At 35.3% G+C, this 132,469-nt stretch overlaps 19 protein-coding genes, 1 long non-coding RNA gene and 2 pseudogenes across 31 annotated transcripts; 12 read left to right on the forward strand and 10 right to left on the reverse strand.

Moving 5' to 3' along the window:
* The first annotated feature begins 597 nt into the window (after positions 1–597).
* LOC121223586 (fructose-1,6-bisphosphatase, chloroplastic) lies at positions 598–2,409 on the forward strand. The gene is made up of 4 exons (XM_041105332.1): positions 598–1,182; positions 1,271–1,495; positions 1,575–2,081; positions 2,176–2,409. Exons 1-4 carry the CDS (start codon positions 748–750, stop codon positions 2,245–2,247), a joined length of 1,239 nt encoding a protein of 412 aa, XP_040961266.1. The 5' UTR covers positions 598–747; the 3' UTR covers positions 2,248–2,409.
* Positions 2,410–2,897: 488 nt separating this feature from the next.
* On the reverse strand, positions 2,898–5,693 carry LOC107898845 (O-fucosyltransferase 19). Its single transcript, XM_016824406.2, has 7 exons — positions 4,937–5,693; positions 4,692–4,764; positions 4,531–4,601; positions 4,375–4,463; positions 4,163–4,295; positions 3,376–4,085; positions 2,898–3,294 (listed from the first exon to the last, which is right to left on the reverse strand). The coding sequence occupies exons 1-7, from the start codon at positions 5,486–5,488 to the stop codon at positions 3,066–3,068; spliced, it is 1,857 nt and encodes a 618-aa protein (XP_016679895.2). The 5' UTR covers positions 5,489–5,693; the 3' UTR covers positions 2,898–3,065.
* A 3,236-nt stretch (positions 5,694–8,929) lies between these two features.
* Positions 8,930–16,230, forward strand: LOC107898847 (mRNA-capping enzyme). 3 transcript variants are annotated; one of them, XM_041105333.1, is made up of 19 exons: positions 9,108–9,437; positions 9,827–9,987; positions 10,536–10,674; positions 10,939–11,090; positions 11,468–11,551; positions 11,630–11,692; positions 12,056–12,184; positions 12,272–12,484; positions 12,982–13,101; positions 13,509–13,558; positions 13,704–13,724; positions 13,812–13,866; positions 13,960–14,097; positions 14,565–14,687; positions 14,779–14,877; positions 15,120–15,209; positions 15,310–15,394; positions 15,494–15,627; positions 15,728–16,230. In XM_041105333.1, exons 2-19 carry the CDS (start codon positions 9,859–9,861, stop codon positions 15,854–15,856), a joined length of 1,953 nt encoding a protein of 650 aa, XP_040961267.1. In that variant the 5' UTR covers positions 9,108–9,437; positions 9,827–9,858; the 3' UTR covers positions 15,857–16,230. The 3 variants fall into 3 exon arrangements, with proteins under 3 accessions (XP_016679899.2, XP_040961267.1, XP_016679897.2); XM_016824410.2 differs by having other exon boundaries at positions 8,930–9,437; positions 13,704–13,866; XM_016824408.2 differs by having other exon boundaries at positions 9,117–9,437; positions 9,835–9,987; positions 13,704–13,866.
* Positions 16,231–21,007: 4,777 nt separating this feature from the next.
* LOC107898070 (protein OCTOPUS-like) lies at positions 21,008–23,404 on the forward strand. The gene is given in 3 exon segments (XM_016823621.2): positions 21,008–21,296; positions 21,298–22,368; positions 22,371–23,404. Coding segments are annotated over 3 exon segments (1,935 nt in total). The 5' UTR covers positions 21,008–21,212; the 3' UTR covers positions 23,151–23,404.
* Positions 23,405–26,306: 2,902 nt separating this feature from the next.
* On the forward strand, positions 26,307–28,650 carry LOC107898849 (laccase-4). Its single transcript, XM_016824413.2, has 5 exons — positions 26,307–26,468; positions 26,569–26,720; positions 26,806–27,179; positions 27,260–28,186; positions 28,290–28,650. The coding sequence occupies exons 1-5, from the start codon at positions 26,382–26,384 to the stop codon at positions 28,418–28,420; spliced, it is 1,671 nt and encodes a 556-aa protein (XP_016679902.1). The 5' UTR covers positions 26,307–26,381; the 3' UTR covers positions 28,421–28,650.
* Positions 28,651–35,326: 6,676 nt separating this feature from the next.
* On the forward strand, positions 35,327–37,458 carry LOC107898851 (transcription factor DIVARICATA). 2 transcript variants are annotated; one of them, XM_016824416.2, is made up of 3 exons: positions 35,381–35,729; positions 35,994–36,354; positions 36,533–37,458. In XM_016824416.2, the coding sequence occupies exons 1-3, from the start codon at positions 35,726–35,728 to the stop codon at positions 37,044–37,046; spliced, it is 879 nt and encodes a 292-aa protein (XP_016679905.2). In that variant the 5' UTR covers positions 35,381–35,725; the 3' UTR covers positions 37,047–37,458. The 2 variants fall into 2 exon arrangements, with proteins under 2 accessions (XP_016679904.2, XP_016679905.2); XM_016824415.2 differs by having other exon boundaries at positions 35,327–36,354.
* A 1,486-nt stretch (positions 37,459–38,944) lies between these two features.
* Positions 38,945–40,883, reverse strand: LOC107898852 (probable aquaporin PIP1-2). 2 transcript variants are annotated; one of them, XM_016824417.2, is made up of 4 exons: positions 40,030–40,883; positions 39,661–39,962; positions 39,442–39,582; positions 38,945–39,315 (listed from the first exon to the last, which is right to left on the reverse strand). In XM_016824417.2, exons 1-4 carry the CDS (start codon positions 40,361–40,363, stop codon positions 39,223–39,225), a joined length of 870 nt encoding a protein of 289 aa, XP_016679906.1. In that variant the 5' UTR covers positions 40,364–40,883; the 3' UTR covers positions 38,945–39,222. The 2 variants fall into 2 exon arrangements, with proteins under 2 accessions (XP_016679906.1, XP_016679907.1); XM_016824418.2 differs by having other exon boundaries at positions 39,661–39,938; positions 40,030–40,685.
* A 796-nt stretch (positions 40,884–41,679) lies between these two features.
* LOC107898850 (U3 small nucleolar RNA-associated protein 18 homolog) lies at positions 41,680–44,052 on the reverse strand. The gene is made up of 2 exons (XM_016824414.2): positions 43,940–44,052; positions 41,680–43,684 (listed from the first exon to the last, which is right to left on the reverse strand). The coding sequence occupies exon 2, from the start codon at positions 43,661–43,663 to the stop codon at positions 41,987–41,989; it is 1,677 nt and encodes a 558-aa protein (XP_016679903.2). The 5' UTR covers positions 43,664–43,684; positions 43,940–44,052; the 3' UTR covers positions 41,680–41,986.
* Positions 44,053–45,408: 1,356 nt separating this feature from the next.
* On the reverse strand, positions 45,409–46,925 carry LOC107898071 (probable LRR receptor-like serine/threonine-protein kinase At3g47570; annotated as a pseudogene).
* A 6,499-nt stretch (positions 46,926–53,424) lies between these two features.
* Positions 53,425–55,535, reverse strand: LOC107898853 (protein trichome birefringence-like 34). The gene is made up of 5 exons (XM_016824419.2): positions 55,086–55,535; positions 54,730–54,901; positions 54,341–54,537; positions 54,098–54,259; positions 53,425–53,986 (listed from the first exon to the last, which is right to left on the reverse strand). Exons 1-5 carry the CDS (start codon positions 55,460–55,462, stop codon positions 53,623–53,625), a joined length of 1,272 nt encoding a protein of 423 aa, XP_016679908.2. The 5' UTR covers positions 55,463–55,535; the 3' UTR covers positions 53,425–53,622.
* Positions 55,536–58,429: 2,894 nt separating this feature from the next.
* Positions 58,430–60,293, reverse strand: LOC107898854 (uncharacterized). Its single transcript, XR_001684503.2, has 3 exons — positions 60,200–60,293; positions 59,648–59,728; positions 58,430–58,636 (listed from the first exon to the last, which is right to left on the reverse strand). It is a non-coding gene; the product is annotated as an uncharacterized lncRNA (long non-coding RNA).
* Positions 60,294–66,352: 6,059 nt separating this feature from the next.
* Positions 66,353–73,371, forward strand: LOC107898855 (calcium-dependent protein kinase 13-like; annotated as a pseudogene).
* A 636-nt stretch (positions 73,372–74,007) lies between these two features.
* On the forward strand, positions 74,008–76,491 carry LOC107898857 (protein yippee-like). Of its 2 annotated transcripts, none has more exons than XM_016824421.2 (6): positions 74,008–74,286; positions 74,375–74,505; positions 75,375–75,418; positions 75,898–76,006; positions 76,128–76,183; positions 76,258–76,491. In XM_016824421.2, exons 2-6 carry the CDS (start codon positions 74,410–74,412, stop codon positions 76,343–76,345), a joined length of 393 nt encoding a protein of 130 aa, XP_016679910.1. In that variant the 5' UTR covers positions 74,008–74,286; positions 74,375–74,409; the 3' UTR covers positions 76,346–76,491. The 2 variants fall into 2 exon arrangements, with proteins under 2 accessions (XP_016679910.1, XP_016679911.1); XM_016824422.2 differs by having other exon boundaries at positions 74,392–74,505.
* A 642-nt stretch (positions 76,492–77,133) lies between these two features.
* Positions 77,134–80,293, forward strand: LOC107898856 (putative serine/threonine-protein kinase). Its single transcript, XM_041105336.1, has 7 exons — positions 77,134–77,940; positions 78,086–78,237; positions 78,563–78,675; positions 78,922–79,132; positions 79,210–79,447; positions 79,634–79,784; positions 79,931–80,293. The coding sequence occupies exons 2-7, from the start codon at positions 78,165–78,167 to the stop codon at positions 80,255–80,257; spliced, it is 1,113 nt and encodes a 370-aa protein (XP_040961270.1). The 5' UTR covers positions 77,134–77,940; positions 78,086–78,164; the 3' UTR covers positions 80,258–80,293.
* A 1,532-nt stretch (positions 80,294–81,825) lies between these two features.
* Positions 81,826–84,527, forward strand: LOC107898072 (uncharacterized). Its single transcript, XM_041104484.1, has 2 exons — positions 81,826–82,204; positions 82,315–84,527. Exons 1-2 carry the CDS (start codon positions 81,826–81,828, stop codon positions 84,525–84,527), a joined length of 2,592 nt encoding a protein of 863 aa, XP_040960418.1.
* Positions 84,528–85,925: 1,398 nt separating this feature from the next.
* Positions 85,926–87,667, reverse strand: LOC107898351 (uncharacterized). Its single transcript, XM_016823860.2, has 4 exons — positions 87,374–87,667; positions 86,997–87,036; positions 86,761–86,912; positions 85,926–86,671 (listed from the first exon to the last, which is right to left on the reverse strand). Exons 1-4 carry the CDS (start codon positions 87,587–87,589, stop codon positions 86,162–86,164), a joined length of 918 nt encoding a protein of 305 aa, XP_016679349.2. The 5' UTR covers positions 87,590–87,667; the 3' UTR covers positions 85,926–86,161.
* A 1,350-nt stretch (positions 87,668–89,017) lies between these two features.
* Positions 89,018–92,003, reverse strand: LOC107898858 (probable protein phosphatase 2C 65). The gene is made up of 5 exons (XM_016824423.2): positions 91,493–92,003; positions 90,375–90,641; positions 90,169–90,286; positions 89,809–90,032; positions 89,018–89,610 (listed from the first exon to the last, which is right to left on the reverse strand). The coding sequence occupies exons 1-5, from the start codon at positions 91,706–91,708 to the stop codon at positions 89,188–89,190; spliced, it is 1,248 nt and encodes a 415-aa protein (XP_016679912.1). The 5' UTR covers positions 91,709–92,003; the 3' UTR covers positions 89,018–89,187.
* Positions 92,004–94,450: 2,447 nt separating this feature from the next.
* On the reverse strand, positions 94,451–101,547 carry LOC107898073 (CMP-sialic acid transporter 2). 4 transcript variants are annotated; one of them, XR_005920895.1, is made up of 16 exons: positions 101,145–101,547; positions 100,257–100,448; positions 99,980–100,096; positions 99,555–99,611; positions 99,224–99,301; positions 99,007–99,051; positions 98,276–98,335; positions 98,034–98,156; positions 97,782–97,859; positions 97,292–97,361; positions 96,901–97,008; positions 96,618–96,751; positions 95,777–95,856; positions 95,394–95,439; positions 95,097–95,252; positions 94,451–94,788 (listed from the first exon to the last, which is right to left on the reverse strand). XR_005920895.1 is itself a non-coding variant. In XM_041105337.1 (16 exons), the coding sequence occupies exons 2-15, from the start codon at positions 100,422–100,424 to the stop codon at positions 95,202–95,204; spliced, it is 1,215 nt and encodes a 404-aa protein (XP_040961271.1). In that variant the 5' UTR covers positions 100,425–100,448; positions 101,145–101,547; the 3' UTR covers positions 94,451–94,788; positions 95,191–95,201. The 4 variants fall into 4 exon arrangements, 3 of the variants coding, with proteins under 3 accessions (XP_040961271.1, XP_040961272.1, XP_040961274.1); XM_041105337.1 differs by having other exon boundaries at positions 95,191–95,252; XM_041105338.1 differs by having other exon boundaries at positions 95,191–95,252; positions 101,139–101,428.
* An 11,833-nt stretch (positions 101,548–113,380) lies between these two features.
* LOC107943828 (uncharacterized) lies at positions 113,381–116,072 on the forward strand. The gene is made up of 4 exons (XM_041105341.1): positions 113,381–113,815; positions 113,933–114,095; positions 114,174–114,996; positions 115,088–116,072. Exons 2-3 carry the CDS (start codon positions 113,943–113,945, stop codon positions 114,561–114,563), a joined length of 543 nt encoding a protein of 180 aa, XP_040961275.1. The 5' UTR covers positions 113,381–113,815; positions 113,933–113,942; the 3' UTR covers positions 114,564–114,996; positions 115,088–116,072.
* Positions 116,073–120,394: 4,322 nt separating this feature from the next.
* Positions 120,395–121,151, forward strand: LOC121223308 (uncharacterized). The gene is made up of 2 exons (XM_041104485.1): positions 120,395–120,570; positions 120,707–121,151. Exons 1-2 carry the CDS (start codon positions 120,395–120,397, stop codon positions 121,149–121,151), a joined length of 621 nt encoding a protein of 206 aa, XP_040960419.1.
* Positions 121,152–124,364: 3,213 nt separating this feature from the next.
* Positions 124,365–129,490, forward strand: LOC121223587 (valine--tRNA ligase, chloroplastic/mitochondrial 2). 4 transcript variants are annotated; one of them, XM_041105342.1, is made up of 7 exons: positions 124,372–124,805; positions 125,257–125,418; positions 126,879–127,016; positions 127,854–127,904; positions 128,049–128,126; positions 128,536–128,686; positions 129,041–129,490. In XM_041105342.1, exons 4-7 carry the CDS (start codon positions 127,860–127,862, stop codon positions 129,190–129,192), a joined length of 426 nt encoding a protein of 141 aa, XP_040961276.1. In that variant the 5' UTR covers positions 124,372–124,805; positions 125,257–125,418; positions 126,879–127,016; positions 127,854–127,859; the 3' UTR covers positions 129,193–129,490. The 4 variants fall into 4 exon arrangements, 3 of the variants coding, with proteins under 3 accessions (XP_040961277.1, XP_040961278.1, XP_040961276.1); XM_041105343.1 differs by having other exon boundaries at positions 124,365–124,805; positions 125,257–127,016; XM_041105344.1 differs by lacking the exon at positions 126,879–127,016 and having other exon boundaries at positions 124,365–124,805.
* Positions 129,491–131,618: 2,128 nt separating this feature from the next.
* LOC121223588 (pentatricopeptide repeat-containing protein At2g01860) lies at positions 131,619–132,463 on the reverse strand. The gene has a single exon (XM_041105345.1). It carries the CDS (start codon positions 132,365–132,367, stop codon positions 131,699–131,701), a length of 669 nt encoding a protein of 222 aa, XP_040961279.1. The 5' UTR covers positions 132,368–132,463; the 3' UTR covers positions 131,619–131,698.
* Positions 132,464–132,469: the final 6 nt, after the last annotated feature.

Raw genomic sequence — 132,469 nt, forward strand, 5'->3', positions numbered from 1 at the left:
TCTGATTATTGGCTTTTTATTGTTGTTGAGGATTGATTTTTTTAGGAGAAATCTTTAGAGTGTCGTCTATTGGATAGTCGACTGGTAGGAGTTTTGTCTCTTCTACTTTGTCAAGAGTTAGTGGGTCGTGAACGATTGACTACCTGATAAACTTAATTCACAAATCCATCAACCAATGAGCTTCAAGCTTAAGTGGTACTATGATTGCAAATAAGTGGATTATAAGCCTCGGATTAATAGTTTGAGTGCCCTTCATACAAGTGAACTCCATAATTATTACATGTCATATATTAATTTCTCTCTCTTGAGTTTTATTCTGTGAACCAGGTTCATTGAGCAACTACTCATGGCACGTTAGCTCTAGATAGGATATGAAAAAGAAAACCCCACTAAAAGAAAATATTCGATTTTATTGAGAGTCCGATAAGAGATATATGTGAAACCCACCCAACCCAGGTTTGTTATGAGTTGAAGTGCAAAGAATGGCACCATAAAAAAGCCCATATTGCCCATTGGGCCATTTAAAATGAACCATGATCACAAAAATGTATATGCAAAGGAGGATAAGTGGGGTCCCAAAACTAAACAAAGAATCGTTGGGAACCTCACATTCTCAGCTTCAACATCCACAACACAATCCCAATCGACACTGTTGGGCTGCTGTAACACATAAGATTACAATAATAATAAACAAAAATAAAAATATCATACAAGAAGCAAAAAAAAAAAAAGCAGAGAATCAAAATAATGGTTGCAGCAGTGGCAGCAACAGCATCATCTCAACTACTGGTATCAAGTTCCCGCTCTTTGTCACGGCTGTCACCATTTCAGCTATGCGTATTTGATTCCAAGACCCTCGTGTCATGCCCCAGCAATGGCAATGGCAGTAACAACAGTATCAAGAGAAGGCATGTTAGGTGCATGGCTGTGGGGACAGCACCAGAGGCAGAAACCAAGAAAAGTGGGTTCGAAATCCAGACACTAACAGGTTGGTTGTTGAAGCAAGAACAGGCGGGTACTATTGATGCTGAGCTCACTATTGTCCTTTCCAGCATTTCCATGGCCTGTAAGCAAATTGCTTCTTTGGTTCAAAGGGCTAGCATTTCAAACTTGACTGGTGTTCAAGGAGCTGTCAACGTTCAAGGAGAGGATCAAAAGAAGCTCGACGTTGTTTCTAATGAGGTCTTGTTATAAAAAAACTGTCATCAACCATGTCTTACAGTTTATGACATGAACTATGTTTTGCAATTAAATTATGTTACATTTACAGGTGTTCTCTAACTGTTTGAGATCAAGTGGAAGGACAGGGATTATAGCATCAGAGGAAGAAGATGTGCCAGTGGCAGTGGAAGAGAGTTACTCTGGGAACTATATTGTGGTATTTGACCCTCTTGATGGATCATCCAACATTGATGCTGCTGTTTCAACAGGTTCAATTTTTGGGATATACAGTCCCAACGATGAATGCCTAGCAGAAATAGATGATGATTCCACTGTAAGTAGCCTGTCTGAATTTTCTATCCTATATGCAAAATTTGAGATAAAAGCTTCATTGTTACATGCATGGCCTGCAGCTTGGTTCAGCAGAACAAAGATGTGTTGTGAATGTGTGCCAACCAGGGAGTAATCTATTAGCTGCTGGATACTGCATGTACTCGAGCTCTATAATCTTTGTGCTCACGTTAGGGAATGGAGTGTACGCGTTCACCTTGGATCCAATGTATGGTGAATTCGTGTTAACTCAAGAAAAAATTCAGATACCAAAAGCCGGGAAAATATATGCATTCAATGAAGGGAATTACCAATTGTGGGATGATAAGTTGAAGAAGTATATTGATGACCTTAAAGACCCTGGCCCTAGTGGCAAGCCTTATTCAGCTAGATACATTGGAAGCTTGGTTGGAGACTTTCACCGGACACTGCTATATGGTGGAATCTACGGTTACCCTAGAGACAAAAAGAGCAAAAATGGTAAGCTGAGACTCTTGTATGAATGTGCACCAATGAGCTTTATTGTGGAACAAGCTGGTGGGAAAGGATCTGATGGACATCAAAGAATCCTTGATATCCAACCCGTTGAGGTGAGAAACACTTAAAACCTACTGATTGTTTTGTGATTTGTTGTTGCTGGTAAGTTTAGTAATTTGTGTTCTGTTTCTTGTGTTGTTCTAACAGATCCATCAACGTGTACCACTTTATATTGGAAGCCAAGAAGAGGTGGAGAAACTGGAGAAGTATTTGGCTTGAATAAGATGCAAATGAAAAAAGAGTAGTATTTTTGTTTATGGATATAAAGAAATACACTTTATGTTGTAATTCAAAATGAAGACGAACTTGTCCTTGTTCTGTAAATTTTATGGGAATCTTTTTGTTGGCAATGGCAGCACTTCAAGAAGGTCATTGTATGAACCCCTTGTGTTTTTGCCTTTTCCTCTTGCAGATTTGAAGGATTTAAGTTCCATCTGTTGTGTTTTTTTCTTGGTTTTCGGTAAACTTTCTGCAATGTTGAATACCTCTGAGGGTGGCAAGGCAAAACTGCTGGTTAGATTAAAAACAGGATCATGCCAACATGCATGGAAATGGCCGGTAGTTCTAAGCCTCTTACAATGCATATGAGCTAAAATATTATTTTAAATCCAGCTGTGCAGGCCGATTTCGATTCCTTTGTTTCCATTAATTTAAACCTGATATTGCGAAAGAATCAATTTGAAACACAACTGCAAGCTGTTCTGAGGTCAATAAAGACAGAAATCTGTACAAAGCCCTTTCTTGTTTCTCTCCGTAGTAAAACATTCGGCCAACAGAATCGTCTTCATTCTTTTTGTCTCCTTTTCCCCACCATACTTTCATCGAATTACATCCCAGTTCGTAGGAGGTTAATTTGGCAAATGCTTTTCTTTTTAACAACCAAGTTGTTGAAAGAATAATGAATACACTGATTCCATTGTGACATATGTGAGAGCGTGCCTGTATAACTAACCTGACTTGCCTCAGAATTCTACATCACCTGCTCTACTTAACTAAGTTGCTTGTTTGGTCCTCTAACAGCAAACAAACTGGTACTATTATCTTTGAACTGAACTCAAATTCTGCTCAAGCTCCAAAGATCTGCTACATATGCAACCAGGAAGGGGATTTGCATAAAAATTCTCCTCTAGTCGTGGTGACTCTCCCGGCTGTCTTAGGTACGGTGCTCCGAGCCTGTCCAAGTGTAAATGCTTAACTTCCATAGAGAACTGTTCCCAAGATATTACACCTTCGTCCAGCTGATCAATGAGTTTGACAACATTTTGTCTGAAATAAAACAACAATGTTATAACTTAGAACACTTGTCTTAATGTCACTGCTTTCAAAAAATAGTTACATTCTCCATACCTATCAGGCTTGATGGTCTTTCGGAACCCTTCAAACCGTCGATGACCTTGTACTGATTTTCCCATATTCCCATCATAGGTATAAACAAAGACATCACTTTCAAGTGCCACAATGTAATCCAAGGCAGCTAGGCGATTCTGATATGGCTCTAACAGTTTCAGTTCTTGTTCAGTAGCCAAAGTAGAATGAGAAAAGACATTTGGATACTCTGATCGGAAAGCTGCCATGCTATCACGGCCGTAAATATCACCTGCAACAATGTAGATAGGCGTGCTGGATGGGTACCCCAACGCTTTGAGGAACAAAGCTGCTTCTCTAGGTGTCATTGGACATCCACCTTGATGTCGCCGTTGTTCACCGTCAATGGTTTTCTCCCTCCAATGTCTAACCTTGTATCTCATAATTGTGAGCTCATTACCTTCTTGTTCAGTAAGGTTATGGATACAGCCTGTGAATGCAAGCATATCCTTCTCGTACCTTAAGTGCAGAGCAGTGTATGGTTTATTATTGTTCTTTAATCTCTCGACTAAAGTCATCCCAAGATCCTCTATCTCTTTCGTATAGCGAAGAGCCTCATAATTGGCACGGCACCTTAGTCTTTGAATTGAAGTTGGTAGTCCATTATTAGCAAGCCTAGAATCAGTATGTGTGAACTTGATTACCTTATGTCGCTTTAGTAATGGCATCACCTTCTTTCTATAGTAACTAGCCTGCAAATGAAAGCATCTATAAGGCACCATTCCAGTTAACATAAAATTAAACCAAGTATCATCGAAGGTTTCTATACCTTTGACCAAGAAACAGGGGCCTTTACAAGAGGCTTTATTGCTGTGTATTTAACAGGTAGATGTTCAACAATCTTAACATCATCTTTCAGAACATTGATGAAGTGCCTCCAAGCAAAAATATCCTTAAAGTCACTGTTGAAATTTAAAAAGAAAGTTAATCTTTTTAAGCTTATACAAATAAGAGAACTGATATTTAAATATTTAATGTTACCTTGGGTCAGTCCAAAATGATTCATGATCTAGAGAAGGAAGAACCAAGGTGGCATTCATTATCTTAGCAACAGCAACCATATCACAAATCTGCAATTTAATACAGATTAGCTTTTGGAAAACACCAAAAGGTTAAAAACAAGTTTATTAAACTTACTCCTATTCTCATTTGATTCAGTCCTCCATTTGCATGAACGATGATATAACCATTAGTCGTTGATCCGACCCCTGAATTTAATTATGTCAGATTGACAAATATTTCATATACATATATATGATATGGATGTGCTTACAAGTTGAGAAAGGAATATGACATACTTGTTCGATTCTTAGGCCGAGATATACATTGTTGATAATTGTCACTGTTTGGTTTCATCCAAATTTCTGGGGTCTGCAAATAATGCAAGAACATGACATACTTGATGTTGTAAGGAAAAGCTAAGCAAGAAAATGACATACTACAAAGCTAATGTTCATGATACAGTACCCCAGAAACAGTCAAGAGCCAACATATTCAACGCCAAAAAGGAAAAATAACAAAGAAGCATTCATTTTCAACTTACGGAGACCCGTTCAAGGACCCGTTTGGGCACGGAGCTTTGAGTCTCGGCGACAACGCGTTGGGCGGCCAATGTCCAATCATCTTTAAACGCCTGTAAGATCAACAGTCCGTTTTCGTTTTTCCATTTACCGTTGATCTCGACGTGTCTACAAAGGAACGTGACTTTGAAAAAAACCGAAACAGATATCATCAACAACAAGATCACTCCGAGGATTTTACGCCACACGTCCCCGCCGGATCTCAAACCGGGAACCATATTAGCTGCTTGATGATGACACGTGTTGTCAACACACAGCCAAGAACATAACAAGTTCCTGTGAAGCAGCAGGAGCAGATATCTTATGTGGTGGCCGGAGGAGGAAGAACCGGAAGGAAGGTAACCGTTGGGGTTGTCGGTTTGTTCGTCGTTGTAATAACAGTTTAAATTACAAGAAGATGAACAATTGCTGTCGGACTCTGATGTCGGAAGTTCTGTCACACGTCGTCTTGTAGTAGTGTGTCCACCTTGTTTTAGGCCGCTGTTTGCCGTCTTGTTTGCACTTCCCGACGGCATGGTGTCACCGGAAATATTAAAAGAGAGAAAAAGGAAAGCGAAGAAGAAGAAGAGACAATCAAGCAACTCAACACGAAAATTTTCTTTAATAAATAGGCTTTGCCGTACCTCTTCTATAATGCATGAAAATTGACGAATGGCAAATGGAGAGATGGCAGGACATTGTTTTTATGGGTTTTTCCGAACGTAAGAGGCACGGCCTGTTTGGTTTTTTATTTCATTGTTGGGAATGAATCATAATAATTACAAATACCTGAAACGTGGTGTGTAGAATATAACGTATGGTCATTGGTCAATATTTTTATTAATACCATATACTAATACTTACCATTTCTACAAAAACAAATACTAATACTTACCATTAACACAAGTCTATCTCTAAATCATGGTAACTCTCCAAAACTTACTAAAAACAAAGAATTTTTTGTCATAATTATATATAATAATCTTTTTTGCCGATTGAGTTCTAGTGTGTTGAAGCGCATTATCCTCCTATTTATGGGTTAAGAAGGGGTTATGAATAATTTTAGATACTGCCTTAAAAGTTTAAAAAATAGTATTACTTCGATAATAAATTTAACATCATTTTATGAACATTTAATATATCTAGTAATCTTGATATGAATATTATTATGTTTATGTATTTTGCAATTTAATAATCCTAAACATGTTTGTTGTAGACTTTTTATACATTAAATTCTTACTATATATCTAAACCAAAAAAAAAATCTTACCATATAAATTTTGATATATTTATATCTTTGTATTATGATTATATTATTTCATATTTTATGGAGTTGAGTAAGTTGCTGTAACCCAAACATTCTTTCAGGGCATGGCATTTGAAGCCCTATTTGCCTCCCTAAAGGCATAGCAAAAGGAGACCTGCCAATTACGGTCACACAAGCCCTTGATGCTTAGAGACTGATCGATCATTCTTTCATATTAGAAAAGCATTTTCCATTAGAATTGAAGCTGACGGCAAAAGGGGTTTCACAGTGATTAAACAAGTTGCCATTAGTGTTCAGGCCAATAGCTAGTTGGCATAATTATGTAATGAACTCAATAAACATATCAGCTGCGACGCATATTTATTATTTTAACATCTACTCATTGGTAGTAGTTTAATTAGCATTGATAGGTGATAGGGTTCATATGAAGACTCATCACTTCTAGATGCAAAGCTAACGTAGACTAGGAATTTCATGTAGGTTTATCTATACGTAGATTTGGTATACTTGCAATAGCATGAAATTGGTGTTCGTTTTCACTTTCCAACAACATTAGAAAACATTTTTGATATACCTTAATCGCTAGGATCGAGCAGTAAGCTCGGTGAATCCTTCAAACACAATCCTCGGAAGCATTCCTCGGCATAACACTCATGAGGGTCCCATTTGAATGAATTAGACAAAGCAGCTGAATGAATTACTGTCATATACAATAAGAAGTTTTCAATCGTGGTGCTTTTCTTGGACTGACTCCATAATTAAGTAATTTATGAATTATCAGAATGATGCTTCGGGACATAATTGCAATTATTTGAGCGTAATTGTATATGTCTGATTGATCCCTCCGCTAGTTCAACAAAAGCTCGATCGGACTGCATTTGAATCAGAAGAAAATTCTACGAATTTAGAAATAATTTAATTGAGTCAATTTATTCAATGTGGAATATTAAATTAAGTGATCGTGAGAATTGTTCAACTAGAGAATTTGATTAAATAATTTTCTTGAAAAATTAATTTGGAAAATTTTAGTGAATTTTATAAAAATTAATTTTGATCAAGTAAAATTAAATTAATCAAATTAATTAAAATAAATATGATATTTTTGGAAATCAATTTTCAAGTCAAACAATTAGCACAATGGGTAATTGAACTTGAAAATTAGACCCGAGATCGAAAATTGAACTTGAGAACCAAAACCTGAAATCGAAATCCAAAAACTAGTTGAATCATGCCCTATGTATGAAACTGAGTCGACAGTCCAATCGATGGCTGGTAGTTAAGTTAGTTATTACTATAGTTAGGTTTTAATTGCTTAATAAACCTTCAAACTTTCTTATAGTTACATTTTAATCCTACTTTGATATTATTCAGTTCTTTTACTTTCTTTTGTTAAAAACCCGTTTTTTTATTTTTTATTTTTTATGTTCTTGCTTATTATTCTTGCCTCCATTGTTGTGCAATCTAAGCTTTGGTAAGAAAGTTTGAATTTTTATCGATTTTTTTAGGGTTAAAGTTAATGGTGGTTTCTTTAAAATTTCTTCTTGTTAATGAGTGGTTAAATATCTAGGTGATGGTTGATGGAAATGATGGGTAATTGATTTTTGGGTTCGAGACTAAATTGCAAAATTAGACTAAATTGAATAGACTTAAAAACTTAATATTGACGCCCCTAAGGGAAAATCAAGATAAGTGAGATCAATAGGAGATCTTATTGAGCATCAATTTGATAAGTCCCGGATTAGTTGGTGAGGTCGAGAGATAAATTGGACTAATTTATCGAAATTGGTAAAATTGAGGTCAAGAGGTAAAACGAAACCAATTTAGGAGAAATAATAATTTAGATACCTAATTCGAAAGTCAACCAACCATTCCTTGTTATCCTATTTGATAGTTGTGAAGTTTGCTTTCTTTACAATTTGATTCTTTATTAGTTTTAGGTAATTAATTGATATAATCATACTCTTGCCTGTCATACTATAGTATTTAGCGAGTAGTTAATTAGACTCATTAATTCGCATGCTCTTAGCTTAGGAATTTGCTTAATTGCCAATTCTTATGGGTTCGATTCTTGGAATACTTTAATGTTTCATTAGACATTATAAATATTACAACTGACCTGTAATGCTTATAATAAAACCACAATAGTTATATTTTTTTAGTGTTAATTCTATGCCCAGCCACGGTGTTCGTGCGTCGGAGATTGGCATGCAGTCAGCCTCGTTGTAGCAGTATCGCGACAAGGAAGGCAGTATACTCTTTTTTGGTACGTTTAGGTCGGTGTCACAACATCCCATAGTGTGTGTCACGACATAGTAAACGATATGCTCCTTAGGTAGTCTAGAGGTGGTGTTGCGACATCAGAGCTGGGTGTTACAACATCAAGAGCAATCCATTGTTAGATCTTATGCCCTAAGTGTAATATTTTCGTCTAAGTACACTTGTAATTTTTCGAATAGATTGGTTAATAAGATTATTCATGAATTACATTAATAATTTGTTTATTGTCCTCACATGATTTTTATACCCAAAGCAAGATAAAAGCAAATATTACTCACTCATTGTCTAACGTTTAACTAATACTAAGCAGTGTTACGTGATTGGATCGTAATACAAAAGGACAACATTATATAATTGATTACAAACTAAAATGATTTATATAATTGTTATTATAAAAAATAAAAGCATATGAGGCCAATTCTAAAAAGCTAGTAAGGAAACCAAACTGAATAGAATGATTATGAGGGGAGGAGAAGATTCAACACAAAGTTTGTCTACTAAAATCAATCAAATACAAAAATAAATAATCACATAATTAAATATACTTAAGCATTAATTAAATAAATTAAAATTGATTGTTTCAAATCTTCATATTTCTTCTCTCTCCGGGCACGGGACTGATTTATTAAGCTTTGTATTTCTGGGGGGTTATTTACTACTATCTCTCTCTCTTCTTTTTCAAAAAACAAAATTACTTCCTCTCTCTAGGGTTTCGAAGGGAAAACTTTCAGAGAACCCCGGAGGGCACTCCCACCCTAACCCTAATTGTAGGGTTGTTACAGCTTACACGACAAGTTTATTGTGGTTATTTGATTCACGAGATTCAATTTGTTTTCTGGGAAGAATAAAAAATAGAGAGGAAATCAATTTTACTTTAGCGTCTCCAACGACGTTGGGGATCGTCTTTTTGATGCAGTTTCTACGTTGATTTCATGTTTCTGGTGAGTTTAAACCTAATTTCGTATTTTTCTTTTCGATTTTCTCTTTTTTTTTTCTTTTGCTGCCGAAAAGATTGCAGTTGCTTGCGTATATTTTTATTTGTTAGGGTTTTTCGAATTGTTTTTGATTGTTTCGTTCACTGGCTAAACAATTTATGGTAAAAACGAAAAACAAGGCATAAGTCAGAACAAGGAACACAGAAAGTGAGGGGGAGTGTGAAGGAAAAGAGCTAGAGCTGTTAGGTGGATTTGCTCTTAGATTGACCAATTTATTTGCTAGGAGAGAGCTAGCCATTTTATTTTTGATGATTTAGCATCAATTGATTAATGAATTTTCTTCCTGAGAATAGATATCTTTTATTTGTTTTCATCTTGCTTACCTTTTTGGATAGGTTTTTAGTTCATGGTGTTTGGTAGATGCTGAATGATTGCTGGTATGGACTTAAATGCTTCACCAGTACCTGAAGATGATGAAGAGATATATGAAAGACATATTGAACATTACTCTGCACAAGAAGAACATGTAGAATCTGCAGTTGAAATTTCGCGGCGGGTACTTCTCTGAATCTTTTATTTGTTTTCATCAATCATTGATTGGGAATGGTTCTGGCCTTTATTTATTTATTTTGATTTCTGGTAAGCATGATTTAGGCAGTGTCAGAATGAATCATTCTCAGCAATGAAGGATAGGCCAAGGTAGTGTTGTAGATGAAACAGATATTTTTTGTTTCATGTGAGCATGAGATGCTGAAGTTGTCTGGGTTAATGTAGTTGATTTGGAGTGGTAGCCACTTATTGGCTACTTAAAAAGTTAAAATCTAGTGGCGAAGGGACGTGGTGGCTTGTGTATGCTGAAAATTCTTTCCTCTTCAAAGGATTTATATTTGTGTTTGTGTTCATAATTTTTTGTTGTTATTATTATTTAACATGAAGGTTAGGTTACTGTTTCCTTTTTCATTTTGCATTTCCCTTATCTGTTTCCTGTCTAGTTTATTCATGTTATGCTGTGATATTTTTGTTTCACTCTTTAAAAGGTTTTTAATCTTCATATTTTTGCATCAATTTTCATTCATGCATGGTAATGGAATTTGCTTCTTTTAGGAACGTGAAGAAAGACGGAAGAGATTGAGAAGAGACCGATCGGATGACCGGCCAGTCCATGTCTCTCAGCCTCCTGTATATGATCACTTCTATCAAAATAGGAATCCCAGGTCTTATGATAAAAGCAGGATCCCTCCTGGTAAGACCGCTGACATTGCACACTAATTGCTAACTAGTCTCAGGGTTACTATCAATGTATTTTTAATAATCTTGGTATTCCATTGCCAAATATTGTAGTGCTTTGAAGTTTATGTTTGGTGTTGTTCTGTACTTCTTTTTTATTGTTAGTCATTTCATTTTTATGCTTAAGTTGGTGATTTGATAGATTTATTAACATTTCAAATTTACATTGTTGTTTAAGACATCACATTTTTTTTAAAAACCTTTTCTAATCTTTTTGCAGGTTGGCTGGATTGTCCTTCAGTTGGTCAGGAAATAGGCTGTATTATTCCTTCTAAGGTTCCACTTGGTGAATCTTATAATGACTGTGTTCCTCCTGGTAAAAGATACTCTTTTAAGCAAGTGATTCATCAGCAAAGAGTTCTAGGAAGAAAGGTATATGGACAATGTTGCTTTGACAATGTTAATATCTTTTTAATTATCCCATAAAATGCAAATCGGATCTTTTCTGTCATCATCTCTATCATATATGTGGCGCGTCAAATTTTTTTGTGAAGGACTCTAGAAATCCTCAAATGCAGGTTCATGTTATGAAAATGCATATAGGGACTCAGCTGGTTATATAAAGCTAGGTAGTAGACATGCTTGTATCATTCATGATTTACAAAACTATTTATTTTAAGGATGTGCGACAATGCCTTTGTGCATGTTACAAAAATAAGTTAGACATTAGTTTCTGTTGGGTAAGACTTGTAAAATGAGTTACGTAATTGGAGAATAATTTTTACCTTACCTGCATGTTCTGTTTTCAGCTTGGTTTGGTGATTGATTTGACGAACACATCTCGTTACTATCAAACTACAGACCTGAAGAGAGAAGGCATTAAGCATGTAAAGGTGAGCATAGGTTTAGTATAGTTTACTGCTTGTCTTGTTGCTTTCAGCTTTGTTTTAACTTTTTGGTTTTTGCTCTAGATTCAATGCAAAGGAAGAGATTCTGTACCTGAGAATGTGGCTGTAAATACCTTTGTTTACGAGGTACTTTTGCTATGATGCTTGTTTTTTGTTTCTACTAGAATGTCTGCTGTTATCTCTTCTTAAATGTGATTCCTGTGATAGTTTAAGTCCCAACTTCCACAGTTCATTTATCAATTGACGACCGAAGTTGTGGCTGGTATTATATGATTCCTTATTGTCTTGGCAAAGCCAACAAGCTACCGTCTTGTAATCTCAAACACATATTAGATGTTATCTCATGATCACCAATCACCCCACTTCTTCTGATTGCACTTGTACTTATTTACATGTGGCATGCAGATTCTAATTATTACAGATTCACGAGTTACTTATTCTAATGTGCTGTAACCAATTAATGCATTTTCCACGTAATTTGTTTATCAGGTGTCGCAATTCCTCCTACGTCAAAAATCAAAGAAATATATTCTTGTTCATTGTACCCATGGGCATAACCGTACTGGATACATGATTATTCACTATCTTATGCGATCACAATCAATGTCTGTTACTCAGGTCAGTTATTCTTTGTTGCATTCATCTTTTAAACATCATTTAGGAATTCATAGCGTAACATCATTTTTTGTTTTTCCTTTTGTGCAGGCGATAAAAATTTTCAATGAGGCACGCCCTCCAGGAATCTACAAACCTGACTACATTGATGCTCTGTATGCATTTTATCATGAAAGAAGGCCTGAAATGGTCGTCTGCCCTTCAACTCCTGAGTGGAAGAGGTCTTCTGACCTTGATCTCAATGGTGATGCAGTTGCAGATGACGACGATGATGATGGAGGTGGAGGTCCAGCTGCATTACCTGTACGGATGACCTTGTAGTATTTTTGTTTTTTCATCCCTTTTTTTTTTGTATGTATTAGCTTCATAAGGGCTTTAAAAAGTACTTTGATATATCTAGCCTTTTATATCCATTGCTTCTCTTCCATATAGAAGTTAGATTTTTGTTTCTCTTTCATATGGAAAAGGTTAGATTTTTACTTTTTTTTATTATCAGAAAATGACATAGTTTGATAAATATTATGTTTGGGGTTATCTTCATTGGTAGCATATGTAACTTCTGCTGGTGGTCGGTTTCCTTTTTCTCCCCTAACCATGTAGATTATAGAGGAGGTGGTTTGTTGTGTTACGACAAACTTTCAAATTGTATTAAGGTTTGTTGTTAAGGTCTTGCTAATTGATACTGAGGTATGCTTGTTTTTGTTTCATCTAGCTTTATATATCACGTTTCAGTTTTGCTCAAGTTTTGGAACAAGTATTTTGTTTAGATTTCAGCTTTGATAAGTCCTTTTTGATATCAGGAGAATCATGAAACAGATGCAGTGTTGACAAATGATGACATTTTGGGAGATGAAATACCTCGTGACCAACTGGAATCAATGCGGTCATTCTGCTACCAGACATTGAAGTTAAATCTTGGAGTATGCACTTTAAATCAGTATATTTTTAGCTACTTATTCACGTTATTGAGTCTATGAGATTCAGAGAGAAATAGTTTTCATCAAATTTGTGATAGACAACATTCACAGCTTTTTTATCCACCTTTTTTATTGCTTTACATTTTCTGTGATGATTTCCTAAGGCAATTAAATGATGACTTGGTAGGCTTTTTTTGCTTTGAATATGGTAGCATGACTTGTAATGATAATATCTAAATTATAAGAATATTTTCTCTGAACGATAACGTTAAGAGAACTTCACCATTTTATAAAGCCAAAACTGTTGAAAACTTGAATACCTTCTTTTCAGTTAACTCTTTCTCTTTGTGTTTTACTCGTAAGAGTTTTGGTTTAACATGAGTTCTGGCATTCCCATTTCTTGAAAGCAGGCTAGAGGACATGCACAATTTCCGGGATCGCATCCAGTTTCACTTAACAGGTCCTCTAGATGTTAATTTATTTCTTAATATCCTCTGGGATAAAGTGAATGTTGAGCTAGTCCTACTTAGTCTATTTTGTTATTATTATATTTTGGTCTGGAATCTTTATATAAAAAAATGATTTTTCTATGTTTGTGCTTACAGGGACAATCTACAACTTTTAAGGCAACGTTATTATTATGCTACTTGGAAAGCGGATGGAACACGATATATGATGTTAATAACTGTTGATGGTTGTTACTTAATTGATAGGAGTTTTAATTTCCGAAGGGTTCAGATGAGGTTCCCAGCCAGACACCCAAATGAAGTATGTATTTGCATATCTACTTTTCTTAGGAAAACTTTGGGAATTTAGTGTCTTACAAATCTTATTAATTTGACATAATTTTCAATTTGCAAGGGTATAGGGGAGAGAACTCATCATTTCACATTGCTTGATGGTGAAATGGTAATAGACACCTTGCCAGACTCGCAAAAGCAAGAGAGAAGATATCTCATTTATGATATGATGGCAATTAACACTGTTTCTATTGTAGAGGTTGGTTGTGCTTATTTGTTACAATTTTTTTCTTTTTATTCTGTCCAATTTGGCATTGTAACTATATTACTTAACTGATAGTTGAGTTGAAGTCTTTCTCTATAGTTATTTAATCTTACTTTACTCTAGGCTTCTGAAGACTATATTTTAAACATTTTTAGTCGGGCTTGTCAGAAATGCTTTTTGTCTTGAGTTTGCTTTAGGTTTTGATCTCCCTAACCCAATTCCCGAAAAGCATTATTTTGATTAGGAACTGCTTGTCATTCAATTGGGTAATGATTACGAAGTAAAGTTTGTGAAGGGAGCTTTTGTTGGTTTCCCTTACTGATTTCTGTTGCTCTTTTTATTCTGGAATTCGACAGTGGAGCCAAGCCATTAAATCTAGGAGTAGATTGAAATTCAGAGACAATGGTTTTTTAATTTTCAGAATCATGTTTTCTCCATTTTCTCATAAAAATCTGATGCAGCGGCCCTTCTATGAACGATGGAAAATGCTGGAAAAAGAAGTGATTGAGCCTCGAAATTATGAACGGCAGAACATTTACCAGAGCAGGAATCCTTATTATCGATATGACCTTGAACCCTTCAGGGTACGTATTGAGGAGCACTGATTCTTAATATACTGGTCTATTTCCTACCTTTGTGGAGATAGGCTGAGAATATGCTTAATTCTGTTCTTAGGTGCGGAGGAAGGATTTTTGGTTGCTATCCACTGTAAATAAGGTTTTGAAGGAATTTATCCCTAGGCTCTCTCATGAGGCAGATGGTCTTATTTTTCAGGTGATTGAAGAGGATTACTGGATTATGAATCTCAAATCTTTCAGTCTTTTTTATTTTACTAATTCTCTTGTTATGTAAATGATCTTTTGATTGGATATTTAGTATGTCAGCATTTGTACATATATTCATCCAACATCTTTTCTAGTTTCACACACTATGTCCTGCCCATCCATGTATCTTTAGACTTTGTGGTACTTACACATGCAATGTTATGAAAATCACTGGTTTTTTTTTCTTGCCAGGGTTGGGATGATCCGTATGTACCTCGCACTCATGAAGGTCTTCTGAAATGGAAATATGCTCGGCTGAACTCTGTTGACTTTCTATTTGAGGTTGTGCCTCATTTTCCTTTTAATTGGTTTTTTATGTTAAATTTTGGCTTAAAAAATTTGATGACATTGATCCTAAACTGAAAGCTTTATGCATCTACAGATTAGCAGTGATGATCGTCCACAACTTTATCTCTTTGAACGGGGAAAAAGGAAGTTGATGGATAGGGATACAGTTGAATTCAGAGGTTGCTGTTAATTGTGTTTATTGTGTTTTTCTGCTTCATTTGAAGTCATGACCATCGGTATTGATTTTCTTTTCTTGTAATTCTCTGAATTTCTTGCAGATGTTTCAGATCCTCCATCTTCATTCTCTGGGAAGATTATCGAGTGTTCTTGGGATCCTGATCAGCAGGTGTGGGTCTATATGCGGATCAGGACAGATAAGTCGACTCCAAACGATTTCAATACTTTCAAGAAGGTCGGTCGGACTGTCTACCTCATTGCTAAGTTGAGAAATAGTTTTTAAAATATTGTTGCGGAGCTAACTGCAGTAAGATTTTTGTTTATGCAAAGAACAGGTAATGCGAAGTATAAAGGATAATATCACAGACGAAATCTTATTAAATGAGATTAATGAGATTATTCGGTTGCCCATGTATGCCGATAGAATAAGGATGGACAGCAAGGCTTCAGCACGACGCAAGTGACATTGGGTTGTGCAGTTGCTTGAGATATCGGTATTGGATGGCTTGGGTGTGCTGTGGTTTCTTATGGCGGTAAGGTAATGAGGCGGTTGTGTTGAGCAGATGACGTTGATGAATCGGGTGGGTCACTGGGATATGATGTATTGTAATTAAAATCTGTCAAAATCTTTGTGGTGAGTGGTATGATCCAGGCAGCGGTGTAATAGTTCTTGAATAGTGTTACGCCAAGTTGAGTTGAAAGGTGGTCTGAGACTAATTTTCTTATAGTTGGCCAGATCAAAGAGGATTTAGCATTGCAGAATGCATGCATTTAGGGTAACCGATGTATATTATTGTTTATTGTTTCATTTTAATATTTTGACCCCTTCCTAGTGCTAGTGGTTGAATTAATTTAGTATTGTTTGGTCCTAAACAACCGCACCATATTGGATTTCAACACATCACTTAAACCAAATGATAATATGTCTTAGGGCGTTAGATCTCTCAAAATTAGACACAGCCAAGTTGACATCGATCTTGCGTTGTCTTAATTTTCTTTTTTCTTTTTTCCCTTTTTTGATTAAGGAGGCCTGAGATTGTGTTATTGTCGAATTTGAGTTTCTTTTTGAGATTACATGAATGCATTTAAGACTGTTATGTTTGGTCTATACAAGATTATTATCCGTGCATGCTCAGTTAACATGTTATGATTTTCGGTATTAGATTTGCTCCTCAAAAGGATTATTATGCTACTAAACCATTCAAGCATATTCTATTTCAATTCTGTCAATGAGGTGATGCAGCGATTTACCAACTTCGGTGATTAAACTAGGTTTAAATTTATACAAAACCTACTTGTGAGATGACCATCAAAGTAAGGAGTTGAGTTCAAATGAACAACCATAAATTCTGCGTTATAGATGGTAAAGTAAGCATTAAAATTCTATTTCAATTTTAGTGAACTTAGATTTCAAAATTTGGGCAATTCTTTGGTCAAGAAACTTTGTACAAAAGTTGGTCTTGGTCCAATTTTTATAGTTTTTAGTTAATCAACCGCATAAGGTGAAGAGAAATAAGCGAGTGTAGCACGGAAATCAAGCATAAATGGGCTCCATTCCTTGGATGAAAACTCAAAAAAAGGGAGAGGTCTTTCTTGCGAGCATTATTTTTTTGCTCACCATCTTTCCAACTCCAAGCATGTTTTTTTTTCAACTCACCATCTTTTGAAGCATTATTGATTGGCTCAACTTGTAAATACAAAAAAAAAAGGGAGTGGTAAAAAAAAAAGGAACAGAAGACTCGTCTTTGCCTTTTCCCTACCCCCTTTCACCTCTGAAAAAACTGATGATTCTCATGCAATGTTAGTATACAATAGTTGAGGAGCTACTTTATTTTATTGTAAAATATCAAAGCATGTGAAATGAGTCAGTAGTAGGATAGGTTTCATAGGCCTTATAATAATAAACCACATCAAAGGCAAGATCTGTTTGGAATATATCTGCAAATCCCTAAGAAGGTTTGCCTAGAAACTCATAATATATATCTCTTTGTGACCTGCACTTGAAGTTGAGTCTTGTCTCTGCAAAAAAAAATCCATATAATTTTGTCTGGCTTTAATTGCATATATAACAATGCCAAACTCCTAATTCTTTCTTGGGATTCCTCCATTCCACTCTGCATTTAAACCTATTATTATGATTATGTAGTCATACTTATTTCCACCTCCAATTTCAGTGGCTTGGACCTATTCATGTGTTACTCCATTTGCTTAGACTAATCATTTTTACTTCTAGAACATCATTGCAGCTGTTCAACTTCAGTCAAAGGATTTTATCCTTATCTGTTGGTAAATCCTGGTGGATATTTTAATAATATATTGTATTTAAGATTTTAATTTTTTGTGATATTCGATGAAAACAATGATTGGTTGATAGAAAACCTATCATTCATTATCTGCCAATATTTTGAGAAGATTATTTTCATAAGAATTTAATGAAAAAGGGTTTTAGTTCATGTATTTTGCATTGATGATGAAATGAGAAATTGAGGATACAATTATTGTTATTATTATTTTTTTCTCTTTAATTGTTTTGGGGGCATATTCCATTCTATTGTCACGCACATGCACCAATTATCACTTTTCTTGCTTTTGTACATCATTTAATTGAAGATAAAATCTATAATATGATTACAGAAATTGAATTTCTTCGCTCATTACAATGGGGAATACAACGTTTTCCTTTTCTTTTATCACAAATGTTTTTTTTTATATTATTTTCTGATATAATCAAATCGTACAGTTTATGAAAATTAATTTTTTATTATTCTCAATAATGGGTAGGCAGTGATATTAGTCCCCTAAAAAGGGGTAAATTTGCTACTTAATCCTTTAACATTTTATAGAATTATATTTTAATTTTTAAAAAATTATAATTCATCTTTAATTATTTTCAAAGTAATTTTTTAACTTCGCTCTTCATTCATGTCAACCCCTCTTATTCATATGTTGTTTGTATGGTGTGTGTGGGGCAAAAGGAGTCGATTAGATTGGCTTTTTGTCACTCCGTAATATCTTTGGTAATGATGAGCTTTCCTTTTTTCCTTTTTTCTACAGTGAAACATGCATTTGCATCTGAGTTTTTTCTTTCTTTCTTTTTTCCTTTACAGCTTATAATTTTCCTGAAAAAAAAAAGGTGAAAAGATATTGGGAAGGAAAGTAAAAGAAAATGATTCCATACAGATCATCTATGTATGTAAATCTGCCAATATATATGGTTTCTGTGTATAATTACGGATGGATGATGATAGGCTTATAATAAGATTACATAATTTGCTATAAATCAGTGGAGTCCATTAGTTAGTGCTCATGCATATCTGCTGCTCTTCAACCTTGTTTAAGACTGATGGTAAAAATAATCGGAAGGTCCCTGCATTAGATGTTAGATTGTATTTTTATCCTTCTACTAAAAAAGGGGAAAATTAGTCCCTGTATATTAGATCAAAGAGCAAACTAGTCATTTCTGATAAAAATTGACATAGCTGACAGAATAATCAAACAGTGACAAATGGTGTGCTACATGTACCTCATCTTGATGTAAAGTGACCAATTTTTAATAGTAAAAATGAATGAATTTTTTAACAAACAGACCAATTTACTCTTGATCTAACATGTATAGATTGATTTGTCTAATTTTTTAATAAAAGGAGTAGAGTGCAATCCGGATTCTAATACAAAGGTCTCCGTGATAAATTTACCGATCTCAAAATTGATGGAACCTTTCTATCCATCGCGACTCGAATAAAACTTATTTTTTTAAAAAGAAAATCAGAAAATGAAAGTGTAATGAAGAGGGAAATAAATTTCAATTGGACAATGATAAAAAAAAAATTGGGACAACAAACATAACACAAAAAAAAAAGAAAAGAAAAGGATTGATTTGAGAGGTAGTATAATATTAGGCATATAGAGAGACAAGTTTTGATGGGGACTAGTAAAATAAATTGGAGTATCATACTCTCAATATATATAAGATATGACATGCAAAAGCTAAAATTGAAAAGGATGGGTGAATGTTGGGATAGTGGAACAACAAAAGAGAGGGAAATGGTTGATTGGAATTGGAATGATGGAAAGTGGCCACAATGCTACAAGTTTGGTCCCAATTATTTTGGCTACATATCATTTACTCCTTATAACATTATGAATGTATACTTTTCTTTTCTTTTCTTTTTTTAATTTTAAATATTAAAATATACCCATCAATACCCATCATTACATTTTTATACCCATCAATATATAACCAATCAACACCAATATTCAGATATTCATTAAGGTTTGAAGGGTGCTTCAATTTTAACACTGTTAACTTTATCAGATATTGGGTTTATTTTTAAAAAAATATATTTTTATATTTTAGAATTATAATTAAATAGAAAAAATATTAGAGGTAAAATTCATATTAAAACAATAAAAAAAGAGGTGGGGTTTTGATGATATGGATAGAAGTGAGGAGGGTGAGAAAAAGAAGAAGAAAAAAGTGGAAGGAGTAAGATGATAGTTGAGCCGAAAACCAAAACCCAATAAAGACAAAGCCTAGAAAGTAGAGAGAAAGAAGAATAAAGTGAGACAAAGTGTTAAAATGATATTACTACTTTTTGTAATTTTCTCGCGAAAAGATTTGAGTATCCATCCCTTGGAATAATAAAGGACAGTGGAACCTTGACGTTTCACTATTTCATGCAGACAGCCAAAGCTAAGGACTCCCTTTCACTAGCCTCTCTGCTCTGCTCTTCACATGCCACTGTTGGATGGGTGGAGACAGTGGTCGACCCACGGTGGCTTGCTTTTTGGTTTACCCGGCGGGGACATATGTTGCTATTCCTCCTTGCATGCATGCCCGATAAAACAAACTTTAAAATTTTGTATTATATTCCCTCTTAACTAGGCATGGTAGCTTCATCTTAAATGAAAATCCTTTTTCAATTTCAATAATAAATAACAAGGACGTCATGTAATGCAAAAGCTGAATGGCAGGCAAACTGGGAAAACCATGCAAACACAAGTGTGGTATGTATAAAAATTGAAACTTATATTTATTAGGGGTGTAATATAAAAGAAAGAAAAGAAAAGGAAAGCGAAATGTGAGAGTCAGAGACGAGGGGGAACTGGCAGCTAGCTAGCAATAGCATTTCAATTCACCTCTAATGAGTGATGGCGTGGTTTGCTTTTGCTTTTGCTTTTGCTTTAGCTTTAGCTTTACCTTTATTTTTTCACAGAGGAATCTTTGAAAATCTAAAGCATTCCTCTCCTCTCTCACCACAAAGCTGATAGATTGATAAGTTGTTGTAAAAGCAAATTAAAGGGTTTTTGGGTCATGCATCTTCATTTTTCCTAATATTTGCCTGCTTAGCTAAAAGTACGCCCATCCTTTTGACTTTATTTTATTTGTTTTCACACTCACATACTCACACACAGGGTTGGCTTAATTTGGTTTGTTTTTTTATACAATAAATCCAAATTGGGTGATTATTAGTCCCAGGTTGTGACAAGTGGTTAAAGTAAATAAAAACATGATCAAATAATATTCCTCTTATTACGTACACAGGTTTGGTTTTTGGTACTCGTGTGGGCTTGAGACGAGACAAAGTATATGCCCAAAACAGCCATTGGACTGACAAGCAGAGCAGGTGCCCCTGCCCCTGCCCTCTCTACGCTACGCACATTACTCTTTCACATTTTTCTTTTTCTTATTTCTCTTTTTTCCCTTGCTATTTGTTAATGCTACCCCTTCTCTCTTTATCTTTTTCTCTCTTTCTTTCTCTCTTTCTTTCCTATACTATCAGATACTGTCCATTGCAACTAAACAATTAATTACCGGTTATGAATCCCAACGTGGAACCACCGTCGCATCCTGCATTAGCACCGCCACCGCTACCTCCGCAACCTCACCGTCCTTCCACTTCATTGTGACCGTCACCCTCACGAGCAGTTTACTGGCTTTTGTCCCTCTTGCCTCTGCGAACGTTTAGCTGTTCTCGAACCTTCTTCTTCTACCTCTTCTCGGAAACCTCCTATCGCTGCTATTACTTCCACCGCTACTGCTGCTCTTAAAGCTATTTTCAAGCCTTCTGGTGGAAGTGGTGCTCGACCTGGGTTTTTCCCTGAGATCCGGCGGACCAAGTCCTTCTCGGCCTCTAAAAACGAGGCTTTTTCTGGGGTTTTTGAGCCTCAGAGGAAATCTTGTGATGTTAGGGGTCGAAGTACGCTTTGGTCACTGTTTTATGAAGACGGTGAGAAGGACCTGCATGCTGCTGAGAATGGACCGTCTTCTGAAATTGTTGAGGTTGAAGGTCGAAATTTGGCTTCTTCTTCGAGTGTTGTTCAAGGTCCTGTCTTTGAAAGCAAAGAGGAAGACCAAACTGAAAGTGAAACCGATCGCCAGGACGACATAGAGATCATAGAAGAAGAACAAGTATCCACTGTGCCTGTTGCTACTGCGAGTTTTACTTTAACCCACGATAAAGTTGAAGAAATTGAGCGAGAATACGAAAAGGAATCGTGTCTAGAAGAGGAGCTGAAGCCCATGAAAGATCATATAGATCTTGATTCTCAAACAAAGAAAGCTTCTGGAAGGGATTTTAAGATTGCTGGAAGTTTCTGGTCAGCTGCTTCAGTTTTCAGCAAGAAACTACAAAAATGGAGGCAAAAACAGAAGCTTAAAAAGACAAGAAATGGAGGTGGGTCTGCGAGATTGCCGGTGGAGAAACCGATTGGGAGACAATACCGAGAAACCCAATCGGAAGTTGCAGATTATGGGTTCGGGAGAAGGTCTTGTGACACGGATCCAAGGTTCTCTCTTGATGCAGCAAGGATGTCATTTGATGACCCAAGGTATTCATTTGACGAACCCAGAGCTTCTTGGGATGGGTACTTAATTGGAAGAACATTTCCAAGAATGCCTACCATGCTTTCTGTTGTGGAAGATGATGCTCCAGTTCAACATGTTATGAGGTCTGATACTCAAATCCCTGTGGAGGACCACCACCACCACCGGCGGCGGCGGCGGCGGCTATGAATTCTATTAATGAGGATCAATCACTCCCTGGAGGAACAGCTCAAACAAGGGATTATTATTCTGATTCTTGTTCTAGGAGAAGAAAGAGTTTAGATAGGTCCAGTTCTATTAGAAAAACTGCTGCAGCTGTGGTCGCTGAAATGGATGAAATGAAGTCGGTTTCTAATCTTGATTACAGCAATGGACATAGGGATTCCAATTCCAATTCATTGAGAGAAGATTATTCAGATACATTCGAGATTGGTCTTAGAGACAATGCGTTATCAGTGTATGGAAATGGGGAGCGGAAAGGTTCGTCTACTAACAAGTGGCGTAGGTGGAGTAAAGCTTGGAATATTTGGGGGTTTATTCACAGGCGAAGTGTTAATAACAAGAATGAGGACGAAGATAGGTATTGTAGAAGTAATGGCGTGGAGAGGTCGTATTCAGAGTCTTGGCCGGAGTCGAGAGCAGGTTTCGATCCGAAAGTATTGCGGAGCGTAAGCTGGCGGAATAATTCAAGCAGTTTCGGTGGTGCAACTGCAAGGATGAACTATGTTGAGTCGAATGGACAGAGTAAGAAGAAGAGAGAGGAGTTCGTGTTGGAGCGTAATCGAAGCGCAAGATATTCACCAAATGACTTTGATAATGGACTGTTAAGGTTCTACTTAGCACCCATGCAGGGTAGCCGAAGAAGTGGGTCAGGTAAAAACAGGGGAAGCCATGCACATTCAATTTCCAGTAGCGTACTCAGATTGTACTGAATTTTCAGATTCATAAGCTGTTTTTTCTTTGGGTTTAAACGTTGTTAAGTTCACTGCATTTGTTGTTTAACCACATATGACATGCCTTTGGTATTATTCTTGCTGCGGGCTGGTTGGAATTGGAAGGATTAAAAAAACAAACAAAAAAACAATAGCACCCTTAGATTTAGTTGTTTGCCTTTACTTGTGAGTGGGCATGCATGCTTGCTTCTTCCACCATTCAAATAACAAAGCTTTTTTTGTTGTTGTTGCTATTCTATGTGTCTTGTTTCTAATCCTCATTTTTGTCTTTCCTCATGTTGTGTTTTTCATATTTTACCAGACAAGGTTCGGACAAACGGAATATATGTACAGATAAATAGAGCTTTGATTCAGTTTGGTTTTTATGTTATTTCATTGTCTCACACAATTAAAGTTGGCTGGTAAAGGCTGCAATTTTTAAAGAGTATGTTTCCTCGTAGCATTTGGCATGTTGTGGAAGTGGGTGAGAGGATGTGGGCTCACCTCATGCTCCTTTTTCTTTAGTTATTCAAGTTTCATTTTGTCACGAAAAATGACCAACTTATGCCCTTCTCCGTATCAACCGAGTCCATGCACACTCCAAATGGATCCTTACCAGACAACTTTATGTCAATGTTAGAGCTCATAAACAACAACAAAAGATGTTCCAACTTAAAATAGTTTTAGTTCACAAGAATAGCGGAGATAAGCAAAAGTGTTATGTTTTCTATTTTTAAAATGTTAGGCAGGATGTCAAGCTGGTATTAATAATCATTAAGGGAAAATTCAGTGCATGAGTTATGCAATAAATGGTGAAGTAATGATGATGATGCTTATTATTATTCCTCCATTAGCAAAGGTTAATCTTCTTCCCTTTGTTATCGGGATGCCGAAAAGGAATCTAAACAAAACAATCTTTGGAGTCAAAAAAGATCATGCTTTCTCCATTAACGACAAAGCTTTTTTATGTCTCTCAAGTCAAAAAGGTGACTAGGAAAATAATCCCACCATGTTCCTCCACAGAGTGGATTGGAATTAAGGAGATATAAATTTATTAATAAATGGGTTTTATGTTTTATGCTATATGGGGTCTGTTTTCGGCCTAGTTTAAAATTATGAGATGGGCATAAGAAGATGGCTGGTAGCCCATATCTCACCCAATCCCTACCCATCTTCTTCAACTTAAACTTTCACCATTCTAGTTGGGAAGATTAGTCCTTCTGAATTTTAAAAGTGAGCAACTAAGGATAATTAATCAAGACGTTAATATTTTTCATTAATTACTCATGATTTTAATCGATATAATCATAAATTTATACATCCTATCAATTTGATCTTAATTTAACAAATTTAGCTCGCGACGTTTGTGTAAACGTTGAGACTAAATTTATTGTTTTTTTTAGAATCAAAACTAGACTGATAAAATATATAAATATCGAGAATTAAATTTGTTATTATACTAATCAAAATTATGTATAATTTGAGGTTAAATTGTTCCGAATTTTTTTTGAAGGACCAATTTACTCAATATCTAACTACACTTTCAAACCCTTAACTAACTAAAAATTATTATAAATCCCATTGGGTACATTCTCAAAAATTTTCAAATCCAATATCAAGCAATGGGTAAAGTTTACATGATGAATTATTTTATTTTTTTCTGGTTTCAAAACAAACTTGATACCAAATAAATTTGTTTTGCTGCTTATAGAAATTATAAAAAAGGTGGGTTGGGAATTATCTCCCAAGGAAACTTGAGAATCACTCCCTACAAGAATAGTCCACCTTGAAATAATTCTCTCACCAATTAGCACCTCTTCTCCACCTATAACCTCTCTTCTATACCACTAATCACCAAAATATTTAACCCAGATATGCTGACAGAGAAAAGCATTAGGCATGACAGAATTATCTCCCAACATAGTCAGTCAACTTCTGAAAATAGTTACCATAGCCAAAAGCTGACAAGATAAAAATCAGTGTGCATGTTCACCATCAAGTGCATCAACAATTTAGTCAAAACTAGAAAAACAGTCGCATTCTATTGGCTTGGATAATCTTTATCTGTTGCACTGAAAATGAAACAAAATCTACCATACGTGAGTGGTTAGTGGTACACTTTGGAGTACATTTTTAGCAAGATTATATTCTTGTGGACTTGGACTAGTGATTTCATCATAATCTGATTCGGTTGAATTTGGGGTTTGGAGGAGATAAGAAGGAGAGAGGAAGGCACAAGGGAAGGGAAGTTGGTTCCATGCTCTAGGTTGGGGTTGGTTTAGTCTTTGCTTTCAAACAAGCCATTCTATTAATACGATACCCTTTTTGAGATCCCATTTGTCACCTCTTTGTTGATAATTCACTGCCATTTGCCCTACGTAGTTCACCTACTTTTATTTATCACAAACCTGCTAACATTAATCCTGTCTAATACCTCCATGGAACATGTGACCGACCACAGTTTCTTTTTTACCCTCTTTACCTGAGACAAGGAAAAACACGGATTTTCCTGCATCTTCTCTATCGCTCCATAGCTTAACATGGTGATGTGTCTATGTCGATCACCAATTTTGCCTTTCTAGAAGATCAGATCAATGGTAAAAAACTGATGTTTAAGTGTTACTTGTTCAGCTTCCACAACACTTAGAAAATTTATGAATTGTGATGAATTTAATCTTCAAAACTTTATATGAAGATTCTCAAAAAATTGTTACATTAATGTTGAGAAAAGCACTAATTTGTAAAGCTAAAAGAAGACAAATTCAACTTCTTTTGAGCTCCTTCTGACTTGATCAAATTTAGCTTTAGCTAGCTCGTTCTATTTCTGGCTTTTATGTGTTAATTATTAAAGTAGCTAAATAGGACAAAGATGATCAAGGAGATAAATAGCTAAAAGGAAGGTCAAAAAGAAAATTAATGACCATAAATTTCAACCAACCTAATTTCTGATTAGTTTGTAATTAGATACAATCAGCATTAACTTCAAATTATGATTTGGTCCTTTAAAGCAACTTTATGTAAAATGCAAGAAATCATGGGAGAAGCCTAGTTATTTCTCAATTAAACCCTTGTTTCTAAAGGATACATTCATCCACCTAACCAATGAAAAACGACATGGCAGCAATTGGTCCATCATCACCCTTTAAAACGAGCATGTTGGCCAGTCCAAAGCCAAGGGGAACTAAGTGATCAAACAATTAAAAAACAAAAAGATAGAGAGAAGGAGAGAAAATGGGCTCTTTGATTCGAGTACTAGTTCTGCTTGCATTCCTTTTTCCTGTTCTTGTTGACTGCGCCGTCCGACATTACAAGTTCGATGTAAGTTCATTATTTAATTGTCAATGAAAATGTGTTCTCGCTTGCCTAGCTAGGAAAAATCCTTATACACCAATTGAGTTTATGGTGGTAACATGCGCAGGTGGTAATGAAGAATACAACTAGATTATGTTCTAGCAAGCCTATTGTAACAGTCAATGGTAAGTTCCCAGGGCCAACCTTATATGCCAGGGAAGACGATACAGTACTTGTTAGAGTTGTCAACCATGTCAAATACAATGTTTCCATACACTGGTGAGGACCCAAATCTTTGTTCTTCTCCAATTTAAATCACAGTTCAGGAATACCCTGTAAAAATCACATAACTTTTGCATTCCAGGCATGGCGTGAGGCAGCTAAGAACAGGTTGGGCTGATGGGCCAGCATACATTACACAATGTCCGATCCCTACCGGGCAAAGCTATGTTTACAACTTTACCATTACAGGACAAAGAGGTACACTGCTTTGGCATGCACATATTCTGTGGCTAAGGTCCACGGTCCATGGAGCCATTGTAATCTTGCCTAAACGTGGTGTGCCTTATCCATTCCCAAAACCACACAAGGAAACAGTTATTGTTTTAGGCGAGTGGTGGAAATCTGACACTGAAGCTGTGATCAATGAAGCACTTAAGTCTGGATTGGCTCCAAATGTCTCGGATGCTCACACAATAAATGGACATCCAGGACCCATCTCTAGTTGTCCTTCACAGAGTACTTATTTCTCTTTCTCTTTGTATATATCGTTTTAAAAAGCTAAGATCTGACATAGAATCTGTTTCAATCATATTCAGGAGGTTTCACATTGGCAGTTGAAAATGGCAAGACCTATCTGCTACGCCTCATCAATGCTGCACTTAATGAAGAGCTGTTCTTCAAGATTGCTGGGCACAAGCTCACTGTGGTGGAAGTTGACGCCACATATGTTAAACCGTTCAAAATTGACACGGTTGTAATAGCCCCAGGACAAACCACCAATGTCCTTCTCTCGGCTGATCAAAGTTCTGGCAAGTATTTGGTAGCGGCTTCCCCTTTTATGGACGCTCCCGTCGCAGTCGATAACCTGACAGCAACAGCAACCGTGCACTACTCAGGCTCTCTTGCCAATACCCCCACGACTCTCACTGCCCCACCACCAAAAAATGCCACAGCAGTTGCCAACAACTTTATAAACTCTCTTCGTGCCCTCAATTCCAAACAATTCCCTGCCTTAGTCCCACAAACTATTGATCACAATCTCTATTTCACTGTTGGACTTGGGATTAACCCCTGCCCTACATGCAAAGCTGGTAATGGCAGCCGGGTGGTAGCTTCTGTTAATAATGTGACATTCACTATGCCTACAACAGCCTTACTTCAAGCACATTTCTTCAACATTAGTGGGGTTTTCACCACTGATTTTCCGGCTAACCCACCGCACAAATTTAATTACTCGGGAACTCCACCAACCAATTTGCAAACGATGACTGGGACAAAGGTTTTCAGGCTGGCTTATAACTCAACGGTGCAACTTGTTTTGCAAGACACTGGGATCATAGCCCCTGAGAACCATCCCGTCCACTTACACGGATTCAACTTCTTCACTGTTGGGAAGGGGCTTGGGAACTATAATCCAAAGACAGATCCTCAAAACTTTAATCTTGTGGATCCTGTTGAGAGGAACACAATTGGAGTACCAGCTGGCGGATGGGTAGCTATCAGATTTCGTGCAGATAACCCAGGTACATTAACAATGTTGTGACTTGTGAGTTGTGATACTTGGGTAATCTTCTTTTTTTTTTCTCCATGTTTTTAATCTTAATTTTTTTTTTCCCGAAATTGCAGGAGTTTGGTTCATGCATTGCCATTTGGAAGTGCATACGACATGGGGGCTTAAGATGGCATTCTTGGTGGAGAATGGAAAAGGTCCAAATCATTCACTTGTTCCTCCGCCGAGTGATCTTCCAAAATGTTAATAATGGCAACAGCATCCCCTTTTCGACATCGAAAGTGTTCGAAGAAGACACTATGAAACGGAAGTATTTAATAATAAGCAAAGCAAGAGTTGAGAATGAATTTGTTTTCTTGGGTAAATGAATCAACTTACTCAAGCGTCTCTGAATAACATTTGTATAAGCATTGCTATTTTTTCTATTATTATGTTCTCTTCTTTTTTGTTTTTTGGAATGAAATAAAAATTACTGTATAGGATCCGATTTCATCAAGGACAAGCCTTTTGCCCACCTCTTCATCATTCAGGCTTATTTTCCATTTTTTATTAACTATTATTTTTAGTAGCATTTGCTAAGGAGGTTGGACCATTTAGGAATTGGTTTTGTGTACCACTAATGCCCTAGAGTCTTTTAGAGATCTATCCTTCATGGTATTTAAGTACAATTCATTTACTGAATTTTTTATGACATGCAACTGTTCGACCATAGTTTATTGCTTTTCTATAGATATACACTTGACATGGGTATACATAAACCCGAAGAGTTTCGACTGCCATTTTCAATTTTTATTTCTTTCATCTAATCTCTTTTCTTATTTGTAATTATATTCTATTGCTTAGCAAATTGTTAATCATCTTTGATCATTTTAAATTTTCAACCCCAAGGCAAAAGAAATCCGAACTAATTTTTTGCAAAAATTGCATAAACTAAACCAAATTTTGAGAATTTTTCAACAACAATGCTCGAGCACTCGTTGGAGGCTCTTTCAAAGTGCAAATCGTATTTAAATCTCCAATAATCATCTTTACCAAGTAATCCACAACATTATTTTGTTTTCTTGTGAAAGACTGACAATACTTTTGAAAATATTAGACACAACTAAAATAAAATATTAATTATAAATATTTAAAAAAATATGTGCATGAAATGATTTAATCTTAAATATCAACCCTAAAATACTCAAACATAACTATCAATATACCAACCTTTAGGCTTAATACCACCAATTTGTATAAAATATAAAAACAGAAAGCTATGCACTACCAATTTTGTACATTATTAATTTACCAAAGAATTGGAATCTTTCCACAAGTGGAATCGTTTCTTCTTTGTTTAAGCAATAATCATCATTCCCAACAGCCCCATATATATTAGAAAAATAAAAAAAAAACTTTGGGAATATATGTAATTAATTAAAAATGAGTAGAATAATTGAAGGTATGGACAATTTTTTTAATACAATGTCTATAATTATTTGTAATCATTTTCTAATTTATAAATAAAAAGATAATGCATTTCATCGCAATCAAATCCACATCCTCCTGCACTGACAACAATACCGATATTAATCGAACTAAGATTCAATTGACAAAAGTTGTATTAATTTTAAAAATAAATTTATTAGTGGAATAGACTTTAAGCCTAATATATATGAAAAAAATGTGGTAATTATAATTTGTTTAAAATTTTAATGTAAAAGAGCTGTGTTAATTTTTTTAAAATTGTGCTAATTTTATTATGTAAAATAGCATTATTATTTGAATAGAACTTTAAGCATTTTCATTAATATTAGAGTTATAAAGTTATTATCAAAATAGAAATTTAAACATAAAATATAAAAAAATTTATGTTAACCATAATTATAATTTAATTTACAATTATTAGTTAAAAATTAATTTTTTTTTAAATTATGCTAATTTTATTGATGTAAAATAAAGGTATTACCTAAATAGAACTATGAGTATCTTAATTAATAATATAATTATATACCAATTAATATTTAAGTTTAGTTTTATAAATAGCAATTACTAGTTAGTCATATTCAATCAAATAACATTTAAGAAAAATTACAGGTAAAAATTAGAAATTTTTAGCATTAATAAGTTAAAATTGTATAAAAAATGAAGCATTAAAGAAACGCTTTTTCAAAGAAGCAAACACTCTTAAAATTGGTTTTTTTTTAAAATTTTTTTATCTATGTATTATTTATTTGGTGCAGGTGAAAAATATTTTGTGAGTTTATTTTGAATTGCAACCATTGGTTTTTAATCAATATTATTGTAATTGATGCAGGTTGTTTTACCTAATTTTTTTCAAATTAACATTATAGTTTATTTTCTTATATAGTTCAAAATTTGTATGTTATTTAAAAATTAAGAGAAATTATCATTATCAACGATAAATAACAAAAAATAAAAAACATGTTATTTAAAAAATAAGTAAAAATCAAACGCACAAAATCACATGCAACGCATATGACATTAGAAACTAGTATATATAAAAGCAAGAGTTTGAAGAAATATTTGAACCAATGAGAATATCCTTTATTCTTCATCATATTACTAAATTGACATTTGAAAATAATTATAATTTAATTTAAAATTATTATTTAAAAAAATTTGTTAATTTTAAAATAGAATTATTACTTAAATAGAACTCTTATCATAAAATATAAAAATTGTTATAAATATAAATTAATTTACAATTATTAGTTAAAAATAATTATAATTTATTTTTGACATTATTATAAAAATAAATTTTTATTGTAAAAAACAATTATGTTAATTTTATTTATGTAAAATAGAGTTACTAATTGAATAGAACTCTACTACTTTGGTAAGAGTATTATTTTTTCATGTTCTTGTGACATGGGATTAAAACTTTAGTTTGACAAGCCATATAGCCTTACTCAAATCTGTCCAAGTCAGTTTATCTCTCGAAACAAAAAGCTACAATAAAACTAAGTGCACCAAGTGTTTGAGTAAAAGTTCTTAAAATGTTTCTATTACTTTGAAGAACTACAATTGAGTGATTTTCAAATGACAAGAACTGTCTCTATTTATAACTGAGCTCCTCCAAATCCAACGATATTGTTTAAATTACATCAACGATTGAGGTTAAAGCCTATCTACAATATGAGAGTCGTAAAAGATTTAAATTCTATACAATCTTATCTTTAAAGGTTTACAATATTCATCATGGTAATTTGTTTAAGTAGATAGGTTTCTTATGTGTTCCACAAATTGAGTCAATTTATGTGATTCAAACGAGTTTCATTTAATCAATTGACCTCCAAGGATTGTTCTGTATGCAATGGTCATAGACTTTGATTTGCGGCCCATGGCAATAGTATATGAGTTAGTAATAAAATAATCTCAATTAGTAATTTTTAACTACTCACATGACTTATTTTGAGAAAAGAGAAGGAAATTTTTTTGCTTATTTTGAAGAGGTTTTATTTATTTACAAGATTTTTTATTCATATTTTTAATTTCAAGTTTAAATGTATACCAACTATTCCTTATTTTATGTTTAACTATTATAATATAAGCTTTTTCCTCGTGTTTTTACATTAACAACCAAACGAGTTGTAAGTATCTTAATAATCACTTAATTATTATTAGAGTTATATACCAATTGAAATTTATCTTTAGCTTTATAAATACAATTCCGTACTTAGGTATATTCAATCAATTTTTTTTTGGATAAAATGTATATTCAATCAAGTAACATATAAAAATAATTATTGGTAAAAAAATGAAGATCGTTAGCAATAATAAGTTAAAATTATTTAAAGAAGAATGAATCATTAAAATAAATTTTTTTCAAAGAGGTAATATCGAATTATGTTAAAATAATAATAATGGTACTTGAGAAATAAAATATTATTCTATTTGAAGATGAGATAATATAATAATATTTTTTTTTGTAAATTAATTATACTATGTAAAGTAAATAATCTTAAATTTATTTTTTTATCCATTATTTATTTGATGGAGATGAAAACGGTTTGTGAATTAATTCTGAAAAAAATTAAATTTCAAAAATTATTTTTTAATACTAATTAATAAATTGATTTAGTCTAAATATTTATTTATTTATTTTATATAACTCCAACTTTGTATATGTTTTTTAAACTTCAATGCCGGATTTCATGCAAACATGAAGGCTGCTAGCTCAGGTGAAATAATGGCGACAGCAGTTAATTGGCATGAGCATATACCTGACCCATTCGCGGCGGAAGCCATTGCAGGCTTGGAAGCTGGGAGAGTTGCGGCGGAGTTGGGTTTTCGGAATGTGATGCTTGAAGGAGATTCTCTTACGGTTGTCAAGAAGATTACATGCCAAGTTGCAGACAGATCGGTGGTGACTGGTGAGTGCATATATATGGGATGCAAAACAGATAGCAAGGGAAGAAAGTAGCACATTTGCTTGCAAAAGAAGATTTACCTATTGGGTTGAGGAAGCTCCATCAGAAGTAGAAGAGACTGCACAGTGCTCTAGTATTGGAATTGATTTGGGCATTTACACGCACTCTGCAATTTGTTCTGAGGTTGATGAATAGTGTGTTTATATATGTTAATTTTTATTCATATCGATATATATATATTTTTTTTACTTTCTAACATTTTTGGTTTTTTATTATTAAAATTTAATTTATAAAATATTTTTTTTCTAATAATATAGAGATTTTAATAGATTTATATAAGTTAAAATTTGGTATAAGTACCTATACTCTTAATACAATCCTTTACTTCTATTTTAAAGAATTTAATCACTTCATTTTTTATTTAAAAATGTAAATCTAATTATTAACACTGTTAATTTATTTTATTAAATTCAAATTTATTATAACGCCATTTTTTAGTTACATGGCTACTAAGTGAGTATTTTTCTTCTTTCAAAATGTCGCACCAATAGATTTAACAAAAAATTTAACAGGCCTGAATTTTAAAATTTAAAGTGTAGAGAAAATAAATTTTTAAAAATAAAAGTACATGAACTAAATTTTAAATTTACAAAGAGTATATGAACTTATAACATATTTTAACTATGTGTACATTAAATTGAGTTAATATCAAATCATCTCCCATTTAAAATATAAAAATATTTAAATATTTTTCTCTAATGATCCAATTTAAAGAAATGTTATTTTATTAATTATTTTTATTTTATTTTACAAATCTATATTTAAAACTATTTATTCACACGTTGACTTGCGAGATTGATTTAATCATTATTTAACTAATTATAGAAAATTTTAAAAAAATTTATAATATAGGCTTAAATTATGTCCTAAAAAGGCTAGAGTCGACTTCATTATAGACTTGTGCAACTTGAAGGTCCGTTCAAAAAGTGAAAGGGTTTAGATAAAAATACAAACTTAAAAAATGGGCTTGAACTAAAAAATAAGGTTTATTTACCAAAATAAGTTGAGCCTCGAGTAAAACTTTTTTAACCTAGGCTTGGCCTGGATTAGCAAAAAAAAAAAAAATAATTTCTCATTATTTTGCTATCATTTCACTATTATGTTACTACTATTTTGTTGTTATTCTTTAAATACTGTATAACTCTTATCTTATTGTTAATTTTGTTACTATTTCAGAGGTATTTGCTTATTAAGTTACACCTATTTTAATATTATTTAAGTATAAATATTTTTTAATTTATTAAAAATATTTATTTTAATGTTTTTAATATTTTTGATGTATTATATTTTAAAAATCATATATAATCTTAATAATAATAAAAGATGAAAACTTCGTAATTAATAAAATATAACATCTTAATTTTAATTTTAATATAAGAATTAAAATAAAATAATTAAAAAATAAGAGAATGATTGAAAAATCCGGTCTAGTTTATATAAAAAATTTCACGGACATCATGAATATAAAATAATTTTTGTTAGAATTACTTCGACTTTTGCGAATAGATTTCACTCTTGATATAAATTAAATGGTAGAGTTTTTATATTAAATTGGATTGTATTTTATCCACTTTATTAAAAAAATGAGTAAATAAAGTTTTATACGTTAGATAAAAATATACGGATCATTTTATTAAAAATTGATTTATGTATGTTAATGTAAGATATATATAATAAGTCGCATTGATTTTTAACTGTACAAATAAATTAAATATTTAAGAGAAAAAAATAATTTATCTTGTAATCTAATACGTATATCGATGTATTTATACGGGTGTTTGATGTTGAAGGGGTAGGAGGAATGAAATTGGATGTGTTTGTGAAAAAGACAGTCATGAATTAGGGTAGGGAGGCTATCGAAATCATTGACTTGTCAATTTTAATTAAACAAATGGGACCCAGCAATGAAAATATATAAATGGATTTTGTAACGAGTATTTTACGATAATTTAAAAGTAATAATGAATGTCCAGGAAAGATATGATCATATAAATAATTTTGGGTGAGTTTGTAAATGATTTAATCACAGGGTGTAAGCAGCAAATTGACTTTATACCAAACACTAACATTTAGGAATAAAAAAAAGGGGGAAAAAAGTAAATATACCAATTTACCCAAACTTTATAAATTGACACATGATTACATCAAATATCTCACGCTGATATGTTTTCCTTTAAAACTCTTCATGTAATAGTTTATTTCTTTCCTTTATGGGCACTCATGGAAAGCAACATCCATTATGTTCTGCTAATAAATATTCATTTTATATTATTAAGAAGACAAGATGATATTTATAAAAAATTTGAATTAAATATGTTTGGTCATGACGAAAAATAACTTATTTATTTCATATATATATCTTAACATAAATTTAAATTTGAATTTAAAATTAATTAATTACTGTACTAAAAAAATTCTCGAATAGTTTAGTGATTATTTTGTAATATTTTAAAGTTAGAAGACTAAAATATAAACTTACTAATAATTTAGTGACTTTGGGTGCAATTTATCCATTTTAAAAAATAAAATCATGAAAATCAAAATTAAACCCGAGTTATATTATGAGCTATGCAGTTTCCATTAGCCAAATCTATGTGCTAATCACAGGTTTAGCAACAAAAACAAGAGGGAAATCCCTATTAAAAATAGATGACAAGAGACAAACATGTCACGTGCGACAGCTAAATGTCAGTACTCGGCGCCATTGCGAAGGTTGGTGTCTTCTCCTTCTCCTTCACATAAAATCACTAGAAAACACAACACTCAGTCACTCACCCACTTCCTTTCACGAACCTTGTCCCTTTCATTTCCTCATTCTCACTTCTCATTGGCCTCCACTCAATTTTTACCCCCCCCCCCAAATAAAAGAAAAAAACTTTGCTTTGGCCGCAACAGTATCCCACAATCTCCATTTTCACTGCTCACAACTCCCCACCTTTGCCCCCTCTCTGTGTTGCTTACACATAAACAATAGCATAGTTCTGTTTCTTCTCTTTGCTTCTGCTTTACCCTATAAAGATTCACTCACTTATAACACTCCCCTTCTCTATATCCTCTCTGTTTCTTTTCTCGCTTGATGGATTTCAAGTATTCTTTTTCCAGCTTTAATCTTTCACTTTATGAGTTAAGTTTCTGAATTTTAATTTGCATATAGATTTTCTTGTTATTCTGTATGATTTTAGATCTGTTATGGATGTCTAAGGCTTTCAAGATTTGATACTTCTTTGCTCATTTAACAAGTCACTTCCCTGCATTTTTTTACATCTTTGAGTTGCTCCATTTCAAAGTGGGAGAGAAGCAAGTTTTTTTTTTTAATCATGATTAATCGGGGACTTCAAGTTCTATCTCAAACCTCTTACTTACAAACTTGGAATTGGTTGTTTCAAGAGAGCAAGGGAACAAAATGGAGTGCTGAAGAGAACAAGTGTTTCGAAAATGCTCTAGCTTTATATGATACAGACACACCTGACCGATGGTTTAAAGTGGCAGCAATGGTTCCTGGAAAAACTGTTGAAGATGTCATCAAACAGTATAGAGAATTGGAAGAGGATGTAAGTGATATAGAGGCGGGATTGATTCCAATTCCTGGGTATACCACTGATTCTTTTAGATTGGAGTGGGTTAATGATAGTCAGGGCTTTGATGGAATTAGAAACTATTACACTCCTGGTGGTAAAAGAGGGTCTGGGTCTCGACCTTCTGATCATGAAAGGAAGAAAGGGGTGCCATGGACTGAAGAAGAACACAGGTAAGTTGCTTGCTTGGCCTTCTCGATTATTTATATCTTTGCCAATTTTTTTATTCGTTTAATGATGATTGGATAATATGTAATGTTTATATGTAGAGGAAGTAAATTCTGTATTTTGACTTGTTTGGCATCCTCTAGCAACTGAGCTTATGATGTTTTATCTGATGATTACTGATAGGCAATTTCTAATGGGTCTTAAAAAGTATGGTAAAGGGGATTGGAGAAATATTTCACGCAATTTCGTGATGACTAGAACACCAACTCAGGTGGCAAGCCATGCTCAAAAATACTTCATTAGGCAGCTGACGGGTGGGAAGGATAAGAAGAGGACCAGTATCCATGATATCACCACGGTTAACATCCCCGATACACCCTCTTCCTCTCCGGATCACAGCAAGCCTTTGTCTCCAAACAATTCTTCTGCAGTCATACAGTCACAGCAGCAGTCGAAAGTACCCAGTGTAACAACTAAAGAGCTATTTGATTTTGAGTGGAAGCAACATAATGAAGGGGTTGCAGCCATGGTTTTCAATCAGACAAGTACTGGTAACGCCTTACTCTCCCCCTTGTGTGGGATTTCTTCATATGGAACCAAGCTGGAGGAAAAACAATTGCCAAGAGGAACACTTCCCAGATCTCAGTTTGGATCTTATAACACTCTTTTCCAGATGCAGTCAATGCAACATCAGTAAATTCATGAAGTGGAAAGAGTTCTCTGACGGCATTATTATGAATTAATGAGATGAAGTTCCAGCCTAACAGTGATTTTCAGCTAGCTTTGTCCAAGCCACATGTGTATATGTTATAGATGCAAACTACATGTGTATATGTTATAGATGCAAACTAGTCCTAGCTATCACTTGAAAGAGTGGTCTGGTAAGGTGGCTTTTGTGATTTATCATTCAAATTCTGAACCACTGAACCAAAATATCTTTGGGGGCTTCTACTAATAGTAGTCGTGTGTCTGCATTATCTGTTTAGATTGATTTCATGCGTTCTATAGAATGCCCCCGTGAGGGCCTGTGTCTTCTGCAAAATGACAGACTGTACTACAAAGGCCAAAAATTTGATAATGGACTCTAATAATTCATGTTTTCCTGGCCACAACTGTGAATGTGTGATGTTTTTATTCGCATCTCATCATAGACAAAGTGAAGAAATGAAAGGATGTTCTTTGTTCTTTTAGCCACAATTCCTCTATCTTCTTCTCATGCATGGTTAAAATGTCCCTGCTTTTCGCAAATTCAAGTTTATGTTAATGGCAAACTACTTAATCTTCTAGGGAAATAAATGGTAGGTTGATTAGGTGACTGATCTTGATAATAGAATCTTGGACTGAAAGCCTATAGTACTAAGAGCCACTAATTCAAGCATCTCATTCTTCATTTCTCCCTTTTCATCACCTTCATGAGATGAGAATAAAACGTTTTATTCTTTCATTTGTTCCTTATATTGCTTAAGATCATTCTGTCATTGAAAAGACTCCAGACTCTTCAAACCCCTTTTTATGGTCCTAGTTTTTCATTCAGCTAAAAGCACTTGAAATTTTGTAAGAATTTTCTTCCTGGTTAGTGCAGTGCCGTGAGTGATCCTGATGTGACCTGTAACCAATGTTATAAGCTTACTGTTCTGAGAAAATAGTCACTAGGATACTGGAATTCTAAGAAATATATTATTTTGCTTTTTTCTTGGTGAAAATGACAAACAGGTGGGGCAGAAAAATGAACAGCAAAGCAAAGAAATCCGTTCATCTGAAACCCGCTTTCCTGCAAATATAATTGTCTAGTTACCGTTCAGGTAAAAGAAAATATAGGATTAGTTGTAATTTTTGGCAAGCTGCTGTTGGCATGATGTGGCTCCATTCTTTTGTTGTTTGGTTGCTGTCATTGAATCAAAGTTTCATGAGGAGCCCAGTGCCCACCGTCTTGGTTGCAAAATGTACATGTAATTTTCAGGTCCCACCTACTACTATAAGACGTACAATTTAAGGCAACATGGAGCGATATATAAAGTACATTGCACTTCTTTTTTCCCTCTCATTATTGTCCACTTTATTTCTCTGCAAGTTGCACATGAAATTGAAATGCACTTTGGCCACTTCATTCTAATTTTTAATCACGCCATCCCAGGAGGGTTAAAATAGCAGCTGCAATGCTTAACGATCGTTATTTGCAGTTTTGCTGTCAACGTTCACCACTGAATCTGACATTTGCTGCAATAAGTTTGCAAGCAGAAAATGACAGCACCCTGTTAAGAATCTCTCTCCTTCTCTTTTGGTGAATCGTTGTAGGACCAAAGACAGCAGAGAGTGGAGCATATCTTTTTTGAAGAAACAATCCACCCCACCCAAACAGTAAAAAGGAGAAGGTAATATAGGTTTCTACATACGCAGGCCTATATGCGGGGAACCATGGCAGGTTGTATCAGCTATTACAATCTGGCCGTCGAGAAAATTTCAATGTATGTCTTTTTCAAGTATGCCACGTAGATGTAGGGGATCATATTACTCTATACACAGTGATTGGGGAAATCATTATCACGCTACAAACTCAGTCTATTTTACGGTCATACATAAAGTTATAAAGTCAACTATTCCAATCAATATTTTATTCAGAATAGGAAGTGGCCAATTCTCCATATTAATAGTGGATCAATACATTGAGAACGGGAGCACAAGTGACATAAATTTCTCTCCTATGGAACTACCGCAACATATGCACCATCCTTACCTTGACCCATCATTTAATTACATCCAGAAAAGAAAAAGAAAGAAAAGGATCAGAGGAAGAGAAAAGGAAAATGGAAAGGAACACATCATCATAGACTCAATAGTTTCACTTATCAATCACTGTTTCCATCATCTATCGATTATTTGGACTTGAAAGGAATGGCTCTGATCACTATTTGGTGGTATAAAGCAGCCAGGGCTGCTCCAATCAAAGGTCCGACCCAGAATATCCACTGCAACCAAAGAGGATTTAGCATTAGAGAACCTTTAAAATCAACTCTTTCTTTTTGGCTAAAATATAATAATCTGGTTGTTGAGCTGGTAAAAATACTAGAAAAGATGAAGTTGGGAAGACTTACATGGTCATCCCATGCTTGGTCCTTGTTGTAAATAAGAGCTGCGCCAAGGCTTCTAGCAGGATTAATGCCTGTTCCTGTAATGGGAACGGTTGCCAAGTGGACCACGAAGACTGCGAACCCAATAGGCAAAGGTGCCAATATCTAATATTCATTCAAATATTAGAAACAATAATTTCGAAATGATTACGAAAAAGGAAAGCTAACTGTAATTCTGCTTACAGGAACGTGGGAGTCCCGTGCATTACGCTTAGCATCAGTGGCAGAGAAGACAGTATAAACAAGGACAAAGGTGCCAACAATCTCAGCTCCAAGTCCACTAGTCTTGCTATAGCCTGAGCTAATGGTGTTTGCACCACCGCCTAGCCTTTCATACTGAGTCTTTTGGAAGCTCTTGACGACAGCAGCGCCACATATGGCTCCAAGACATTGCATTATCATGTAAAAGACTGCTCTAGTCAGCGACAACTTCCTTGCTACAGCTGGGTTAATGTGACCCCCTGAACCATATATATCCCCGAATACTGTTAACCATATAAAAAATTATTTCCAAGATTAATTGAACGCATTAAGTAGTGTGTACTATTGTACCTGAAATGCCAGCAGTGCAGTAGACAAGAGCAAAGATCATGCCACCAAAATCCCAAGCAATGCCCTGAAACCCCACAGTTGAACACTTGTGTGAAGATTTGGCAACACCCATTACGGTTAAAACAGTGATGTAAAGAAACAAGAAAGTGGCCACGAATTCTGCAATGCCGGCCCTGTAAAAGGACCATGAGGATAACTCGCCAGGCTCGAAAAGTGGAGCCGCAGGTGGTTCCTTGTAGTCCTTGTCATCTTGGGTTTGAGCAGCTGTTCCTATAGGCTGTCTCTCCCTGTACTTGTTTGCTCCCAACCTCACATCTTCGTATTGTCCTTCCATTTTTGTTGCTCAGTGAAGGAAATTGGTGAAGTTGGATGCTTTGCTTTCTCTCTATATACACATGCTAGTCTTAGAGATGGGCATAGAGGGAGGGTGGGATATTTGTAACGTGACTTGGAGACAAAGATTGAGTGACTCTAAGCTGAAGAATTTCTTTGGTGTTTTCTCATTGGTTAAAGAGGAAAACTGAACAGTGCACTCCATAATCCACGCACCTTAAAAAGGTGGTTTCTTTGCTGGATGTCCCGTAAAGGTTTTGGATGTCGTTGTCTTCCTAATGGGGGATTTTTCACTTCACTTGAAATTGCAGTTATTCGTAACTTATAATAAAAGTATGTAGCCTTTTTCTCGCAGTATCTACCCACAAAGATGGTTCCTATTATTACTTCCTAATGATCAAATTTAAAAATTGCTTTTACCTTTTAATTATTTTTCATCCAATATTGTAACATTTCGGCTTACATTGTTAGAACTAAGATCCAAAATAGTCGAATAATTGAATTTTATAAGACTATCTCGTCTAGTTCATTAAAATGGTGTCTCAGATTGATACAAATTTTAATGATTCAATAACGTTATTATTAAATCATTACAAAATTTCATGAGAATTTCAATAAGATAATACGAGAAGAGAATGAATTTCATATGCTACACACACCATCTTTCAAATAAATAAACTTGGTAGGAAAAAAAAAGGAACTTCCATGTGAAGAAAAGAATCAGTTGCTACCCTCAAAGTACATATGGTATGCGAAACTGTTCATCAAAAACTAACGATTAAAAATGCTCGAATTAGGAAGAGTGAACCCCAAGTTTGATTGTATGGCAAATCAGGAAGAGTGCACCCAAATTTTCCAAATACTTAAGATTTTGGATTACAAATTTTGGATGGAAAGTGATTTAACTTATTTTTTATCTCACGCTACTTATTTTTTAGCTACTTATTTTTTATCTCACGCTACAATATCATTACAATATCTAATTTCACTAATCGCACTGTCTATCATTTTTCTCCACATTACTTTCTCTTCCACAGAAAGAAAGAATTTCACTTTTATGCTCAGGGAACTCCCAAATGGGTGAAGATTTTGGCTTTTCTTTTTACAAATACAGTTATTATTCTAAACCATACATATCCATAAAAATAAATTGAAGTGAAGCAATAGAGTCAATGATTGAAATGAGTTCATCCATACTTAAGAGGAAGGTTTGATCAGCAGGTTCATCTGTGTAGTAGTGTATGAACCTGCATAGTGGTGTAGTGTATGATACCAACATTGTAATGATAAAAAAACAAAAAGAGTAGTCTCCAAATATCAATAAAGCAAGGCAAAATTGTTAAATAAGATATCACTAAGCGAAATTATAACAGAGATCAGAAAAAAACTAGAACCACCAAAAAGTTCGCATACTAGGAACGTGTTTGAAGCTACTGTATCCAAAACTTAAGCTCTTTGATCATTGCTTATAAGTAAAGGCAAAAACCAAAAGATCGAATGAAAGAAAAGAAAGGTTGTTCACCCACCAGATATGGTGACGATTGAAACTATATTGCAGCTGAATGAACTCACCTTACATGAGTACATGATGCTTCAAACAAGTTTAGAGGGGTACAGATCCACTCTATGCATGATTGTAGTGATGCAATTTGTATAGTAGCACTTTGCCGGCGGCGTTTCCAACAGCCATGAAACCACCACCAGGACTGAAATCCAGACAGCGGGGATACTGTAAGTTCTTATTCAGTGGAGGCCAATTAGAGTAGACTGTAAATGATGGGACATGCATCAGTTTTAAACTGTTTTTCTTCATGGTAGAACAGATAGCTAGTATTTGAGCATCACTATTAAACTTCATAAAATCGACTTTGGTGGTTAGATTCTCGACAGTCTTGATTGGTTTCCTTTTACCTCCCAAAAATTCATCCCTATTGTAAATGTTCACTATCCCGCTATCAGAACCAGCTGCAAACATTCTTCCATTCGGTGATGTACAAAGAGCCGTACCATTAATGCAGCCTTCATCAGCGGCCTTATGGATGCATGTTCTAGTTCTCAAGTCCCAATGGTAGACTTCTCCATCCCCGCCAGAGCTCAATAATTGGTTCCCATTATCAGCAAAAGCTAGAGAGCGGACTGTTCCGTTCATCTTAAGTGTTCCAATCAGCTCCTTTGTTTTGGATGAAACCAACAAGATATAACCTTCATTTCCCAAAAACGCAACCGTGCTAGAATCAGGGGAAATCTCAAAAACTTCCAAGCTTTTTTCCTCCCTACCAACCAGTGGTCCTATTTTATCGACTTTTGCTTTCACTAAATCAAAACAGTAGAAGAACTTCCTCCTCCCTGCTATAATGACCTGGGAACCATCAGGCAAGAAAGATGCCTTACGAATCGGACAATCTTCAAGAAAAACACTTTGTATTTTGGTATTCCGTTTACCATCAATCTGGAAAAACCTGATCCTCCGATCCAATCCAGCAGCAAGTAGTAACTGTGCATTCCTGTGGAACTGAACTGAATTTATTGGGCCATTGGAAGGTTCCTCAGCATTTGCATCCACGAGTCTCGAATACTCAAGAAGCCCCGGCAACAATTTAACCCTACTCTTCACCACAAGATCTTCATTTGTTCTAAGAATATCATCAACAACTTCACCGTTTCCATAACCAGAAGCTGCCACTACAACCTTTTCTTCGTCAGATGATTCATCATCATAACCATGATCATTCCTTAACCCTGAATCTAGCTTGGCCCATTCTGTCCCAGGGTTCAGCTTAGCATGTTGAGCCCTCAATCTCGAGACATACTCTGAACCAGAAACCACACTCTCATCCTCTTCTTTCCTCAACTTCCTCAACCTATTGACCTTAGCTATGTTTATCACGGTTCTTTCCTCCTCCTCATCCACCCAAACGGCTTTCCTTTCCTTACAAGTCTTCTGTTCATAATCACTTTCCTCGGACAATTCCACATCGTTCGTGGAACTGTCCAAGAAGAACAAAGCAGAACCGTCTTCAGCAACAACATCGTGAGCTTTTTCCTCCACTTGTTTACCAAATTCAAGGGGGGAATAAATCGACCCGAAAAGAAAACTTTCAAGCTTTTTCATTTCTGTCTCCTGCTCAACCTCAATCTGTTTTTCTTTTTCTTTCTTTCTCTTTTTCAACTTAGAGATTTCAGAATCAGATTCTAACCCATTCTCAGTGTCATTTGTATCTTCATTAATCGAAACCACTTCATCATCCCTTTTAACCTTCACCTTGTTTCTAGACACTGGGTTTTGAGATATCAAACTCATGTTTTCCCTCTTTCAAAGGTTCTGAATAAAAAAACAAACAAAAACCTGATGAATAAAGGTCGACAAGCCAATCCCTGAGCAGCATATAAATAATTACTAAATCACAATACGAGAAAACAACACAAACACCATGAGCACCATATTATAGATTCACCACCATGTCAAACTCAAAATATGATGAAAACGAGAACAAACATATATAAAATTTAAAAGCAAATTAAACCCAAGTTGAGAAAAGTGATACGGGAAGAAGAATTGAAAGACAGTAAGAGTTACCTGGTGTTTTTCCCTCCAAAGCTTAGGCGGGCAATGGAGTCGCAGGAAGGGAGAGAGTAAAGGAGGCGGCCGCTCGAGAAAACAAGTTACCTATACCTTAATCTAAATTCGACAAGTTAGTGGACTATAGTTAACATCCACCACCGTTTGGCCAAATAAAATTGGTCAAATTCCTCAATTGGTCCTCTGATCAATTAAAAATTTATAAGTATAATATAATCACAATACCTTAATTAATAATCAATTTGATAAAATTAAGGGACCAAAATTTAATAAACATTAATAGTAACCTCATAAATATATATTTATGAACTCGAAAATAAAAAATGAGATTTTAAAACCATCATTTCTAACACCACTGAAAAATTAGTTGTTACATTTTACAGATACAGTACTACGATTTTGCAAATGCAAATGAATGGTTATTACAATACAATTGTCATGGTGATTCTAATACAGTACTAATATTGTTCAACCAATACAGTTACAATGCATTCCAATACAGTATTATGATTTTGCAACCAATTTAATGCTAAGATTTTGCAAATAATGATATGTAAAATAAGATTTTGCAAATGAATGACTATTTCCCAAAAGGTTAAGGTTTTAGTAAGTTACCATTGTGGTGATTCCAATACTGTGTTAAAATTTTGCAAATGAATGGTGATTGCAATACAATGCACTTAGCTACCAAAAGGTTAACATTTTGCAAATGAATGGTGGCTAAAGGTTAACATTTTGCAAATGAATGGTGGTGATTATAATAAAATGCAATTAGCCACCAAAAGGATATGACTTTTCTGAACAATATTTAGTGTTTTGACCTTTTCAAAATACCACTTTATGACCTTTCTAAACAATACTTAGTATTATGACCTTTCTGAAATGACACTTAGTCAAATTCGAGTGTAAAAATATGGGATATTTTTTTTTTATTCTCTTGAGTGATTTTTGGTATTATTCAATTTTAAAGGTGCAATCATTTAAATCAAAATCTAAGTGCAAAAAGTACAATACAAACTTTTGATTCTTGACATTATTGAAATTAAATGTGCAATTAATCCATTTAAAAGTGTAAGAAAAATTACTTCGTTCAAGAAAAGATATTGTATTATATATTGGGAATAGTATTTCTTAATTGTGATGTATCCTGGAAATATTATCTTTTTATTGTTTTGCACACATTGAGAAAATAAGAAAATTGTGGGGAATGCCTCCCTTTTAAAATTTTTTTAATCAAAATTTTTTTAAATTAATTAAGAATATTAATATGAAAACACTTATTTATATATAAAATATTATTAAACATATAAGATATGGAACATTATTAAAAAACAACTTATTCTTTACATTTATATAATTTGATTTATTTTAGAAAATAGTTAAATTTATATGGTACTAATAAATTTCAAAAAAAAATATTTTATTTCTTTAGATAAGGATAAGTGTCGTAAATCCCCACATTTGAATAGATAAATGCATGCATTTTTCAATAGAGCGACTGAATCTAGAGGTTGATATACAAAATTCTAGACCCTGGCAACAAGATAGAACAATCTCAGACATTTTGGAACACTACAGATGAATCATAGCTCTAGAAAAGAAGGGTGGGGTTCATTTCCGAATTCTGTTTCATCTTATTCAATGGCAGATCCAATAAGAAGTCTTAGTACCAACTGCAATTCTTTGATAATATCACTCAGTTTCATTCGCTCTCTAGGTTGTTCCCTGGAACAGGCAACTCCTATTTTGAGTAGTTCTTTCAAACTGTCCTGTATTTGGTCCTTTTTGATGTCTACTAGGATGCAAATGTCTTCATTGCTTATTTCTTCTTCTTCTTCTTCTTCTTCTTCTTCCCCTCTCCTTCCTGCAACAAACAATGGACTACAATTTGGGATAATCTTTCAGGCAATGCTCTCTTAACGAAATTATGGAGGTCCATTCCATCTTTAAATATTTCACCAGTACCCCTCTTCCCTGTAAACATTTCTAACAAGAGGAACCATTAACCATATCTCCCATGCCATACTCTACAAAACTAAAAATGGTACCTCTGGATATTAGAAAGATAAGCAATGCAAAAGTAAAATAATAGATAATATTAATCTCATCTCACTAACAAAATTTCATGTAACAATGTACCTGTAAAACAATAAACATTGTTGTTATATGTGTTTTATGGTAAAAACAACCAACGGATGATGCCTGGTGCAGCGAAACCGAGAGTTCCCTTCAGCCCAGCTGAGCTGCTTTCTGTGGCTTCAAGCTTGATGAACTTTGCTAACCGAAATCACTGACATGAGCAGTCATATCGTAGTCAAGAAGGATGTTACTAGGCTTTAAATCACGGTGAACGATTGGTTTTTGGCAACGGTGATGGAGATATTCTAGAGCAGAGGCAACATCAATGGCAATGTTTAGTCTTTGGGGGAGGCTTAAAATCCGCAGATCATATTCCGATCCATTACCTCCTGCATTTGGAACTGGATGCAACCAGCTCTCCAAATTCCCATTAGGCATGAACTCAGACTGGAGCTTTGAATTCATTTCCTTGAAAATCAACACTCGAGCAAGCAGTTATTAACTTTACAAGATTGCGGTACCGGACATTGCTTAAAGTTTCACATTCAGCCATGAAGCTCTTTAAAGCTCCTGTTCGATGTAAATACAGCACTTTTACTGTGACAATGATTTCACTTTGATCAAGAATTCCTCTGTAAACAGAGCCAAAGCTACCTACACCAATTAAATTACCAGAAGAAAATCCATCCGTAGCTTTGAGGAGACTTTTGTAGAACACCTGTGGAAGCAAATCCTTGTTGGTTGATGAAGATGCTAGAGCAACTGCAGGTTCACTTTTCACCCTTTTTAGTCGGTTAACAACTAAAAGAGACATTTTTGCTTGAGTCCCGCAAGTCCCGCAAGTCCAGAGAGTAATCCAATCATAAGCTTGAGTCTTTGAGACATTTTTGCTTTCTTTGGGTTACTGTTTGTTAGATAACAGATATTGTTAGTCTGTTATCATTCTGTTATTTAGGCTGATATAGTTTGTTAACAGCGGTTACTCAAAAATCAAATATAAAAACACTAGCATTGTAGAAATTAGTACAAAAGAATATACTAAGCAAGTTTCTTTAGTAATTCACATTTTCTCAATTTGTTCTTTGTTCTTATTCAAGAATATAGTACCTAATATGGTATCAGTTGCCTGAGGTCCTGGTGCCTGTTTTCTTTGCTAATCCATGGCTAATTCGATAGACTCCACTTTCGTTGATCACTCTAGTCAGACGTTTTCCAGCTTGTGTTTGATTCAGTGTTTTCCTCACCATGACACAGTAAAATTAGATGAGAAAAGTTTTGTTCAATGGCAACAACATGTGCGTCTAATTGTTGAAGGATATGAGTTGTTAGGCTTTTTAGACAGCACGTTACCTTCACCGCCTAGGTTTGTGGCGTCTCCGGATGGTACTTTAACTCCAAATCCAGAAGCACCCGTGTTCGTTCAACAAGACAAGCTCCTCGCCTCCTGGTTGCTTTCTACGATCAGTGCGTCTTTGTTGTCTTGCTTTACAGCTGCGAAGTTGGCTTGCGACGTCTGGAACATTGCGAATTGACTGTTCGCAGCCCCTACTGGTGCTAAGGTGTCTCGTGTTAGGCATGAATTGCATTCCGTAAAAAAAGGTGAGTTCACTGTTAAAGAATACCTTGCCAAAATTCAGAATCTGTGTGCTCTGCTTGAGGCCTTTGGATCTAGTGTTTCGGAGACCAAAAAGGTGGAAGTTATTCTTGTCGGTCTACCATCGGAGTTTGATGCTGTGGTAACCCTGGCATTGTTCTCATCGGAGGCTCTTCCGTTCCAAAAGCTTGTCGACGTGCTCTTAGAGATCGAATGCCGCCAAACACGGACAGTGCCTGATGTACTGATGCATGCCAATCTGGTCGAAACTCCTCCAGAGATTGAGTCTGTTCGGAGTGACGTGTGCAGTGGTCATTCACGCGGGCGTGGCTTTCGTCCTCGTATACAGTGCTAGATTTGCGACCGTTATGGCCATCTAGCGCAACGGTGCTTCTACTGGTTCAACCGTGAGTATGGCGGTCTGACTGCTCCGACGGTGGCGCGATTCTCATCTGCTCATACTAGATAGGAGATGTGCGGTGGTCAGTATGTTGGTTTTGGTAGGCCTGGGCAGTATGGTGGACCGATGGGACACAGTCCGGCGCTATTCTCTGGTGGTGCGTCTTTGGGTGGCTGGCCCTTCTTTTAAAAATTTGGAGTTGCTCCGCAGTATAGGGATACAAATCCCTTTGTAAATGATAAAATAAATCAAGTGGGTTACATGTTTGGGTCTGATGGTGGCCCACACGGAAATTGGATTGAGTCTAGTGGCCCAAGTGTGCTTTATGGTCCCTATTACAGACCAAGCATGGAACGCGCATTGGTTTAGCGCCGATTTTGGTTATCTGCTGAGGTCCATCGATCTCATGGAGCAAGTCGGTCTATTGGGTCGTCTGGCTTTAGTGAACATGCCATTGATGGTCTGAGTGTTGGGCAGGCCGATGCTGGTCTGTCTTTTCGGCACAATTCTCTTGGGCCGTCTGCCCATTATGTTGGCCTTAAGGGTATGGCTCCTATGCCAAATCATAGTCCTGGAGTTCCATAGCGGACCAAATCGCGAGCACGTGTTATTGATTGTGACTCTTTACCATGTATTGGACTGCCTCGTATTCTTGATTTTCATGCGTCTGATTATTCGACTGTTACTGAGTATGGGTCTAATTTTGATAATACTGATTCTTATGTTCTTGTACCTGTTTGGACTTCATCATGGTATCCAAACTCCGGGGCTACTCATCATGTTTGTCAGAATGTCTCTTGTTTGAATGAGTCCACTCCATATCCAGGTACTTCCTCTCTTTTAATGGGGAATGGGCCCCTTACTAAAATCTCGTCTATTGGGAATTCTGTTTTGCCTACAAAGAAGAAGTTATTACATCTGTCTAATATCTTGTGCGCGCCGAGTATCTGAAAGAACCTTATGTCTGTTTTTCAGTTTGCTAATGACAATAATGTATTTTTGAATTTCATCCGTCTTATTGTGTTATTAAGGACATCCAGACACAAGAAATTTTACAGCGAGACCAAGCTTCTGATAGTTTATACTAATTTTCTGCCAATCCATTTGGTTCATCTGATATTGTTCTCGCTATCCACAACACTGGACTTTAGGAATGTTCTTCAGATACTGATGTTTTTGCACTATGGCATAAGAGATTTGGTCATCCTTCTGTTGCAGTAGTTAAACTTGTTCTTGATAAGTGTCAAGTTGTTTCCAATAAGAAATTTCCTGATAATGATTGTATTGCATGTCAGAAAGGGAAATCCCATAAATTGCCCTTTTCACGCTCTACTACTAAATATACGAAATTATTTGAATTGGTTGTTTCTAATTTGTGGGGCCCGGCTTCTGTTGCTTGTGGTAGTAATCTGTACTATGTTTCGTTTATTGACATGAGTAGTCGATTTACTTGGATTTGTTTGATTAAACGTAAATCTCAAGTGGTTGAGTGCTTTTGTCAGTTTCAGAAGATGGTTTTCACTCAGTTTGGGAAGAATATTAAGAAATTTTAGAGTGACTGGGTGGTGAGTTTTGTGCTTTTACGTCAGTTTTTGGCTAGTTGTGGGATTCTTCATCGTCTTTCTTGTCCATTTAAGTCCGAACAGAACATTGTTGCTGAGCGTAAACACCGCCACATTGTGGAGACCAGTCTTACACTCTTACCCTAAGCCAATCTACCTATGTGTTACTGGGGTTATGCTTTCTGTAGTGCTATTCATCTTATCAATCATCTACCAACTCTGGTTCTGAAAGGTTAGTCTCCGTATCAGGCTGTTCATGGTCATGAACGTACGTATGATCACTTACAGGTGTTTGATTGTTGTTGTTTATTTGCATCCATTTGTGCATCACAAACTGAATTTTTGTTCCCAGCTGTGTGCATTTTTAGGGTATAGCTCTCAATAAAAAGGCTATCATTGTCTCACAATGGATGGTACGCTTATTGTCTCTCGGCATGTTATCTTTGATGAGCGTCGATTTTTGTTTTCTTCGCCTGCTTTGTCCACTGTTCAGTCTTCTCCATATGTCACCACATATGTTCTTATTGTTCGCTTATCGTCTATTCAATCCACAGTTGAACCTAATAGAATCACTGAATATTTGCCCACTACATCTTTAGCTCCTACTTTAAGTAGCAATCCTATGCAATCTGGTGCAGGTGGATCGCCAACTACATTATAGTCCAAACCAGACCGTTTCTATTGATTCGTCAACTGAAGTAAGATTTGATCGTCTTGCCGTTCCATCTGGTCCAACCGCTGTGTCTTCTGTTCTTTCGGGAAATACTCACGCTATGGTTACTCGGTCTAAGGCAGAGATTTTTAAATGAAAGGCACGGTTGGTAGCAAAAGGTTGTTCACAAGTATCAGGATGTGACTTCAAGGAAACCTTTAGTCCAGTGGTTAAACCTGCTACTATCCAACTCATATTATCCATTGCTGTATCTAATAGTTGGCAACCCCGTCAAGTTGATGTCAATAATGTTTTTTTAAATGGAGAGCTCACTGACGAAGTATTCATGCAACAACCTCCTGACTATGTTCAATACGGACCAAATGGTGAGCCTTTGGTCTATCATCTGACAAAGGCATTGTACGAACTACGGCAAGCTCCCCGTGCAGAGTTTGACAAATTGAGACGGTTTCTTGTTTCTACTGGTTTTGTCTTATCTAAATCTAATGCCTTATTGTTTGTTAAAGTTACAACCAAGTTCGTTGTTTAAGTTCTGGTTTATGTGGATGATATTATTATTACTGGCAGTTCAACTGACGAGATAAGTTGTTTTGTTCACCAGTTACATAAAGAGTTTTCTCTAAAAAATATAGGTGATCTCCGTTATTTTTAGGTATTGAAGTTAATCGGTTATCCACTGGAAGTCTCCACTTATGCCAACGCAAATACATTCGGGATCTGCTTGATCGGAGTTCTTTGGCTAATGCAAAAAGTGTTCACACGCCAATAGTAAATTCCCCTGTGTTGTCTAAAGATGAGGGTGATCCCTTGCTGACCCTATTGAATATAGGAGTCTTGCCGGTGCTCATCACTATGTGGTATTAACTCAGCCAAATATTGCTTATGCAGTTAATCGTGTGTGTTAGTTCATGCATGCACCTACTACAGTACATCTAGTGGCATTAAAACGTATCTTGAGGTATTTACATGGAACTATTAATCATGGATTGGTTTTTTACCCATATGATAGACTATCTTTAGTTGGATATGTTGATGCCAACTGGGGTCTCGATTTTGATGACCGCCGTTCTACGACTGGCTATTGTATCAACTTTGGTCATTCACCTGTTTCCTGGTGTTCTAAGAAACAACAAGTTGTTTCTCGGTTCATGGCAGAGGCTGAGTATTGAAGCTTAGCTGCAGCTACCAGTGATATTGCTTGGTTTGTTTCTCTACTAACAGAGTTGAAAGTCCGTTCTACTGATCCTCCGGCGGTTTGGTGTGACAGTTCAAGTGTAGTAGCAGTTGCAGCTAATCTAGTGTTACACTCTAAATTTAAACATGTCGAGCTTGACTTATATTTTGTTCGTGAAAATGTGGCTAGTGGCTCACTAGTTGTCGGCAAAGTACCAGCCTGTGACCAGGTCGCCGATATCCTCACAAAACCATTGTCTATCTCTACGTTTACTCGATTTCAGAATTTCCTTCGAGTCTTACCTATTGGAGAAGCTGGATGGATGTTAGATAACATATATTGTTAGTCTGTTATCATTCTGTTACTTAGGCTGATATAGTTTGTTAACAGTAGTTACTCAAAAATAAAATATAAAAACACTAGCATTGTAGAAATCAGTACAGAATAATAGACTAAGCAAGTTTCTTTAGTAATTCACATTTTCTCAATTTGTTCTCTGTTCTTATTCAAGAATATAGTACCTAACACTGTTGCTGCATGGTGACAACTTCAATTCCGTATTCCTCCACAAAGCTTCTTATTCCCCATAATCGACAATGCAGTTGCATTTCTGAAAACACCAGTAGTTGGCACTGCCCCCTCAAACTTATTAAAAGAAAGATTTAGAGTCATAAGGGAAAACTGTTGGAGATATTCAGGAATTTGGCCAGATAACTTGTTCCTTGAAAGATTCAGGTTCTGCAGTCCTCTCAGGGATTTAAAAGAATTGGGATTGGAGCCTTCAAATAATTTACCCTCCATGTAGAGGTGTTCCAAGCTTACACAGCTGCCTAGGCCACTAGGAATTTCTCCAGAGAATTGATTCTCTGAAACATCCAAGTAACTGAGATTTTTCAGTTTGCTTACATCCAAGTAACCAAGATTTCTTTGGGACCGTTTAGTTGATTTCGAGCTAGGTTCAAGGATATTGTTAGGGAAGAAAGTCCTATACCATTATTGGGTATAGTTCCATTAAGGTAGTTTTGAAAAAGATCTAGGTCTTGCAAGGAACTAAGATTTCCAAAACTAGAAGGAACGTTCCCAGTAAAGTAGTTTTCTTGGAGATGAAGCTTGTACAACCGGGTTAGGTTGGCTACGGATGATTCACTCCCTGAAAACTGATTTTCAGATAAATCAAGCAGGCGTAGCATCTTAAGGTTTCCTATTAACTGCGGGAAATTTGCCTGTCATGTTATTTTTCTGCATTCTTAGCTCGGTCAAGTTAACAAGGTTGTTGACCCCTATAGGGATACTTCCCCTTAGACGGTTCCCTCCCAATCTCAATTGGACAGGTTGATTTGAGAGATTGCCAATAGAATCAGGAATAACCCCACCAAGCTGGTCATAACTTAAATCCAATATCTGTAACTTTCTGCATTTAGTTAAAGAATTCAAGAAATCTAGATCATCAACTTCTCCTCTCCCCAAGGGATTAGAAGCAAGAACTAGCCACAATAGACCAGGCAAACCTCCAAAATCAATATTAACCTTCCCAGTGAAATTGCTCCCATTGATATCAAACTCAATGAGGTTTGAAGAATTGGATATGGATACCGGAAGGGCTCTAGTAAAAAAATTATGGTCAACATTAAGAATGCTCAAATTAGGAAGAGTGAACCCCAAGTTTGATGGCAAAGTTCCATGGAGCTGATTGTATGGCAAAGTTAAGGTATTTATTTGTATGTGTATATGTATTATGATAAAAAAAATTAATTGAGTTAATTTCATGAGACCAAAAAATGTTTTTATAAATTAAGTAATATTATTAGGATATTTTGCCTTTTTATATTATATAAAATCAATAAAAGTTTATATATAATGAGATTTTAACCTAGACACCCATTAAAGCTTCATTTGTATCTTATATAATGTTTTAATACCATAATTTAGTTCTACAATATTGTTGAATGGATTTTAATTTGGCAATAAGGAAGAGTTTTGAGTCCTCAGGTCATTAATTTGCAAAATTTTACTATTGTAAATTATTATGTAAATTATTTTGCGGGACTGCAATGCTGCTATATATTTAAACTAAGAAAAGGCAAAATTTTACCATCTTTTATGCAATGCTGTCAGCTCATTAGTTCAATCAACATGCATGCATGCATGCATGGAGTTACGTCAATTAACTAAGTAAGCCATCTTTCAGTAACATGATTTTATTCTGTAATGGGATTAAGTTGAAGAATATAGGCGTAGAGAATCTGGTTCCACAAATCAGGTACTCCGGGGAGGCACCAATGAATGCAATCTGAAAAAGTTTTGGGATTGGATAACTGTTGTTGTGTTATTGTTTCCCAATGCTTTCTGTAAATTGAAGGATGGCCTTCTTTCCTGTAATCTGATAGCTGAGTAATGTTGATCATCTGGACGTTCAAACCTCTTGTTTTCAGTTCACCAAGCACACTTTCCACCGCACGCATCATCCTTGGACTCACTCCATCTCCCGCATATCCTTCTTTCATAACTGGTTCTGTTTCTCCATAACAATTTTCACCACTGGTCCCACCCCATTTGTCAGCCCTGAAATTTTTTTTTATAATTTATATAAATTTGTAGTTTGATCATTAAAATCCATTCATTCATATTTTAGGAATTGATGAATAGCTCATTAGAATATAGTAAGGTTTGTACATTTCATGAGTTGGTGACATGCTCATAAAGAACAGCAAAGTCTTGTTTCTATTTACATGAACCTCTAGCCATCGTGCCCATGTCTGTAGGGCCATCGCGTACACTCTTGGCAACTTTACTGTTTTATAAATCCCATCCTCTGGGCTTTCAAAAGATCCCCACCTGATCAATTAATTAAAAAAGCTCATGCCGGCCGGTTATGATTATAAGAATTGATTAGGTGGGAAAATTAAATGTACTTACAAAATCTTCATTTGGCGTCTTCTCCACCAAAGATAGGTATTGAAAATAAGAATATCTGCATCTGTCCAATGCCTAGCATGCTTTTCAATTGCCTCTACTCTAACAATCCGGTCCGGTACGCGATGGTTTACTGGATCGTCGGAGTTGGATTCCACCAGCAATGGAGACCAGTAGAATTCGATTGTTGCATTATATTCCTTGATAACATTAATCAGTAAAATTTAGTCACTGTAGCATGCATCACAAAATACAAATTTTTATAAGACGAATAAGGAAACCGTGGTTAAATGCTTTGTAAAAGCCAAAGCCAACATAAATTTAGAAAACTTGCTTGGCTTGGATTTGGCATATACAGTCATCTGGAAATAATAATTACAATACAGACTCACCTTGGCCTTGAAAACATTTATTGAACCATTATTATGCATGGATTTGAAGGCCGGTGGGATGGCTGAATCCACCAGGCAGATCATCGAGATCCATTGGTTTCTGTTGAGTGAGTCCCCGACGAAAACAAGCCTCTTATTCCTAAGCCTCTCCAGCAGTGCTGTGCCATTGAACCTTATTAACATAAACAAGGAAACATTCCACAAAACTCAAAAACATTGCCAAATCCAATCTTAAAACCATCAATATCGATCGTCCTCGTTTTTGTGTGGTTAAATCAGATGGATATTGTAAATACTTACTAGTATATTTATGAAATGATATATACATAATCTGCACATAAAAGAAAGATAGCTACCTAGGGAGGTCACACTGATGAGGTTGCCATCTCCAAAACTGATAGTTAAGGTCCTTTCTTCCAAATTTCTCACAAGCTAACTGATCAGACATAAACGTGCACTCTCGCTCTTTGTATAGAGGGTAAGATTTATTATCATATACCCACTTCCCTGAAAACAAGTTGCAGCCACCTGAACTAATTGCATCATGTGTTCTCCCATTCGCATGCTGGAAGACTTGTTCATTGCTTTGTCTAAGATATATAGCCGCAACCACTAGAAAGGCAAAGAGAAGGGCAACAAGCGATCGGAAGCTGCTCTTGATACCCCACGCGCCTGCAGGAAGAACCTGCATGACCTGGTGCTTCTTCACCGTATTCTCCCCTCTCTTCGCCATGTGTTGTGCCCAAGTCTGAGTCCACTAATTTCCTCCCCGCTCTCTGTTTGAAGCTAAATAATTTCTGAATTTCCCAGCGGTTGGTGGCAATTTAACTTTCACAATTAGTTGTTTTATATCTTGGATTAGGAGAAGTGGAAGAATGGACCTTCAAGTTTGCTGAAAGTAACAGACAAGACAAGAAATTAAAAGACTATTACTTTCTAGCTGTTTGTATACCAGAACACTCAAGCTTGCAAAACTAAATTAAATTTATTTAATTTCCATGCAAGTTCCATCAAATTAGTTCTCTGGTTCTCGGCTTTTTCTTTCTTGGATATTTACATGTTGGTAATTTTGATTAATTAGTAAAGCACGCAGATTTTTCAGTCTTGTTGTGGAATAAATAAATGCACACATCAGATGAGGTTAGTGTTGTTGGTACATTTCCAAATCAATTCGTTGCCTTGAAGTTACCTCAACATCTACAACTTCAAATCTCTCGCATATCAACACATCTTGATTCTCAAAAAATACACCAAGCGGAACATTCACAGAAAAAACTACATTTCAAACATTCAAAGTCTACCTCTAATTCTGTTTAATGTCTTACATGTTTTTAATTTTAAGAGAAAATTTGAAGTTAGTATTTCCTTGTGTGGAGGTCATTGAGGAATATACTGAAGGATGTTCGGAAGGGTATCTATTCGAATCGTCGGCAAGTAAGTTAAGGTTTGGAGAGACATATGTCTACCAAATTTGGGTCCATCCAAAGATCATCCATTGTCCAATAGTATTGTATGAGATCAATTTATTCAAACAGTTTAAAATTTCAACTAATTGGTTAGGTGTTGTTTTTACGAGGTTAGAATTTTACTCTCGCAATCCATATGACTTTAGATGATCTTTTGGTTGCAAATCCTCTTAAGTCAATTTAACTCTCACAAAAGTGAGAATCTTCATAGAAATTCTACAAATGAGGGGAAGACCTCCATTTAAAGTTGAGTTCCCCAAAATTAATGGTATAAATTGAGTTATATCGACAGTCGAGACTAAAATCTATTTACAATTGAGATTCTTAAGGGATTGATTCAATCCATTAAAATTTCAAAATTGAATCTTATCAAATATCACATCTTTTAAGATAAGTTTCCCTATTTACTATGGTAACCTTAAATTTATTTAAGTGCTTCACTCCCAAAGCTTCAAATACCTGAGTTTCTCCACATGTTGCATAAATCAGGCCAATTTCTCACAAAATTAAAAAGTTATTTATAATTTTAATTATTTTTTGTTCTTTGGTATTCAAACATAAAATAGATATGCATGTAAAGTTTCGAACCAATCCGATATTTCTATCATATTGATCTAAAATAGTATATATGTTAATATTTACTGAACGGTTGAAACATTTTTTTTCTTTGCATAAAATAGATAGTTTGAAATTTTTAATTTACGTAAAATTTGATATGCATGATCTATAGGGATGAAATATGAAATATGGCAGTTGAATAGTTAAAATATTAATCATACAAAAATATATGAAAGGGAGTAAAATCATTTTAATTTTACACCGATGTAAGTTGATCCATCCTCTAATAATATATATTACATGAAATAGATAAATAATAATCTTTCTATTAGTTTGAAAATAATCTAGAACTTTCCTAACTTTTGCAAATAAACTTTCCAAGCAAATAAAATATGATTCCATAGTAGACCTGTCCATGGGCCGGGCCGGGCCCACAAAAAAATTTCAGCCCATTTACCGGGCCCGGGCCCGGCCCGGCCCGAAATATGGGCTTGAGATTTTGCCCAGGCCCGGCCCGAAGAAAAAATATGAGGCCCGAGCCCGGCCCGGCCCGTTTTTAATTTAAATTAAAATTAAAATTAAAATTATTTTTTTAATAAAATTAAAACTAATTGTTATTAAAATTAATTGTTAGTAAAATTATCAAATTATTAATTGTTGTAATAAAATCTAACATTTGATTAGTAAATTTATCAAATTATTAATTGTATTAATTGTTGTAATAAAATCTAACATTTGATTAGTAAATTTATCAAATTATTAATTGTATTAATTGTATTAATTGTTGTAACAAAATCTAACATTTGATTAGTAAAACAAACTTGATGTTTTATTATTATTATTTTGTAACACTAGTCAAGGAAATGAAAGTAAATAAACTTAAAATGAAAAACTATTATATTTTAAAAATAAAAAAATATATATTTAATATTTTTCGGGCCGGGCCCGGGCCAAAAAAATCTTGCCCGAGGCCCGGCCCATTTTTTAAACGGGCCTAAAATTTTGCCCAAGCCCATATTTCGGGCCTATATTTTTACCCAAACCCTTCCATATTTCGGGCGGGCCGTCGGGCCAGGCCGGACCGCCCGGCCCATGGACAGGTCTATTCCATAGTACTCAAAAGTTACCATAGGGATCCTAATACAGTGCTAAGATTACTAAGAAGTTACCCTGGTGATTTCAATTTTGTACTAAGAATACTATGATTGTGTGTAACGCCCTTTGCCCAACTTGATCGTCGGGTTTGAGCTATAGGATGCTACATTCGTTGCTGAAGCAACTACTGCCAAATATATTGTAAATTAATCATTCAAACATTCAATCATATCATAAATACATTCATATTGTGATACACAATTAAATTCGACCCTTAATCGAGCTTACAAAAGTTCTTTTATTTTGTTGACCCAAGCATTAAACATGACCAAATTATAAAAGTTTTAAAATTTCAGGCCCGATGTAACACCCTATAACCTTAAACCGTCGCCGAAATCGGGTTGCAAGGAATTATCGTATATCTTAGAATTTTACAAAAAAAAATTCTTAAATAAATAACAAACATATATAATCATAAATTCATATAAATTCTTACTAATTAACTTCATTCACTTTTTTTTTAAAAAAATTGAATATAACCCCTTTATAACTATTGAACCTTCCCTACAAATTTCAAATTGCAACCAATGCATTTATATACTCAATTATACCAAAATACCCTTTATCAAAGTGCACCCAAAATGAACATAACACATAATGTTTCCATTCTAAACTAAACATTTCCAACTCAATCCATATCACATAGCTTGATCAAAAGTACCAAAAATCGTTTTGATAGTGTGATAGCAAATCTCCGACCTCGTCCGAAATCGAGCTAGCTTCCGAATCTATAGAACATAAGAAAATGAATGAAGTAAGCACTAAGCTTAGTAAGCTGTATAATATAGAATTAAAATTTTCCAATTTAACATCTAAGCATTAAAACAATTAAAATCAACTCATTTGTCCGCAAGGTCTATTCACATCACCATCCCCGAGTTAGTCATATAGCCAAATATATCATGTCGTCCCTATAATTCATATATTCATAAAACAACAATCCATGTAAATCATGTATTTCATGTAACTTTTAAATCATGTAAATCATATAACATTTATATCAATTCTTTCCTATTCGTATAACCTGCAATTCATCGATAATAACAGAAATTTATGCGTAACTTATACATATCCATGGTAATTCATCCATATAATTACATAGCTTATTCATATAATCAGTAACAATAATTATGCCCGTTGAACCTATTAGAACATCGAAGGATACACGGGTGATACACTATAAGTGTATTTATCAGAAATTCGTCAATTCATTGTCATTTTGGCTCTTTCGAGCCATGATTGGTAAGCTCATTCCGAGCTAATAAACGGTAAGCTCTATCGAGCTGAAACGGTAAGCTCCATAGAGCTGAAACGGTAAGCTCATACGAGCTGTGGTGAGTCCGCAACAAATGCAGGAGCTCGACCAAACGGTAACCCTAGTGACAAGTCACTCGTATCTGACGATTTTCTAAAGTTCAAACGGGCTCGGTATTATCCAATTTCATCAATTAAGCAATGAAAAAAAAATCAATAACTCAATTTCTCAATTCATATGTATATATATCTAATATAATTAAGTACATACATTTAAATACTCAAATTTCATATTCAGTGCCTATTATCATACCAAAACAATATAACGTATATAGTATTTGTAACATTTCATTTGCATTTATATAACCACAAATAAAATAGTATACCGGTAATGTAAAATTCAAATAGATTATTCATTCAACTTACATACATTTTTTTGACAATTACAGTTATTTAATAATTCAATTCTAGTTATACGAACTTACCTCGTATTTGCTCGAATACTTTCGTCTACCCGTCTAACTTTTGTTTCCCCTGATCAAGTTCCGGTATTTGTTTATCTTGATCTATATAAATTCAAATTTAACTCATTTATTCACCAAATCAATCAATTCAATCCATATAAATATATTTTGGCATTTTTACAAAATAGCCTTCATATTTTCACATTTTGACACTTTAGTTCATAATTCACAAATACACAAAATATACGAAATTTCTTTATAAGTATTCTTAGCCGAATAATATATATCTTCTAATCAGCCCATATTTTCATTTATTTCACATTTCTAACATAATATTTCTATTTTTTTATTAAATCCCTAAAGCTCATTTTTGTCAAAATTTACTTTATAAAACTTGTATATATATCAATACCCATCAATAATCTAGCATAATACTTCAAAATATACTAGTATTCACCAATGACATATTTTAAAATCATCAAAATTTTCAGAAATTGAGGTACGGGCTAGCTAGAATACAAAACAATGATCTCAAAAACGTAAAAATTATTAAAAACAGAATAAAAACCATACCCTAATTGAGAATCTAAGCTTGGCCGAATGTAAAAGCCATGACTTTGGCTTTCTAAACTTTAAAATCGTGCAGAAGGAAAAATGACTGCCACTTTCTGTTTTGTTTTTACTTTAAATCAATGTTAATAACCATTTTACCAAATTAACCTTAATGAAATAAAAGCATAATTCACATGTTTTAAGTTCATTTATGACCAGCACCACTATCATTGGTCCAATAACATAATAAGGGCCCCTCATTCAACTTATCAGCAAATAATTACTCTTAACTTATAGCATGCTACTTTTACAATTTACGCGATTAAGTCCTTTTTATCAAATTAAGCATTTAAACGGTAAAATTTCTTAATGAAATTTTTATACTATAATTCCATCATGCTGTAAAACTTATTAAAATAATATAATAAATATTTTTACTCGGTTAAGTGGTCCCGAAACCACTGTTCCGATCAGACTCAAAAACGGGTTATTACACCCGACGTCTTGACGTCACTTCCTCCATGTTGTGATGTCACCAAACAATTTTTCACGTCATTATGTCAGACCACACAACACCGCGACGTCACATACTGTCGGTTGACATTGCAACGAGGAAGATTGCTCGCTGGGACATAGATTATATTTTTGGTAAAATTTAGGCCATTAGATACCTATTTCATGTTTATCTTTCAAACATTACATTTGGTGCATATTTGCACAAATTTACCTGCACAAAAATAATTTCAAACACATGCCAAAACAATTTATTTAACCATCTCAATTCAACTACTCCAAAAAAACTTCAATTTGGTATCAAAACATATCAATTCAACTTATTCAATTTCAACCTATTCATCTAATCACTTAGCCATTCAATACCATCTTCTTATCAATGTTAAAAAATATCTTAGCATGCTATTGATAATACTCTAGAATGACATATTTTTATGTATTAATTACATATTTATTTTGAGTATGATCCTACTAATTTTAACTATTTATGGTTTTTTATCTTGTAGGGACTAAATTGAAGGCAAAAAGAGATTTAACAGCAAAAAGCATTAATTTAAAGATAAAATGGGCCAGCATGCGAAATAGGAAAGAAGTGGTGCCGAAAATACAAAGTGTGGAAGACTTGGGGGCAAAAGTGCAAAGAAGAGATTTTATAAACACAAGAATCTATTTAAATTTTAATTGTATTAGGATAATTGTTAAAATTATTATTTAGATTTAATTTTAGCTTTTATTTTTATTTATCTTTTAGAATTTAAATAAGAATAGATTAGGTTTTCTAAGTACTATAAATAGGGGATAGAGTGCCACAAATTTCACTCATCTTTTTCTGTAACACTCGATCTCTCAAAAAGCTTAGCCTTTGTTCCTTTCTTTATTCAATAAAATTCTATTTTTATTAAGTTTATTTCTTTTTTCCCAAAAAGCATGAAGCACTAAATTCATCTAGCCAAAGGTTGTCGAAATTCCCCAAAAAGGGTTCATGAGGCTTAAAATCTGCGCTTAGCCTTCTCAACGAGTATTCATCGTTTCTCTACATTACGGGATTGACGCTTCCATCCATGTCCCTTCAAAAGTGATCTTTTCATCTTGCACAAAAGCGGCCACTTTGTACGTTTTGGGAATGTTGCACAGTCGATTCGTTGCTTACTGTGTTAGTGGTTGTTGAGCCCAATAGATAAAATGGCGTGGCATTCGCCATTGAGAAGTGATGATCTACTGTAAGACGATCCCACAAAAGCAATGGTTGGCTACAGTCAGGTTTCTCTAAATTATAACTTTGAAATCTAAGTGGAGCTGGTAGTCGTAGGCGTCCTCTTCTACTATAATTGGCTTATTCTGTTCGAGAAGGATCACCCAAAAGTCAAGGATTGAACCCAAGGAGGATCGAGACAACCGGAGGCTGGAATCTCTCCATCAAAAACTCTCTTTTCTCAACATTGTTGTCTTTACAATTTTAATTCCAATTTATGCAATTTCAATTCAAGCAAACTTTTAATTCTGTTTTTTTTTCCAGGTACTCAAGTTTTCTTGGGCATGACTCTGTCTGGGATCTCGAGGAACAGGAATTTGTGCAAATCCAGTCCTTGAGGATTTGACCCTACTTCCCTTATAATATTCTTTTCATTATTTTATAGGGATAGGATATTTTTGGTGCTCTCAACGACACATCAGCTATTTTAAATCATCAAAGACTCAACCACATTTGTTAAAACCAACCATTTCAACTAGGCATTAACATTGTCAAAATGAAACATTAGGTAAGTTTCAACTATGTTCATCATTCAAGCTAACATTTATGAAACACCCATATACATGCCACAAAACTGAGCTTTTAAATGATTGAAAAATTATCGAATCAATAACGGGATAGTGTGAGCTTCTCGTTGATCCGATTGGCACATTTCGTAAGTTCACAATCTATAAGGAAAATGGGAGGCAACGGAGTAAGCATATTAAATGTTTAGTAAGTCCATATGAAATTTACTTAACTTACCTTGACATTATAACAATTTAAGCAATTAAACACATTGGTATATAACATGGCATCCTTTGGCATCTTTATACTTTCATATACATTTCAACAAATACAACCAATAGGTTAGTTCATTACATATCAAGAACTTATAACACAAATAATATATATATATACAACAATTTCATCTAGTAACATATATCATTAAATTCATATTCAATTCGGAAACATATGTAATTCAATTCATGTTCATATCATTTCAACAAGTTGACAGTGCTCACACAAGCTAACAGTGATAAGGGTTGCTTACACAAGCTAACATTACTCACATAAGCTGGCTTTTAAGGATTTGTTCATACAAGCTGACATTTAAGGATTTGCTCACACAAGTTGACATTTATGAATTGATGAGAATCCACAACAAATGGTGGATCTCGTATAACCATGTAAATCCCTGATTGATTTCATATTAGACCCTAATGGCATGTCATTCATATGTATCCTAATTCTTTTCTAAGTTCACACATGTTTTATTACTGTAATCATATTGATTCAATCCCTATAATAACATATACATATTATGCCAATCTTATAAACATTTCATATCAACTTTGGTACCTGTACCTATTCACAACTATCACATATTTCATACTTGGCAATTTAGTCTAATTGATGTCAAAATTACTAATATCACACTTAGGGTGAGTTTGGATGGGCGATGCGTTTACTTGCGGCTAGTGTAAAAAAACAGTGTCAGTAAGATTAAATATTGTAGCGATACTGTAGCGTGAGATAAAAAATAAGCTAAACGCACCACACCGCACCCCACTGCCCATCCAAACTCACCCTTAGTGTTATAACCTTTTTGAGGTTATGACCTTTCTAAAATACCGCTTTATGACCTTTTTGAACAACACTTAGTGTTATGACCTTTCTGAAACGACACTTAATCACATTTTTGTGTTGTTTATGTGCCTCAAATTCAAGTGCAAAATATGCAATACAAATTTTCTTTTTTTTTTATTCTTTTGAGTGATTTTTGGCATTATTCAATTTTAAAGGTGCAATTATTTAAATCAAAATCTAAGTGCAAAAAATACAGTATAAACTTTTGATTCCTGACATTATTGAATTTAAATGTGTAATTATTCCATTCAAAGGTGTAAGAAGAATTGCTCCGTTCAAGAAAAGACATTGTATTATATATTGGGAATACTATTTCTTAATCGTGATGTATCTTGGAAATATTATTTTTTATTGTTCAGCACGCATTGGGGAAATAAGAAAATTGTGAGGCCTCCCTTTTAAAAACATTTTTGATCCAAAATTTTTTATATAATAATTAAGAATATTAATATGAAGACATTTATATATAAAATTTTATTAAACATATTAATATAAGATATGGGACCATTATTAATAAACAACATTTATAATTTCTTTACTGATTTGATTTATTTTAGAAAATAGTTAAATTTATATGGTAATAATAAATTTCAAAAAAAAAAATTTTTTTTCTTTAGGTAAGTGTCGTAAATCCCACATTTAACTAGATGACACTCTCCTTTTTCACACTATAAATTAGTGTTAATTTTTCACTATTTTCATGAGAAGTTTCATCATTTGGAGAATTTCATAAGAAATGATTTACCATTTAAAGTTATTTAGATACAATAATATATAATATATGAAAGAGAGAAAATAATATTTAAAAAAAAAAAGAGGTATTGGTTCTGACCACACCCTAACGTGCGTGTACTAGGGTTATGAATCAACACAATTATCTCTAAATATCTAGCGATATACTGCAAGTGTGACAAATCAAGTTGTAATATTTATAGTGTTACAATAAAACACTCAAGTATTCCAAGGATCGAACCTAAGAATGTTCGGGAATAAAGTGATTCATAAACAATAAGCATGTAAATAGAAAGTCTAGCTAACTACTCACTAAGTATTATATTACAACAATTCATAATCAAGGGTAAATTACACTAATTGACTGCCTAATGCTAAAAAAGACCAAATTGTAAAACATTCAAGATTAGGCAATTAACAATTCAATACATACAAGTGGTTGGTTGACTTTCATGTTGCTGATTAGTCTTTGGATTAGGGATCTAAAAGGCGTAAACTTCAAATTGGCTTAATTTTACCTCTCGATCACCACTTTACCAAATTAAATGATTTAGTTTGGTTTATCTCTTGACCTCACCAAACTAACTCGAAACAATTAAATTGGTGCTCAATAGGATCTCCTCTCGGTCTCACCTATCTAGATATTCACCTAAAAGTGTCAATTTTCAATTTTAAGATTTGTTCGATTTGGTCCAATTTTTACAATTTAGTCCCTATACCAAAAACTTACCAAACAACATTTCCATCAACCAACCACCATAAATTTAGTTACCAACCAACATTTCCAGACACACAACTCAACAGATTTTCAAATCATACATAAAAATAAGCACAACAGTAAATTTAAGGAAAGCTTAAAAATTTATTAATAGATGTTTGAAGAAGATGATGACAGCAATAATGGAGAAAGAAAATACAAATAAAGTTTAGATTTTTTTAGACTTTGGAGAGAAAATAAAACTGAAATATATTGAAGGATTTGAATGAAAATGAAAATACAAAGCAAAGTTAAAGTATCAAAGTGCAATTAATACTAGAGTTATAATAAAAATTAACTAGACGGAAAAGCTATGAACTAAAACCCTAAAAAATAAAGAAGAAGTAACTTCTAAGCTTAAAAGATAGAAGAAATTGGAGCTCTTTTAAAGTTAAAAGCCAAAAGTGCTTAACAGTTGAATACAATTCCAAATTTTAGACAAAAGTACTTGTGTTTTGGCTTAGGTTGATGTTGAACAAAAGATTACCCCTACCACTATTTTCTCCGTGTTAGGCAAGGTGTCGCGAAGCCCAAAGGTCATACAACTAGTTTATTTTTCCATCAAATAAATAAATTTTAATCCATGTTGAGTGACTATTTCTATGGGTTTTTTTTTGTTATAATTTTAATTTTACAACTTTTTTTTGAAGTAAAACTAAAAAGGGGCAAATTATATTCAAGGTCATTAAACTATTAATAAGTTTAAGTTTGATAAGTTTAAGTTTTGGTCACTTAACTTTAAAAAGTTACAAAATAGTTACTGAACTATTTGAAAGTTTTCATTTAAGTCACTGAACTATTTGAAAGTTTTTATTTAAGTCATTGGTTTGTTAAGTTTTTCTTTTTCTTTTTAAAAAATTCAGTTAGCAAGCTCCAAGTGATGATTCAACGATCGGTATGGTGGATCAATACTCATTAATGAGTAGAAGAACATACCTTAGAATAAAGCCATTAATGAGTAGAAGAACATACCTTAGAATCAAGCCAATGTGACAATTAATGCTAGAAGAGAAGAAATGTGTTTGAATTTTAATTTTCAGATTCATGACATTCAAAATTATTTCATGAAGAAAAACTGAATCGTAGAAAAGAAGGGAAAAAAAAGCTTTCGATTAGTTTAGGTGGTGCAAACAAATGTCATATGATAACAATTTTAATAACTTAGTGACTTAAATAAAATCTTTTGAATAGTTCAGTGACTATTTTAAAACCTTTTGAAGTTAAATGACTAAAATGTAAATTTACTAATAATTTACTAAAATGACAATTAATACAAAACACGAACTCTCATTGAAGTTGTTGGTTTGCTCCTTTGTCGGGCTCACTTCCACATTCTCTTTCTTCCTCTCTATTTCTCTCTTTCTTAATCAGTCTCTTTACTTCGGTTGCTCTCTACAGAAGCTAGAAAGCTGCGGATTTATTTGGCTTTCAGACTATAATGTGATACCCTAGCTCAGTATTTCTTCTAAAGCTTTTTTTTTTCTTTTTTTCCTTTTTCAGTTTTTTCATCGACGCGATCCGGACTGGCGGACATAGGACAAGGCTGCGTTTGGCAGAATGGGGAATTGTTGTAGATCTCCAGCAGCCGTTGCAAGAGAAGACGTGAAATCGAATTTCTCCGGTCGCGATCACGCCCGTAAAGATTCTGTTTCTAAACAGAAGCCGGCGATTACCGTGCTTGCAGGAGTTCCAAAGGATAGCATAGAAGAGAAATACCTCGTGGATCGCGAGCTCGGCCGAGGTGAGTTCGGAGTTACTTATCTTTGCATCGACCGCGGTACGCGCGAGTTGCTCGCGTGCAAGTCAATCTCGAAGAGGAAACTGAGGACTGCTGTGGATATTGACGATGTGAGACGGGAAGTTGCAATTATGAAGCACTTACCAAAGGATTCCAGTATAGTGAGCTTTAAAGAAGCGTGCGAGGATGACAATGCTGTTCATTTAGTGATGGAGCTTTGCGAAGGTGGTGAACTTTTTGATAGGATTGTCGCCAGAGGACATTACACTGAAAGAGCTGCCGCGGCAGTGACGAGGACGATTATGGAAGTGGTTCAGCTTTGCCATAAGCATGGAGTGATTCATAGAGATTTGAAGCCTGAGAATTTTTTGTTCGCTAATAAGAAAGAGAAATCACCGTTAAAAGCTATCGATTTTGGGTTATCCATATTTTTCAAGCCAGGTAAGTTGTTTGAAATCTGAATGTATGCATAAATGAGTGGCCTTTTCAAGAGCACGCCATATTTAGTCAGAATTATTAGTGATAGTGCTAGTTTAGAGTTTTATTTAATTATGTAGCAAATATGGTATTTTGCTAAGCTGGTTTTGATTTGGCCATAAAGGAACAGTACATGGGAATGATCAAAGTTTATCGGACATCCTGAACTTCCGATGTGATATAGTAGTGTCTTCGCATTTAGTTGTTCATGGTTTTTGTAATGACGAAACTCGCACTTTGATTATTTTATTTGGCTGTGCATAATAAGCTGTTGTAGCACTACTAGAAGTAGGTGAAATTCCTTTAAAGTAATGTTACTAGGCCCTTAACTTTCCCAAAATAAACCAACAGAAGAATGAGGTAGTGCATAGTCGGGGGCCTTGTTAATTGCAGTTTTTTTCATGTATTTGATTTGGAATCACATTTGATTCCTTTCCTCTTGTTGGGGAAATTTGAAGCATGCTTTTTGTCGTTTCTTTCTTATAGTTGTCAGAAACTGTAGCTTTGTTCATCTTATACATATTTCCCTATTTCCTTAAATGGGCTGTGACGGGATAGCACTTGTTAACCTTACTAGCTTAAGTGACTCAAATTAAGTTGATTTTCATTTTCCTTCCACCAGATGAATGGTCTATTTTTTGGGATATTCTAGTATGCTATAAACATCCTGTCAGCGTTGGGTTTTGTGAAGATTTTCTTGTTCTATCACCCCAAGATGTGGCTGAATTTACTTTGGTTAATTCTTTTAATACTTCCTTTGCTTTTAAACTGGGAATAGCAGGCACAGTAAGACCAACGTTTCGTGAAAAGCAAGTTATTTTTCCCAATTTATCTCTGCCTAAGTATATTTCTGTCTGGTCAATATCGTGGTTTTGAATTTTTTTTTTTTAAGAAAAAACTGCATGCCTGTGTAGGGTGTGATGTGGGGGGAAACCGGTGATGTACGTAGGTGTCAATGTTATGCTAAGTAAGATAAGGCCTTCATGCCTATAGTTTGACCAATATTCCTTTTGTTATTGTTTATTGTAGTTTTTATTCTTTAATACTTTGTTCTAATGCCTACATCGTGTGAATTTCAGGTGAAAGATTCTCTGAGATCGTTGGAAGTCCATATTATATGGCTCCAGAGGTGCTCAAACGAAATTATGGGCCAGAAATTGATATATGGAGTGCTGGAGTCATTCTGTATATTTTGTTGTGTGGGGTTCCTCCTTTTTGGGCTGGCAAGTCTGTTTCTTTTGACTATTCTTCTCTCTGTTGATATGTGTGCATGTTTATTGGATCTGCACTAACAAATAAAAATGAATTGAATTGTTATTCCTACCTGAAGACTTTTTGTTATGCAGAGTCTGAACAAGGCGTTGCACAGGCAATTCTTCGTGGGTTAATAGATTTCAAACATGACCCATGGCCAAATATTTCAGAGAGTGCTAAGAGTCTAGTCCAGCAAATGTTGGAACCTGACCCAAAGCTTCGACTCACTGCAAAGCAAGTGCTTGGTACTAACATTTCCTCCGTGCTACTTTTCATGTGTATGTTTCAGGGGGAGGGAGGTGGATGAGGGTATAAGCATTTTGGCACATTCTTTTCATGTTTCTGTTGATCTTGTGATGGGCATTTTATGCCTCTTCAAATATAACATCTAAAACCACAATATATCGGCTTTCCAAGTTTATTTCAAAATTGTGATGTTTCTGATTTGTCCTACATTATATATGTGATAATTTGCCTAATCTATGTATTGCCTCTTCTCGCAGAGCACCCGTGGCTCCAAAATGCTAAAAAAGCTCCCAATGTTCCTCTTGGTGATGTTGTTAAGTCAAGGCTTAAACAATTTTCAATAATGAACAGATTCAAAAGAAAAGCTCTGCGGGTTGGTTCACTGTTAATAAATCTACTAAATCCTTTTTTTTTCCCATAGCTGGGGGAATCTTAAGTTAATTTGATTAGGTTATTGCTGAGTTCTTATCTGTTGAAGAAGTTGAAGGCATCAAAGAAATGTTCAAGAAAATGGACACTGACAATGATGGCATTGTTTCAATTGAAGAGCTGAAAGCTGTATTTGGAAATGTTGGTTCACAGCTCGCAGAGTCTGAAGTACAAATGATGCTTATTGAAGCTGTGAGTGAGTTTTGGTTTATACACTACCTTAAATTAACAAGTATTTCCTGTTTGATCTAATTTTAAGCAGAGAGAGTCATTTTTTTTTATTCTTTTTGAAACTTTTTTTTTATCATTCCCAAGTGTGGTAAATATGATCATAAGAAGTATTAGTAGACCAAGGCTTGTTATAGTTGGAACTTAATTTAGTTGGGTTGGAAGCCGGCTATGTAGGATCTTTAATTAACCTGAGTTCTTTGTTATCACATCCTTTCTTATGTTATTATGCGGTTGTAAGAAACTAACTTTACTGTCAGGCTACCTCTGTTTATTTATTTTAAAATTTTTAATCTCTGAAGTATGTTTCTGCATTGGTAGAGCAGCTTGAGGAAGTTGGATGTCTGATGATACTCTAAGTAAGAATAAGGAGTGGATGGCCTTTGGGGACAATGTCCTAACCTTGTGCAATTATCAGCATTTAGAGACAAATTATAATGACGGAGATCCTGAGGTATCCTAGCAGTTAGTGTAACTACACTTTTAAGCAGGGAAAAAGAAGCAAATCTGTTTTCAAAAGAGTATGCAGCTGCTACTCAGCAAACATTCTAATTTTTCATGAAGCATTATTTTGGCAGTAGTTGATGAGAGATTTTACTTTAGTGGTTCCCGTATTGTAGGTTTTTTGGTGTTGATGCTAGTCGGTTCGGAATGCTACTTACCCTCTTGTCCATTTTCCTGAACAGTTGGTCAATTTTGAATTTGATGTACACTTCAGCTGTATTCATACTTATCAAGATGTTTTATCAATGTGGCTGTAATACTCTGGCTCGGTTCCTACATATCCTGTTGAGTATGACTCCTATTTCAGTCAAATTTAATAAATAATCTTTCAGTTAAACCCTGTTTATTTGTTTCAATCAAACTCTGATTAGTCTAAATTATTTTATTATTATTTGACCTATGAATTTAGTCTATAAATAGGCTCTTTTACAACTTTAGAAAATATACCCATTAGAGATTAGAACTCATAACAAATTAGAGAATTTAGCCTATAAATAGCCTATAAATAGGTTCTTTGTTTTCGGGTTTTTGGGGTTTAGTTTTTATCTTCATCTTTTTTACTTTTCGTTCTTTTTCCATTATAGTAAAATTATCTTTTCCCGTGGTTTTTTATCCTCTTTGGAGAAATTTTTACACGTTAAATTTGTGTGTTCAATTTATCAATTTATTTTGCTCTTTTTTATTACTTGTTGCTTAATTGGGTCTATCCCAACAAGTGGTATCAGAGTTAGTTTAATTTTTATAGATCAGCCCATTTAGATATGACAGCAATAAGGTTTTAAATTGAGAAGTTCGATGGTGAGGCAAATTTCAATCTAGGGCAAGTTAGGATGATGACAATTCTAGTTCAAATCGGCTTGGAAAAGGTTGTTACCGGGAAAAAACCTAATAATCTAAATCAAACAGAATGAGAAGAGCTTGATGAAAATGCCTTATCCGCAATCCAATTGTGCCTCGCGAATTAGGTATTATAGGAGGTATTGATGGAGAAAACCTCATCCGCTTTTTGAAAAAGGTTAGAAACTCTTTATGCAACTAAGTTTCTAGCTAACCGTTTAGTGTTGAAACAAAGTTTATTTATGTTTCGCATGAATGAATTTGAGCTTATTAGAGATTACATCAGTCAATTCATTACTCTTTTAAATGATTTAAAGAACGTTGAGGTTCATATTAACAATGAAGATCAGACTATGCTATTATTGTACTCTTTACCCCATTTATACAAGTCTTTTAAGGAGACCCTGATTTATGACAGAGATAAACTCTCGTTCAAAGATGTGAAGGGTCATTTGTTGAGTAGAGATAAACTCGACAATGAGTTTGGTTTGGATAGCAAGGTAGATAAGTAAGCTTTCGTTTTGGTGACATCAAAGAAACGAGACAAAATGTGTCGTTATTGTAAAATGTTAGGTCATGTCAAAGCAGATTGTTATAAACTGTAAAATAAAAAAGCTGCTGAGAGTAACGGAGAAGATGTAGCTGGCTTTAATTTGGCTGATTAAAGCAGTGATGATTTTTTGTTAGTGTCAACAAGCGATAACTCTAAGCTTACATCCGAGTGGATCCTAGATTCGGAATGTTCTTTCCACATGTGTCCCAATAGAGAATGATTCTCCGCATACAGTTCGGTTGAAGGTAAAGTTGTGCGCATGGGAAACGATTCATCTAGTAAGGTAATTGATATTGGTACTGTTAAAATTAGGAGACACGATGGGATGACTAGGACACTTTTAGATGTCAAATATGTATTTGATTTATGAAAGAATCTCATCTCCTTAAATATTTTAGACTTGAAAGGATGCAGAATCAACATCAAGTCGAGCGACATTAAAGTATCTCGTGAAGCTCTCGTTTTGTTAAAAGGTAAAAGAACCGGCAATCTTTATATTCTGGAAGATTCTACAGTGACTGGTGAAATCGGATGTCCCTCGTCTGTTATGGAGTCGAAATCAACTCATTTGGAGCGGAGGCAACTTGGTTATAGGAGGGAAAAATGTATGACTGTTTCGTTGAAGAGAGGTTCTCTTTTGGATGTAGGTTTTAAAAAGTTAGGGCACTGTGTTTATGAAAATCAAACCCGAGTTAATTTTAATTTGGCAGTATACAAGTTGAAGGTTAGAAGCTTTCTAGTTTCTAAGCACAGATTCGACTTAGTTAACTCCCTGTATAGTTCAATATAGGCTCGTGGCGAGCTTTGGCAAAAATGGTGTTCTGGAAATATGAGTCAAGGTGGAGATTTGTTGAGTATGACTCTTATTTCAGTTAAATTTGAGAAATAATCTTTCAGTTAAACTCGGTTTATTTGTTTCAATCAAATTCTGATTAGTTTAGATTATTTTATTATTATTTGACTTATAAATAGACTCTTTTACAACCTTAGAAAATACACCTATTAGAGATTAGAACTCATAACACATTTAGAGAATTTTGTATTTACGTTCTGAGGGTTCTTTGTTTTCGGAGTTTAATTTTTATCTCCATTTTTTGTACTCTTCGTTCTTTTGCCATTATAGTAAAATTATCTTTACCCGTAATTTACGTTAAATTTGTGTGTTTAATTTTTCAATTTATTCCGCTATTTTTTTTTCTTGTTGCTAATCGGGTCGATCTTAACATATCCAAATTTAATTACGGACCATGGCACCTCATAATTTAGGTTCAAGTTATTTTTATTTTCAATGCTAAAAATGTGTTTCTTGACTACAGATTGATGCTAATGGGAAAGGAACATTGGACTATGGGGAATTTCTTGCTGTTTCTCTCCATGTGCAAAGAATGGCCAATGACGAGCATCTTCGAAAGGCCTTCTCTTATTTTGACAGAGATGGTAATGGTTTCATTGAGCCTGATGAGCTTCGGGATGCATTAATGGAGGGAGCAGATGACTGTACTAGTGTTGCAAATGACATCTTTCAAGAAGTGGACACAGACAAGGTGACTTATGATGACCCAATATTGTGTCATAAATAAAAATCAGGTTGAAGTCGAGTGACAATTCATTTTCTGTAAGTGCAGGATGGGCGCATCACCTATGATGAATTTGCAGCCATGATGAAAACAGGAACAGATTGGAGAAAGGCATCTCGGCATTACTCAAGAGGGAGATTCAACAGTCTAAGCATAAAGCTGATGAAAGATGGTTCTCTGAATTTGGGACGCGAGTAGAGAGAGAACCGTACCAGTTATCAGTTTTAGTGAACCATTCCTTGTATATCCTAGACGTTGACGTAGACCTTTGTTTTCTCTTGTGATTCTTTGTATTGTATGGGAGGACTATCTACTTTAAAATGAAATGACTGGTGTCTACAGTTATCTGAAGCAGGGACCGAACACATAATGCTTATCGTTAGTTGTGGAAAACATCATCTGAACACATATTTGTTTCTGTTTTGTTGTACTACTCATCACTCGTATCTATAAATTAGTTTCATCAATCTTTTGATCTTTTAATGAAGCTTACTTTCACCAAAAATAAACAAATCAATATAAAATTAGATGATATATAAATAAATGTTTTTAGAAATTATTATTATCTTCTACTACTAGAAAAATCTAAAAATAAAATCAAATATTTTTCATGATATAAAAAAATATTTTATATTTAAAATAGTGTGAAGTTCTTGAATATGTATTGTTTTCTTAGAAATATATTTATGAAAGATATTTTGAAATTTTATCAAATAATATACAAAACTCATAAAATAAAGTTCATTTTGTCCAAATAAATCTACAAATCTAAAACCAATGTGGAAAAATCAATACCTGAATTGAAGTATGATGGATGGATGGATGATTGAAAAAATTCGATCGAATCGAACTGATATCACCTAACAACTAGTAAAGAAATAGTAATCCGCAACAAGTATAGTTTTAAATTCAGAAGGGTTCATTTTGAGAATTGAACTTTTTTTAATTCAAGTTAGTCCCTAATGTTTCCTTGAAGTTGCGGGAATAATTATTAAATCTAAGCTTTAATACGAGAATAATTACCAAGTTCAGAAATTAATTTAGGGAAAATAAAGTTGAAAAAGCCTTTTCTTAATTTAGAGCTCAATATGATAATAACAAATAAGTTTATGGGGTAATTTGGACAAAAAGATTTCCGACCCCAACCTAAGAAATAACTCCAATTTCGGAAATTATACGAAGATTTTGTTTTTATAAGTGTATAATAATTGCGCTCAAGTCGTCAAATTCATATTTTGCGGTGGGTATTGTATAGATTATTATTTAAGGATTGGCTCGGTTCCGATTTCATCACCATTTTCATATCTCAAATGATCTCTCTGTAACCCCTTGCTGTTAATTTTTATAGAACACACGTCCGCATTACTTTCCCTTCATATTTGGTATCTTTCTCGATCCATACCATTTTCCTATGCTTTTATTTTGTTTAATCAGTTATTTGAATTTTATTTCTTTTCTCTTTTACTTAAGGTTTAATATATTGATAGTTGGAAACTAAAAACAAAATGGGAAGGATATTCATGATCACTCTTGAAGGACGCGTTTATAGCTGCAAGCACTGCTTTACCCATCTGGCCCTCCTTGACGACATTATTTCTAAGGTTTCCAGCCAAATCCTTTGATCTCTCTTTTCTTCTTCCACGAATTGCTTTATGCATTGTTATTATGCTATTTACTTCATTCTGGGGTTCCCCAAGCTTTTATTGGGCTATGGAACGTAGTAAATAATTTTAAGGAATAATGATTTAACTGAAACAGATTGATTACTCTTCAGTTCTGTTTTTACTGTTTCTCTTTGATAATACGAATCCCCAGCAATTTTTGCGCACAACCTTCTATGTGATTTCCTTTTTTTATTTTGCAATTAAGGGATTAATATATGCTTACAACTTTGATGGATGAACGAGTCATTGTCTACGGAGAGTGACTGACCTTAGCTGCCTCTTTTTTGTTGTTCTACGGAGGGTTTTAATTGGTGCTAGAAAATATTAAGTTATAGCTTCCTGTTTCTTTTGATTATGTATCAGTTCTTTAATAGACAATGGCTGGTTCAATTGGAGGTTATTTTTTGTCTAAGCCTAAGATATTGTTTGATATTTGTGAAGTTGGAATTTAAGAGTTGATACATAAGGAAGAGTAAAATAAGTAGGTTGTATGTCAGCCTATCATGTTTAGTTTTACATCAGTATCATATATTGAAAAACCACCTACCCCTCTTTTTTTCGGGACTATTATCATCAATGTTATTGTAGATGCAGTGACTGGTTCCAATGTTCATGGAATATAATCGACTATCATCATACAGGGCTTCTTGCATACTCTAGGAGCAAAGCCACTTGTGTTGCCAAGCGCATTTTCTGTCTTATCTTTCTCTTCATCATGGCCATGCTTCTCATTGTTGTCTGAATTACATCATGTGTTGTTCAGCATCACAGAGTCATACTAACCCTATCCTTTACCTGTGTTTCAGTCTTTCCACTGCGGGCATGGAAAGGCTTATCTCTTTGATAAGGTGTAAGTATTTCATTGCTATGCACTCTTTTTTTTTTCTCCATGGAGTGTTCTCTAAAAATAGTCTTATCTATTTTAAAACCATGCTCATGATTTCACTTTCTATGCATTTCAATGTGTTGATTTTGGTATGGATGTATGATAAGTCCTTTTTTTTTCCCTTCTCTCCTTTTCATTTATCTAATAAAAAAATGATTCAGATCATCTTTTTTCTATTAAAGAACTACTAAAAAATCAACAATCTGAACCAGTCCACTGCCTGCAGCTATATGGCAATCCCTTTCCTATGATTTCCATTCATTCTACTTATTATTATCTAAACTCTAGATTACAAGTGATGCATACTAATTGTTGCAAGAACAACCATGGATGGCAAAAGCAGAAATGCCTATGATGGAGTTGAGAGTATAGGGACTTGTATCATATACATTCTGCATATATGAATAGTTCAAATAACATATTTCTTTCTTAATCCATTACAGTGTGAATATCACTGAAGGGGAAAAAGAGGAGCGCATGATGATGACTGGACTGCACACTGTTGTTGATATATTCTGTGTTGGGTGTGGCTCGATTGTGGGATGGAAATACGTAAGAACTAGTTCTGAAATTTCAAGTTCTTCTGCCAGTTTGATTTCATTTCAAGGGTTAGTTGCATGAGGTAATTTCATGGAACATTTTCCCTTTTTCCTAATGGCGTGAGTGATTCTAGGAGGCTGCACATGAGAAGGCTCAAAAGTACAAAGAGGGAAAATTCATTCTCGAGAGGTGCCATATCACCGTTTCCTTTTCTCGCTTATAGTATATCAATGTTCTCAAATGTGCATTTAACCGTGGAGCAGGTTTAAGGTGTTGGGTCCTGATGGAGGCAATTACTTGGCCATTCAGGAATCTCTGGTTGGTGGAAGTAGTGATGCTGATGATGCTTGATTGCCATTTAATCACTTGTTCTAGTTGTACATATCTCTGCTTCTCCTGCGCTTGTTGAACTTTTTTGGCCTTGAAATTGGAACAATATTCTGTCACCGAACATTCTTTACAAATTAGTATCAGAATAACTTCGCAGAGCTGCAAAAGATGGTACATATTGTTGTTTCCAGTCCCCCCACCGATAAAGATGAGGGCTCAATGTTGCCTTGTTTACATACAAATTAGTGTTAAGACTGTTGATGAATTGAAAACATTATCCAAAGGATCCATCCACCATAATAGATTGGGTGCTGGTTTTATTACCCGCTTAACTTAAATAGACCAGGCCGACGCTAAACAGGATGAAACAAAATAACTTGGATTTGCATTCAATCAAATCAACAAAATCTTTTGATATGATTCGGTATATCTCTTCATAATAATAGTATTGCATTATATCCTTCATATAATGATGATGTATTTTGGTCCTTGATTGACCCCAGCGTGGATGGCATAGAAGATGAATATGACCCTGAGCTTTTATGAATGTCAATCTCAATCTGGTCATCAACCTTTTAGTTTTTAGGTGAGAAGACATTTAAAGCTTCTACTATATATTTATTTATTACCTATCTTTTCAATTTTAAAAGGTTAATTTGTAAATAGAAAATTAAATGTTTCTCTCCTAAGTAGCAAACCTAACATTTATTTCTGCTCTCACTTCTATACATCCTTCCACTTTTGCAGATAAGATAAAAGTGGTTGAGTATGAATTCTTAATTTAATTTGGTAAACTTTGGTGGTCTTGCGCAAAATGGTCAACTTCCAAATCCCAAGCAAATGGTTTCCTGCAGGAATAAGGGGGAGCTAGCCAAGTTGACCACGAACCCTTTTTCACATAACATCATAATTCATAAATATTAAAAGTAGGTCCATTGCTATACGACAAGTTGTAGGATCATGGTTTGGTTTCTTCTACTCCAATTGACTTTGAAATATGAACTGAAAGCCTGCTGCCATTGCCCATATCTTTCCAAATATACATTTGGACAATGTCAAATCCGAAGTAAGCTTCTCTTCACCTAAACCAAAAACTTCTCTTATTTCAAGGGAAATCTTGTATTCTTTTTCTTGCTAAGATCATCTAACTTCAAAAAGGAGTTCGAAATTGAATGGTTGGATTGGAGAAAGCAAATACAGCAAGTCAACAAAAACATTTCCTATCTTAGACCAGAAATGTTATAGCCATATATTGACTGTCCATCAAAGTCCCCCAGGTTTTTGCTACAGTGTCTTGCCTTACATGGCAAATCTAACCATCTTGTGTTGTCACTTTCATTCTCTCACACTCCTTCCTGCTAAATGACAACCTTTTGTTTCCTCCTATTTTATCAATTCCTTCCAGTCAAACTGCACAACCCAATTCTTATAGCCTTGGATGATAACTTGATCTTCTTCTTTCCCAATTATATCATCTCCACCATCCTCCCTGGGGCTTTCTTTCTGATTCTTCTTCAACCAACCCATACCCTTTTTTTTAGCATACTTGTTGCTCGCAACTCGATTAGGATTGTAAAATCCCAGAAGATATACTAAATTTGACTTTCTGGGCTTTGGTAAGTTGGTGAATTACCAGCTGCATGTAATTTGATAGTATTCTCTTGTTCTGCTTTTTGTAACTACTTCTCGTAGGTAACTTCCATATTGCTTGTTTTTGGTTTATGAGCAATTAAAAAAGAGTTTGACTTTTGGTAATTTCAGAATTGGATAAGAGATCCGGTTTAATTATATGGGATAAGCTGTGCAGCTACAAGATCTTTAATGGTGTCTGGTGTTTGCAATGAGTTGTAAGTGCTTTGGATCGTTTGATTGGTTCAAAGGAAGCAATAGCCCTGACCAGACACAAGCTCAAGGTTCAGTTGCATTTATTTTGTTGTTTCTTGTAAAGTCGTAGGCTGCATCTAAAGCTCTCTTCTTTGGTCGCTTTGTTTCATAAAATACCCTGCCTTGTCTTCTTATAGTTATGCATAAACTATGACCATTGCTCTACATGGCAGGCTGTGTTTTGAGCGTAGCCTACAATAGGTTCTTCCTTTTTTTTGTAACCATTCCTAAGTATTTATCTCAAACGGTTCCTTGTTTTTGTTTCTGTTTCGGACACATGGTATTGTCAACTATTTCTCTTATAATTTTGTGATCTCATTCGATTCCATATTTGTTGTATCTGTGCATGGCCAGAGTTCACCAACGAGAATGTAAAGCGCTTTACTTACAATTCATTGAGATCAGCGACATCAGATTTCCATCCATCAAACAGAATCGGTGCAGGTGGTTTCGGTGTTGTCTACAGGGTAATGAAAGCTCTCCGACCGTTCTTTTGGAACAGAGCATCCATGTCTTCTGGGCTCTTTTTGGCATGTATTATGTATATGTCTGCTTGTGTGTGTGTGTGTGTGTGTGTGTGTGAGGGAGAGAGAGAGAGAGAGAGAGAGAGCAGGTTTTCTGGTTTTCATATGGCACGCCTGTACTAGTGTCTGTCAACTTTAGAATTAGTTGGGAAACACTAACAAAATTTTACTGTCTGTTACTGTTTGCAGGGAGTTTTGAGGGATGGTACTCAAGTAGCCATCAAGAAACTGTCTGCAGAGTCTAAACAAGGATCTAATGAATTCCTGACAGAGATCGATATGATATCAAACATACGGCACACCAACCTTGTTGAACTAATCGGCTGTTGTGTTGACGACAGCCATTGGGCCTTGGTCTACGAATATCTGGAGAATAACAGCCTTGCCAGTGTTTTACTTGGTAAATACATCAGTCCAAGCTCATTGAACTCCTAATTCTAATTGAGGTATACTGATGTCCAGAAATCCTAATTTCAGGTTCAAGAAGTAAACATATTGCTTTGGATTGGCCAACAAGAGCTGCTATTTGCTTAGGTACAGCTTCTGCTGTTGCGTTTCTTCACTATGAAGCTGTACCGCATATCGTCCACAGGGATATTAAAGCTAGTAATATACTCCTGGATGGAAATTTTCATCCTAAAATTGGGGATTTCGGGCTAGCTAAGCTTTTCCCGGACAATGTCACTCATGTCAGTACTCGAGTAGCAGGAACATTGTAAGCATCATTTTCATTGCATCTCATCCTTAGCTGCCTAGGCTGTTTAACTATTTCAATATTTCATTGATGTTTTTTAAGGACTTTTGAAGGAGTCATCCACTGGCGAGTGTGTTTTGTTCTTTGCCTTTGCTTAATCCTTGTGTTTCTGTTTGCATCTCAGTTATGATATTGTATTTTGTCCAGTGGATATTTGGCACCAGAGTATGCGCTTTTAGGACAACTAACCAAGAAGGCAGATGTGTACAGCTTTGGGGTGCTCCTGCTTGAAATAATAAGTGGTAAAAGTAGTAGTAAGGCAGCATTTGGAGTGGAATTCATGCTTCTGCTTGAATGGGTACTTTCAACCTTTTTCCACTTGTTACATCATGTTACTTATCTTTTCATACATCAACTGGTCTCCAAATTTGATAAAATTAGAGGTCTTCACATGACATCTCACATAAGTGATATCATAATTCATGCAAAGTGTACCTGTTGCAGACATGGAAACTGAAAGAAGAAGACAGGCTTCTAGACATTGTTGATCCAGAATTGAGTCAATATCCAGAAGAAGAGGTTCTGCGGTTCATCAAGGTTGCCCTGTTTTGCACCCAAGCCGCTGCAAACCAAAGACCTACCATGAAGCAAGTGGTGGAAATGCTTTCCAAAGAAGTGAACCTAACTGAGAAATTGCTGTCAGAGCCAGGTGTTTACAAGGGCCAAAACCCTCGCCACTGGGGCGTCAACAAAGACCTGCAAGCATTAGATCCTTCCTCCTCAAGCAGGATTTTCAGCTCTCACATTATAACACAGATGCTTCCTAGGTGATAATGCATATATATATGCTATGCTTATTATATTATCCATTGTCTCGTCTACACCGATGCTCACCATTCCATTTGATTACATGCCTGAAATGATTAGTTGTCCTCGGCCTACAATAGTGAGAAATTAATCTCCAAATTTTCAAACTTTGGTCATCACTCTTCAAGACTTCTCAATCTATCTCAGGAAATTTTTATATTGCTAAAATAAACAATAAAGGGGGAAAAAAAGAAAAGAAAAGGGGGATCAAGAGCCGATAGTTATATATTTTTAATTTTTATTAATTATTTAAAACATTTACTATTTTCTTGAGGCTAAAATTTTAGTTTTGCAAATTCTGCTATCTTAGAAAGAAACTTAGCTTCAAATCAACTTAAATTAACTTAACTTTGGAAATATGATGACTCTAGAAGAAAAAACAACCAATAAACATAAAATAGTACATTATCCTTTAGGACTACAATATTTACCTTGGCAGAATACAAGTTATTGGAGTGTTTAGATATTCATTAACCTTAAAATAGATGAGTCTTAAACTCTCCAAGAAACAGGCTAATCGTGATAGGCCTAATGAAGCCAAGTGAACAAAAAGGATCATCAATACGTACATTAGTTGTGGGCTCTTGTGCTTGACCCATGAAACTATAATATGCAAGTGACAAATTGTATCACACGTGTATGTGTCATAGGGTTAGAATTTTACTTTTGCAATCCTTACGACCTTAGACAATTTCTTGATTTCAAATCCGTCTAAATTAATCTAACTCTCGCAAAGTAAGATCCAAATGAAGCTTTGGTTGAATGATAAATTTAATGTTTTACTAATTCAATTAGTGCAAGTTTAAATTCTACCATATGCATATTTTATTTAATTTTTTTCAAAATGAAAAAATTAAAATACTATCAAATAATTATGGAAAAGTAAGAAGAATTTAAATTTAAAATTTTAAAAAATAGTTAAAAATTCCGAAAAAATGATGTATAATATAATGTTTAAAAAATATAATATAAAAGGAGTATAGAAGAGGCAACAATAATATGAAAATTTAACAACTTTTCCTAATTTAATCCTTACCTTCACACTAATTTTAAATGTGACAATTTTCTTTTTCAAATCAATATAATAATACTTTTAAATTCACCAATTATATATTATATCAATTTAATTTTAATTTTAAAATATTTAACCCACTAAAAAAAGAAAAATTCCAACGAGTACAATATAATTTCTTTTTTCCCTCTTCAGAAATATATTCATAAGTAATATTTTCTCTCTCCTCTTATTTTTACAACTATTCTATCTTGAGTCTTTTAATCCAGGCCACTCTAAATACCCCATCTTATTCAAGTGGTCTTCATCAGCTTCGTAGGGCTTTTATTGTCGCCGGCCACCGTGAGATGCTGCCGACCCTCATTTCCCGCCGGTGCCTGATGTCTTTTCTACCCCAAAAATTCACCATGATTTTGTGTTTGTTCTGTTCTGATATGCAGAGATTTTGCTAGAAAAGAAAAAAGAAATTGCTATAAAGTGGAAAGGGAATTGAGTATCCTCCCCAGTAGAGTCGTAAAGAATGGAGTTATCGGAAGAATGGAAAGCTTATTTTCCCATCGGCAAATCACTGGACCCGCCGCTCCTCTCTTCTTCAAAGCTTGGTCCTCTTTTCTTCATCCCAAAGCCCAAAACTCTTCCTAAAATCCTTTTCCATTCTCCCTCTCTTTTCCCCCTCTTCTTCCTCCTCTACCTCGCCTTTCTTTCTCTCGATTCCTCTCTGCTTCTTCTGTCCCTTACTCCACTTCTTTCTCTATTGCTTCCTGCTTCACCCCTAATTACTCCCACCACCACGACGCTTCTTCCCTTCTATCACACAATCGCCTCCACCTTCTCCATTGCCCTGACCACAACATTACTCTTGTCTTCTTCACCACTGGCTCCAACCATGACCGAATCGGGTTCTTCGCTATTCACGTCCAAGACAACGATTTTAAGTTTCTGGGTGATGGGAACGGTGGCGTCTTTATTTCTAACAACCACTTCAATCACAAAATATTGAGTATTTTAGTGAACCCAGTTGATGATTTCGACGGGATTTCAGGTGATTCTGTTGTTGGGTATTTAATGACTTCTACTCTATATTCTGTTCATTGGTATTCTGTTAGATTTGATAACTCTAGCAAAACCCCTGCTTTGGATTACTTAGGCAGTAAGTTATTCAAGAGTTCCTCGATTGTCTGTGCTTGTTGCAGCCCACACATACCTGAAGAAAGTGTGGTTTTGTTAGAGAATGGTGCACTGTTCTTGTTTGATTTAGCTTCTTATGTTAATTGTCAGAAACCCAATGGCTATGTTAAAGGGAGTAAATTTAGAGTTCTATGGGATGATTCGAGTGTTTCAGAGAATTATAAATGGTTGGGTATTGAGTTCAGTTGGCATCCTAGAATTTTAGTTGTTGCCCGATCAGATGCTGTTTTTTTACTTGATTTCAGGAGTGATGAGTGCAATGTAACTTGTTTAGCTAAGATTGAGATGTTGAGCCCATATGCTGTAGTTGATGAGGATCAGTTCCTAGCATTTTCTAGAGCAGGAGCTGATGGGTTTCAGTTTGTTTTGGCTTCCCTAAGTTTATTGCTTCTTTGTGATGTGCGTAAGCCAATGTTACCATTGCTGCGTTGGGCTCATGCCCTAGATAATCCATGCTTCATTGATGTGATTAGGTTATCAGAATTGAGATCACAATCAAGGGATGATACATATCAGTGGGCAACTGAATCGGGTTTTTGCATCATATTGGGATCATTTTGGAATTGTGAGTTCAGGCTGTTCTGTTATGGCCCTTCTTCAGCCAATGAAGGACCTGTTGCTATGGAAATTTCAAAGTTTTGCAAACCCTTTTTGGCATGGGATCTTCCTTCAGATTTATTATTGTCAAACCAAGAGTGTCATTGTGGAAGTTGTCTTGTTAGGGAAGAATTTTCGAAAGGTGCACTTCCTGAATGGATTGATTGGCAGCAGAAGAAAGATATTGTCCTTGGCTTCGGGGTTTTGAGCAGGAATCTCTCGAAGTTGGTGTGCGAGTCAGATGAATTTGGTGGGTTTACTTTGATTAGGCTAATGTCTTCAGGAAGGATTGAAGCTCAACGATATTGTGCCTCGTGGGATTTGGTGCAGAATTTTAATGTAGCTCACAGAGAACCATTTTTCAATTTTGGGGATAGCTTACTATACGCCTTGGGTGACGATGAATATGAATTTCCTAAAAGGTTCAAGTATTTGAACCTTGACTATCTTCGTGGTTATTTGAATGACAATCTTGCTGAAGGCCTAGACTCCAGGATAAAGAAGTCCCACAAGGGTCTTCAGCAGAAGGAATCTTTTAACCTAGACTTTCATGAAATTTTGTGTGAGAAGTTGAAGGTCTGCGGATTTGGTCGATTCAGGTCCTCTCCTGCACTTTCCGTTGTCTTCAATGACATTAGCTTGCCAACAAGTATATGCGAAGTTGCTTCGAGGCAAATGTGGGCAACCTTACCTTTGGAACTTTTACTACTAGCTTTCTCTAGCTATCCTGAGCTACTTGATGTGCCCTTCGATGACATGACAATGCCTCTGGAATTTTCAGTTGTTCCAGACCTTCCTCAGCTGCCTCCATTCCTACTAAGGAAGCCTTCATGCCGCAGCACTAAGTGGTCACATAAGATGCAGCCTGATGATTCGCTTGTGGGTCCTGTTCTTCCTCTCCCCATTCTACTTACACTTCACGAGTTTCGTAATGGCTGTCCTGATTCAGAGAAAATGTGTGAATTTTCATCAGAGGTGGAGTTTGGCCTTAGGTGCAATGAAGTCATGCAGGTTGCTGCAGAAATGGCTGTATCAGATTCTAGCTTGCTTAACAATGATGAAATTGTCTCTCTTGCTGATGACAGAGATGAGATGTGGGTTAACTCTCAAAGGCCAAAACCATTGCTTTTATACCATCCAGTTGGAGGCGAGTCATATGGAAACCATATTTATAAAGATAAGAAATTTACTACCATGATTACCAAGGTGCATAAGGTTACTGATCGTAATGATACAACTGATAGTGTTGGGCTAGAACTATTCGATGATCTGTGTCCCATTGAGTTGAAGTTTGATGTTCCTGTCATGAACTTTGGCTCACAGGAATTAGAAGCGTTCAAGACATTGAAAAGGCAGTTTTGCAGGTGGCAAGAACGTTTTAAACCATATCAGGAACTGTGCATCCAGAATAATATAGATTTTCAAAAGAAGGCATGATTTGCTGTGGTGAAGTGAGTTTAGTTTCATGATTTTCTTTTAACTAGATCTTAGAATCCAGCTCTAGTTTGCTTTCCCTCCCGATTTGACTTGGAGATGTTGTAAGATGAGATACCAGCAACTGTAACAGTGATTGTGACATGCACAGAAGATTCCTAGGCAGTAGGCACAAACAAGGTTTTTTTATTCATTTACCTTATTAAACTATCTACCTTTTTTTCTTCCTTTGGTTATTTTGTCAATTTTTCCTGCCCTTGATGTTTGAAGGCAGAGGTTTGCCTAAGATGCTGTATAGGGTGATTGTAGTTTGTAAATATTACCATTTTAATGATCAAAACTAGTTTTGCATACCTGATCCACAGATTAAAGTGTCAGCAAGTCTAGCATCTCATTCGTTTAACGTGGCTTTTGGTGCCGTTTAAGAACTTGTTAAATCTTAGATGAGAGATTTTGTTGCAAAATATGAATCCAAGCATATAGTCATAGTTAAGCAATAACTTCATCTGAATTATCCAAAAAAAAGGAAAGGGCAGTTAGTTGAGATGATCAATGTTTGTCACATTAATGATGTAATGGTATAATATTCTGGGAATCTGACATGATAGAATACACAAGAAGAGAACCAAGGAAGCAATGTTTGTTGGTACATACTAGCAGCACTAACCCTCATTTTTCGGCAATTGTAACATGGCAACAGGGTGAGTTATAGAAATCTTAAAACTGTCGAGAAGCTTCTGTAATGTTTGATGATCCCACTGGATATCACTTTGCAAGACATTATTATGTTGAAAATGCCCCGGTCCTGGCTGTTCTCTGGCTAGTTGAATGTACAGCTTGTCGAGTTGTTCCAACCCATTGTAGGTTACCGCAGTTGTTTTTTCTTCCCATGGTTCACCTTCAGGTTCTTGCTTCTCAACTAACTGAATTTTAATGAATTGCACTTAAAAAATTAATTAAATAAAGATGGAAAAGACATAAGCGCATGTAATCTGTAATAACGCCATCAACCGCAATGGTAGATTTTTGTTAGGGGAGAATCACAAATTGCCTTGATCACCCTATCATTTTTCAAGTACATCCCACAGTAGCAACGTCTCACAGTATGATTGATTGTCAAATGGCCAAGTAAATTGATAATTATATTCCTGTTTAAGTAGAAAAGGTTTCCTTAACATTCAAGGATTCATATATTAGCATGACCAGAAATGAAACATTGCGTTTGTTGGTGAATCAAAACAATCATAGGTCTAGGTAGCAAAAAGAAAGTTCAGACTAAACATTCTCATCTCGTTTGGAGCAAAAATTATGCTGTATAGCAGTATGCGTGTAGAAAGTGGAACGGGGAACAGGGAACGTGCGACGTTTCATATATTATTGATGATTTATATGTCATTATTCTTAACTATTAACGAGCAATACTTCATTGATGAGGGATTGAAAGAGCTGCATTGCAGATTACACATCATCTCAACAAGATACAAGCTTAAACCAGATACTTTTGAACTAGTATGGAATTTCTTTTCACATGAGAGACAAGGTTCATGGAGATGATGTTTTATTTCTTGCTAGGTTTATAGTAATAGAGGACCGCAAACGAGGACAATGAGAGAATAAAATCCAAAGCATCACACTCATCAGGCCATTACCTCTGATAATTCATCGCATTTAGCTTCATCAACTCCAACAGATGTATCGCTCGTACTATTCTTGTCATCTTCATCCAACATTTCTTCCTCAGTTGCCACTGTTGATAATGGAGTCAAGTCCTCTGCTACTACAACATTCTTGTTAGCAATAGCCATAGCTTCATTATTTGGGTATTTAGTTCTATTCATGCCAAGCGCTTCAGCATTTTTATTTGCCATGAAGTCTTCGGTTGGGTAGCTAGGATTCTCTGCAACAATAGCAAAGGGCTTGTCTAGGGAAGGAACACCATTTCCAGTGGCCAATTCCTCCGATAATGCTTGTAGTTCTTCCTTCAGTACTTCCTGATAATCAGCTGCTTCCCAGTCTTCGGAAACAACAATCATATTCTCAGTTTCCAAGGATTTAAATATCCGATCAGGGCCCGGTTGCCACAAAATGTCCCCAGTGGTTGTTTTCAGAATGAATTTGAACTGGACTGAGATTCCAACAGGTATATCCTGAGCAAGTACCAAAAAAAGAGATCTCATCAGTTGTCAATAAAGCCTTCAACAAGAATATCTCACATTCTCAATAAGTTGCTGCTTACCAGCTCTACTGCCCAAACATGTCCTTCTGACCAAGTCAGTGGGATACAACTCTCAGGGTCCCATGAGCCTAACATAGGATGATCCCCTACTATGAAAAAATGCTCCCCAAATGAGCACTCTTTCTTCAACTGAAATTTGACACGAGTGGTATCTGTGCATCAGAGGTGTTGAAATAAGACTCAGAAATTAGAAAACTCAATAATAGACAAAGAGTTAAAGGGCCACAAGATCTTACTGTGTTCTTTAGGTTGAATTTCTGCTGTCTCCAACTCCCCCTACATGAAGAAAATTTACCAAATGAATGTCAACTTCAATACAAGTAACTTTTCTTGAATTGGAAAGGAACTGTAAATGAAGCAACATCTTTTGTTTCAAAATCCATTCAGTTTCAAAAGGCTTGGATTGTAAAAAAAGGATTTACGTATGCATGTTTTAAACCCCACGTTGCACGATAACCCATGATTGGAGAATTAGATCATATATAAGTTATTTAGAAAAAAAAAAGTGTAAAGAGAAGTAACATGGAAAGAAAACTTGGGAATCGTGCAAAGGAGCATCGGCAAAGTAAAAGGAAAAATCAGTAAAAAATGGATAAAAGTGGACATAACATGCCTGTAAGTCAGGTGAGAAAGAAGAAGATGAAAAAAGAGGCTGCAGACGCCTCCGTTGAACAGAAACCAAATGCAAGAAGCGGATTCTAGCAAGCTTTTTAGAAGGTAATAAGCATACTTGAGCTCTAGTAAGAGAAAGATGTTGAAAAGAAGAAAACCCTCTATCTCTATTATTGCCAAAGATTGGCTTGGAGCAAGGACTCGTCAAGGTTTTCATCACTTGCGGGTTCCAACTGAAACTGTCTCCTCAAATTTTTGTCGTTAAAGAAAAAAGACAGCGTTTTGTTTTGTCTGTTGATTTGGCTCTCCTCTCTATAAGGGGTGGAGTGTGAAAGGGATCCATTGCCACGTATCGGCATGGGTGGAGTTGAATCTGGCTTTTCTCACTTGGAACGTGAGACTCGCAAGTCAAGACTCAGCTCTCTCCACCAACTGGCAACTTTTTCAGCATTTGCAGAGACCCTTATTTGATCCCCGCATTTGTCTCCTTTTTATTTATTACTACCAACTTAAACTTAGGAATTAGCCAATTAATATTGATATCTCTGCTGCTTTGGATCTGGGCCAGGCATTTCAAGGCTAACAATGTCCACAACCCACAAAGGGCTTCGCTGAAACCAGTCCAATCCAGAAGGTCATGCGACCAGACTTTCGGTCTTTTTACTATAGGCTGCCAACAGATATTGGTTCATGAGATGGATTCCTTGTGAAACTGTAGGCCTGGACTCACTATGGATAAATGGTTGCAATAATGATGATAATAGTTATCATAAAGCTTATAATTTTCGAACATCTTTCATTTCGGCTTTTTCTTTGATGGACTAAGGAGGGAGAAGCAAAACTTGTTCAATTATTAAGATTTATAATTATTTTTATTTTGTAATTTGATTTTTTTTATCTATGTCAGATTGCATTTTGTCCATTTACTAAAAAACAGGTAAATTCGTATACGCTAGATTAAAGAGTAAATTGATCATTTTTGTAAAAAGTTTCATCCAATTCTATTGTAAAAAACTAATATGGTTGAATGAATAATCAAATAATTACATGTGGCTATCTCATTGTGAAGTACACAAACCAATTTTTAATAGTAGAAATATATGAAAGATAAGTCTCTCTAATATTAACCTAATCATGTCTATTTATAGGACAAAAATAATATAATAGAGAAAATACAAAAATACCATTAAATTAAATAAAAGCAGAGTTTTTCAAGATATTTTGGTAATTTTTGCGTGAAACTTTCAAGCCTATTGTAAGTATCATTCATGTTTTAAATACCAGACTGCACCTTCCGCTGCATGCTCGGTTGCTGTGTTCTTTGTGGTTCGGGGACTGCTGCAGCACTCCAATATCATATCTGGGGTCTCTTTGTGGTCCGAGTACTGAGGTAATTGAGAGCTTAGTGTGTTAGGGTTTGGAGTAGTGAGGAGTCCCTCTACTAAGTTGATCATTGGGGTGTTTATAGGGCATTGTATCTAATCATCAACACCATTTTAATTAGATTTGATTTAGATTTTAAGTTTTGTGTAATGATATTTTACAATGTAAGTTAAGAAAAATCATGTGCTAATTAAGAGGGGTAATTGGGTTTGGGGAATTTCGGAAATTCTCTCATATCATGTACAGAATGGTGAGACGAAAGTTCCATTTAAATTCAACTATAATAAATGGAAGGAAGTCATTATAGTAGTGTGTTTTTTTTAAATAAAAATAAAAATAAATCCTCCCTCCCCGATATGAACTTGATTCACATATATTTGAGAATAAGCTTTATAAATTGTGAATATTGCTGCCAGCAAATTAAACCCAAAATCAATTAGCTTCGGTTCCCCCAAAGTCCTTAGATGTTTTCCTCCTATTCAAACTGCCGAGCCGAGAAGACTTGGTAAAAGCCTTTACTCTATTTAATTCATCAAGGGCCTTAGGGTCCACAGTAATATCGCAATTTATAACAGTCTCGCCTTCTTCGGTTTTCCTGTCTTTAGAAATAAGGTTAGAATCTGCACCATCTAGTTGACTTGCAACGTTTTTGCTCATGTCAGACAAGGATCTTGTTAATAATGGTCGTTTCTTCAGGAACAAGCATACCACTGCACAATCATCCACCTTGGAGCCTGGATACCTTGTTCGCCATGCTTGAACAGCATAATAAACCAATATTTTAGCTGCCGTTGATTGTTTCTTTACTGAAGCTACTATTCGTATCACCTCGTTGTTTGTTAGCACATCCCACACCTGCAAAATTTGTAATTTTTTTCTCATGCAACCTTGTTATTAATTTCAACCATTAATTAATAAATAAATATAATTACCGCTTATATATGTGTTGTTAAATTAATTAACCCTAAAGAAAGATTCATTTAATTCTATAATAATATTTCAAAAAGAAAACAAGGAGACGCTATACGTGCATGTAAAAGTTTTCCTTCTTACCCCATCAGTCGCCAACACTACAAATTCATCTTTGCTTGTAAGCTTCCTGTAAGAAACTTGAGGAATTGCGATAACACCATGATCCTTAAGGCAGAAATCCCCGAAAGCCCTTGCCATGGCTAAGCCAGGGCAATCATGATCGGGCATCCATACTCTTGGTACATTTGATTCTTCATCCATTGCAAAGACCCTGCCACCGCACTTCAGGATTCTTTCAGCTTCACCTAATTAAGAAGTAACTCCAGAGGAACATATTAGATATGGATATACGGTTTGATTTAGTTTTTAACTATAGGGCATAGGCAAGGTTCTATATATATAATATATATACGCGAATGGAATGGAACAGAAAATACTTACTTGGTATACTAGGTTTCAAGTCAACTGTGAGTTGGATCGGAATGAGTTGGTTTTCATTGTCTCTAGTGCAAAGAATCGCACGAGAATCCCCCAAGTTTGAAATTATCAAATGTTCATCCTGAAATGAAATATGCATATATGTTTTTTGGAGAAAATAAACGGATCATCATCTACATGTATGTACCAAATTAAGAAAGAAGCTATACCTGCTTAATAACAGTTACAGCTGTGGTACCACTGCAGTAACTGTCAAGAGACTCTTCCAAGATAAGATCTTCATCCGACTCTTCGAAAGCTCTAATTATACTTGCCTCCCAGTCTTTGTCAGCGCCAACAGCTACATCATTTTCTTTGCACACTGTAGAAAGCTTGTATGGCAAGGTGTGACATACATGACGTGCAACCTGGTGACCTGACGGACCATGACCATCAAATACAGCGCAGAAGAACACGTTCTTCTCTCCCATGAAGTTCTGGATAAATTTTAAATATGTTTAGTTCCGTGTATCCAATAAATAAATGGTCATACATTCTTAGACTATCTAATTATAAATATTAAAGTTGATGGCGATATGCATAGAGCAGCAGCATTCCCGAAGAAATGAAATACCATGTGTGGGTTTAGGTAGGTGATTCAGGACGAAGAACTGGCCTACAAAAATGTTATACTAATTAACTTGTTTGCTAAATTAAATTAAGCTCCCCCCAAGAAATTGAGGAGTCTTCCTCCACAATCTAATTGGCATCAAATTCTTCTCTAGCTACGAATTTTATTTGGTCAAGAAAAGGTCGGTATTGGTCGATCGGAGCAAGCTGTTTTATACATACAAATTATTAATATTAGCATCTGCATTTTTCAACAGTCATCAGGTAATGGAAAGAAATTACTTAACATTCAGAAAATGGAGAAATATATTAATGATGATTAACTGATTCCATTTTCTCTCTCTATATTACATGAGAGAGCTGCACCAACAATAACAATGAACCCAAAAAAAAAAAAAAGAAAGAATAACATCAAAGGGACAAATAGTGACGCGAGCAAAACAACGTCAGATTCAGAAGAAGCAGTCGGCAGCGACATGCATAAAAAACAACGGAGACGATCACCAAATGTGTAAATAGAATATTAAAAGGAAATAATTCTAAGATCACAAAGACCCTGTGAAAGCAGCAGATGAATCCTAGACAAAATTTTATATTGGTAGGCATCAAACAATTACGATCTGGTGGGTGGCACTGGAAATTGGAACATACGGAAAGTATCGATCGAAATGTTGAATTAATAAACAAAAAGAATGAAACATTAATTAAATTAAATCACCTCCCATACGGTCATGGCGTCCTGATTGATCCCTTTTTTCCCCTTGCGGGTGTACATTGACGTGTAGCTAAAGGATCCCTGAAATCTGACTATGGCCCCGGCATGTCCAGTGGTCGTAACTTCCTCCTGTTGGCCCTCCTCTTCTTTCCCCTCCAAATCATCTTCTTCATGGCGTCTACCTTTGTACTTCACCTCTGTACTACAGCAGGCACCCATGTTTCGTTGCGTGTATAAAAGCAAAAAAGATTAGGGAAAAAAAAAGCAGCAGCAACAGCAGCAGGCACCAAGGTACGCCTCCAAAAGGGTATGGATGCCCGGAAAATTTCCGGGCAAATCAAAGCCCAAAATAGACAAGAAATGGTGGTCGAACTGGAGGCGACCCAAGAGACTCAAAATTGAAATGCATGGAGAGGCAAAGGAGGAGAAGTCAAGGCCATAATTTTACTCTATAATATGAAGGCTAGTTTAACAAAAGAAAAAAACAACAGAAAACAAAAAAGCCGAACAGCTTTTCTTTATTTAGAATTAAAGAAGAGACTAGTCATGGCTTACGGGTCATATTATTTTTGTTATTATTATTTTGGCTGCTCCAGGAGGGTGATTTACTATGGGAAAATGCAACTAAACTAACCATTTTGGAATTTTAAGATTATTATCTGTTTGTCTCCTCTAATTTGGAATAATTTCAGTTTTCTGTTCTCTTCTCACCTTCCTTACATAACTACTTTCGGCTCCCTCAATCCCTGTCTATCTTCTTTTCCCTATAACAAAATTTAATTCCAAAAGCACATATCCACGCCAACTCTCCAATGATCTCCGTCTCATAAAAAATTTAAAAAAAAACTTCATTTTTAAACCCATCTCATAATTTCCATATTCGAATACCAAAAAACAATAATCACCATTTTATTAATAAATTCACCACATACTTTTCATAAAAAAATTCATTAAATTTAAGTTCAACCGCAATCAACAATTAAAATCTCTTGTATTTCATCACATATCACACATTGCATACACATTGACCATCACCATTATCCTTGAAACAAACTTTAAGCTCTAATACCTCGTCTGATCAATCTCACATTATGCATGCGCACAGACTATCAACTTTTTGAAATTTTGTTTCATCTTTCTCTATTTGATAACAACCAACCATCCTTGACAATAGTCAAATCCATTACAATCATGTTTTTATTCCAAATTATGCTTAATTCAACAACACTACAATCTCTTGTCGGATTGTGAAAAGAAAGAAATATTTTCATGAAACATTCACCTTAATTTCACAAAATGTTTATAAGAGAGTCCCATGATTTCTCAATCCAACACCAAAATATTTGCTTTGAAAATTTTATGCACCGACCTACATAATAGTCACCTTTTATACTTAATTCTACCCTTGGTTTCAAAATTAATCAATTCATTGATGATTTCCTTAAATTCATAATTTACTAATAATTTGATGAGCTTGTCGACCGCCATGTCTTCTATGTGCTTTTGCACAGAATTCTCCTATAATTTTGATAATTTTAATTAATAAAAGATTGATTCGTGTATTTCTCATTTTTGTTAATGGATGATTGCAGATTTTGCCTCCATCTTTTTTTTCTCTCGAGTTTTTAATAATCACACTCTTCAATCTCTTTATGTGTCTTCACTTTTCTTGTTTTTATTTATGACTCCTATCCTTTTCAATTTTTTTTGTAGTTGCTCCGACAACAAATATGACATACTATAACTCGGACTCAACAATTGGATCAGACAAGAAGTGCTACAACCAGTATGCCCCTTGAATTGCTAGCTTTCTTGGATCTCCCACAATTGGTGGGACATTCTAATCATTTGTTTGATTTGCCATCTCAATCAGCATCTTAATCAAACCTTGCTTTAGCGCCGTCATGATATTGAGCTTCAGCCAATCAACTCGCTCAACCATAGACAAAGAAACAATTTAAAAAGTAATTCTCTAATTCCTCAAAATCTAAGAATCTCAAATCGAATTCTCTAAGGCTTCAATGCTAAAAAGAAGTTTGAGAGAAACAAGCAAGAAAGAAAAAAATGCTCAGTAAAGCACAAAAAAAGCTTTTATAGTAAATGCCCTCGAGTTGATTATTGAGTAAAGAATACAAGATTGAATGATTGTGAATGATGTGGGAAATGTCTTTATTTGTAGTTGTGCTCTCTTACATCTAAAGGTACAAATCAAATTACATTAAGGACTCAAATTCAAACTTAACTACAAAATAGTTCTAAAGAATTTGCGCTCTCTTTTATATTTATCCTTATTACAAATTAGCATGGGAACTACAATTTGCTAAAATATTTACTCAGTCTTTAGACTTCGAATAAAAGAGCTTTCCATAATTTTGCAAAACTTAGGCCAATCCTGGTAAGTTAATTTATTCAAATAATTGCCTTAAGCTATTCTGCTCACCTTCATCGCGGACCTTTGTGTGCAATTCGTAACATACTTGGGGCTAAAATCCACAAAAATGCTCGTATTATGGTCCAACAATATTTTTATATTTTTTTTACTTCTTATCATATTAATATTTTTAGTTCAAGTATTATTTATCAACAATTATTTTTTGAACATTTTTCGATCTGTCAAAATTTTTTTTGAATAAGTTTATCTTGTTATTCTGAATTTTTTAGATTCAAGACTAACTTGATAGCATAATTTAAGATTAAATTTGTTAAATGATCTAATTAATAAAAATTATAAATATTGGTCAGTTAATTTTACTATTATACCAAAAAAAAATCACATCAACATGATTTAACTTATAAAATAAGCAAATATTGGCAGGTTAATTTTACTATTATACCAAGAAAAAAATTACGTCAACATAATTTAACATATAAGTGACTCGATTTTTTTTTTTAAAATTTGATGACAAACAAAAAAGACTGTTGGTGTAGCTTACCTTTTAAAAAAGATAAATAACAACCGAATAAACAGACAAAAATTGCTCGCCGTCTCCCTGTAATCTGTATGTTGTCGAAATAAAACAAATAACGCCACATCATACATTTTTCTGAAAAGGCAGTGTGGAGTGGAGGCTAGGCAGAAATCAGGAAGAACTCCGCGACAAGCCGAGCCAATACCACTGCTCTTCCTCTACCAAGCATTCATTCAGACCCATGAACGAAAATTATAACAAATGACCACAATTTAAGGGTTTCTCATTTTACAAATTCCTTTCAATTCCATTAAACGTCTCGAGCGAAAACTGGTTTATCTCTGTCACTATCCAACAATACCTGGGTCCCTACCAAAACAAATTCCCTCCCTGCAACAAATTACAACTGCTGTGTCAGATTCATCCTCCAGCAGTTCAACAATACTAGTTACTAATCTTATGAAAAGTGTAACTTAGGGACAGGGAAGGCATGATCTGCATATTATAGATACACCTAAACCTAGACCTGCTGAGTTTAATCATAGTAATACAAAGGCTTTCCATTTATCCATTTTGTTTTCATCTAGACTTGAAGCCCCCTGGCTGTTATTTCCTTGACAAATAAATAATCCACCAAGAGGAACAAGTTTGGTCCAGGTAACATACAGCTTTATTAACAATGAATAACAGCACTCTACCTCTTTACCAAGGAACTTGTGCAGCAATTAAAAACACATGAAATATTTTCAAAATTAAGAAGTTGACTCCCAGAACAAAAGGCTTTTCACATACTCCCTAAAACTTTAAGTTGGAAGAAGTGGTTGTCTCTCGTCGGATCCAACACGATGACTAGCCTGGAAAGAGACAAATTAACATTAATTTGTATGTCCAAAAAAAAGAAGAGAAAGAAATAACATTAATTTGGAATGCAATCAGACAATCAGAAAAGACCATCTCCCAGGGGAAACTTAACTACTTTTACATTAAATTCATACCTCTTCATGTGCTCCTGCTGCTATATTAATGAAAGATTCCTTGGACCTAAGATATATATTGGAAAAAAGAAAATAAATAAAAATAAAGAATGTGTAAACACCATTCAAGAACTAACTTAAACATTTTTCCATATATATTATAGATAAATTCGGTTGGGTTCTTCTGCCAAATTCTAGTTAGACTGTTGCTGAAGAAGTTACAATCATTATCCCTACCACATCCATCAAAAGCATGAAGCAAGAACAATGTAACTTGAACCATTGAAGAAAGGTAAAGGCATAAAACCCGGGGGGGGGGGGAACCAACTTGAAGCAATAGCACAATATAAAAAACTCCTTCTAAAAGACTTGAGGCCATGGAAAAGAGAGCTATTTTCATTTACCTGTGGTTTTCCTTATAATCTACCGGTTCTAGCATTCCATTCTCTTGTTCTTCTTTGACTTTGGAAAGCGGCGAAAAGAACTAGGGAGAAAATAAAACATCAAATAATCTCATAAACAAGAAGTAGAGGTGCTCGTTGGCCGAGTGGGCCCACTCGGCCCATACAGGTTATCTAAACCAATTTTCCAAGCCTGAGCCTAGCTTGGCCCGAAAAATAGGCAAAAAATCCAAGCCCACCCATATTTGATTTTTTAAGATTATTTTATTTAAAAATGACTTTTAAAAAATATAATACTAAAAGAAAAATCTAAAGTAAGAGTTTTTTTAACACATTACAAATGCATTAAAAAGTACTTATATTAAAAACAATACCATAAATATAATAAATGTTTTATTATATTAAAAAACACAAATAAACATAATAAATCTTTTATTGTATTAAATATTATTTTTAAAATTTTATATTTTGGGTTGGGTTATTTAATTGGGTAAGTCTTTTTTTTTTGGGTAATGAATTTAATTGTTATTGGGTTAAAGATTTAATATAAATATAAATATAAATATACATAATTATTATTTAACATACATAATTAATATAATTATTTTTATATTATAATATATTCGGGTCAGGCCAAAAATCTTACCCAAGCCTAGACCCATATAAAAAACGGGTTTTAAATTTTTACCCAAGCTCATGTTCAAGCCTCATTTTTTTATCCAAACTCTCCAATTTTTCAAATAGGCCTGGGCGATGGCCCGGCCCATGAGCAAGTCTACAAGTAAACAAGCAGAATTCCATAGAAAGTTAGTCATCAGTATGGCAGCATCCTTTTCCAATTTACCTGGTGCATTGAGATGAACACAATTGAAATTCCTAGGATGAAGTTCATGGTCAAAGTATGGCCAAACAGAGTAGCAGATGCTATGCCGGTAAAGATAGTAGCAACAGTTGAAGAGTACTTCTTCAGAATTGTATCTGAATGCAAAAAGACAATGAGTTGAAAACAATTATGTCTCGAAAACAAAACTGGTGGGATGCTCATTGAAGCCATCTTTTAGTTAGTTCTATTTCAATTCAAGCTTAGATGAAAACTAATGAAATTATATAAACTATTAGTGTATGACCTGCATATTTGAAGAAAAAAGAGGATAAAATTCCCTGTGCTGCATTGTTACATATAAGAAACATGGTGGCTTTGGAATGTCCTTGTAGGATATCAAAGCTACTAGGACCTGAAATAATCCAAATGAGAACATCAAAATATCAGACTCACAAGTCAGGATCTAAAATTGGCCTAATAGTTGCTGAAAATAATAATTGCTGGAGAAATAACCGAAGAGGCTTCTAACACAAGTAAATATTTTGAAGCAGAAAGCTTGTTCAGAATTGAAATACTTAAAGAAGACTTTGAAGAAAGCAACCTAGGCCAAAAGTAATTTAATTCTAGAGCCACTAGCCTTCTTCATAAACTTTTAACATGCTTTAAAGAATTGAATATTATATACTTTACCATACCTTTGACAACAGTTGTCCCCAGTATTGCCAGAAAGTTAAATATAGCACCATAACCATATAAAAATAAGTTCTGCAAACCAAACAAGAGCAAAAAGAAATTAGGGGATGACCATATAAAAGTAACCCTTTAGCCTTTAGGAGCCGAGCCAAAGTGCAAAATTCTAGTGATTCAATTCAGCAGATCCTTGTATGACCATGCTTGATAGCTGCACGTAACCCTTGTAGTGGCAGAGAGAAATACCGTTCAATAGGTTTCCAGACAGTCGAACTTCATAATATTGGAACTGAGAAAATAAAATTTCCAGATAGACGCTACAAAAACCTTAAGAAAAGAAACTAAGCTCTGGCAGACATACCAGATACTAAGGCTCAATAATTATTACAATTCTAACATCAAATCGATCACTCCCTTTGAAACTAACACAACATCTCTAAAAGCATTTCTCAGAACAGATCAAATACCACCAATGCAGGGAATCCTAAAAAATACCTGAAGATAGATGCTTGTCTCATACTGACTCTTAAGAGCATACTCATTGTAGACAGAAGCCAAAGATGGAACAGTTACCTGAAAGATTAGGTCTAATGTCAGCTTCTGGCATGTGTAAAATCAAATAATAGGGAACGAAAAAGAGATGTGGAAGAATGATAAACAAAGAACAACTTTCTACTAAAACTGATTGCATGGTCCGCACAAAAGAGACATGCTAAATATAAATTACAGATACCCAAAAGCACTTACAAAGATCAATGTGTAGATGTAAGCACCGGTTGTAACGTGAAGACCCAAACTTGTACTACCCTCAGGTAAAGAACGCAGCTGATTTACACTAATTCCAATGAGCAATAGAGCAAGAGCTTCCCACTGCAAAATAAACACAAAACAAGAATCAGATGTGCACTTAGTGAAAAGAACTTATTGCACTGACATGCACCTGGTTTTTTAATTTTTTTGTTATGCAGTTGAGAAGTTTTAAGCCTAACCTGTATCACAGAAAATCTGCGCCTCATAATCATCTTCAGCAAAACAGCAATTACCAAAACCTGCATGATCATCGAGCAAATATAGAAAATTTCGCAAGGAGCACAAACAATTGTTTTTTTCCCTAAAAAAAACTATTTCCAACATCTTAGAGGAATGAAAAAAAATCCTCCTAGTAACACTATGCAAGTGTCACAAGCCAAGACTTAAGCTCAAGATTGTGTGGCTCTTGATCCCGTGAATGCACTCATCCAGATCCAATATCTGCCTTCCCACACACAAGGAAGTATCACCATTACTGAATTGGCAACAATGTTGATGCAAATAAGGGTCAATAAATAGTAAGAACTTGTTAGAAATTAGCATGTCCCAATTTGAACCAAGCTTTTTTCTGTATCCAAATTCCAAATACCATAAACTCAAAGAAAAGGAGAACAAAAGAGGCTACTCAAGCAAGAAACTACCCAGCAAATTGTAACCCCAATTAAACTCTCATAAAGAATAAATGTCTAATTGCGGAGAAACAAGAATCTCAGAACTTAAGAATATATCTTCTTGAGCAATAAACTAGCCGATAAATGTGCGTCAGTGGAGTAATAGTACTATGGAATAACTCATCAACGACATATGATAAGATAAAGAAAAGTTCCAAGATCTAAGCACACAGACAAATCAAAACTAATAGCTTCCAGTAGGAACCATGGTTTGATACATTATTATGATGAAATATTACCTTGAGGTTGCTCAGCATCTTCACGGTTGCAGGATTGAAATAAAGCTGCCAACAAGCAATTCACACTAGTTATGACTTAAAGCTTTTATCATGCTAAAAACATATCCCGGAAGGAAGACATTGCCAGACAGTATATTGACAATTAAAAACATAGAGTGCAATGATATTAACCAAAAGCATCAAGAAAATGCTGCAGGGAACCTTTTAAGAAATATACCTGCATGATGAATTTCAGATAGTTGTTGATGGCATAAAGAAGTGCTGGAACGGCTAGGAGAACATTGTTCCTTGCTGCCTGCAAGAAATTATGATCATTGCTAGGGTTATCTTATTAAAAAAAAAATCATTTCAAAATTACATCTTTTGGTGACAAGAATAATAAAGCATTATCAGAATCTAGTGGACATGATTGATATGCAAAATGATAGCTGAAGTAGGCAATCTGTAGCTTCAAATAAAACTATTAAACTTACAGACTTGTTATTACAACTTCTTTTACCAATGCCTCTCAAGTACAAACCTTGTATGTCATTAAAAAAAAACTGTACCTGCATGAATGTGGAAATTGACAGAAGGGGCTTTTCACCAACTTTCTGACGTCTAGCCTGTAAACATGTAAATATTGGTTTTAATGAATTACTATACTGAAGTCAAGGGAGGCTTATGAAATGGCTCCACTTGATTTATTAACAGAAGATTACGTTATTATATTGAAAAGTCCATTTATTTCCAACATGCAAATTATTCCCATCACAATGTGCACACAAGCACCATGAGTGTACTTCTCAAACAGTTCCATCTACATCAAATAGGACAGTCACGGCAATCACATGATAAAACCATATAAAGTTCAACACACATTAGGTCAATCCAATGAGGCAAAGTGCTGTTATCCTATGAAACTTATCCAGTTGAAAGGTTGAATCAAATAAAGAAAACAAGTTAATCAATGAAGAAATAATTTGCAATGTACCTGTAAAATCAGCATAAGAACTGCAAATAGAACCTTTGCAACCTCTGTCAAAAAATTAACACTAATGGGGCTAAACATGAAGCGTCCGTCCACCTTAGACATATAAACCAAAATAGGCTGGTAGAAAAAGAGAATATCAAACATGTGAAGAATCAAGATGAGTAGAGGAAAGCAAAGAAAGACAAGCTATCTGGGAAACTGTAGAACAGTAAAAAAAAAAAGAAAAAAGGTACGATAACAAAGAATGCAAGGAAAGCACAAATTGACAATAAATTACCTGGAAACCAACAAGAACACAATCACCTACGACCAAGAGAACATTAAGGGCACGTTGCTTTGATGATACCCTGCTTTTATGGCGGTCGTAAGCCCTAGACACACCTCGGGTAGTTGGGGAAACCAACTTCGAATGGCAGACACTGCATTCTATCGTCCCGTTTTTCATTGGTTTGCCCCAAATCTGTAATAACTACAAAACAAACAAAAATAAGATAAGTCGATGTAATTTAAGCGCTTAAACTCCAAATAGTAAACACTAATACCTAAATAAACAAAACAAAACATACGAGACATGCAAAATCTAGTGGAAGTCAGTCACACAGAACCGATATTCTAAGAAAACGGAGATATGGATGCCATTGTCAAAGTTGGGTGATAATTTGAAATTCTGAAAATCAGCAGAGTCTTGTCGGGTTGCTGTGAGCATAATAAACTGTTTTCGCTCGAATAGATACATATAGATAGATCCTATAGACTCAGGAAGGAGAAATTAATAAGGAAAATCCGTTCCAAATTTAGTGAGAAAGCAAGAGAAACATCAATATGATTACGGCGGATCTACGGTCAACAATCAGTAGCTGGATTTTTATAATCCAATAAGTAACTTAAAACAATTAAAGCAATACACACAAAAATATAGTGAAATAATTCAAAAATCCAGATCCTGCTAGCTGTAACAACCTCGAGGTTGTTCTGTTACGGGAAAGGCAAGCAAATTATGAAGAACTAACAAAAATAGGAAACATAATTGGATGGCAAATAAATGAGATGAGATGAGATCTTGATAGTAGAGTTGACAAAGGAACTGAGGCTTAAAAAGAGGAAAGAAAACAAGAGAATGTGAATGATAAAATGGGATTAGTAAATAAATTAAGCTAACCTTTACCTAATTAATGTGTGAGCGTTATTGTTGGCCAAGGTTCCTCTAATAAGGCCTGTCCTCCAGAACCAGAGGAGCTTTAAAATGGCGCTACCAGATCCGGAATTCTAACCCTTCTCTAAGTCTCGTCCAGATTTATATATCGGATGCGGAAGAGAAATTAAATTCAATCAGAAAATCCTTCCGCAAAGCAACAGTGCTTACTGCTTAGAAGATGCGATCAGATCATGCGAAGAATATGCAGGGAGAGAGAGAGAGAGAGAGATCTTTTAAAATTAAAACAAATTAGTCCTTCTCCTAAGTCCTAGTCCTACACCTACAAAGTCTTAGCTTACAAACAACATCAAGGTCAAATTCTACAAATAATCCCTACACTCTATGCATATTGCGGAAGTAATACCTATACTCCAATTTAATTAAAATTAATTTCATACTTTTCTATTTATCCCGATTAAACTTGCTAATATTACACCGGCTACAACAATCAGGACTAGTGACCAGTCTCTAAAGTACCTCAACTTATGTTGGGATTACAATAATTTCTCTCATTATATTCCAACCATAGAAGGTAAATATAGGTGCGTTCTATACAATCAGGTGTGCCATTATTGTTGATTGTCCGGGAGCAAATGTAGAGCTGATGAAATTAGACTTTAAATTTCAAAAACTAATATAAATTAAATCATCGTATATATAATTATTATTTATTAAATTTACATAAAATTTTTATTTAATAATGATTTTGAAATTCCGAAGAAATTTATGAATTTAACATACTTTCCAAATATATATTACATTAAAACTCATCTTATTCTTCAAGCATACATTTAACTTTTACAAATTATTAAAAAAAATGATCACCATTAACGTTAAAAAATAGTGTACCGATAATTCTTTCTGAGTTTTAGCAATTTATGCCAGATTAATAATTTTCTTGGAATAATAACTTGGATAGCAACAAGACGGAGCACCTAAGATGGTGCAAGTTTATACGCTATCAATATTAATATCTAAGTATGCATATTTTATAAGGGTTATTTCTAACAAATATTTATGGGATAAAAAAATCATAAACAAACTGATTTTTTAGGTAAAAGATCTCTCTCAAGTCAAAATTGACCCGAAAAATAAAAATTTTAACGTGTCTAAAATTATTTTTTTCTAATCACTTTTTCATAAACTATGTCAATTTTATCATTAGAATTTAAACCCTTCACCAATTCCCTTTAATCTTAGTGTGTATTTCATATTTTATCAACCAAAGTTGGGTAATTCAGTTACACCTCTAAGGCCAAAGCTATCATATTATTAGATAATTAGATTTAAACATGAGTTTAACTGCAAGTTTAAATTTTAAATTTAAAAAATAGGCTTAAACAAGAAATAATATATATTTTCCTAAACAGATCAAACATAAGATTTTTTATCCGAATCCAATCTTTGTTTTCTACTCTCTGACAGTTTTTCAAAAACACCACAATACAGTCTACAAGCAAATAAATTCAAGAAAACATTTCTGCTAAATTAAAAAAAAACAATAAGATGTTAAGAATTTTTATTTCTTTTTTTAAAACATCAAATTAAACTATTATTTAGAAAACATAAGGCAAAAAAAAAAAAACCAGGGCCCAAACATAAGTCTCTGCCCCATTCCACCAACTAACACAACAAAAATCAGGTTAGAATTTTGAAAACATTAGAGAAAATAGTACAAAAAGCTTAAAATAAAGGCTTTGGTTATGCCTTAGCTAGTTTTAAGCTGAAAAGGATGGGGAGAGATGTCGGAGAAGAGTTAACAGGAATTCTTGCCAGGAAAACAAAGGACTTAGTGGAGGAAAAGAAGTGTGAATTACAGAGTTTGGATGAAACAGTAGCTGGATTGATGAAAATAAGAATGAGTTGTTTCAAACTGGTTTGAGAGAGGCCACAGTTGACTGGTAACTTATCAGGGATTGTATAATGCATACATTTAGATTAGTTTTGATAGGAAAATGGAGAAACAACCGTTGAAGATGAGGGCGGTGGTATAAGTCGCCGTTCTAACAGAAGATTATGAGTGGTCTGTGGAAGGATCTGCTTACTCCTCTTGTAGGAACTTACACTTAGGTCCAGAACTTGAAAGAAAAGAAAAGGAGAAATTGGAACACATGTATGAAAATGTCAGGAAGCCTTTTGTTTCTCTTCTCTTTAGCATGAATGAATATTCTTTGATAAAACAATGAATAAATAATAAATATATCAATACGGAGCAGAGTTTTCTGATTACGAATCAACAATGCAGATATGCTCTCTCTCTCTCTCTCGCATTTTTTGGTAGGTAAGTCTCTGCTTTGTGGACTGCTCTCAGTCATTCTGTAAGTCTTGCTTTGTTAACTGCCAGTCACTTTCCTTTTTCTTTCATTTTTTTCTTAGAGGCAATTCTTTTCTTCTTCACTTCTCTCGAGAAAACTTCCATTTTTAGCATACTTGGAGCATTTGTTCCGGCATCTATGATTGTTGTCCTTTACTACTTTGACCACAGTGTCGCATCTCAACTTGCTCAAGAGAAAGAGTTCAATCTGAAAAAGCCACCTTCTTACCACTACGACCCTCCTTTTGGGTTTTCTGGTGATACTATTCTCCGATGCTGAACCTATTGACCAAGTCTGACATGATATATAGTAACTAATGATATGGTGTTTAGTAGGTCATATTATATGGTCTTATTGGCATTCCACAGTCTCCAATGCATACAAAAAGCTTAGCAACTCTGAAACACCAGGTAGTAGATAGTTTGTTCTAGTTAATGATATATGAATTCTGATGAAGTTGGTTCAGCATGCAGCAAACTCGACAGCATGCAGGCCATGAAGACCAAGTCATGCAGGAGCTGCTGATGCAAGCTTATTTTGTTTATTTTGTAATTCCTAGTCAATGAAATGTAATCTTAGTTCATTTCTAACTAAGTTAGATTGATGACTGATGTAATTAGCTTATGTATGAGCTGTAAACACAACTTTGTGTAAGTTTACAAGCCAAAATTTCAAGTTTCCATGTCATTAGTGGAGGTAGGTGATGTTTAGGTAATTACTTACTGTTTTTGACAAGCTTAGTTCCTGTTTTATGTATTGGCATTGTGCCATTATGCATTTTTATGAATGAAGTTCAGTTTGTTCATCATTTCTCTATTCATTTTTCTTAGCTTTTCTTCCTTTCTCTTGCTCGAATTCTCTTGTTTGCTCAGCAAGTCTCGAGACTTACTTAACAAGTTTGCACTAAATCTGTTAGTTTCAGTTACAGCACCAACAATTGGTATCTAGAGCCTATTTCTTAAGGGATCTGTTACACAAATCCATGGCTTCATCAAGCTTTTCACCAGCTGCACCTCAAGTCTTCAATGGAGAAGGCTATCACATATAGGTGGTCAAAATGAAGACCTACCTACAGGCTTTCGATCTGTGGGAGGTGGTCAACTCTGATGTTGAACTAGAGCCACTTAGAGCTAATCCAACAGTGGCTCAGATCAGGCAGCATGCTGATGAAAGGACCAAGAGGCACAAGGCTATGTCTTGCATCCAAAACTCAGTGTCTGATGTGATTTTCACAAGGATTATGGCCTGTGAATCACCAAAACAGGCCTGGGACAAGTTGCAGGAAGAGTTTCAAGGGACAGAGAGGACAAGGCAGCAACAGTTGTTAAACTTGAGGAGAGATTTCGAGAATTTGAAGATGAAGGAAGAAGAAACTGTCAAGCAATATTCTGACAGGATTATGGCTGTGGTTAACAGCATCAGGCTCCTTGGAGAGCAGTTCAATGAAGCTAGGATAGTGGAGAAGGTTATAGCAACTCTGCCTGAGAGGTATGAGGCAAAAATCTCATCTCTCGAAGACTCAAGGGACCTGTCCACCATCTCCCTGACAGAGTTGATCAATGTTCTATATGCTCAAGAGCAGAGGAGAGCAAGCAGACTGGAGGAGCACCAAGAAGGCGCCTTTCAGGCAAGAATAAATACTGCCTACAAAGGCAAGAAGGCCTGGAGAGACAAGCCAAAGAATGATGCTGCAAGGAAAGAAGGTCAGACTTGCAAGCACTGCAGAAAGGCTGGTCATTCAGAAGAAAAATGCTGGTTCAATCCAGATGCTGTGTGTCAGCATTGTAAGAAGAAGGGTCATGTTGAGAGAGTCTGTAAGAGCAAGGCCAAATTGAGGCACAATCAGTTTCAACAGATGAAAGCTGAGGCTCGAGTAGCTAAGGAGGACAGCGACCAAGAGGAGCAAGTTTTTGCTGTGTCATGCTCAGCTGCTCAGGAAAGGTCCTCATCTGGTTGGCTCCTAGACAGTGGATGCACCAACCACATGACACCTGATGCTGCAATCTTCAAGTCTTTAGACAGAAGCTGCAGAACTAAAGTCAAGATAGGAAATGGTCATTTTATTCAAGCTGAAGGCAAGGGTGATGTGCTGATATGCACCCTTACAGGTACCAAAGTGATTTCAAATGTGCTATTGGTGCCTGAAATTGACAGAAACCTGCTCAGCATAGCTCAGTTACTGGAAAAAGGTTATTCAGTTGTGTTTAAAGACCACCAGTGCCAAATCAGTGATCCAAGTGGATCCAAACTGATGGCAGTCCCCATGGCTGATAAGAGCTTTGTGGTTGACTGGACAAAGAAGTCAGACATTGCCTACACAGCCACTTCAGATGAATCCAAGCTGTGGCATCAAAGACTGGGACATGCCAACTTCATATCGATGGCCCGAATGATCAGAGAAGACCTGGCTGAAAACTTCATCAACTCAGTGGACCATGATGATGTATGTGAAGTATGTCAGCTAGGAAAGCAGGCCAGACTCCCATTTCCCTCGAATCAAGCCTGAAGAGCCCCTGAAAAACTCCAACTGGTGCATACTGATGTGTGTGGCCCTATGAAGACTGAGTCATTAAGTGGAAACAGGTATTTCATACTGTTCATTGATGATTTCTCGAGATATTGTTGGATTTACTTCTTAAAACAGAAATCAGAGGTGGCCACTATGTTTTGGAAGTTCAAAACTGCTACTGAGACTGAAACAGGCTGCAAGGTGAAGACCATAAGGTCTGATAATGGGACTGAGTACACCTCAGCTCAGTTCCAAGCCTTCTGTGATAAGGCAGGCATCAAACATCAACTTACCAACACATATACACCTCAGCAGAATGGGGTAAGTGAAAGGAAGAATAGGAGTTTGATGGATATGGCCAGGTGCTTGATGATTCAGAAGAATCTGCCTAAAGCACTATGGGCAGAAGTAGTTAACACTACAACATACATTCAAAATAGACTTCCAACCAAGGCTTTGGATCAAAAGACACCATTCGAGGCCTGGTTTAGCTTCAAGCCATCACTGGCTCATCTGAAGGTCTTTGGATGCATCTGTTATGCACATGTACCTGCTGTTAAAAGGGACAAATTGTCTGAAAGGGCTCGACCTGGTGTTTTGGTGGGCTATAGCACTGGTAAGAAGGGCTATAGGATTTTAGATCCTTCAACAAACAAAGTGTCAGTAAGCAGGGATGTGGTATTTGATGAGAGGTCATGTTGGAACTGGGAAAGACATGAACCTGAAGAAGTTTCTGAAGAACTTGTAACAGACCAAGCTGAGCCAGACCAAAATGTCCCTGAAATGGATATTGATGATGAACCAGTCAGAGGAACAAGGCCATTGGCTGAAATTTATGAAAGGGCTCATGTAGCCATAGCTGAACCAAGCAACTTTGAAGAGGCTGAGGCTCAGCAAGGGTGGAAGCAGGCAATGGCTGAGGAGATCAGTATGATTGAGAAGAACCAGACCTGGGAATTGGTTGAAAGGCCAGTCAAAAGGAAGGTGATTGGGGTGAAATGAGTGTACAAAGCCAAGCAGAATGCTGATGGTACCTTGAACAAGCTGAAAGCAAGGCTAGTTGTCAAGGGGTTCAGTCAGAGGTATGGCTTGGACTACCTGGAGACCTTTGCACCAGTGGCTAGGCTCGACACTATCAGACTGCTGATTGCCTTAGCAGCACAGCTCGAATGGAAGATCCATCAACTTGATGTAAAATCAGCCTTTCTGAATGGTTTCTTAGATGAAGACATCTATGTTGAACAACCACAAGGGTTTGAAATAGCTGGCAGAGAGCATATGGTCTACAAACTGAAGAAGGCCCTATATGGATTAAAACAGGCTCCAAGGGCTTGGTATAGCAGAATCGATGGCTACTTGACTGATCTGGGATTCGATCGAAGCAAGAGTGAGCCAACACTGTATGTCAAGAAATAAGGGACACAAATACAACTCATTGTGTCCCTGTATGTTGATGATCTTCTGGTGACAGGAAGAGATCGAGTAGTGCTGGCTGATTTCAAGACCAAGATGCAGGAAGTGTATGAAATGTCTGATCTTGGGGAGATGTCATACTTTCTTGGAATGGAAGTGTCTCAAGTACAGAATGAGATATTTCTAAGCCAGAGAAGCTTTGCCACAAAGATTCTGACCAAGTTCTCCATGCAAAACAGCAAGGCAACTAAAACACCTGTTGTTGTTGGAGAAAAACTATCGAGCCAAGGTGATTTTAAGAAAGTTTGTGAAACAACCTACAGGAGTCTAGTTGGTTGCTTACTATACTTGACTGCCACTAGACCAGACATCATGTATGCTGTAGGATTACTCTCAAGGTTCTTGCATTGCTGCAATGAGAAGCATTTCCAAGCTGCAAAAAGAGTGCTGAGATATGGCAAAGGCACTTTAAACTATGGTTTGAAGTACAGCAAAGAAGGAAATCTGAAGCTGGTTGGCTACACTGATAGTGACTGGGCTGGCTCGATAGATGACATGAAAAGCACCTCAAGGTATGCTTTTAACCTTGGTTCAGCCATGTTTTGCTGGAGCTCAAAGAAGCAAAGTCTAGTAGCTCAATCTACTGCTGAAGCAGAGTATATGGCAACAGCAAGTGCTGTCAACCAAGCCATATGGCTAAGGAAAATATTGGCTGACTTGAATGTGCATCAAGAGGAAGCTACTGAGATCTTCTGTGACAACCAATCTGCAGTAGCAATTGCTAAAAATCCAGTGTTCTATGGAAGAACAAAACATTTCAGCATCAAGTTGCATGTTGTTCGAGAAATGGAGCAAGCTCAGGAAGTAAAGCTGATCCACTGTAATTCAGAGGATCAACTTGCAGACATTTTAACCAAAGCCCTTAGTGTCACAAGGTTCGAATGTCTAAGAAAGAAGCTAGGTGTTTGCTCCATGCAAACCAAGGAGGAGTGATGAAGTTGGTTCAGCATGCAGCAAACTCGACAGCATGCAGGCCATGAAGACCAAGTCATGCAGGAGCTGCTGATGCAAGCTTATTTTGTTTATTTTGTAATTCCTAGTCAATGAAATGTAATCTTAGTTCATTTCTAACTAAGTTAGATTGATGACTGATGTAATTAGCTTATGTATGAGCTGTAAACACAACTTTGTGTAAGTTTACAAGCCAAAATTTCAAGTTTCCATGTCATTAGTGGAGGTAGGTGATGTTTAAGTAATTACTTACTGTTTTTGACAAGCTTAGTGCCTGTTTTATGTATTGGCATTGTGCCATTATGCATTTTTATGAATGAAGTTCAGTTTGTTCATCAATTTCTCTATTCATTTTTCTTAGCTTTTCTTCCTTTCTCTTGCTCGAATTCTCTTGTTTGCTCAGCAAGTCTCGAGACTTGCTTAACAAGTTTGCACTAAATCTGTTAGTTTCAGTTACAGCACCAACAAATTCACAGTGGCAATTAACTGAAATTCCTTCCATCATTCTCTATGTGGTTATGAGTTTCTTATTGCCTTTAACAGCTATTGCGTAATAAGCTTCTATCGACAACTCGACAATGTACAAGTAAAAATGCAAACCTGAGTCAACTAAATTTAAGCATGCAAGAGGCATACAATGAAATGCAAACTCCTCTAGTTTATCAACTCCCGTCCACTCTGGTAACATCATTTTGAATTTACTCCATCAATTATCATCCTCCGTTTGTTCTTACCCTTTTGAGTGAAATAGGGACTCAAACATCTAAAAGAATCCACGATCTGACTGGCCTCAAGTACTGGTGTTGTTCCAATAGGGTCGGAAGCGTGTAAATTATTGTACTAAAAAATCACACAAAGTTCAATTCCCAGGGAAGAGAGGTGGATCACATGGATCTCTTAAATACCAAGTCTTTCCTTAGACAGAATATCCCTTCTATAGTAATTTAATAGCACAATTAAATACTACTATTATACCCTCAAATATTGAAAGAAAAATAGGACAAGAAAGAACACAAGAGTTTTAACGAGGTTCGGTAAATTATACCTACGTCCTCGGGCACTAACACCAGATGATAACTTTACTATCTTCAAAGTATTACAAACAAATAGAATTCCTTAAGAATTCTCAAATGGGAGAAAAAGAAAACTAAGAGAGAAAGATTGGTTGGGATGAATTGAAATGAGAAATGAGAAGGCCTATTTATAGTTGAGGTTTAAGGACCAAACAATAAATAGCCCATTATCTCAAGGACCAAAAAAAAATTATCCCTTGCCACTTTTCCAAAGTTGGTGGTTGTCATTATTGATTGTCTCCCATTAATGTTAATGGCAACCATTATTAATTGTCTTTCATTAATGTTAACAACTGGCTGCATTGATGCACCTGTGGATGGCACCATACTTGACGTGGATAAGGAAATCGATGGGCTTTTACCTGTTGAAGTCAAAGAACAACGTCTCAGTAACCTTCTTCAGGCACTGATGGTTGATGGGTGTGTCGCAGCTATGCCTTTTCTTAAGAAGATCCCCACTGCTGTAAGTAGAAGATACAAGTATGCTTACTTTTTCATTGGGTATATCATAAAAACTATCATGTATATACATGTTGCAAAGTGGCCATCCATGCAATGGCGAACGCGCAATGTTCCCTTGATTTCCATAAGTTGCCTCACATATTCTAATGGGTCTATCAAAAACCCCAGTGGCGCTGCCAACTATGATTTCCCCACTTGGAAAGGCATGTGCTAGGATGGATCTTACTGCAGTGCAAGATATCTTACTGAAAACTGGTTATAAAGAAGAAGAAGGTGCAGACAATGAGGTGGGTTACGGCCATTTTACTTTGTCAATGTCACATAATAACTGGCCATGCATGGTTTCACTTGTCTGTCCCTTCTGTGGTTTAATTTGCTGGCACCGTGTGATTGCTGAAGCTGTCATTTCAAGAGTGGACACAACAGGTTCGGGATATGCTGAATACAAAGAAATTTGGAGATATTGCATTTAGGGACAAAGATTTTAAAATTGCTATTTATTACTACTCAAAGGTACCTTTCTTCATGTGGACGTGTTGTACTTGTTTACTATTTGACAAGCTTGCTTACTGGAATGTTATATTAAACATAAGTTTTTTTTTGTTTTTTTTTTATTCTTCTTGTTAGAAAATATTTATTGGCCTCTGAATAATCTCCAAAAGAGAGTTTAGCCTGATAATATTTCAAGTTCGGAGTCCAACTTATTTTCTTTAGCTACATAATTATTTTGGGTATTAGGGAATTGCTTTAGCTCTATCAATCTGCTTTGTTCCTCCATTTCCTTTGTACATGCTTGCAAACTAATTTCAACCCGTGTTTTCAGTTTTAAAAGTTAGTTAATGTTTTCCCCTTGAATGCAGTTGGTAGCGATGATGTCTGTTCCTTCTGGCACTGTATTTGTGAGAAGAGTCCTTTCATACTTGATTATTGGCCAACCAGAACTTGCCTTGAGAGATGCCATGCAGGCTTAGGTGTGGTTGCCCTAGTGCCCCACTGCCTTCTACATGCAAGCTCTTGCTCTCTCCAAGCATGGAATGGAAACCGATGCACAGGACATGCTTAATGATGGAGCCTCATTTGAGGCAAAGAAGCAGAATGGTTGGCGTGTCTAAGCAGCAATCAAGCAGTATTGTTATTTTTTATTTCCAAAAAAATAGAGTTTGGCATAAAGAAATGTGTAAATGATATTAAATATGATGGAATAAAATAGAGTATGAAAAAGACATTTGGTTCTGCTGCTGCTGATTTTCTGAACAAGTTTTAGTAGAGCACTTGGATCCACCAAAACTCAGCACCACCAGAACCCGAAACCTAATTCCTAAAAAAATACTTTTTGTCCCTGTAGTATGAAATAAAGCATTTGACCGTCCATAGTATTTAATTTTGTAAGGTTAAACCCCAAAACCATGACATGAATTTTCTTTCGATATGTGGCATTACTGAATAGAATGAGTTCGATCGTCTTGACCAGGGCCACTCAAGAAAAGATCAAAGCTACAATTATAGAGATGTGAAATGTCTTAGAAGACAAGGGTGAGTCATGCTAGTAGATACATGGAAAATCGTACCGAGCTACATTTGCGGGTGGTGAAACGAACTTTGAGATACTTGAAGGGTACCACTAAATTTGGAATCTCCTATAAGAAGGGAGGAGAAGATGAACTTGTTTACACTGATAGCAACTATGCTGGAGATATAGAAGATAGAAAGAGTACCACCACAGAAGCTGAATTTATTGCTGTAACATCATGTGCATGTCAAACAACATGGTTACAAAGGGTGTTGGTGAAATTGGACAAGAACATGAGAAATTGATCACTATTTTTGTGATAACTGCTTGGCAATCAAGCTCTCCAAAAATCCAGTAATGCATGGTCGCAGCAAACATATTGATGTGCGTTTTCATTTCCTTCGAGACCTGGCAAAGACTGATAATATTAAACTGGAGCATTGTAATTCACAGGATCAGCTAGCAGATGTGATGACCAAACCTCTTAAACTGGATCAGTTTTGTATGCTGAGAAGATTCTTGGGTGTCTGTGCAGAAACTGATATAAATTAAATGTTTAGAGCATTTTTATTTTGAAGGGAGGAATTGTTAGGATTTGATAATATGTTTTAGGTTGTTTAGATAATAAATCACTTTTGTTTAGGGATTTTTATTTGTTTGATTTATTCAAATTGACTCATAACTTTTTTTTTTCTTTCTATTTTCAATTGTGATGTAAAGTCATTTTCTCCTTCAATAATGGACATTTAATTCTTTTCAAAATTCTCTTTACCTTATAAAATGAGTTTCTTGAAATAGCTCTCTCTCATTCTGTTCTTTTATCTTCTCGCTATGCTTATACTCTAAATTCTCTTTTGTTCTCAAAACGCAACTGTTTTCGCATTTCGCTCTCTTACTCTCGTTTCACTTCGAAAAAACATAGGAGCTTTGCTGTTAAAATAAAATATAATGAAAACGTCTTTGTATTAGCAAAATCAGCCTAGAACTTGAAAGTCGTGCATTCTTCTGTGAAACTTTTGATGAATTTTGTTAATATTTTTAGCTTAGTCATTTTAAAGGGTACTTGTTTGAGTTGCATCGCATTTTCAATGGCTATATCAGACAACGGCATTTTCATTTCTCCAGAGTTGGCAAAGTCATTTGATTTTACTTCGGAAGAACGAATATACAATTGGTATTTTATTCTTGAATCTGATAATCAGTTCTTTGTTTTCTTTTTTATAAAAAAAAATTCTAGATTCATCTTTTTAAATTGAATTTTGATGTTTTTATGTTGTTTGCTCCTTATCTTTGGCAAAAAAAAGTTTTCGATTTAGTGAAGTTAACTTAAGTGATTAAATGTATTAATGTTAGAGAAGAGGTTGTTTTAATTATTTTATCCCTATAATACAGATATATTCATTTTTTTCATGTCCAAATATATGTAGGATAATCGCGTTTACATATTTTATCTTTATATAGCTTTTTACGGGTTAATAATTCTTATTTTATTGATTTATACATGTTTGTGTATTCGTGTGTAGTGTTTTTTTTAATGTTATGTCATGTATTATATAGTTTTTTGGTTTTTTTTTTCTCGAATCGGGTATTCGGGTTTATGTTGTGCTTTTATTCTTTTCACCGTGATTAATATTTTGACTAACTGAACATTAGATTTAATAATATAATCATACTGGTTTGTGTTTGTAAAGTTTCAAATAGATGAAATAAATCTATCATATTAATCGAGCATACTATATTTTTTTAATATATATTTAGCTGTTAAATGTTTTTACATTGAACAAATTATTTGATATATTTTTAATTTTTTTTAAAATTTGATGGATGATTTATGTGAATAGAATATGAAATATGATAGTATTGATGGTAGGGTTAAACAATTACATATCCTATGAAAAGTTACGAAAGTGCATAAGCACTCATACAAGTGGATTCCTCCTGTCTGTATAAAATAAGTTTTTCATTCCTCTTTTTGGTCGACATAGCTAGCATAATTAAAGACATTGGATCACTTTTCAAGTTAAAATTTTGACCTCATATTGATCTTAAGTATTTCGTTTATGCAAGTCCGGCAATGTTTTTTTGTCAAACTTTGTTAAACTTCAGCATATGTGTCCCTTGCTTAGAATTAGATATGGTTCTATGTTCATTTCTTGTAACGAACTTTGTTAACATATATTTCTGTTGAGAGCATTTATGGAACTCTTGGAGATCAGGTGGCTGTCTCAAGGCTATTTCAGACCAAAATTTGACTGGGAAAGTGATCCTTTTGTCATATCAATGCCACCTCCTAATGTTACTGGCTCTCTGCACATGGTCCAGATCTGATGTGAAATCTGAATACATCGGTAAGTAGGTGCCCAGTAGTAGTATATCAAAGTTCTAATCTGCTTGTAATTTGTAAAGAATACGCATGCATTTTTCAAGCAATGACGTAATTTAGGCTTATTTTTGTGTGTGTTTAGGTTAGAACTGATGGGATCCTGTGGGAGCAAGGGTTCTTGCAGGGGAGGAGCTTCCTCGTTGAGTGGTGGGAGGAAGGGAATATCTATTGGAAAGAATAGAGTTTTCCAATCCTCTTGCCTGGGAGCTATTTCTGGATCTGCTGACTCCCACTTTGACCGTCAGGTCTTTCTCCATTCTCTTGTCTCATTTTTTCCCCTCTCTCTTCTTCCTCTTCCTTGAAAAAGAAGTTCGCTTCTTCAGGTGGTTGTTGTTGATCACCATAATAAAGACTACGGCTCTAATTTCACCAACCAGAACAGCAGAGAACGGGAATCTGTGTCGGATCAAGTGAAAAGAGAATGTTCCAGAAAGGTTGAAGCTGAATCGGCATCTGATTATGAAATGCCACTGCCATGCATATCTTCCAATGGTGTAGATATAGATGCCTCGAGAAGTGGTAGCAGCTCTGGCAGAGCCACCACAGCAGTGCATCACTCTCCTTCTCGCTGCCTCTCTGGCTATTCTCCCTTAATCTTTAATGATTCAGACACAGATAGGGAGAGGGATAGACGTGTTGGAGTTGGAAGTCGAGAATCTGTTGAAAGGAATGTTCGTTTTAGCAGAACATTTAAGTGTTGGAAGGCTTCGTGAGCGTGTTCTTCGCAGACCTTCCTTATCTAATTTCACATTGTGCCCTTTACAACAAAGTAGTCACCTCGGCAGTCAAACTCACGCATTTAGAGGAGACAGGGACACGAGACAATTTGCTACCTCGCCTTCCAAATCTACTTCCGTTTCCGGCTCCGCACATACTACCACCGTTCTATCCCACACCCCCGTTTTTAACATTCAGGGCCATGAAGTTGAAACTTCACAATCTAGAGAAGCCAGGCATCATGATTTACTCTAGCACAGATCCAATTTCCTTGAAAGGAGGAGAAGAATACGATCTCAGGTTTCTGATCTTCTGGCACCCGTGACCCAACTTCACAATCTAGAGAAGCCAGGTATCATGATTTACTCGAGCACAACTGTTAGGGCTAGTCTATACAGAATCGTTATGTTAGCTGAAGCTTTATTTGAGGTAATTTTTATTTCTTATGTTATTAGTCTGGGTGGGTCTTCTTTCTCTTTGCACCTATCTGTTGGAGTTAATTTCTATGCATTTTAACTAGGTTCTGGATGAAATCCACCAGCAGTCTGTGGTTTTATCTTCTCGAGCTTCTGTATCTTCAATTGGATCTGTTCCCGCTCCTAATGAAGTTGTGGAATTGCTTCCTGTGAAAATTTATAACAAGTCACACAAACTTCATAATGATGAGGCTGGACATTAAGTATTTATTTTTCTCTGCTGTTTGAGAAATGTGAAGCACACTTGAAATTTTTTTTTTTTGTTGACGGATAGTTGAATATGAGATTTAACTGTGTGTGCCTTGACTTTAAATGGACCTGCAACAAAAGAATATGTGGTTGGCATTTTAGCTTAGAGTAAGTTATGAATTTGTATATGAGGTCAAATAAAACATAATCAGTTCTACAAAGCAGAAACTAAAAACTTTCTGAGCTACAAATTGATAATGAGACAGTTTGATTCATATCATAACTATAATTAAGCTAATGAAAATATGAGACTAAAATAAATAATAAGGTAACTAAACTTTTTTCTTTGTTTGAGAATTTAAAGCTGAATGGCTTAAAATCAGTATCCAATCAGCGAATTAAGTGCGCTAAGAAGAATGATTGTTAGTTTACCATCACGTAGGAATTGGAATCTAGATCATTTTTGGATGCTAAGTTTTAAGGCATGCTTCCAAGTTATAGTCAGCAGTAGGCTCATGAAGGTTTGGCGTCTAACACTCTTAATGAGCTTGCTTGAAAACGTTTAGTTTAGAGATTTTGTGGAGCTGGGTTGGCATGAAATCACAAGAATGATACATGTCCTGAGAATTTTCCTGTATTGAGAAAGTGACCTTTAGAAACTACAATTATAATGGGTATCTCCATTGACAATGATGATGCTCTTTTCCTATTTATATTCATATATATATTAATGAATTTTGGTCTTCCTGGTATTCTAGGTGATAGTTTATTCTTAATGGAACTTTGGATATGTGGTAAATATTTTCGTTTTGTGGAGTAAATTTTGGTACAGAAATTGCATATTAGTCGAACATCATCTGTGTATTCAATTGTATGTGTTTTTTGTTTTTTAAGGATATTGCTTATGGATTCCTCAATGAAGATATCTTTCAATCGTTGCATTAGAGATGGAGATTTGATTATTGTAAATGAGAGGCACGATACTATGAAAGCTGTTAAAGTGTGCGAGAATTTGATTCTTCAAAATCATGTCGGTGTATTTAAACATTCAGATTGGGTCGGGAAGCCATTTGGTTCCATAACTTTCAGCAACAAAGGTGGATTTGTTTACCTATTGGCTCCGGCACCGGAGTTATGGACTTTGGTTCTAAGTCATAGGACTCAGATTCTTTATATTGCAGATATTAGCTTTGTGATTATGTACTTGGAAGTAGTTCCTGGTTGTTTGGTTCTTGAATCCGGGACCAGTAGTGGCTCCAACGGGACATGTGTATACCTTTGATTTCCATTAACAGAGGGCTGCCTCAGCTAGGTAAGCCTTAATGTTTATCGTTTGCAAAAGTGCATTGTGATGAAATATGATATAGTAACTGCTTAGGTTGAACTTGAATTCTGGGTTATCTTGAGTTGATGTCTTCATAGATCTACATTTTGTTGCCGTGATACTTCATTGTCTCTAATTGTGTCGGTTTACAGATCTTTATTAGTTTCATTAGTGAGTGCATTGCTATGAAATTTTGGTTTCAAAGATAATTATGAAATATGATTTTAGAAACTGCTTAGGTTGAGCTTGAATTCTAGGGAGATTTCAGAAGTCTGTTCAGGTAGATGTATTCTTCGATCGACATTCTGTTGCTGTCATGCTTCATAGTCTCAAAATTATCTTGGTTTTATGGAACCTTGCGTAGGTCTCATTTATGATGCATATTTTGTCCCATTATATGGTTTCTGTTTGTCTAATTGATAATAGAAAGATCAAAGGATGGTTGTTTTTTTTTCTTTGATTCTTCTGTGTTGGTTCGCGAAAGAAGGAATGTTTTACGATTTTTCACTCCTTCAACAGAGAGGACTGGAATAAGCGCTTTAGTCACTGTGGGAGTCCGAGATATTCAGGGTCAGGGATTTCCGATCAGTTTTCTGGGTTGGCTGACTCCGTATTTCTGGACCTACCGCAACCTTGGCTGACCATTCCTTCAGCTTGAAACATGTTGAAACAAGATGGAACTCTGTTCCTTCTCACCTTGCATCGAACAAGTGCAACTTCATGTGAAACTTAGATTTGACTTTACAGGTAACATATTAGAAACAAGTTATCCTATCTTGTTCAAGCAGTTTTTCTTTTAAAGCATCATGAACTTTTGCTTGTAATATGCACAAATATATGGACCTTTGAAATGCTGCTCCACATGTATGAAATCCGTGAATGGAAAATGGATCACTTGAAGGTCAATGATGGGAATTCCACTGCATGCCCTCCACGTAAGAGGAGGCAGCCTTCAAGTGAAGCAAGTGTGGGGGACAATGCAAGTTCTCCAACAGTCATGGCTTGGCCATCTGCCGAAACTTGAGGGCATACCGGATATTTGACATTCGCAAGGAAGTGTTTCTTAAAAAAAAAAACTCTTTAATAAGTTGCAATCAATTCAAACACTGAGTTTTCATCCTGCTATTATGATTGATTCTTTGCTCACTCAGTGACACATTCCTGAGTATTCACTTTACAAGTTTTCGTCCTATTTTTGGCCTGGTTTTAAATCACTGTTGTGAGTTTAACATTGTCCAAGTTCAGGTCAGACTAGGCCTACAGGTATCATAGTGACTTTTGATAATTAAATGATACATTAAACAGCTTCCAACGTCTCTCTAAATTCTTGATGAGAGACCCTTCTTTCTCCTGTAAATTGTGTCTACTTTGTATCCCTTTATTCTGATTTTTACCTTCTTTTTCTTTTGTTTTTATTTATTTTCTCTTCCTCCCTTTCTTTACTACAGCAGGACGTTGAAATCCCCTTCTTCATCGGATTGCAATTTCAGGTATGATTTTCACTTCTACTAACTTTTTCTTTTCACGTCTTTTTTAGTTTCAGACCTATGTTTATCTTCTTTTATTTCTGTGGGTATTGTGGTTTTCATCTCTGTTTTAGTTTTCAGATTATGCTTCTTTTTTTGATTTTTCAGTGTGTTTTTGTTATTCGTTTTGGTGTTCAGCCTTATGAAACACTGCTTATATTCGTCTTTTTAAATCTTGTGATGTCGTCATCTTTTTGATAGTTTATCGCCTGTTATATGTTTTAATTTTTTTTTGATTGTTTGTTTTCTGTATTTAAGGACATTTTCTTGCAAATCTTTGAGTCCTATTTATGAGATTTTATAGTGAAGATATGTTTCTAAGAACTATATAATTATCTACCCTAAAACCCTAACTGATTAGCAGAAAGTAAATGGAAATATTTTCTTGTTTCTTTCCCTTTTATTGTCTCCTCATTTTCCCTTTTTCAACAAGTAAAAACATTATATTTGTTGAAGGAATAAGAAAACACTAATTAAATCATACTGAGTTTTTAAATATTTTCAGAGAATTTGACATTAAATACTGGGTTAATTTTCATTCTTATTCATCTTTGGGGATATCCCATCATATCCTGATCGGGATAGGCTATTCCAAGAATATTCCCATCATATCCCATCCCGACTCTTCGTTTTTAGTGCCCGGTTCAGCTGTTTTGGCATCCAGTTCAGGTTTTTTAAGTGTTTGGACCGGGCTACCTGTCGTACTTATTCCAACCACGGATATCCCATTCCCGGGATATCCCGGTTGGGGATACCCTTGTGAAGGATACCCCGGCTTAGGTATATCCCATCCTGGGATATCTCTTTGTTCTTAAGTTTATTGCCTTTATGTTATGAACAGCTGTATAAGTGGTACTGATACCCAGTTTCTATGAAACCCAGCAATAACTTTAAAATAGCCCCAAATACCAATAAACAATAAATGCAAACATATTTCAATCTTTTAAAAAAAGTCTGCTAAAATAGCACGCCTCTGTCTGCGCTCCTTGCAGTTCTTTAGGGTTTCTTTTGTTTTTGTTTTTTTTAGGTTTTATTTTATCTTGATTTGTTGCTTTCTGTCTCTTGATGCGACGGTAAATATCAGATCTCTTTAGTACAGCAATTTCAAGGAACGAGTTAGTATGGAGACGGAATTTGCGGGACTATCTTTGGAGGAGGAGGAAGATGAAATTTTACAAGTACAAACTGAAACTAATACAGACAGAGAAACGGAAGTTTTGCAATTGGTAGGATGCTTTTTAACTGCAAGTATTCATTTTCCAGCAATGACAGTACAATGGCGAATTTGTGGCACCCTGTAAAAGGAGTTCAGATTAGAGATTTGGGGAAAAAAGCTATCTATTTCAATTTTTTCATATAATGGATCTTGAAAGGGTTATTAAAGATTCACCTTGGACTTTTAACAATCATTTATTGATTCTTCATAAGTTGAAAAGGGGGAGGATCCTTTGAAGGTTTCTTTAATCTACTCAACTTTGTGGGTTCAACTTTATAATGTTCCTATTGGTTTTGTTTCGGAAAATCTGGCAATTCAATTGGGCAATTTCATTGGTGAATTCATGGAGTATGATGGTTCAAGTCTGGGTAAAGATAGCAGGAATTTCATGAGAATAAGAGTTAAAATTGATGTACTGCGTCCTTTGAAAAAGAAAAAACAGATAATGTGTTATGGAAAGTGTTCATATGTGCCATAGTAATTCCTTTTGTGAAGCAAGGATGGCGGAAGGAGTGGAAACTAAAGAGATGGGATGAGATTTATCACTTAGGGCACAGTCTCGACGAGCTCAAACGATGACAAGTGTATGGCTGCGAGAAGAAGGGGAGGAACAAGGAAGTGGGATCAATGGAAAAAGGCAACTTAGAAGGAACGCGGCAAGAGATCTGGCAGAAAATATGGTTAATAATGAAAATATCGATCCAATATTAGGGATTAATCTTGTAGGAAGTAGATCTCAGTCACGAGAAGTAAACGAGAAGTGGAGTGGGATTTTGATGAATAACTTAATGGAACATGATCTTGAAGATGAAGTATTTATTGGAGAGGAGGGAAAGAAGAGCAATAGAAGGGAGATGGAGGCGAATTTCGCCAAAGTAGAGTCGAACATCTCGACGGTAAGGAGTAGGAGGACATTGGAGGTGAGCAATCAATCATCGGCGGCTGCCAAATGGCAAGCCGACCGAGGGCAATGAAAATCCTAAGTTGGAATGTTCGTGGATTGGGGAGTCCACGGACAATTCGAAGACTTCGGTACATGCTTAAGTTATATAATCCCCAAGTAGTCTTCTTTATGGAGACAAAAATTAGTAATCAAATGGAAAGAGTTCGAAAGAGTTGTGGGTTTTTACACGGTATTGATGTGAGTTCAAATGGTTCTAGGGGTGGGTTGTGTTTGGCTTGGCTTGAGCACAAAAGAATCCAACTAAAGAGTTTTTCAAGAAGACATATTGATGTGATCATTGATGAAGAGGATGAAGGGCACAAATGGAGGTATACAAGTTTTTATGGGTCTCCATAAGGCTTCTAGGTACAGAGAGGAAGGACGAATGGAAGATTTTCGTAAGACTTTGGAGGAATGTGATTTATCTGATATAGGGTTTACCGGGAACTGATTTACTTGGGAAAGGGGGAATTTACCTGAGAATAATATTCAAGAGAGGTTAGATAGAGGAGTGGCGACTGCAGAGTGGCTGCATTTGTTTCCCGATTTTCAGCTTCAACATCTTCCTCATACATTTTCTGACCACTACCCATTACTGGTTAATACAAAGGAGTGCAGAGAGAGAACACAAAAAAGCTTCAAATTTGAGGCTTGGTGGGTATTGGAGGATTCGTTTTTAAATACAGTTAAAGACATATGGGAACATTCTGAAGGAGATTTTTTAAGCAAGTTGGACAGCATGAAAGAGGGGCTGGAGCGATGGGCTAGTCAAATTCGATTCTCTAGAAAAGTAAAGAAGTTGTTATCATCCAAGCTGGTTTCATTACTTGAAGAGGAAAGAGATGAAGAAAATATAGCTGACCTGATTGATACAAAGATCCAACTTAATTTCGAAATAGAAAAGGATTAGTGCTATTGGGAACAAAGGGGAAGGGTGAACTGGTTGAAATTTGGGGATAAAAATACAGCCTTTTTTCACAAAAAAGCTACACAGAAACGACAGAGGAATCTGATTCGCAAAATGAAGAACGAGGATGGGATGGAGATGGAAGATTTAAAGGAAATGGAATTAATTGCCAGGTCATATTTCAATCAGTTATTTTCTGGTGGCAGATCATGAAATTTTGAGCATGTTTTATCTGGAGTTCACAGGTGTATCTCAAACGAAGATAATTCAATGCTAAAAGAGAGTTATACAAAGGAGGAGATTCAGCAGGCTCTGTCAGAATTAGGGCCCACTAAGGCTCCAGGAGAAGATGGATTTCCAGCGTTTTTCTACCAGAAGTGTTTGGCAATTATCGGAGAAGAGGTAATTTCTTCTTGTCTCGATCAACTGAATGGAAGAATGGAGATAGGACCAATTAATAGAACAAATATTGTTTTAATCCCCAAAATTTCAAATCCAATGGATATATCGCATTTCAGGCCTACTAGTTTGTGTAATGACATATACAAATTAATGGCTAAAGTTTTAGCGAATCGTATTAGGAAAGTGTTAGACAAATGCATTGATCTTGCACAAAGTGCTTTTGTGCTTGGGAGATTGATATCAGATAATGTGTTGCTGGCTTATGAATTAATCCATACGTTGAAACAGAAGAGGTCAGGGAAGAAGGGTTTTATGGCAGTCTAGTTGGATATGAGTAAGGCATATGATAGGGTGGATTGGAGTTTTGTGGACGAAATAATGAAGAAAATGGGTTTTGATCCAGAGTGGGTAACCAATCTGTTAAAATGCGTTAATACGGTCTCTTATTCAATAGGTATTAATGGGCATCGTGGAGACTTCTTTTACCCTTCAAGAGGTTTACAACAAGGGGATCCGTTGAGTCCGTTCTTATTTCTGTTCTGTGGAAAAGGTCTCTCTAGCCTTATGAGATTGGGTATGCAGGAAAACAAAATTAGAGGCGTCAAAGCAAGCAAAAGAGGGCCGTATGTTTCACATTTGCTTTTTGCGGATTATTGTTTTCTGTTTGGGGAAGCTTCTGAGAGGGGTTCAATTTTTTTAAAACAGGTCCTCCGTGAATACGAATTTTGCTCGGGTCAGAAAGTTAACTTTTCAAAATCTCGATGATGTGTTTTTTACTTCCTAAATCTTTCTGCAAGGAACTAGAGGGCATTATTGCTAAATTTTGGTGGCAGAAAAATAAGGGGAAAAAAGGGATCCATTGGTGCTCTTGGAAGGATATATGCATTGAAAAAGAATTGGGTGGGTTAGGTTTTAGAAGTCTTGATAAATTCAATATAGCTTTACTGGCAAAACAGGGTTGGCGTCTTCTTAATTATCCGAGTTCTTTATTAGCCCGACTTTTAAATGCTCCTCTGAGTAACTCACCTTCACTTACCTGGAGGAGTATTTGGTCGTCAAAAAAACTCCTGACAGATGGATTATGTTGGAGGGTTGGTAAAGGTGACCTCATTTCAGTATGGGATGATATATGGGTGCCGAAAATGGCTGCAGACAGATTACAGAAGGACAATAACATTGAAAATATCAGAGTAGTGTCTGATTTAATCAATGAAGATAGCAGAACATGGAACAGGGACTTGATTGTTCATACCTTTAGCTCAGATATCGCTAGGAAAATACTACAGATCCCGCTGTCAAAGTCAATTCAGGAAGACATCCAAGTGTGGAGAGGGGGGCAACTGGTGACTTTTCCGTAAGGAGCGCCTATAAACTATTACAGAAAGCTACAATTGATCCTAGTGTTTATTTACAGACCAATACAAAAAATTTCTTCAGAAAACTATGGAATTTACATTTACCCTCAAAAAATCAAGATTACAATTTGGAGAATAGCTTGGAACTACATTCCCACTTTTTTCAATCTGAAGATGCGGACAGTGATGGCTGAGGATCGATGCTTGAGATGCGGTCAGGAAGGAGAAGATAGTTTCCATGTTTTCTATCTGTGCCCTACAGCGAAGGAGATATGGAGTCACTTAAATTTCTCATGGATATTCAACAACAGTCATATGGATACTTGGAGTTGGCTTACCTGGGTTTTCAGCCAAGGGACAAATGAACAGTGCAGGAGTTTCTGTTGCGGGCTATGGTTAATCTGGACAAACAGGAATAAATTATTATATGAAAACATATCAAACACTAGTTGGGATATCTCCAAACAAATACAAAGTTATATTCTAGAGCTAGAAGGGAGTAGAGAAAGAGAACTTATCGAGGGAACTAGCGTGAGGTCTAGACAAAGTTCACAAAGGGGGAAAAATGCCATCCTTTTTTATGCGGCCTTCAACTTAAAGAACTCCAGATCTGCGTCAGGCCTTGTTGTTTGTAATGAGGAAGGTAAGATCGTTGCAGCAAAGTCGACCCTTCATGAAGATATCGCATCTCCATTTGCGGCGGAAGCAGTGGCAGGTCTTCAAGCCGCAAGGTTAGGGATTCAGTTGGGTTTTCATACTGTAGACATAATCGGAGACTCAAGAACAGTGATTACAAAATGCCAAAATACAAGTCGTGACAAATCAGAAATAGGGGCGATAATCAGTGATATTCAAAGCTTAAAGGATCAATATCGAAGGATCAGATTCCATTTTATCCCAAGGTCAGAGAACAAAGAAGCCCACAGTCTAGCTAGAGAAACACTCAAGAAGGGAAGAGAGCAGTACCTGGAGGGAGAGACCTTTCGATCATCTAGAGGAGAAATGGTACCAAATCATCGGATTTCTTCAGAGTAAAAGAAATGGGAAGACTTCAGCGTTCGGTAATATGGGACGACGCTTGAAATGGGTGGAATAGCACCGTTCTGAAATGCAAAATTGATAGTGAAAAGATATGGAAAGATTTGCTTTTACGTTTCAGTGGTCTTGGGCAGAAGAAACGTCAGTATCATTTATGAAGATCAACTGACTGTTCGGCTGGAAACAATTTGAATTTTCATTTATTCTCTTTTCTTGTGCAAGACAAACAGATATTGGGCCTGTTTATTTTTGTTATTTTGTTTTCTTAGGGCAAATTGGGTTTAGCCCAATTGAACTTTATTTTTACAATTTATTAATAAAGTCCAGTCGAATTTTTCAAAAAAAAACAATAAATGCAAACACCATTATTACTGGTATTTAAAAAACAGAAACAATTTCCAAAATTTATTCTTTTGAAAATAAATAATAATAAAAAAGTCTATGCCAGAATGTAAATTTTTAAAATAAACATTGCCCCTTTATTTTTTATGCCTCTCTATCTTTAGTTTCAGATATATGCTTCGTTTTACTAATATTTTAAGTTAGCTTTTGTCAAGGTTTTCGGTTTTCGGTTTTCAATTTTCAGATTAAAAGAATCAGGCCACGTTTGGTTGGTTCCTTCTTTATTCTTGGATGAATATCAATGCTTTTGTTTGGTTTACGGTTTCTTCATTCGGCCGAATTAGTTAAAAGCCTTTCTATTCCCTCAAATGCGTAATAGGGATTCAGTGCTGAAAGCTTTGAATGGCCATTCCGACCATGGCCGAATAGAAATGAAGAAAATTCTTCCCAAAATCTCCTTCACACTTTCTCTGCAAATGCGTTCAAAGTTGCTTCTTTTATGACAACAATACACCTTCAGGTTAGCAGATTTTGCTTTTCAAGTTTAATTTCGTTTGGTTTCTGTTCTTGCAATAATCAGATTTTGTTTTAGAAGGGTTTTTGGTGATGGGTTTTCTTTAATTTTTTCTAAAAATATAAGCTACAACTCAACTCCCAAATCTGTTTTTGGGGGAGATAATGTTTCGTTCTCTTATGGGAAACCTATGGACTAGAATTGAATTGCTTGGAGTCAATCGTAATCACCATGTCGATCTCTTCCTCTCAATCCTTGTTTTATTATTTCGATTTTGTTGCTGGAGACGACAAAAATAAACTAATTAATGGAGGAGATAACTCAAAATTTGATGAATTTATATTTTCTGTAATACTCAGGCATATCTCTTTTGCAATATTTGTCATTCTTTAAATCAAAGTTTTATTCCCAAATTTCTTACTGATAATCACTTAGTCTTCATTATTGTATTGTACAGTATTTCAGATTTGTTTCAGGTTGGAGATATGGTGCAACAGATGAAAATTTATTAAGAAATATACATTATAGTGCTTTGGAGCTGACAAGTTGATTTCCAGACACTAGAGGGTCAAATGGAAACAGAAGTTATGCTAGCGGGCAGTATAGACGGCTCCTTCAGGTATAAATGGAGTTGGAAATAGATATAGATGGATCTGCATCCTCTTCCAAGTACAAGATGTCTCCGATTCCCTATTATTGTACTATGGGGCATTACTTGTTGGCATTTATTTGCGTTTATCACATTTATTGGTGTCAAAATACAATATGCTGAAGTGTGTCATCTGTTACTCTGTTCGGAGTAATAACCTCTAATTTGAAATGATTGTGTCAGTTCTTCCAGTGCTCATGTATCAGGGTTAGGTGATCTAAACATACCATACTTCTTGCAACTTGCTGTCAAGTGCGATAAAAATTAGGTCTCCTTTCCAATTTTGTTGTGACATTGGAACCTCTACATGTCTTGCTCATCTTTTTGTTCTGCCAATGATCTGGTATTCTTTTTGGCGTTACCATCTAACATTACATATCCCTTCCTATTGTTGTATTGGAGCTAAGCACATCATGATAGTAATATTTAAGCACATCATGATAGTAATATTTAAGAAATGATTGTATCTTCAATCCATAAACATTGTATGCAACTTTTCCAAAGGCCACCAAATTTCTTGTTTTAGATTTACATTTCAAAATTGCAGGTGAAAATAAGTTAGAAAACAAAATTGCACTTGATGTTATTTTAAAGCAAGTTATGTTGTCATTGTAAGCTGTCCGAATATTCGTTTACACTGTCCAAATGATCACGAACATAAGTTGTATTATTGATGTAAAATAAGTCATTGTAGTGATGCAATCTAAGTTGCTTGAATGTTATAAATGTAGGTTGGCTAAATATCCAATTGGTATATTTGCGATGTTGTGGACGTGGTTTGTGTTGCTAAGAAATGATATGACCATAAATTAAATAGAATGATATGAATTGTTGTAAGGATGATAGTTGGTTGAGAAGCTTGTAATGTTTGATTGTATTGCTTGTGTTATTAGATCTAAATGGTGACCATTTGTGCCAATTAAGGTAAGGTATATATGAGTTGTTGAAGAATTTGGTTAGTTCTTATAGGTCTACAGGGGTACCTAAAGGTCACTGTTAGGGAATGTTTTGAGTTTGGGCATGAAGTTTGATACTTATTGGCTCAATCATGCACTACACATCCTTGTGACTCATGTTTCGCACAATTGCCTTATTATTTTGAAATTGTTACAATTTAATCCTTGTTTATTCTCGGAACGTTCGTAAGCTAGATTTTAAATCCATTTTGTTTGCAAAGCATGATTTATGTGAATGCAAGTGATTATTCAATGATTAATTGAATTTTGGAGTTACAGGTCAGGAATTTGAAGATGAATATGTGACACGTAGGTGGTATGACTATAAATGGAATACGGAAGGATTATGTCCTTATAATATAATTTAACATATTAAGCTGCTTACGAACCTTTGTTTATTTTCTTTTATTTATGTCCATGGTTCTAGCTTATGATAGTATGTCTAATTAATCAATTTCCTTGAATAATCTCTAGGATTTTAATTTATCAACTGAAAGGCTAACAGCAAACACGGCCTTCACAAACAAATTATGGTATGCTGGCAAGTTTGTGCTGCAGGTTCTGCCTAATAAGGATAATGTTTCTGGTTGACAGAATATAGAGGCTTGTAAGGTTTGTTCCTCTTTTCTCAGATTAGTGGGATAGTATTAGACCACCTGTCTATCCTTGTCTTCTGACAACAGTATGCATTTACTACCATATGAAATTTAACATAAATCAGAAGGAACAATGTTGAAAAATGGCCAACCATGCTGCTGTTATGTTTTTGTTAAAGTGCATGCTGCTATGATGATTTTGTTGAGTGCATACAGCTCGTATGCATGCTGCAGCAATTGTGCATGTTGCAGCAACATATTTTCTGTTTTAGTTGCAATGTAATTTAGTTTGGTTGAAAATGAACTTAGTTGTTGATGTTTTGATGGGTTTAGGGGTGATTGAGCTGATAAGTCAGCTTATCCCATGTGTACAAGCAATGTTTTAATAGTCCCAATGCTTATTAGTGGGATTAGTTGAATATTCGGTGATGTATTTTGATTATAAATGTATTGTTTTCATATTGAATGAGCAAGCATATCAGTTGTATAAAGCAGATTGCTTCCTTGCTGCACGTTTGTGAGCAAGTAAATTATGTCAAGCTTCTTGCTCCTTCGTTCTCTGTCTTGTTCTCTTCTTTTGCTGCTGTCAAAACCCCAACAAACAAGCACATAAATATTTTTAATTATTAGATTGGTGGAGTATTCATTGTGTTTATTGATTGTACCATCAACAGTATTAATCTGAGTTATGCTTGCATTTGTAACTATTATTATTGCTCTCAGAAGAAAAGGAATCATTTATTATTGCATAGGGTGTAACTTAATTTTTCTTTTGACATCATCACAATGTCCTGTTCCTAAGAAGATTGACATCATCCTATTCAGTAAACTGAAGAAATTATTTCCTTTTCAGTTTAACATGGAGGGGTATCTTCTAAGGCTTCCTCTTCCGGAATGTTGGGTGGTAAGAAAAAAATACTGTGCTTGTTTTGCCACCATCTATTTATTTGTATACTTGAGCCAAGTTACTTCCATTCATACATACCCTGATTATTCTTTTTCTGAATGCTACAGAGAAGTTACTTGAGTACTGTTTTTCATTTTTCAGGTCTCAACACTGCATATGCTTATTGATGCTGTCACTGAGAGTTATAACAAACTTTTCTTTGGGGACGTTGGGAGAGAAGTATATGATTTCTTTTATAATATGCTTTCTGCTAATAGAACATAGTTCTGTAGTTTTATGCCATTAAGGTCTGAATTTTATGCCATTTATAGATCATGAAAACTGAGAACTAATGAAGTTTATGCTTTTGTTATATAGCACATAATGCCCTTTTTTTCTAAGGTTAAAGTGGTAAAAATCATTTGGTGCATAGTGTGTGTTATTTTATTGTTATCATTAAAGAATTCTATTGTAAGTTGGATCAGTATGTGCTGTTGAGACATACATGAAATACCTGTCATGGTCGTATATGTTGACAAAAAATACCGGTATAATTTTTACTCTGATTAGCTGTAGTTATTTTTGTGTTATATGTCCAGTTTTTAGATCTGCAACCCAAACTTGGGATTTATGTTTTTATTGTTTGCAGAGGTATATTGAAGCCAGTAAAGCTCGCCTTTACCACTCTAGAGATGATTCAGTTGCTTTAGTAGCTCAGACTGTTATACTTTACATTTTCGAGAATATACTGAAATTAATTACATCCATTCAAGGCATTCGTAACTGGGGAACTGTGGCAGGTGTCGGCTTTGTAGTGTTTTACCATGTTTTTTGTTAATATAATTTTTCCAATTCAAACTCATTTATTTTACCATCTTCTTGAATCTGATCATTCATGTTAATATTAAGTTTGGATAAAATCCGCTGGAACACAATTTCCATTGACGAGCACCTTATCAAGTCTAGATTTAATGTGCAGACCTGACTGTGCACATGCACATGTACTAAAGTGAATTTTGGTTCACATTACAGCATACATGAATAGTGCTTCATAAAAGAAATGATATTTTTTCTTTTGTTTTATTGTTTTAGGCATCCCCTAAGGTTTTCTGCTGATGTAACTGAATTTTTCTTTTTGTTTTATTTATCTTCAGGCACTCCCCAATCGGAGAGAAGCTCTCATAATATCTTTAGTCATATTTTCAGCCTTAGCAAAGCTACACATCGTGTTGGGATGATCTGCACTGTTCACTCATTTATGTCACTACAAACTCCATTTCGACTGTTCTGCATATTCAACCTTTAGAGGATTTTGCAGTTTTCTGTTGTTAGAAGCATATTATACCTGGCAGCTACACATCGACAATCTGACTAGTTCCAAAATAGACGTGGTCCCGAAGTTCTGCACTGATAACGTGAGCCCAGAACGCAACTGGCTTGGTCGGATAAGAAGGTTAGAGCAATACATAAATTTGAGTGGAGTTGAAATGCCATAATTGTGCTTTCATTGCTTCGTCAAAGTTACAACAAAACATTAAACCATGTTCATTGTTCTTCGTTGTACCTTTATACAGATTATTGATTTCAATGGTTTCTTGTTTTGATTTCCAGTCTTCCATAGATTTAAGTAGCATTTTTTTATCAATACTATTGGGGGGAGAGTGCAAGATGATGGGTTTCTGTTACTCAGTGTTAGCCTTGCATATTTGTGGGATTTTATCTCAATAATGTGTGGCGTCTTTTATGCAGTAGTTTGAGGCACGACATAAATACTCATGGATTCTTCTACATTTCCTATACTAACATGTTTAGGAATTTGAATGAAATTGTGTAATAAAATGTGAATTATGATTAAGTGAATGAATGTCTGGAAGTTTCCATGGCCTTAAATGTTGGAAACAATTGGTTTGAAAAGTTAAGGTTTAATAAGCCTCTTAGTCATAGAGTTCAATATTAATTAGTAATCTGCTGGTGAAATTTAATTGTCATAGAATGATAATAAGCTCGATTTAGTATATGTGAATTTAATTTAGTATATGTGAAATGTGTTATCAACGAGGAAAATATGTTAATATAACCATTTGTATCATAATATGTGGAAATGTGTCTTCTCATATGAATGAAGGTTTGACTATATATATGAGTTTATAATGACCCTTCTCGGAATTGGCTATGTGAAAGTTGCTAAATAAATTAATTTGTAACCCTCAGCTTGTTGAAATTATAATGAGAACCATGAGAATGTTTATATGGCCTGTGCTAAAATATGTAATTGTGTGTATATGCGAAGCATTAAATATGTGAGATTAGATAAAGAATTGTCTAAACATTCTCTGATTTTTATGAACCTTAAATACGTCTCTCTATAAATAATAAATATATTGTTGGTCTAAATAGATATAAGTTATCTATGAATATAATTTGCCCTAGTAAATTTAATAGAATGATAGGATAAGATTGACATACCAATAGGAATTTAGATGCACACTTTATCATTATTTAATGCCTTCAGGATTGAACTTTGGTGCACTAAAGTGTATTTGGAGGTTTTGCAGTTATGTGCTCATGTGATGGGAGGTTTTGCACTTCGATGCACTCTTGTATGCTTGGTTAGATTTGTGTTTAAGTTCTCTCTGGTTGTCTCTAATGGGACCTCGTGTATCCGAATCATTTTGCTATAGTTTACTAATAGCTATAAACTTAATAAGATGAAAAGAAATTGAATAAATGAGTAAATTAGTATTGAATGTGTTATAAACATTTGAGGCATAAATGGATGATATATCTAAGATGATTATGTTGAATGATTAAGTGTTTAACAATGAAGGAAAATCATGGACAATTTATAAGTGTAAGGATCATAAGATAAATATATGAGCATGAAGCTTTTGGTTATGTATGCTCCTAATAAAGGAAATAAAAATGTAATGTTTGACTTATATTTGCAACAAATGGACAATTAGCTAAAAGCGAATCTTATATATGATTGCGTTAAAATCATGTTCCATTTTTCTTAAAGCAATTGCCATTTAAATAATTTCTATTCAAAAAATCATTTCATTAGTATTATGTACATTTTGAGATATTTTTAACTTTTAAATTTTAATCTCTGTTTAATCTACAAATAATTATTAGTCGATAGACATGATAGTTCAAAATAATAAAGAAAATCAAATTAGACTTGTTTTATATTTAACTTGATGGAAGAATATTAAAAATACAGTAATTATATATGTTGCTCATGCCCTCGATAGCCCAAGCAACACCAATATAACCAGTTCCAGAACCAACGGAAGAAAGAATATGTTTGATTATTATTATTGATAATAGCACGACTACGAACGATCTAAAGAAATAAAAGAGCACCAATGAGCTTAGCAACGATCTCTATGAAAAGACCATCACTTAAGCTCTACCACATCCCACAACAAGGCCGGTGGTTGGTGTACGTAGTCCCTCGCATGTTGCTCATCAACTCGGCATTGTCTAATAATGATGTTTTCCATTGCCGGTGGTGGGTGTACGTAATATAAAGCAACGCCTACTTCCAACCATGCCATGCATTTAGATATTGCCTGAATATTTCAATCAAAATCCATTTCCAAATCATATACATAACAGCACACAAACAATCCAAACTAAGTTATATTAAATTTGATTTAAACATTGATGGGCAAAAATTTGTAAGATGTAATGATACAAAAAAGAAAAGGGTTAGATTAACAGTTATCATCACAGGAAGATGCCGATTTATAATAAACATGAGAATGGCGAAATAAATCAACAGTTTAACACCAAAATTCATAACCTAACTAACCTAAAATGTCTTTCTCAAGTTTTGACAAATTTAACAAGGTACGTTTATCTAATGAAAAACCCGCCATACTGGCCTCCTTACAAACCTCCTTACACTTGCCCACCCTCCCTGCAACCATATACATATTAATCAAGTCACGATACATATCATATGTTGGAGAGAAACCCGCTTCCTTGAGTTTGGAAAAATATCTCACTGCTCTTGCCAAATCCTTCAGGCCAATAAAAAGCTTTATTACTACACGATAAGCAGGAAGATCCAAGAGACATTCCCTGGCCTCCATTTCCCAAACCAGAGCTAATGCTTCCATGTACTTGTTCTCAGAATAACGACTATGAAGCAATGTTGTGTACATCACCACACTGGGGTCACGCCCTGATTGCTTGAACCAGTAAAACAAGCTCTCCACAATCTCAAACTTCCTATGCCTAATGCAAACCTTCATGATCGCTGTACAGTCCTGCTGACTCAAATTCAAATCATCTCTTTCTCCAAGATCACCCAGTAACTCCTCTACAAGGATGTGTTTATCAGGATTCTTTCCAAGCTCCAATATTAGCTTTGCGTAAATGCCTGTATCCAGCATTCTTTTACTTTGCTTCACAACCGAAAGAAGCTTCCATGCAAGGTTCAAGCTTCCACCTTTAACAAATCCTTTCAACATTGCCTCAATCAGACTACGATTGGTCGAGCTCGTGAACTTCTCCAAGTTGACGGGCAATTTTAATTCACGCTTCCTAGCCAATACTTCAACAGTTGAAGTCAA

The sequence above is a fragment of the Gossypium hirsutum genome, chromosome D11, assembly GCF_007990345.1.
Source record: "Gossypium hirsutum isolate 1008001.06 chromosome D11, Gossypium_hirsutum_v2.1, whole genome shotgun sequence".
Taxonomy (NCBI): domain Eukaryota; kingdom Viridiplantae; phylum Streptophyta; class Magnoliopsida; order Malvales; family Malvaceae; genus Gossypium; species Gossypium hirsutum.

What these genes read in the sequence shown, in the direction of transcription:
- LOC107898845 (XM_016824406.2), bottom strand. Translation starts at nt 5,488, where the DNA reads ATGCCGTCGGGAAGTGCAAACAAGACGGCAAACAGCGGCCTAAAACAA. An exon ending in GGGTCCTTGAACGGGTCTCC is followed by an intron (nt 4,765 to 4,936) that starts GTAAGTTGAAAA and finishes CATTATTTGCAG; the next exon opens with ACCCCAGAAATTTGGATGAA. An exon ending in AAGACCATCAAGCCTGATAG is followed by an intron (nt 3,295 to 3,375) that starts GTATGGAGAATG and finishes GTTTTATTTCAG; the next exon opens with ACAAAATGTTGTCAAACTCA.
- LOC107898857 (XM_016824421.2), top strand. Translation starts at nt 74,410, where the DNA reads ATGGGAAGGATATTCATGATCACTCTTGAAGGACGCGTTTATAGCTGC. An exon ending in GCTTATCTCTTTGATAAGGT is followed by an intron (nt 75,419 to 75,897) that starts GTAAGTATTTCA and finishes AATCCATTACAG; the next exon opens with TGTGAATATCACTGAAGGGG. An exon ending in GGAAAATTCATTCTCGAGAG is followed by an intron (nt 76,184 to 76,257) that starts GTGCCATATCAC and finishes ACCGTGGAGCAG; the next exon opens with GTTTAAGGTGTTGGGTCCTG.
- LOC107898072 (XM_041104484.1), top strand. Translation starts at nt 81,826, where the DNA reads ATGGAGTTATCGGAAGAATGGAAAGCTTATTTTCCCATCGGCAAATCA. An exon ending in TCCAACCATGACCGAATCGG is followed by an intron (nt 82,205 to 82,314) that starts GTTCTTCGCTAT and finishes TGAGTATTTTAG; the next exon opens with TGAACCCAGTTGATGATTTC.
- LOC107943828 (XM_041105341.1), top strand. Translation starts at nt 113,943, where the DNA reads ATGGGATCCTGTGGGAGCAAGGGTTCTTGCAGGGGAGGAGCTTCCTCG. An exon ending in ACTCCCACTTTGACCGTCAG is followed by an intron (nt 114,096 to 114,173) that starts GTCTTTCTCCAT and finishes TCGCTTCTTCAG; the next exon opens with GTGGTTGTTGTTGATCACCA.
- LOC107898351 (XM_016823860.2), bottom strand. Translation starts at nt 87,589, where the DNA reads ATGAAAACCTTGACGAGTCCTTGCTCCAAGCCAATCTTTGGCAATAAT. An exon ending in AATTCAACCTAAAGAACACA is followed by an intron (nt 86,913 to 86,996) that starts GTAAGATCTTGT and finishes TCTGATGCACAG; the next exon opens with ATACCACTCGTGTCAAATTT. An exon ending in ATGTTTGGGCAGTAGAGCTG is followed by an intron (nt 86,672 to 86,760) that starts GTAAGCAGCAAC and finishes GTACTTGCTCAG; the next exon opens with GATATACCTGTTGGAATCTC.
- LOC107898853 (XM_016824419.2), bottom strand. Translation starts at nt 55,462, where the DNA reads ATGGCGAAGAGAGGGGAGAATACGGTGAAGAAGCACCAGGTCATGCAG. An exon ending in AGACGCCAAATGAAGATTTT is followed by an intron (nt 54,260 to 54,340) that starts GTAAGTACATTT and finishes TTAATTGATCAG; the next exon opens with GTGGGGATCTTTTGAAAGCC. An exon ending in ATGTCACCAACTCATGAAAT is followed by an intron (nt 53,987 to 54,097) that starts GTACAAACCTTA and finishes AAAAAATTTCAG; the next exon opens with GGCTGACAAATGGGGTGGGA.
- LOC121223586 (XM_041105332.1), top strand. Translation starts at nt 748, where the DNA reads ATGGTTGCAGCAGTGGCAGCAACAGCATCATCTCAACTACTGGTATCA. An exon ending in TCGACGTTGTTTCTAATGAG is followed by an intron (nt 1,183 to 1,270) that starts GTCTTGTTATAA and finishes TTACATTTACAG; the next exon opens with GTGTTCTCTAACTGTTTGAG. An exon ending in AAATAGATGATGATTCCACT is followed by an intron (nt 1,496 to 1,574) that starts GTAAGTAGCCTG and finishes CATGGCCTGCAG; the next exon opens with CTTGGTTCAGCAGAACAAAG.
- LOC121223587 (XM_041105343.1), top strand. Translation starts at nt 127,860, where the DNA reads ATGGAGGGGTATCTTCTAAGGCTTCCTCTTCCGGAATGTTGGGTG. An exon ending in CTCTTCCGGAATGTTGGGTG is followed by an intron (nt 127,905 to 128,048) that starts GTAAGAAAAAAA and finishes TTCATTTTTCAG; the next exon opens with GTCTCAACACTGCATATGCT. An exon ending in TTGGGGACGTTGGGAGAGAA is followed by an intron (nt 128,127 to 128,535) that starts GTATATGATTTC and finishes TATTGTTTGCAG; the next exon opens with AGGTATATTGAAGCCAGTAA.
- LOC107898847 (XM_016824410.2), top strand. Translation starts at nt 9,859, where the DNA reads ATGATTGCTGGTATGGACTTAAATGCTTCACCAGTACCTGAAGATGAT. An exon ending in CATCCAGTTTCACTTAACAG is followed by an intron (nt 13,559 to 13,703) that starts GTCCTCTAGATG and finishes TTGTGCTTACAG; the next exon opens with GGACAATCTACAACTTTTAA. An exon ending in ACACTGTTTCTATTGTAGAG is followed by an intron (nt 14,098 to 14,564) that starts GTTGGTTGTGCT and finishes AATCTGATGCAG; the next exon opens with CGGCCCTTCTATGAACGATG.
- LOC121223308 (XM_041104485.1), top strand. Translation starts at nt 120,395, where the DNA reads ATGGAAAGAGTTCGAAAGAGTTGTGGGTTTTTACACGGTATTGATGTG. An exon ending in GATGAAGGGCACAAATGGAG is followed by an intron (nt 120,571 to 120,706) that starts GTATACAAGTTT and finishes TACTTGGGAAAG; the next exon opens with GGGGAATTTACCTGAGAATA.
- LOC107898849 (XM_016824413.2), top strand. Translation starts at nt 26,382, where the DNA reads ATGGGCTCTTTGATTCGAGTACTAGTTCTGCTTGCATTCCTTTTTCCT. An exon ending in TCCGACATTACAAGTTCGAT is followed by an intron (nt 26,469 to 26,568) that starts GTAAGTTCATTA and finishes TAACATGCGCAG; the next exon opens with GTGGTAATGAAGAATACAAC. An exon ending in TACAATGTTTCCATACACTG is followed by an intron (nt 26,721 to 26,805) that starts GTGAGGACCCAA and finishes TTTGCATTCCAG; the next exon opens with GCATGGCGTGAGGCAGCTAA.
- LOC107898852 (XM_016824417.2), bottom strand. Translation starts at nt 40,363, where the DNA reads ATGGAAGGACAATACGAAGATGTGAGGTTGGGAGCAAACAAGTACAGG. An exon ending in CTGCACTGCTGGCATTTCAG is followed by an intron (nt 39,963 to 40,029) that starts GTACAATAGTAC and finishes TATGGTTAACAG; the next exon opens with TATTCGGGGATATATATGGT. An exon ending in ACCAAGCATGGGATGACCAT is followed by an intron (nt 39,316 to 39,441) that starts GTAAGTCTTCCC and finishes CTTTGGTTGCAG; the next exon opens with TGGATATTCTGGGTCGGACC.
- LOC107898856 (XM_041105336.1), top strand. Translation starts at nt 78,165, where the DNA reads ATGAGTTGTAAGTGCTTTGGATCGTTTGATTGGTTCAAAGGAAGCAAT. An exon ending in GTTTCGGTGTTGTCTACAGG is followed by an intron (nt 78,676 to 78,921) that starts GTAATGAAAGCT and finishes TACTGTTTGCAG; the next exon opens with GGAGTTTTGAGGGATGGTAC. An exon ending in CCTTGCCAGTGTTTTACTTG is followed by an intron (nt 79,133 to 79,209) that starts GTAAATACATCA and finishes TCCTAATTTCAG; the next exon opens with GTTCAAGAAGTAAACATATT.
- LOC107898851 (XM_016824415.2), top strand. Translation starts at nt 35,924, where the DNA reads ATGATTAATCGGGGACTTCAAGTTCTATCTCAAACCTCTTACTTACAA. An exon ending in TGGACTGAAGAAGAACACAG is followed by an intron (nt 36,355 to 36,532) that starts GTAAGTTGCTTG and finishes GATTACTGATAG; the next exon opens with GCAATTTCTAATGGGTCTTA.
- LOC107898858 (XM_016824423.2), bottom strand. Translation starts at nt 91,708, where the DNA reads ATGGGTGCCTGCTGTAGTACAGAGGTGAAGTACAAAGGTAGACGCCAT. An exon ending in CTTGAAACCTAGTATACCAA is followed by an intron (nt 90,033 to 90,168) that starts GTAAGTATTTTC and finishes CTTCTTAATTAG; the next exon opens with GTGAAGCTGAAAGAATCCTG. An exon ending in TAGTGTTGGCGACTGATGGG is followed by an intron (nt 89,611 to 89,808) that starts GTAAGAAGGAAA and finishes CAAATTTTGCAG; the next exon opens with GTGTGGGATGTGCTAACAAA.
- LOC107898073 (XM_041105337.1), bottom strand. Translation starts at nt 100,424, where the DNA reads ATGAAAAACGGGACGATAGAATGCAGTGTCTGCCATTCGAAGTTGGTT. An exon ending in GTGTTCTTGTTGGTTTCCAG is followed by an intron (nt 100,097 to 100,256) that starts GTAATTTATTGT and finishes TTTTTCTACCAG; the next exon opens with CCTATTTTGGTTTATATGTC. An exon ending in ATCTGAAATTCATCATGCAG is followed by an intron (nt 99,052 to 99,223) that starts GTATATTTCTTA and finishes GCTTGTTGGCAG; the next exon opens with CTTTATTTCAATCCTGCAAC.
- LOC121223588 (XM_041105345.1), bottom strand. Translation starts at nt 132,367, where the DNA reads ATGTTGAAAGGATTTGTTAAAGGTGGAAGCTTGAACCTTGCATGGAAG.
- LOC107898850 (XM_016824414.2), bottom strand. Translation starts at nt 43,663, where the DNA reads ATGAGTTTGATATCTCAAAACCCAGTGTCTAGAAACAAGGTGAAGGTT.